The sequence below is a fragment of the Nesoenas mayeri genome (assembly GCF_963082525.1).
Source record: "Nesoenas mayeri genome assembly, chromosome: Z".
Lineage (NCBI taxonomy): Eukaryota > Metazoa > Chordata > Aves > Columbiformes > Columbidae > Nesoenas > Nesoenas mayeri.
The window spans coordinates 62,618,749-62,758,698 of NC_137542.1; the positions used below are offsets into that span (position 1 = coordinate 62,618,749).

The window sequence follows — 139,950 nt, forward strand, 5'->3', positions numbered from 1 at the left end:
AGTCAGAATTAGAAAACCATTTTATTTAATGACATAGTATGAATTAATATAGTAATATTTTTTAACCGTGGTACGCATAGAGAAGAACTGTTCCCTAGCTAATCTTTTAAATCATTATGGCTCATCAATTATAATTTTTGTTTGAACTTATTATGTAAAGTTGAATGACATTTTATTTCAAACTGTGCAGACTGAAAGAAAAAAACCTCAGTATCTGGTGCTCATGTAACTCCAGTATATTTCTTAACAGCAGTGCTGGAGTTTACAGTTTGATTGGATATCAACTTTTATGACTGAGCCTTCACTCCTTCAAATATTCAATTGCCTGCTTCCCAGTTACTTGATTGGAATAAATGAATGAAATGATGAAATATATTCAAGGATGTGGCTTTATTCTGTTATTCTGAGTGAGAACAAAGGGTATGCCACATGAAATCCAGTTATCAGCATGTGGCCCACATAGCATTCAGGAAACATACTTAAGCACAGACTTGCCTTTTAATATTTTGGTGACCCAACTCATATAGTGCACATTGGAAATGTGATAGAAATACTTCGCTAGATTGGGCTTTGGCAAATAAATGGTGAAATTTCCCCATCACTCCCACCCTCAGTTCAGAGATCAGAGCAAGGTATATGCATCTTTTATTCCCGTCCAATTGTATGGCTGAAGTGGGTACCTAGTGGCCTTATGCCAGTGTGATGCACCAGGACAGGAGCACAGGAAGGGATTTACGAGGACAACCACCACCTCTGTCCCTATAGGCCCTTTCTGAGGCTGTCAACATGCTATTGCAGAGCCCTTTAGGGGCTCTTCCCACTGAAACTTTGCTTTTGATTAAAACCCCTTCCCAGTTCCCAGTCTTCTAGTGTCTCCATGATACATGAGGGAGAGCTGTTCTCCCCTTTCCACTTGTGTTTGATTGTGATGAATTTCTGGTGCCATCTGATGTGATCAGTGTTGGGATTACAGTGACTACTCCCTTCTCACATGTGGGTGTGAATTAATGTTTTCTGACAGAAGGACCAGACTTGCACATAACACAGTGAGTCAGGTCCCACTAGCATCCTGTGTGTTCATCTTTATAAACCCATATCTGTACTAGAAGTACCTCACCATTTCAGCTGCACAGATTAGTTGTACAGTTGTGTCACATTGCCAGAAACAGAGTGGCACACCAATGGAATTAAACAATAAACAGAAAAGGACATTCAACAATTTCTTCTTTGGCAAGGCCCCAGAGGACAACAAGGAGTGACCTGTCCTCTCCTTGAGGTGACTTACTGTGCTGTAGGTATTGAAAGCTTTTGCTGCAGTGACCAGAGTATTCACTGCATCTGAGACATTTCCAACCTCTTTGCTACATGCATGAAACTTTACTATAATCAGCTGTCATTCTATACTTTAACTCTCAAGAGGAATTTTTTGTAAAGGCATAGGAATCTCTCAACCATTTCTGAATTAGGGAAGAAGAGAATATACTGTGACCACTTTTTGCACTTACTGTGAAGGGGACAGGATATTAAAATTAGAAGTTTATGGTTAACACTCAGACATAACCATACCTGAAAGCCACTGGTAAACACATAGTAAAAAACGTGATTGTCCAATAGGAAGGTCACTGAACAGAAATATGTCATTTGCACAGTACAAGACAGTGTTATTCATAAGTCTTTGAGCACAAACATACACAGCTTTGTGTCAAAATACATTTAAATTCAAGGAAGTTTTACATTTGTCCAGTCCAAAGCCCACCTGCAAGTGACTAGCATGAACTGCAGTTTAGTCCCTAAAAATATAGTGAAATGACTTTTCAGATGTACTGTTGAGAGTTTTAGGGCTGAAACAGAACAAGTCACATGAAAGTTTGAACTTCAAAATTTTCCCCTCTGTCTCCTGGCTACCCACAGTCTTACACTGCTGTAGCAATTTGGATTTTGTTGCCTTAGGACGTACAGTTGATGATACTGTGACTTACAGACTTCTCCTAAAGTACATTCTGAAAGACACGCAGGGCGCTGTGTAGGTTGGTTTTTATTTATGACCTATTACATACCGATGTATTTGAAGCAGTAATTTAAATTCGCTCCATTTGCTTTATTAAATATGATTACTGTGTATTTGTGCTGCTGTATCCCAGTGGAATCTTAAAGAGGGACAAAGATCCCATTTGTCTAACTGCTGCACAAATGCAAACTAGAATGATCTACCTTTCAAAGAGGTTATAATCCATATACAAGCACAGAGATTGCAAGGAGACACAGACAGAGTGGCCCACGGAGTGTATGATTAGGTGACAGTTTTGGCCAGTGCCTAGGGACAACTTGCAGCCCAGTGGTTTCTAAGGAAGTCATGGGTTTTTTTGCAAAGGAGATATTGGAAGAAGGGATATGAGTGAGGGAAGTGAATTTTTTTTTTTTTTGTTGGCACTCCTTCCACACGTTCAAGACAGTGTGGGAGATAGTACATAGGCATCCACCAGCAACATAACAACTCGGCATGAGATGTATGAAGGGGAAACAACACTACAAGAGTAACACTAGACCCCAGCATCTGAACTGTGAAGCTGATAGGAAGAGAAACGCTTCAGCAGGGAAGCAAATCAGATGAGGAGCTGCCTGGGTTAGTGTGAGTCAATCTCTGTGAGGGCCATCCTTCCTCCGATGACTGAGAGAGTTGAAGATGAACCATTAACACCCTCAGCACCTAAACTGGATGCCTGAGTTTTGCGGTTCAAGTCATGCTCTTTGCAAAGGTCTACCTGTTACTCTTGGAAGAGAATAAAAATCCTACCAGAATCCCTTTAGTTTCATGTAGCTGTTATATGAAATTCTGCCTGGATTTCACTGTGACCCAGCATCAATTACTGCTGTAAAGTATTGGTCATAATTGGACTTAAACTTTTCTCATAAACTTTTTGAAATGTAATTAATTATACTGTAATTGTGATCTTTAAAATTCGACTGGTGTCTTTTATTGAATAGCTGTTGCAGGACATCGTCATCTCATGGACTTTAATATCTGGAATCTAGTAAAATTTACATGATTCCATTAAATATCTATCAATTTTCAAGTTGGGTTTGAGGCTACTACATTTGAAGTATCAAAACATATAAACATCGGAAACTTGCAAAAAAAATCAGCAGAGTGCCGCTTTAATTTATTTGTTCATATCTATCATGGAGATGAAGATTTCTTTTAAACAAAAGCATCAGATATATTCCTTATGAAAACAAATGATTTAGAAAAACAGGGTTAGAATGCCACCTGGGGGCTTATATTGACATCACACTTAAGATAAGAGCAGGTTGTCATTTGTACTGTCAGATTAAAAAAATTGTTGACTCCATTTTCTTCACAAAGTACAGTCAGTTTTTAGGAACTCATGAAGGCGTTATTTCATTTTATGGCACCTGCTTCCTTGGTCCTTTGGCAAGAATATAAGAAATGGGCACTGGAGAAGCAAACCAATTTACGTTGCAAAGGGAAACACAGCTTTATGGCTCTATGCAGGCTACTATGCTTCTTTTAACAAAGAAATGTAAACCAAACATAAGATTAAAAAAAAAAAACAAACCAACCTATTTATTCACAACATACAGTAGAAAACACTAGGAAACATTAGCTATATGACAGAGAAGGCCACAGAGTTCATGGAGGCAGAAGAGTGATCATTCAAGCACAAATAAACTACATAATGCAGCAAATCAAAGCATTAAAAGTGGGAATATGCAGATCATACTACTCATCAATTTAATTAGTATTTAAAGTAAGTCTTGACTTTAAATTAGGGGACTGTGAACCCAGTGTGACAAAAGTGAGAACTGACTTGAATCTTTGCCAGAAATTACAACTGAATACAAATTCTTGCTGTTAGAAACATGCAGGTAACCTTTTGGTAAACTTTTATGATTCAGACCAGACAGAAGAACTTAATACTAATTTTACACACTGAGATGTTAAATCTAAAGCCAAAGGGAGAGAGGTGATCCCTTTTCCTTAAGAATTTTACCAAGTCACCGTTTAGTTTTCACTCAGTCAGGAGCAATGTGGTACTCTTCTCCACTTCTCCCCAGCCTCTTGAAATTCTCCGCAAAGGAGTGGATGGGAGTACTGTGCAACTTGTGTCCTTTTTAGCTTTTATGATGAGCTGCATCAGTTGTAACACCTTAAATCACTCAGGTACGTACTATTGGATCATTCCATCGAGTGAGCTGCTCCAAGGTCAAAGACCTGAGAACTTGGCTGTCCTTGTGGCAAGGTCGACCATGAAGGATGTCTGTCTCTAGGGGAGGGTTATTGAGTATTTGTCCACATCATGGATAATTTGATCAACAGAGAAAGAAGACAGAATGAAAAGGGGATCCCATACAATTGGGCATCACGTGCATTTCTAATGTGTCTTCAAGGGCAGTTCAAACTGTTGACTGATGGGGGACTGGTAGTGACAAAGCCTTTTCTTGCAGACCCAAAAATCTGGTAAAATGCAAAATTATTTGTTTTTGTGTATCTGAATCCATGCACTTCTTTGTCCCACAGGCAACTCTAGCTACTCTTGATGGAAACAGCTAATCCCTCCTTCCATGGAAAAACATTACTGCTCTCACAGACCACCCTGGGACAGGCACTGCATAAACCCTCTCAGCATGCTCAGAGTCCAGTCAATTATGACCTGTGGGTGCACTTCCATTCCTTAGCAAGTTCCTAGCAGAGTTTAGATCTGCGTTCACCTAGATCAAGCTAACATACCAAGCCTAGCATATCCTGGACTCAGGTGAGGAGGGGGAACTCAATAGGCTTGAGTGGCATTGCTGGATGATCTCCTGCCCCACTCCTAAACTTCTGTATGCTGATGGTTAGATGTGAGATAGGTGGTGATGTGATAAAATGCATCAAATCCTTAAAGGAATGCTCCTAGGTTGCCCTGGGGACACATTGCATGTCTACAACGACCTTGAGCTGGTGGGAGCCACAGGGTCCGTGTTTTTCTTGGTGCCTTTAATTACCTTCATTCACTAAGTCAGCTAGTTAGGCAGGGTGGCCTCAAGCACCAAAAGCAAGTGACACTTAGCTGTGTTATCCCCTGTCACTCAGTGCCAGGTTGTACCTCTAAGATGGCCTACAGATTGAAAGGGATAACTTCTCTGTGGGAACAATGAATGTCTGAGTATTCGTTATCACTCACCTGGCCTGGGGAATGCAAGGTTAGCCAATTCCCAAAGAGGTGGATTTAACTGGCATTGAATGTAAGGAACAGCAGAATGGATTTTTAAGGCACATATGCTGTTTGTGGAGCTATATAACATATGCTGTCCATTGAAACATCATCTGTTGGCTGGACTACTCTGTTTCTAACTCTGTTTCTTTAATATGTAAAGTGTTTTGGACTATATTTGATCCTGGCAGAGTGTGAAATCCCTGCAGGCACTTTTCAATTGACATATTTATTAGACATAAGGGAAAATATTGTCTGGATTAGACATGGATTTTGAAACTGAATCACAACTAACTATATCTCAATGGTATATGTTTAGAGAATCAACTTTAAAATAACATTTTCCAATATGTTATTTGTAAAAATCTCCCCAAGTAATTCTTAAAATAAGACTGATTGTAAGCTGTTTACTTGTTCCTAGCTACACTATTCAATGAATACAATCTATAGGAAAATTTGAATTGTGTAATTTGAGGAAAGTGCAATAGGCTTCAGTAATTTGTAAACAGTGAAGCAATGTCAGTGCATTGATAAGCTTTTCTCTCTCCTATACAAAAATAAATTCTGATGTCCATATATGTCCAGATCTATATCTGTATGTTTTGTACATACATATAGATACCTATGCATACATATATGCAAGTTCTTGGAGTAAACAAGATCCATTTGTTTAGATGTCTTGATGCCTACAGTAAACTAAGGCATTATGCTGTTTAGTAACAGGACTGCAGATGACTGTGCAAAAAGCTTTTTATAGTTGATTATTATATCAGGGATAACATGATGGGAAAACAAAAATGTAACCTCATGTGGAGGAGAGTTACAAATGCTAAGCATCCAAAACTCATAGGATTGCTGCACAGTACTTTCACTATGCAGAGCTTACAGAAACATTCATGTTATCAGTCTAATGAGGTGACTGTAAAATCGCTGTTTGTGAAGACTGAGGAATTTTAGAAGTTTATGTTAGTGTATTTGGTTGATTTCACAAGAGAAGCCAGGCAATTAATGTGACATGATGGAAATGTTAGTTAAGAGAGGAAAAGGTAAGCCAGGGACAGTTTCTATGCCTAATCAATACAGCAGAGGCCAGGACCTCATTGGGAAGAATTAAAAGGGAGGCCACAGTGCTAGAAGACAGAAAGAAAAAGTATTCCTCCATTTAGCCACAAAGGCCTGGGAACAATAAATGTCAAGTTTGTGGAAGAGAGTCTTCTTTTGCTGTAATCATAACATGTGCTGCAAATTTCCTGCAGTGACAGTTATTCTCCAATTTGCTCATTATTTCCATATTGTTCAAGAGCCTTAACACAACCCTTTTCCGATGTCCAGTGGTTGACAGCAACAAGCCATCACACTGCGGAAGACATTGCATCTTGACCTGGCAACTGGTCAAATCCACTGTGGTGGATTGCACTCTTCACCTAGACATCATGACAAACACAGCACATGTACAATCTACACTGGGAAACGGAGAAGTCATTTCTGCTTCCAGAAGTATACAGTACCTTAGATGTATTTTTTTAAGATTACAAGAAGGAAGTATACAGAAATTCATATGACACACAAAGGTAGATAAATGAAAAATGGAGTAAAAAAGCTGGAAGCAGACTGCATTGTTAATTTAAAGAAGGAATTCAAAGATGCTCAGAAGCAGAGTTCTGAAATTAGGTTTAATTAATGAGACAAAAGGCACTCTCCTGAAGTCCATCTATAGTGGGTTGACCTTGCCTGGATGCCAGGTGCCCACAAAGCCACTCTATCACTCCACATCATCAGCTGGACATGGGAGAGAAAATATGATGAAAGGCTCGTGGGTCAAGATAGTGATAGGGAGATCCCTCAGCAAGTACTCTCACAGGCAACACAGACTTGACTTTGGGAAAATAATTTAATTTATTACCAATCAGATCAGAGCTGGATAATGAAAAACAAAAGAACACATCTTAAAATACCTTTACTCCACCCTTCCCTTCCTCCTGGTCTCAACTTCACTCACAATTTCTCTACCTTCTCTGCCTGAGCAGTCCAAGGAGTTGTGGAATGGGGTGTTATGGTCAGTCTATCGTGGATTATCTGTGCTGCTACTTCCTTCCAACAAATGAAATGCAATGAAACAAGTCAACAGTCGCTACTTTGGAGAAGGTAACAAATTTTTTAGGGAGGCTGCTGAAGAGCAGATGGGTGGCGATGAAATATTTCCATGGAAATCCTGGCAGATGTAGCTACAGGCACAAAGCAATCTGACTGGTTGTGCCCTTATTCTGCAGGAACAGCACCTCTGAGCTGAAAGTCTAGTACAACTGCACTGAAATGGAAAAGCAGGGTTATGTTAAAGTAGGAGTAAAGACATCTTGCTTTAAAACTAGTTTATGAGTGTCATCAACTTCAGTTTGCTGAGAAGCTGCAAAAAAATTCACATAAGTTAACAAATGGCAATATTCAGACTACATGCTACCAATACTTGTAAAAGTTATATCACTAGAGCAACATTTCATCCTAGACCTATGCTTTCCATGCACAGATTGGTCACCACTAAAAGTTCAGGTTTTAGCAAACCACCATTATCTCCTGCCCTAAGTATCTGTCAAATCTCAGTTATGTCTCATGATACCGTGTTCTGTTGATTACCTGAAAAAGGTAAAAAGGCAAAAGAAATATGCAGATTCAGATGTACCGAGCAGTCCCTGTTGGACATGTTTGTACACATTAGGGGGCACCTGTGTCTGCTGAGGAACAGGGTTTGTGAGGCCTTTAGGGTTGGGTTTTGTGATCATACTCCATGTGCACTTAAAATTCAAAAAGGCTGCCAAGATCATTGTGTTAAGGACAGAAGAGGGGCAGGATGGTGAATTGTGTGAGGCTGTGGCTTAGCCTGATGGTGTAGCCTCATCTACATTTGTTGCTCCATCCCAAGAAGGACATTGCAAACCTAAAGGAGGGTGAAAACAGTCATGGCCAAGGGAAATCTGTTATATACAGAAAATTTTGGTGGTCGTTTACTGCAGGAAACAGATAAGACAGTCACAATAAAATGGTAATAATTATTCTTTCACTGTAGCATAAAATTCATCTGAGACTGGAAGACAGCATAGAATCACAGAATGTCAGGGACTGGAAGGGACCTCAAAAGATCATCCAGTCCAATCCCCCTGCCAGAGCAGGAACACTTAGATGAGGTTACACAGGAATATGTCCAGGTGGGTTTTGAATGCCTCCAGAGAAGGAGACTCCACAACCTCCCTGGGCAGCCTGTTCCAGTGTCTGTCACCCTCACTGAGAAGAAGTTTCTTCTCATATTTAAGTGGAACCTCCTGTGTTCCAGTCTGTACCCATTTCTCCTTGTCCTATCATTGGTTGTCACCAAGAAGAGCCTGGCTCCATCCTGGTGACACTCACTGTTTATGTATCTATAAACATTAATGAGGTTCCCCCTCAGTCTTCTCTTCTCCAAACTAAAGAGACCCAGCTCCCTCAGCCTTTCCTCATAAGGGAGATGCTCCACTCCCTTCATCATCTTTGTTGCCCTGCGCTGCACTCTCTCCAGCAGTTCCCTGTCCTTCTTGAACTGAGGGGCCCAGAACTGGACACAATATTCTAGAAGCGGTACATAAAAATACATACACTCGGCAGTTATAACTGCAGAATTTGCCCACAGGCCCGTGCGAACCAGCCTGAGGGTCCCGTCACCCCCTCACAGCGCCCCCCGGCGGCGGCAGCACACCCACTCGGCGATCGATTGCTTAGGCCCCTCTCGGCCCCGCCCACTCAAGGGCTGCGCTCCGCGGTGAGCTCGATTACGAAGGCCTTTCCCCCCGCCCCGCCCATCCCGCCGAGCTGCCGGCTGCCGCAGACGAGCCGCCCGTGGCGGGCACGCAGGTGCCGGTCCCGATGCTGCGGTGGCTGATCGGCGGCGGTCGGGAGCCGCAGGGCCTGGCGGAGGTGAGGCGGCGGGCGGGCGTGGCGGAAGGGGGCTGAGCAGCTGGCGGCGGGAGGCGGGGCCAGGAGGAGCGTTAGGAGCGTTGCGGCCGTTGGCGCGGTGAGCGTTGCCTCCTCACCGGCCGGGTCGGGGGTGCTGTCTGTGGGATCAGCTGCTCTCACGCAGCACGGCGCCGGTGGGAGGCCGGGAGGAGCTCTGGGTCTGGGTGGAGCGCCGTGAGGAAGGGGCGCGCTGGCCGTGGCCTTGCTGCCAGGGCAGATGTGCCGTCCCGGGGTAGCGCGCCGGGCCCCGCGCCCCGTCACGGTCAGCGGGCAGTCCGTGAGACTGCCGGGCTGTTAGGGGTTACAAGCTTCGTTAAGGAGAAACAAGGGATGTGAAATATGCACAAAAGCAGACCCACGAGCTTGGGAGCCCTCGCAGTCAGAAGCGTACCGGCTTCTTCCCTCTGGCTCAGCGCGTCCTGGGCGAGTGGGAGTTACGTTGTATAACTTGCCAGCATATGGAGTCCTGCCTTGGGGACTTTGCCGTCGATAATATAAATTAAAGGCAGTAACTTATTCCTTATATAGCCTAGTTGTAGTTTGTAGTAATCTTCTAGCATTTCTTCTCAGTTTCTCATCCATAAATTAGGCCTGTGTAGTGCACTGAACACTGGTATCCTTCCTGTTGTTGTATTTGGAAAAAAGAGTCTTACTGGATTTGAGGGAGACATTACTGGGATTTTCTTGTCCCTAGGACTCTGCTGAAGTTCTCAGCCTGGACTTAACAGAAGTTAATTAACACTGTTACTGGGCTCCCATCACTTAGTGCATTTGTAATCTAGACAAATATGAGGAAGTAATTATATTTCAGCTGCTCTGTGTGAGAAAACCATGACAATATGATGGTTTGTTTCAAATGCCATTTGTTACTTCGGTGGAAGTTTGAGTCTGAAGCCATTTGGAATGACCATGTCTGGGAATGCCTCTTTTGTTATGTTTGACTTTTGTTCTCCATCAAAATGTTGGTTGTATTGCAGTCATATTTAGCAGGTTCATGTGCAGTTATTTTTAAAAGGAAGATGGGAAATTATGTGGGTGTGTGTGCCTGTGTGTGTTTATACTGTGATTTAATAAAGCATGGGCATGAGTCAAGGTGTGGTCCAGTTCTTCCATTCTGCCATTTGTAGCTTGGTTAAACTCTATTCACAGGACTTGTGTTTCCATTGCCACCGCTGTTTTGCTGCATGATGGTGGTTGTTTTGCTTCTCTGTGGAAAAACTGAGTAAGAAATATTGACAAGGTTTAGTCCCCAAACTGTTTTTTTTCCTTTCTTACATTAGGCAATATTGTTAATCAAAAAATCGTGTTGGTAACCATTAATTCTCTGTGTAGTCTTCTTAAACAGATAAGGAAGCCCATAGCAGTGTGTTGTCTATGGACTTAAGGTGATTATTTCATGTGCTATGGCTTCAGCCAGTCATGAAAAGGCCAGATGTATTAGAACGACGTTGCACTGGGTGAATAGAGAAAGCCTCTGGCAAAGATGTTCTAAATTCGTGAAATATGAATTTCTCCTTACCCATTTATTTTTTACTATGGAACTGAAAATCACTTAGACTTAGGCTTCTGAGTCTCTTCAGCTGATGGCCATGTACGGATGGTGTATGACTTCAGCAGGGTGGCTCTGGTAATGGGAACAGTGTAACTGCAGTAGCATCATGCTCCATATAATCTAATTTGTCATGCTCTATAATAGGTACATAAGTAGGTCTGTATACTCATGCATCCCTATATTTTGTGAATTGCTTTTGAAAATGGCACTTTTAAATGCATCGGGTCACAGGGGTTATAGGAAGTTCTGGAGCTGAGATGAATGTTGTGGTTTTTTTACTGATTTTTGAAGTGATCCTTACAGGTCCTGCCTGAAAGCCTGCAAGTTTGGAATGGATTCCTTTAGCATCAGCATCTATAATAGCTTTTTCTTCTAAAAACTTGGGTGTTGCTACAAGGTAGTTCAATTAATAGTTTATATCAAAAATAGATTTTTTTTCCAGAGAAAGGATGCACATGTAACCAACCCAGCACTCTAAATCTAAAGACAGCATAGCTTGTTATGTGACAGTACTGGGGGAAAAACTTTTTTTTGTTATCCATAGTACTTCATCAGCACTGTACCTTTCAATATTTGCAGACATTCTTAGAATTCAGAAAAAATATTAGACACATTATTCAAAAGAAGTAGCACTGTTTTGTCCTGAATAGGAAGCAACAGAATATAGAATTGGAATGTTAATGTTACAAATAATGACTTTTTCAAAGCAATGTTACTATTGTTCTGTGAATATGTGTTTCTGTTAGTAAATAAAAATGGAAGTCTTCTGACTGCAGGATTCTTAATGTCATTTGGTGATGCTGAGATTTGCTTAGGATTTTTAGGACTCTCATTTTTTTAAGGAATGGTTTGTGTAGCTTTTGACAGGTGAACTCCAAGTTTCCATATTTGTCCAACTTTTCTGTGTAACTATACAGGTTCTACTTCCATTATTTAAAATGGGAACTGCTATTCTCACATAATTGCATAAAATGAGGAACAGTTGCTTCGTGAAATGCATCAGATAGCACAAAACCAAGATAAAATCACAAGAACTAGCATTTTGACAACCTCTTTATTTTAAAAACAAACACAGATTTCTTTCCCTATATATTAACTTTGTCATTCTTAACTTCTGAAGAGTAATATCAGAGTACCAATATGGAAGTAATAGAAAATAATTTATTATACATTCAAGAAAATGTTGAAGTTTCTGAGGATAATACATTTGTCTTTCACATAGGGTTACCTCTAATGCATGCTGCATGTTGTACAGTGTTCAGTAATTACTGTTGTACAGTTCAGGTTCTGTTTAAGTTCTCAAGAGTCCTGGAAGTAAGATGACATTGACTGTGACTGTGATGTAAAATAAATCTACAAGGAAGATAGTGCTCAGTTACTACTAAGCTATTTAGATTACCTTTTTTTTAAAAAAAAAAAAAAAGTCTAGTAGCATGTTGTTCTAGAATGTGGAAATCTTAAATACAAAAAAGTTGTCTTCTATTGAAACAAAATTATGATTGAGATCAGCAGAACTGTCGTGCCCTATACAATGTTGTATTGACCCTGCCTGGTGATCAGCTTGCTCTGAGTGATTGATTGTTCTTTTAATTAATAGTCTAGTTGGGAATAATTGCAGATGCTGTTTTATAAGATGATTAATCATTCTCTTTCTCTCTCTCTTTTTTTTTTTAAGCAGTTCCTTTTGGTATTTTGTTAATTGAGTCCCGACAGATTATTTATATATTATGTAACAGGACAGCATTTATTCTTATTTATTTTAAATGTCATTTTTATATAGGATTTTAAAATTGAACAGTAGATGAAAGATATGATAGGTTCACAGACCTCTTGGAAGAGGTGTAATTTAATGCAAAAATGAATGTATGGTGAACTGAGTCATGAAGCTGGCTCCACATGACAACTTATGACTAAACTGGGTTTTCATCACTGTGTCAGTGATTAAAGGTGTACAAAATGGTTTTTGTTGAACAGAAAATGCTATATTATAATTTGAAGTACATGCTATAGAAAGATATAATTTACTTGGAATAATTAAGAAATGATCATCTATAATGATTTTCAGAAACTTAACTGCAAATATATATATATGTTCACACATGAGACTATAAGTCCATTTTTAGACATTGCAAAGATGTGGTGAAAATAATTCTGTCACTACAAAATAATTTTTTTTTTAATGAATTTTAGAAATCATCTGTACAGACAATTGGTGAAGAACAAATACAGAATCCTTACACGGAGCTCCTTGTGTTGAAAGGTCATCAAGATATAGTACGATTTCTAGTGCAAATAGATGACTGCAGGTATGAAATTGTGTTTCATATTGTTTCACAGCATCCTTGGCGATAGTTCAGAGAATATTTATTAAAACGTAGTAATATTTTTTTAATCCTCTCTTTTTATTTTTGGTGGGGGTGGGCAGAAAAAGCCTGGAGTTTAAAAAGGCATGGGAGGAACACTCCCTTTTCTTGGTATGCTACTACATCTTTTGGCCTCTCTTGTTACACTTTTGTGAGAAAATAATGGTGATGGAGTTATGTTTCTTGTTTGAAAGAAAGGCCTTAAGCTAATTCAGTCCTTTTAAGGTGTTCCTGGGTTGAACGTTCCCTTCTGTGCATGCATGCACACACTTTCTTCCAAGACAGCATGCAGTAGTGCCTTCTTCTTTTCTGGACGTGTGTGTTTTATGTTTTTGAATTGAGGACAGCTGTTATTTCACCTTTTGCTTCTACACAGCAATGTAATAGACTCCTACAGATACACTGTAGCAATTGGACATGACATTCTCAGCAATATTGAATGTTGCTATTACTTTCTAGTATTTTGTTATACTTTCTTCTGAAACTCTAGTGCTTGATTGGCTTGAGCTTCAGTTAATGGGACTTTTTTCTGAACTTCTCAAGTTTTGAAATTTTCACCACTTTGTTCAAAATGACTACTTAGTAAATTTCAGCATATGTGTAATTTCTGCATTACATATCTCCTCCAATTAGATCTTGTTCAACTTGTACTTCTTTGAAACCTGTTTCTTTGTTTCACTCTTCAGATTTTTAGCTTTTTCCACTTTTTTTTTTTTTTTTTTTTTTTAATATTCCATGACAGTATTTGTTGGTTCTGTTCTTAGATCCTTGTAGCTAGGTCCAGCTTTATTGTAGACTCTGAGGATGGAGTTATCTAAAAGTTGAAAGATAGATTATGAAGCAGAGATGAAGTCACTACATTTACCATTGCCACTTTGGAAGTGTGACTGAGATAATGAATTATGATGGTTTTGTGTTACAACCTGGCTTCTCTCTTATCTTTCTCCAAGTTAGCCTTGCATGTTCTCTAATATAACTTGTTAATAATGCTGCAAGAGAGGAGATATTTATCTGCCTTAAAAGTAAAGTTATGATGTCTTTAGTCAACAGTAAGTGTAATGACTCTTGGCTGATGTGGAGAATTAAATAGAAAACCTTTAAAACTAAGAATGTGAGTAATAGGTGAGAGTCCCTCCATTAAGAAGCTGCAGTAATTTATATATTTTATGGATCAGACACAGAAGGGGATTTAAAATATATTAATCAATACACTACACAAAGTTAACATGGGTAGCAGTGTGGCTTATATCTTTGCAGTGTACAGCAGCTGTTTCGTGAAGGGAGCTTCTCTCTTTCCCTGTGCACATTGATCAGGCAGGTGATCTCTTCCAAATGTGGAATGCCTGCAGAATCTTGTTTTCTACTGATTATGTAAATATAAATGTAAATTAAAAATAAGTAAATAAATATATACACATTTCACTGAAGACTCTATGGAGAATTTTTAGTATGTCAGTTTCCATTCTTAATGTGATAACTATGTATATGTATATGGGATGCATCCGTGGGTGCTGAGGGAGCTGGCTGAAGTCATTGCTGAACTGCTCTCCATCATCTTTGCCAAGTCTTGGGAAACGGGAAAGGTGCCCGAGGACTGGAGGAAAGCAAATGTCACTCCAGTCTTCAAAAAGGGCAAGAAGGAGGACCCGGGTAATTACAGACCGGTCAGCCTCACCTCTGTCCCTGGGAAAGTAATGGAACAGCTTATCCTTGGTGCCATCTCAAGGCATATCAAGGATAAGAGGGTTATTAGGGGCAGTCAGCATGGCTTTACCAAGGGTAAGTCATGCTCACCAACCTCTTAGCCTTTTATGAGAATGTAACAAGGTGGATGGATGATGGCAGAGCGGTGGATGTGGTCTACCTTGACTTCAGTAAAGCCTTTGACACAGTCTCCCACAGCATCCTCACAGCTAAGTTGAGGAGGTGTGGTCTAGACAATAGAGTAGTGAGGTGGGTTGCAAACTGGCTTAAGGAGAGAAGCCAGAGAGTGGCAGTCAATGGTGCGGAGTCTAGTTGGAGGCCAGTATCTAGTGGAGTGCCTCAGGGGTCAGTACTGGGGCCAGTATTATTCAGTATATTCATTAGCGATTTAGACGAGGGAATAGAGTGTACTATCGGCAAGTTTGCTGATGACACCAAGCTGGGAGGAGTGGCTGACACGCCAGAAGGCTGTGCTGCCATCCAGCGAGACCTGGACAAACTGGAGAGTTGGGTGGGGAATAACCTAATGAAATTTAACAAGGGAAAGTGTAGAGTCCTGCATCTGGGCAGCAACAACCCCAGGTTCCAGTATAGGCTGGGAAATTACATATTAGAAAGCAGTGTAGGGGAAAGGGACCTGGGGGTCCTGGTGGACAGCAGGATGACCATGAGCCAGCACTGTGCCCTTGTGGCCAGGAAGGCCAGTGGCATCCTGGGGTGTATTAGAAGGGGGGTGTTTAGTAGATCGAGAGAGGTTCTCCTTCCCCTCTACTTCGCCCTGGTGAGACCACATCTGGAGTATTGTGTCCAGTTCTGGGCCCCTCAGTTCAAGAAGGACAGGGAACTGCTGGAGAGGGTCCAGCGTAGGGCAACCAAGATGATTAAGGGAGTGGAGCATCTCCCTTATGAGGAAAGGCTGAGGGAGCTGGGTCTCTTTAGTTTGGAGAAGAGGAGACTGAGGGGTGACCTTATTAATGTTTATAAATATATAAAGGGTGAGTGCCACGGGGATGGAGCCAGGCTCTTCTCAGTGGCAAACAATGATAGGACAAGGGGTAATGGGATCAAGCTGGAACACAAGAGGTTCCACTTAAATTTGAGAAGAAACTTCTTCTCAGTGAGGGTGACAGACACTGGAACAGGCTGCCCAGGGAGGTTGTGGAGTCTCCTTCTCTGGAAACATTCAAGACCCACCTGGACATGTTCCTGTGTGACCTCACCTAGGCGTTCCTGCTCCAGCAGGGGAATTGGACTAGATGATCTTTTGAGGTCCCTTCCAATCCCAAACATATTGTGATACTGTGATATGTTAGAAAAGTTACATGCATTGCCTTTAGATTTCTTTTTCTACATTATAGTAATCCTACAGGAGATTCTTATAGAAACAGAAGAATCTTGTGGGGTTTTTTTCAGTCCTTTTTTTCCCACAGACAAGTTATTAAAATAACCTTTCCTCAAAATACACTTTTCCCAGAACACATACTTGATAAGTGTATTTGGTCTTTATAGAAATACCAGAGTATCCTTAGATTACACACACTGTCTGATGCAAATAAATCTTTTACCATTTTGGGCTTCATTGTGTGGTAGCAGGTAAATTATTGAAGCTAAACTAATGATCATCAGTGTAAAACTAAAGCCTGGATGGCTACATTGAAGATAGGTTGTAAAATAGCATATGGATAAGGAGTAAGTTACATAGCTGGTTAAAATTCTGAGAGTTTGAGGAGTTTAAGAGTCACTTCACTGGACAGTAATTTAAAGGTTTTATTTATCAAGAATATGGTAGTTTCTGGATTGTTAAACAGCTGATAATATTTTTCACTTGATTTTTTTATAAAATTAGTATTGTTACTCAGCTTCTGAAATGTTTTTATTTAGTTTCTGCAGCTATTCCATTGTGTGCTTTTTGTCAACTATTGTAAGCCAAGTTTCACGCTTCAGGTCTTTAGATAATATCATCTTATTGAAAATTTTGCAGAAGGATTTTCTTGTTTTCTCAGTGGCTCAGCTAAAACCAGTGAGTGGAAAATTTTCTCAGATTGGTTTTTGAAGATACTAAATAAATCCTGTATAAGTGTAACAGAAAGTTTTTTTCTTTTTTTTTTTTATTTTTTTATTTTTCCTTGTACTTTCTGAACATGAAATAAGGGTCATATTGATTGGAGATCACTGAAGAACGGTAAGCCCCAGCAAGAGTCTTCCACGAAATGGACTGAGATAAAATTACATGTAATACTCTAGCATTTGACACATTAAACTAAAAAGAGTTCATAACACATTTTAAGAATAGCCTTTTTTGTTGCTCATTTGGCCATTTCTTGCTCCTTCAGGAAACAGACAAGGTTAGGAATGATGGTAATCCTGATTGGAAAAAAATCAGATGACACATGAATCTCCACCTAGGTGAATAGAATGTAATTGTAGGATGACTGACTCCCCAATATGCCTTTATATTTAAACAGAAATCCTGGTTAGGAGGTGCAGGGAAAATACACAAAGCAGCACTCTATTGAGCTTCTGCATTGATGAATTACACTCATGCCTTCTTTGAAACACAACTTTTTTTCCCAGAATTTTGTTCAAGTGGCACACAGCTCCAAATACTACTCCAGAAAGTAACTGGGATATAAAGGCTTATTGTTGAATTGTGGTAGTCTTACTATTTTAAATTGTTGATGGTGTGACAAAACAAGGTATAACAGAGCTAAAAGGCAACTAAAGATAAGAAATTAATGTTATCACAGGTGTGCATAAGAGTTTGATTTTTCCACTAGTCTTTTTAATTAAGGGGCTTGATTGGATGTAAAATAATGAAAGATATGAAGAAAGTACAGCTTATATATCTATATATCTATATCTATATCTATCTATCTATCTATATATATATATGTATATTTTAATACTATAATAGAATAAACCAAGAGGTTATGTGGAAGAAAGAGGGGGTGGGGGGGAAGCCATATGGCTTTATGCCTGAAAACTTATTCTGTAAGTAAGTTTCACAAACACTGTGATCGCAAAGACTCTAAATGAAAGGATTTGTATGTAGTGAATGAAACCATTCACAGCTGGTAAAAGAAGAATGTTTGGAAGTGATATAACCTCTCCTTTATGACTTTATGGTTCATAGTACGAAATCTTAGTTGGTTCTTTAAGTGTTAACTGTTTAACCCTTGGTGAAGACTTAAAACAAAGGGAAAAACTAGAAGGTAGATACTTGAAAGGAACAACTGCATGCAATTTTCTGTGGAATGTGTTGCTTCTGTTCCAGGCTTTCTCAGCTCATGGTGCTCTTACTGGGATAGCTGGGATGCGTGCTCCAGCTACACTGTAGCTGTGGTGGTGATAGGGTGCAGATGTAGGCAGATGGTAAGATACTCGCTCTAGCCTAGGGAAGAAGATTGAATGTAGGTCAAACTTAGTTAATTTGAGATTAACATGATGATATGAACCTTGTTTGTAACTTTAAAAATATCTTGTAGTCAGTTGGCTCTGACCAATAATATTTGGTTTTGGACTTTGCTTTTATTAGGTGTGCAAGATCTCGTGTTTGTGGGTTTTTTTGTGGTTTTGTTAAAAAAAAAAGAAAAAAAAAAGAAAAAAGAAAGAAAAAAAAAGAAAAAAAAAGAATTGGTTCAGTAACGTGGCATTCTATTTATAATATTATATACTGAAATTCTAAAGCCTTGTTCTTATGTAGGTATGTGTTGATAAACACCTCTTCATGTGTACTGGCTTCAGTTTATAAACTGTAATTGGGATTTTCAAATACATATTTATTCTTTAAAGCCAGAGTCTGATATATGTTGTAAATATTTTTCTTACGTAACTGTTTGCTGCTTTTCCATTACCTTATGCTACATTGATGTTTTCACAGGTTTTAAAGTTATTATTTTTTTAATTTCAGGTTTGCATCTGCAGGAGATGATGGAATTGTATTTCTTTGGAATGCTCAGGTTAGCTCTTTTGGGGGTAGCTTGTGTACTATGGAGCGGGTAAAAGTTAGGGAAAGTTAGAAATGTCTAGTAGTGAAAAATCAGAATAAATAGGAATTGCTGCAGAGTTACTGTTTAAAATGTTTAAGTGTAGGGAGCCTGTCAAATCTTTGTTTAGAAAGGGGAACTATAAAGGTAAAAATTCCGTGAACCCAGGAAAACAATAAGTTTTAAAAGTTAGAATGTTTTGGGAAGACATAGTGATTTTTAGAAAGATTTGACATGATATAATTATGTGAAAAGCAGAAGTGTGTATGAACTTGTGGCTTTAATTCTTCTTTTAAAATGTTTGGTGTTTGCTGTAAACACTGAAATGCTGACTACTAACTCAACAAATATGTAACAATGTCTCAATCCTGCAGACATTAATATATATACTTAAGTTTTAAGTACATTTCAGTGGTTCTATTAGCAATACCTTTTTGTGTTATAACTGATTAGACTAACTGGAGAGCTGACAAAAACTGTATTGGAAAGACACCAAAGTCAGTGTAAGTCAAACATTTCATGCAGTGCAGAAAAAAAGCCTTAATTCCTTGCCATGATAAGATCTTATAATTTTTGAAAACCTTACTAAGACATTAGGTGTATTAGTATAATAATTAATTAATAATTAATATAATGGAAACAGTGTTCTGTTCTGCTCTTCTGCTTAGTGTCTCTGTATCAATAAAATTATAGACTAGGGATGCATGTTAGACCTCTGTTAAGGAGGGCTAGTATACAAGTTAGATAGTTCAATATGAAATCTAAAAGGGAGACACTGTGCTGTCAAAACTGTGAGTACCAAACATTCAAACTGAGGAAAAAAAAAAATCTCAGACTTTAAACTTTTTTAGAAACTTTCTGAAAAATGTGTGACATTTATGATGGCCTAATTTTACAATACAGAAGGGAGAACTTGAAACTTCTCTTTTGAGCGGTTTCAGTTAGTGCTTTGCTGTTGTTGGAGACCTTTTGTAATTCTATAATTTGGAAAAGCAAGTTGAGTTTGAATATTCAAAACCATGTATGTGCGTATATCAACTCAGTGTTCTGAGCAGTCTATGAATGTAAAAGCCATTTAGATATCCAGCTTAGAAACTGAGTTCCATTTTCTATCTGTAGGATTTTTATTATGTTTTTGCTAAAGCAAGTCCTCTGTAGTTTTAATTTAGAAACTTAACCTGCAAGTGTAAAGAAGTTTACAGTTATAATTACCCTGTCCTTTCATTGTGTATTTAAAATGTGAGTATGCTTGTGTTTGTAGAGTTTTGTCATCTAACTAAAGAGAGCAGAAGTAGCCACAGTTATCTAAACCACCAGCTTGAAGCTATAGATAATATACATATTAAAAAAGCTGTCAGGAAATAGGCAGCACTGTATTTGCCATAAATATAGTTCAGGTTTTTATAATAATTAAATTAAAAAAAAAAAAATTTCAAGAGAGGGTTTGTCAACAGAACTGGATTACTGTAGTATCCATTAAAAAAGCTAAATGACCAATATTTGCATTGAAATGAAATGAGTTTAATACAGAATTTAGTTCCTAAGGGCTTTTAGAGAAGTATTTGCTTGTTTGATAGGTTGTGTGTTTGTTTGTTTTACCCTGAGAGTGATTTTTATTATGTACTACTCCTTTACACTTACACTTAAGACGTTATTTAATTCCGGGTAAGATCTTGAACAATATTGAAGGTAATAAGAAGTAAATCCATAAATTACACTAGAAAGGGAGATTTTAAACTCTCAGATATTCTCGCTTTCAAAAGTAATTTTGTACCTATGTTACACGCTGCAGTAAGCATTTTCCAAATTTTACACTTAGTTTTCTGTGTTTTTATTTTTCAGACTGGAGAAAAACTTTTTGAACTTCATGGACATACACAGAAAATTACAGCTATAGTGCCATTTTCTTCACCAGATGCTTCTGAAGAAAAAAAACATTTGATTTTAACAGCATCAGCTGATAGAACAGTTATTGTATCCCTAGATCTGGAGAGGATTTAAATTTCTATGGGCTTCTGTTGGTTTTTATTTTTAAAGGTAGCACTGAGGCAGGCTGCAGGTTTAAGTTTTTTGGTTGTTAATATCCAGTAGGTTTAATTGGATTACACTAGGATTTTACTAGTTATTGCTCACACGTGGATGCAGTCCTTGCTACAAAAATGAATCCGTAACAGACCTTTATTAATATGTCATTTTGGCCAAATATTGAAGACAATCAGGGTTTAGGATACTGAGTCTCTGCATACCTATTTCACAATCTGCCGTTTAGTTACAAACACAGCAGTTACATTCATAATATATAAAAACCTTTCAGTTTCCTTAATGAATAAAGTCAGGTTTGGGACTGCACTAGTGGCAGACAGGTTCAGAAAGTGTCATGTTTCCATTCTACTGTAAAGGTAAGCTGGGGAAACCCTAGGTATGTCTCTTGTTTTGTTATATACAATAATTCTATTATTTATTGCTCATTGGGCCATATGGACAGTTGTGTTAAACAGCAGTTTGGTTTAAGAACAGGTACATAATGAGTGGCTGAGAAGTAGGCATGTTTCTTAATTTGTTTTTGGAACTTTTAATACCTCAATTTTCTTTTTGAAAGATGTAGAAAAAAGGTCATTTTATGGCTAGATTTTGTTACTGTGTTGGAAACTTCAATCTACAGTTAAACTATTTATTGAATAGTAGAAAAAAAAATCACTGAAAAATCTGTTTTTCAGCAGAAAAATGTAACATGGTATGTAATTAAATGTATTTCTCAGGAAAGTGACACCTTAAAACTGTATTTCATAATACTTACAGCTTTATCTAGCTAAAGCTCGTGATAATTTCACTGAGAAATTCCCTGTAGAACTTTTGCAGGGGACATATATCTGATTTTTGTTCTGCAGTGTTTGACAGTTCTTCAAAGACTGGATGTATGGTTGTCTGGAGGGAGTGATCTATGTGTTTGGAACCGAAAATTAGATCTCTTGTGTAAGAGCAGTCATCTTACTGATGCAGGTAAAAATGTAAATGACTCATTATAGCTGTTAAAGTGCAAGTGAAATGGATCTGTATAATGATGCAAAACCAACTTGGCAAATTCTCTTTAATTCTAATGATAACTTTATGTATTAGAGCCACTCTCTATTTTTTTTAAATGTCAGACTTAATAGTTTCAGAATTAAGACTGCTTTTAATCTCCCGTGCTGTGTGAATTTTAAAATATGTCAAATCTCTGTAACTGTACATTACCTCGAACTTACAGGGCTAGTTCTTGGATGTTGACTTATACATATTTACTGTAACACAAGCCAGATCCTTTGACTGCTTCTCTGTGAACGAGTGGGAGTTTTATTATTCTTAAGTAAAGGTTTGTAGTAGTAAAGGAGTAAAGATTTTTTTTTTTTTTTTTTTAATTGTTAAGATCAGTACTTTTGATGTAGAAAATGCAGGTTTTGATAGAAATACAGTAAATGTAATTGGATCTCAATGTCAATCATGCTTTTTTGTTAATAAGCTTATATATAATGTCTATGCAAAGAAAACTGTTGCTTATTATTACCATACTTTACAAAGATACCTATGAATCTGTTAATTGCATTAAAAAAATGGAACCAATATTTTCCTTATTTTGTCATAGAATGAAGCAGTGATAGGCAAAACCTTCTGAATCCTTGAGGATATTAATACTTCTCATGGTTCAATACAAAATATCGTGTCAAATACCAGTTGGAAGTGGTGCTCGAGTGTTTAGCATGAGGTGCTATTGAAACTTGTGTATAGGGTGTCAACAGGATGTGCAGATTGCTTGTTCCTTGGGGAATTTTCCTTTAATGGTGTTGCAGCACAGAATGGGGGAATTCTGTGGAGGATGAAGGCAGAGTAACAGCAAGCTGGACGTTTATCTTGTGATCTATTCTTCTTCATCTGGCTCTACATGATATTTTAGTATTACGCATACTGCAGTAGTGTCAGTGTCTAATGACTTCGGCACTGACTATGTGTAGAGTCTCAGTGTCCTTAATATTGTCCAGCATTACAACATAAACATCTTAACTGTAGAATAAAACGATTATTTACTCTCAGCTTCACCTCAGGTTTGACATTCAGAGTTCAGCTAGATTCAGGACCAAAACTCCTGAATCTACCTCCATCTAAGGTAAACTGTTCACTTCCAATGCCCCTTAACTTTCACTTCATGTGATGTGCTTTTAATTTGATGATAAATTGTAAGTGGAAGGAGGATTATGAAGAACTTTATTAATAAGGAATTAACAATTTGCTGTGTGTTTTTGTGGCCAACAAATATACTTTTGTCCCTTATCTCCTTTATTTTTTCAAAGGTATCAGTGCTTTGATTGAATTGCCTAAAAATTGTGTTGCGGCAGCTGTTGGCAAAGAGCTAAGTGAGTATGCTGCATTTCTGTTAAGTGTTTCTCTGAAGCCTCCTATCCCAAGATCAGGGACCTTAGATATTGCTTATTTTCCACTGTCCAAAACTATAATGGTACAATGTGATGGTTTCTGTCGCTCATTTGGAGACAGGGTTTTCTCTGTATGCAAACTGTAAATCGTGATCTAGCTGTTGGTGGAGAGCCTTTTAACTAAGGGCATTTTGTAAAATTAGTTTAATTTCAGAATATGGAAAAAAATCCAGGAGAAAAAGTAGGCACTGAATCAGCAAAACAAAAGAGTTTGCTCAACATGATTAACCACTTAGCTGAAAAATAGCAATCTGATATTCTCATCAAAGAATCAGGATCAAATTAAAAATAGTCTTTTTGTGTTTAGACATTGGTATGCAATGTAGACTTCAATCTGAACTTTGTGCAGTTCCTTTGTAGTGCCCTTGAGTTATAAAAGAAATTCCAAGACTGGTTAAAATAAGGTCTTAGTTCCTGGTGATCTTGATTGCCTTACTTGAGCATTTTGTATCCTTTTGTATAATAGTTTTCAGTCAGACAAGCCTTTAGGAAAGACCTTTTGCTTTTTGTTTGCTGATCTATAGAGATGTCTAATACTTTTCACTTCTGCTTTCTGCAGCGTCAGGTGTTGACCAGTTCTCTGAATTTCAGAGTAACTAGGCTGAGATGTTTTACCCTATAGTTACTGTAGCAAGAGGCCTTAATAATAACACTGACAAAATTTATTCCCATGTTTTTGGTGTTACAAGTGGTAATAAATGGCTTTGCACATCTTGTATTGTCTCTTTTATAATGTGTTAGTTTCTGTCTTTCTGAAAATGTTATGTTTTATTTAAGCATAGCTACATTTTATTCTGATTTTTAAAGCTTATTTAGATAATTCCTCTTTCTATCTTGGAAGTAATTTTTAGGTTGATTCCTTCGAATTATGGGTCTGAAGGTTGGAATGTCCTGGAAGTAAAACGCCTTGTTGACCATCAGGATAACATTTTGTCATTAGTCAGTGTCAATGGTAAGAGTCGTTTTATAATGTTACTAGTTTTGTTAGTTACCAGGGGGATATTTAAACTATGGCGTTTTCATTAGGACAAAAATTTAAACTGGAGTGAAACTTCATAACTAGTAGATGTACCTTCCTGTGTAGCTGCACAGATAGTGAAATGTGAAAATATAGGGGGCTTATTTATGGATCAAGAATGAAGTGAAACGAGGCAGGTTACAATGTAGAAAAGGCACAAAAGAGGCAGCGTCATTGATGGGAGTGGAACTCTGCATCTTTTTCCTGTTGGGAAAATTTAAAGTGCTGTTTCTTCATGTTTCTTCTGATTCTTAAAATGGAATATACCATGCCAAGTGCCTTGCAGTTGTAGTCCCAAGGTAACTGAAAGTTCGGGTGTGCGGGAGTGGGCCTACATGTAAATCCATTATTTAGAGGCTCTGATGCAGTCTCTGCTGCTCATTAGGGCAATACTGAGCTATTACCTGAAATTCTGTCTACTCTGCTACAGGTATCAACCTCTACTTTGTTCTTCCCTGTTTTTTTCTATGAGGAACTCCCAGAGCCTAGGACAAGTTATTCCCAATGTAATAATGTATATTTGTCTGTGGGCTTATTTGTGTCAGCCTTTTCAGCACAAGGGGACTGTGGTACAGAGGTAACATGAAACTGGAAAAAAGAAAACTTGGTAGTTGTTTCTAGGGTTTCCTGTTGCTCTTATTTTCTCCTTTTTGATTATGAAGGGGGAGCAATACTGGCTTAACAAGACAGTATGCTATCTGCGTTAAGTATTATTGAAAAAATTCCTTTCCAAGTATGTTTAACAAAGTCACAAGCAGCTACTTCAATCTTGCCATTAAGTCATCCATTTTATTAGTGATCAGTATTTCTGTGTCTGAGGTGTACCTGCTTGTCCAAGGAATAGAAGTGTTTTGCATGTCAGCAATAAATGAACTTTAAATGCTTGTACATACTACTGGTGGTGTTCCTTGCCTTTGCTATACTGTACTGTGCACTGTGGCTGGTGAATGTTCTTGGTCCTAATTTTAATTTTACAAGAGAGAGCCCATCTCCTTTTGCTCATCTGAGCAATGCTAGGTAAAAAAATGTGTATTTACTTAAAGGAGAGGTTTTTGTCTGGTCAGTTACATATTGCATATTCTACATAGCTTCACTTGAAAATGAGCTCACAACTTTCTAGGGTTGTAATTTTTTGTGAAATGGATATTTCTTTCTAATATCATTGTTTTTTCCCTCTCTAGACTTGACTTTTGCAACAGGTTCTCATGTGGGTGAGTTAATAGTTTGGGATGCACTTGACTGGACAGAACAGGCATCTGAGTGCAACTTCTGGGACTCCTCTGTCAATCCAGATGCACAGACAGAAATAAAGTTGTCCCAAAGCCCAAATGAAACTTCTGTTCAACACCTAACATCCGATGAGGAGGTAAAAAGCTTTAAACAGAGTAAACTACTTTATGTGAGCTAGCATGACCTTACCACGGAAGGCCAAGGGTTTTCAGTTTGCTTATTTAAAATGTGCACAGCTATTTTTATACAACAACATTTTTTATATAATTTTTTTTATATTAAAAACTTGGTCATTGATCTAACTGAAGGCATAATATGTTGATGGTGTGGGAACTGACATAATGGACCATCACAACAGTATTTATTTTTGACTGACAAAGACTTACTAGTTCTTTACAGTACCACTGGAGAAATATAAACAGGAGGTACATGTTTTGATGGCATACATGCTTCATATTCCATGGTTCTGGAAATGCACTTTCCACGATAAATGCGCCTCTTGAACTTAACGTACTGTGAAGTGACTTAAGTAATAGGCATATGTCTGTGCTTAGTAGTAAACAAACATTTGTGCTTCTGTTCAGATGGGCTATCCTCAATTGTAAAGAGCACAAATATGGGTTCAAAATTCAGTCTACTCTAATCACACTTTGGAGGTAATTCAGGAGTTCTTTGTCGGAATACTCAGGCAGAACCCATTTATTGTTCAGGAAAAAGTAAAAATTCTCAGGTTGTTATATACTTTTGTGAAATATTACTGACTGTTAGTGGCAAAAGAAAAGATGTTTCATAGTTAGGGTACAGTGGGATTCTGTTTTGGAGCCTTTGCTGGGCAATAATTAAGAAACAGAATCTTAGAAACAGATTCAGAAATATGAGCTGTAGCAAAATAAAAGCTGTGGAAAAACCTGAATGTAGGCTGAGGACCAAGTAGTCACCTGACACATTTGTCGGTCAAAAGAGCATTCATAAAATACTGGAGAGAGAAACATTGTGGGCTGTGGGTGTTGGGGGAAGGAGGTGTAGTTGTCTCTAAAGGTAGAATTTCCAATGATTTTGTTGTGGGTGCTTCATTCCAGAAGGAGCAAAAAGCCTATCCTCTTCAGGAAAAGTTCTATAATTTGGCTTAAAAACATTTTGATTCCCTGCTTGAAAGCTACAAAAGATGTGTTTTAAGGCAGGGAAAAATAGTTTTGGGAATTCAGAAATAGTTAAAATATTGAATGTGGAATCTGAGGCTGCTGAGGACTTTCTTCTGTTCATGGGACTGAACTAAACAAATTGCTGCAGAATTTTATTTATTGTGAGACTTTTGAATGGTGAAAGAAAAAGTGATTCTAGTGCTATGCCCTGAAATAGAAAGTGCAAAATTGTTCTAGATCTTTGCAGTATTTTTTAATACCTTTCTGTGAGAGAGTTACTTTTCTACACTCAGTAGAGCCCAGATGGTTGAGCAATACCTCTTTGTACAGCTTCAGTTAAATTTTAAAAAGGTGGCAAAAATGCAGAACAGCTTCCTGTATTCTCAGTCTTTGTTGATAAAACAAGAGTTTGTCAAAACACAGACCATTATTTTAGTGTAAGAACATAATTTTTTAATTAAGGAAATGTGTTGATGTGTTGATATCACTGGTTTCTGCTTAAATTGTAACTACAGAATGAAAATAAAGACATTTAAAAACTGCTTGGAGTACAGAACAGAAACAAGCTAGATAATGTGGGTTGGATGACATCATAGTACTGCTGGAAATCTATTACACGCAGAGTGATCTTTCAGTATCTGTTTCTGTAAGTTGTTCCATTGAATTTTCTTTCCAGTGTGTGTTTGCTGCTGTTGGGAAAGGCATATACGTATATAATCTTCAAATGAAGCGTGTGATTGCTTGCCAGAGAACGGCTCACGATTCCTCTGTACTGCACATTGAGAAGCTTCCAAACAGGTACGAGTCATGGTACATTTTGTTAATGCAATAAAGAAATGCAGAACTTGAGGGATGGCTAGAGACAGTTGGCAAAGCTACCTCTGATTCTTTGGGCAGGGCCTTGATCTTTAGTTTGATCTGTTGTTATTCGATAGAGCTTGTCAATCTGATTTTTTTTTTTAATGCATTGTTTTAATTCAGTTTTAAAAAAGCTTGTAATCCAATATGCTTGATGAACAGGCTCAGAGTAAAATATCTTGGTTATTTTCAAAATGAGACTTGATAAAGCACTTTTGTCTGCACTGTGAAAATACAGGTTAGTAGCGTTTTACTTCCATAAAGCAAAGGCCTCTGGCATACTCAGTAAATATTTTTCACTAAATATTTTACAACAATTGAAATGTTTGTTTTAACAAAAAATAACTTCCAGCCATTGCTCATTAGTGCCGAATTTCTAACTGGAATTTATTTCAACAGACAAGTTGGACAATATGCTACATATATATAATCTAATAGTTGTGTTGTTAGATTTCTTCGTACTCTTGTTCAATGGAGCAAAAGTCTGTCAGAAGATAAAAATTAGGATCCTGATCTTGCAAATGCATGTGTTGTTCTAAAGGGTTTTAAACATGTGACAAAAAGGAGTATCTTTCCTTTTGTTATTTTTCCATAAGAAAAAAAATACGGTTTTGCTTAATGAAAGTAATGTTATGGAAGCCAGTTAGGGAACCGTGTTTGCAGAGTCTAGATTTGGGGGTTTTCATTTGTTTTACAGAGTGGAAGGCTTTTTAAATGAGGTTGAATATGTGTAATTTTTTCGATCTATTCTGCAAGTCCATTGTAGTTTGTCCTGCTAAAAATGTGCCTTGTTTTATATGGAACATCTGGATGTCCCGCTACATTGGAGAGTTCTAGCAAACTTTTGTAGAACCTGAGGCACTTGCTGTCTCTTTTATAGAAACATCACAAGGTGACTTGCAGAGATCAGTATTTGGGCTGGTGTTGCTTATCAACTGTTTTTACAGGCAGCTGATCTCCTGTTCAGAAGATGGCAGTGTGCGCATTTGGGAGCTCCGAGAAAAGCAGCAGCTGCCACCTGAACCGGTTCCAACAGGTTTGCTAGTAGTGGGGTGGTGAAAAGAAGCTTTAAAAAAGGGTAACAAGAAACCCAGTATTCACCATGTAGGAATACAGGCTTTGTAAGAAGAGATAATGTCTTGTGTTCAAGCAACTGATAACAGGTGTGGGAGGGAAACTAAAAAAGACATGGGTGCACAAGCCCTCTGAGATCTGCTATGGGAAGTTAGAAGGTCCAGCTGAAGCTGTTCTGTGCCATAAAGCTTATTTAGAGTTTATAGTTTTATCAGCTGTCTTAACAAAAATTATGACCTCTCCTGAGAAACCTTGATTTACTTCTGCTTGTACTGAATAGTGTTGGATCATCCACCATGCAAGAACAAATAGTTGCAAGACCTTGTGATGAAAGCTAAAGAGAAGCTTGCAGGTCAGAAGCTGGCAGAAAAAAAAAGGTTTTCCCTGTCTCCTCCTTGAACTTGGAATGACACTGGGACTCACTTTGAGGCTGTATCCAACCTCACATACTACATCTGAGCATTGCAACCCTCAGGGCTAGCTGCTAGTGTTTTAGGAAGCATTTTTCCCAAGTACAGAGCCTGCCTGTGTAGCACTTGCTTCCCTGGGCACTGATAGTTGTGTTCTTAGACAGGTACTCTGGACAATATAATTAGTATTATGGACTGGGAACAGTAATGAGCTGTTACTCTCACTTGTAGGAGTTTTTTTATTTGAGCTGTGAATAATTTTCCTAATGTATCTTGCCTACTTGGCTATTCACCTGCTGATGGTAATTTTTGCAAGTACGTTATTGCTGCCTGGGTTGATTTAGAAACACTTTTTCACAAATATTCTGCCTTCCATATTGCTGGTGACAGCTGATCTATTATACACAGTTCTGCTTCTTATTTTGACAAGTGGTATTTGGTTTCACATTGGAAATTTATAACTTCTGTGATTGGAGATATTTGAAAGCAACCATATGCAGTAGTGAGATGGGTAGACTGCTGTTGATTTGCTCTATTTTTTTTCTAAGGAATTAAGTAGAGTAGAATAAAGTAGAGTTCATCTCTCCAGTTATCTCGCTTGCACCAGGGCCAGCGTCTAGCACACTTGTTTTGTGTGCTGATGGAGCTGAGGGAAGGGTTAGGAAGAAAGTCTGAACTGCATTGTGTACAGAAACAAACTTTCTTACTTCTGTCAGTATTACTACATAGTTCTTCTGGAGGCTGTGTGACAGATGTGTATTTTCTTCTTATCTAAATGGAACATATGGCGTACTATTTATACACGCCAGTTTGGCTGATGGTTTTAAATCTGAAGGAGAAACCCAGTGGACAGTATAGAAACAGGCAATTCAGTGTCAGAAACTTGCTTCCTACTTGTAGGCCAGCATTCTAATGCCTTACTGCAGGAACACAGGATAGAGACTGGTACCTCATTTCTCTGTGCACAAGTAACAGTTTAGGAGGAGTTTAGGAGGTAAACATAACTGTTCCTCATCTGCCTTTGCTGTTCAGTTTGTTCATTTAGGCAAACTGTGCATTTTTTGCTAAATCTCTATATTGTCTTATCCAGGTGTGTAATTCAACATGTTTGCTGAGTTATGTCTAGTAAAGCCAAAAGGCAAACTAGCTATGTTTCCTTCCCCACTCAAGATGAGTAACCCAGATGTAGAAATGCTGTGCAGCACAATGCTACTGTCACTTTGCCATGCAGACTGTCCTGCTTTTAGATTTTAAGTGACTCGTGTAGTTCTCTCTTTAGATAGAAGAAATAAACTGTATTTATGATTTTTGCCTTTTTTTTTTTTTTTTTCCAGGGTTTTTCAATATGTGGGGATTTGGAAGGTCAAACAAGCAGGCAAACCAAGCTGCTAAGAAGATGCAGGAGAATACACCTATGTATTTCTTGGAATTGGTTGGTGATTTAATTGGTCATTCATCAGCTGTGCAGGTAGGTCAGGTCTCATAAGAACAAGTGAATTTCACGAGTGAATTTCACTTACTGATGTAATTTTTGCAGTGTTTCTTAAGCAGCTGTAGCTTTCAACTGTCTGGCCTCTGGAGGCTGGGAACATGTTGTTATGTGGTGTATTTAGTTCATTTTGAAAACAATAATATATACTGACTTAAAGTTCTAATGAGAACTCAGATACTCACTGATACCTGAGGACTGTGTGTGCAGGCACACATGTACATGGTACAGATAATCTGTTGAGGTCTTACAAACAATACAGCTGGGAATGATTTGTTTGTTCCAGATTTCATCTTAAGTTCTCAACCTAAATGAGGGCTTATATAAAAAAAACCCTTGCAAGACTTTCTTAGCCTTTTGTGCTCTGAGCCTTAGGGAGATATTTTAATTTTATACTAGCTACCATTCTGTGCTTCTGTCTGCCTAACATAGTATGTTTTATATTTCAAATGGCATTTTCCCTCCACACCTTTTTGTATTAGACAAAGCTATTTGAGTAACAAATCACTTTCCCGTAGTGGACTTTTATACAGATTCTTGGCAGGAGCAGGAGAAAGGGCAGGTAGAGAGGAGCAGTGTAGTTCTGGAGTAGTTTTGCTCACAAGTATTCATGAGACTGAGTGTTTTTTCAGAAGGTGAACCTTTCTGCTACAGGGATTTCTGCAAGGCTTTCTGCTTCTCTCTACCATCTTTTTTTTTGGGAAAAACTGTTTGAAGATGCCCTATTATCAGTATGGATAGTTGCTATCTAATAAAGAGGACATAGTGTGTAATTTAGCAAGAGGTGCAGCAAAGGAGGTGAGAGACACATGTTTGTTCTTTGCTGGGATGTTGCAGAGCCAAGGAGTAACTGAGGTGATGGTGGATGTGATTTTCTGCAGTATTCTACATATGGAAATTTCTGTTTTTAAGCTATGGGCAGACTGGAGCAGTTGAGGCTGGAAATGTTGCATGTTGATGAAATGTGTTGGTCAAAGATGTGAGCTTGGCCAGAGTATTTCTACTTAAACTGCATAGCTAGTAGGTGGCTTTTCCCAGTGCAGGTGGGCTGTAGCACAGTCCTTGGCCTGAATGCTTCCCATGTGCAGATCCCTTCCACAAGCTGAAGAGTCAGGACACTGGAGGCATGCCATAGTGTCCTCACATGACTTGGTTCTGTTGGCAGTTGTGTTGAACTGCAGTCAGTGCCTAGATGTAGGCAGCCTTGTGGAGGACTCCCAAGTCAGGGATGACTACATGCATGACTTCTCAGCTCCACTGGTCTTGCAAAATCACTCCACTGCTGCTGTATTTTTCTCCTGTGTTGCAGCTGTTGCTGGTTTGGCTTCCTCTGTGTGACCAGGCACATGCTGATGTCTGTCACAGTTGTTTACTCTTTGATCCTTCTGGCTCTGGTGATGGTAGCCTGTGGTGTTGTGTGGAAAGGGGACAGTGTACCCAAGTGAACAGTGGCTTCTGTTCCTAAGAAGCCAGGGGAACAGAGTTCGTGCAAGTTATTCACTATTCTACTGCTGACTTGGAACAAATTTCTTCGATGTTCTGTACCTTAGCTTCTCTATCTGTAAGGCTTTACTGCTTTTCCTAAACAGAGGTCTTTCAGTGTGAAGTGCTGTTTAAGAGGTGTTTTCATGTAGACATTTTGTAACAAACATGTAGAAAGTATACATTGTGATTTTTCATCCCTATGTGCAAGCAGGACAATTTCAGACACATGTATTTGTTAGTCCAGCTGTACACTGAGCATTTAAGCAAGCTGACAATCTCATGCGGGCATCATGGTAATAGCAGTGATTTCATTGCAGATGTTCCTGTACTTTGGTGAACTGGGACTGGCCACGTGCTCTGCTGACCACCTCATTATTTTGTGGAAGGATGGTGCACGAGAATCTAGACTTCGCAGTTTAACGCTGTTTCAAAAATTGTCGCAAAATGGTGATTTGCAGCTCAGATCTTAAATTACTGAAATACAGGCTATCTGTGTATAAACTGGATGTGTGTTATATGTGAGTGTGAAAAATAAAGTCTGAACTACTGAGAACGTGACTACCAGTAAGGTTTACACTTAATGCCATATTTTGTATTGGAATTTTTATTAGTTGCTAATACTCCTCTCAAAGGAGGATTTTGCATGTCGAAACTTAATTGGCTTACTCTGTCAGCAGAAATGATGTTCTCTTGGAAGACTGAAGATAGTGATGACTCATTAAATAATTTCTAATATTATTGTTAATGTTTAAAAATATCGTGGGTGGATGTCAAAATTAAGATTTGTGAAAATCCCTAGATGGATAACTAAAGCAGTTGGGGGCATTCCACAGTGTTATGTGCAGAAAAGCTTCCTGCTCTATGTAATTCATTTCTTGAGAGTAAACTTCAGTCACTGGATGGCTCAGATTTATGTATTGACAGAAAACTCAAAGAGAAACAGTTCTCAAAGATATATATATATATGTGTGTATATATATATATATATATAAGTGTGTGTGTGTGTGGTTTTTTTTTTAAAGATTTGAAATTACTACCCTGCACTAAGGGTAAGAGCAAGAAAGAAAAGCAGGCAATACTGGTTTGCCAGGTTTTAGTTTTTGGTAAAATAGGATATATAGATGATTCTTGCTTGTAGTAGCTGCGTTTTCACTGTGGGTCAATCTGCACTGCTGGAGTTTATACAGCACCATTAACATGTCTAGCATGAAGTGTGATTGGTTTAGCTTAGTCTTTCCATAATGCATTTATCAAATTAATTTGTATCTAATAAAAAGCACTGACCTTACAGTGGGTTTTCAGGATGTAAAATATTTTCTGAAGCTGTAGCAGTTGATGTATTTAATACTAGCAGAACACTTGTGCTAGATTGATACTATGTTTGCAGCTGAAGTTTGACTCCAGAGAAATCTGCACAAAGTTTGTAAGGATAAATAGTATTTCAGAGTTCAAAAATAAAAATCCTTGAAGTACACAATGTGTTTTTCAAGTCTAACATATCAACAGTAATTTGCAAGTTAAATGGGAGCAGGAGAAAACCCCAAACTAAAACAAAAACCCCAAACCAAAGCCACACAAAAGCAAAAAAATGTTTTTGAATCAATGGGAACCGTTTCCAGTACAGGAGATTACAGGGCTGTATTTCTGGACTTAAGATACAGCGGCATCAGTAAATGCAGCTAAAAGCTAACGTCATGAAAGTAAATATCTTCATCAGACCTATCCTTAATACTTGTACAACTCTGAGGTGGCTCTTTTACATGTCTGTGTACTGACAACAGCATGAAACAAGCAGCTGTTAGTCAATTGGACAGGTTAGAGTCTGGGAGATCCAGTGCAACAGGTAGATGATGATTGATCAATGCCAATTTCTTTTGCTCTTAAAGAGAACATAACTTCAAAAAAATCTTTTTTTGCTTAGTCTGTGACTGTGACTGAAACAAGGGATCTTGCAGCAAATATACTGATTCCACATTAACGTCTTAGCTCACAAACCAGAACTGAGGCTGAACTTTATTTCTTAGGTTCCTTCCACCATTTACATTTTCTTTCTTGTGACAGAAGTGTGACAAAAATAATGAATTGATGTGTTTTACATAGATGTGGTCTTACAGTGTTGCTATATGTAACAAATTCAATTAAGTGATAACAAAGCTTTCAATCTTGTGATGTTCTTTTCTCCAATGCAACAGCAGTGAGTGTTCAGTCATCAGAATAGTTAAGGTACAACCACCAAGAGCACTAGTACTGAATAAAGGAGTAGTAAAAGCAAACAGTTTACAGTATAAAAATCAGAGGTTCGATTTATCTGAATAAAAATCCATTGAAGAATGCGGCAATAGAGAATAGGAAATAATGACAAAATGCCGTTCACCAGAAACACCATTCTTCAGATATACACAATGCAGCATTTTAATACACAGCAACCTGCCTTAGCCATGAAAAAAATAAGATTCTATTACAATTCTAATAAAAATATAGCTTTATATACATTTTTCTGCACATACATTTTATGAATGATTCCCTTTGTTTCAGAACTTGTACAAAACGTACAAAAAAGGTTGGCATGTTATGTAAGCTACCTGCAGTAAACAACAGTTGCTGTCACTTTTCTTCCACAGCAAACTAAATGCTGGTTTTTTTTGTTTGTTGTTATTTGTTTGTTTTTCTTTACTGGGTTCAATTCCTGATACAGCCAAAGGGCTGTAAAGAGTATGCCTCAAGAACTTTCTTTTTAGTGAGCAGTAGACTGCTTCTTCAACTGCGGCCACAGCTTTGGCACCTTTGCCTGCAACATGGAGTGCACAGTGTTAAAAATCAGCAGTTCTGCTAGGATTTATTAACTGAATAGTCTGAGAATAGTCTAAAATTTGAACTCATGTTCATGTTCTGCATGTGGTTAAAATGAGATGTACAAAAATATGCACTTGTTCTTTGTAGGCTTTAGTCTAAGTGTTGTATCTTAAAACTAATGAAAAACTGTTTTCTAACTTTAGAAATACTTTTGAAATACTTTTTACTTCACAAGACAAACAAGCATTTTATTGGGAGGGAAAAAGCAGTACAAATTATAATCCTATTACAAGTTATAACCTGGAAACGATTTTGAAGAAATGACAGGTTCATCCTAGAAGTAAGTAGCACAATATATGGACTTATCATAAAATTGAGATCAGCTTAATAAAATTGATGACCACATGTACAAACACTATTAGAAAAATATATTGATCAAATGCCACAATAGTTTCTCTGTAAAATTTGATGAAACATTGCATGGTAACATGTCTAAGATGGCAGAGAAACATGTGAATGGCACCAATTATATAGAACATGTTTGTTTTCCTCCACTACATGACAAATTTTAAGGGAATTTGCCTCCTACTGAGATTTTATATGGAAAAGAAAGGAGACCAGGTAGTGTTCTGGGAGATAGTAATAAGAAGGTTGTTTTAAACGGTGCAGGGTTTGTTTTTTACTGGATCTAATTTATTGTTGTTCTGCTGTGTATGTTCTCTTTAGAGCTATGATTCAGAAAACTGAAGAACATGGATAGAATTGGATCACATTTATGCTAGATAAGTGGGAAGTTTTCAATGCTTATTTGTCAAACTATTCTTACTCTACTGATGACTGGATTACCCCTCTGACTGAGAAACAGTTGAGTGAAGTGTTGGTGAATACTGTGGTATCAATTACAAGATATGACAAATGCATATTCAGTATTATAAATTAGTTTCAGAAGTACATTTTCTGCCACAAAAAGTTATTTCTGAAGTCCACTTATTAATCTGTGGATTATGTAGGCGTTTTCAAAACATTTTTGTAGGATTCAGAAAAACTTAAAAGTGATGAATGAAATATTTCCTTCTTGCCATGCAGTCTTAATTTCACTGGAAAAGAAAAAACATTCCTCTTGCAGCCAAGTCAGTAAGTGATTCACAGTGAAACTGGTAGGTCAAGAGGTCTGTTTTTCTTGCCTTAGTGTCAGTAGTTGTTTTCTGATGGGAGCCTGAGACTCTTGCACTTTAACTCATCCAGTGTTTTCCAGTATTTGTAGTTATTAGCCAAGTGTTGCATCAAAACAGGCAGATGTGCGAATGCTGAAACAAACAGGAGAAGCAGTTGTACACTGTACACAGGCAGAACAGCCCACCCTCATGTGAAACCGGTGGTTTCCTACTCTCTTTTATTCCTTCAGCTGTAAGCTAATGCCAAAAGGGGAATTTTTTCAGTCTGTTTCTCTTTCAAGCAAATCCCTTTCTTAACGTATGATGACTTCATTAAAAGTAAAGCTAACCACTGTGGTCTCAGTTTCTGCTGCTCAGAAGAAATACATTGCAAAAGGAAAAAATTACCTAGGTGAAAAATAAGGTTAGTTTTAAGCCACTACTCCTTCCTTCTTTACAGAGACTGTCTGGTAACTGCTCAGCTTTCATAAAGCTGGTGTTGTGGTGTGCAGTTTAACGGGCTTCGGCAGCATTGTTGCTTAGATCCTGTGCTGTACTGCTCATGTATGGGTACTACTCAAGTCCAACTTTATTTTAATCTGTAGAAATCTCTGCCTCAAATCAAGGAAGAAAAAAGCAGAAGTACTTACCATCCCATGCATCAAACATATCTGTTATAAAATAGTCAATGAAGGAAATTTGAGACTTGGGGATGCTGCAGGTGTTCCTATCAAATACTGGCATTACAACAGGCAGACCCTTTCTCTTCTCTTCTTCAGTCTAAGAAAACAAAACTCCAGTTAGCCCCTATAGTTTTTTTTCTGGCTTTCATGCTGGAGTAACAAAGGCCAGGGGATTAGATGAACTGCAGTAGGAGATTTGAGACAAACTTTGGAACCCCTGATGTGAACAGCCTTCTTTCCATGTGCTTTATTTCATCGGAACAGGCACTGAAATTAACATCTCTTCCCTTTCACAAGTACTCTATTACTGTAGTGCTGTGATTACTCTTAGCTCCAGCTAAAAGTGGAAAATGGGTTTGCAGAGTCCTTTGGCAGAGGACAGGTTTGATCTTTCCATTTTTCCCCACATCTCTAATGGATGTTTCAAACCATTTGTCTATTAAGTAAGAGGGATGTTGCTGTTGCTACTTTCTCAGCTTGTATTGGGTTATAAGACGAATAGAAGTAGGGTATGCCTTTTTACTCTTTGTCCACAACTGGAAGAGCACTGTTTTTGTTGTGTTCAGTGTGGTGGAGGAGACAATCACCCCATAGTCTTACAATTTAATTACAAAAAAACATTTTAAGTAGTAAAGGCAGGGCCTAATGCTGGAATTGGCCGCGGAACAGTCCCCAGAATTACGAGATGAGGCCAATGAAGAGCAGAAATGTTCTCAACACCTCACATTGCTTCAGGTAGGCCAACGCCTAAGACTGGCAATTTAAATCTAGCTCATGGTACCTTGGCTGCTAGGGAGATGCAATGTAAGTGATCCTTGATCTTACCTAGGAAACCATCAAATTTATTCACTGTGGTTAAAATGAAATTCAGACATGTCCCAGGTACTAACTACTATTTTATTTCAGTAATAACTAACCATGGCGTGTGATCTGGATTTAGATGCCAGGCACGCCTACCCGCTTTTCTGTCTCTTCAGTTGTAGCTGCTGATTTCTACACCATTAATGGCAAATAAAAACTAAGAATCTATCAGTTGCTCAAATAAAGAACTAGAAAAATGCTTCACTTTCAGGAAGCTGCTCTATTTGTGTTAGAAAAACTGAATATTAAGAAAGGAAGTTGAGCTTCCTGCTTTGTCTGGAGAGATTGCATGTGATAAGCATTTACACTGCCCATGTGCCTTCATTCCTGGTCAGCCACATCATCTGTGTACCACAAAAATAGTTCAAGTGCCATCGTAGAAGTGAAGGAGCCAGCCTGATGATTCATCTGAGGGTTTCATCAGGCATGGAGCTTCATGCTCTCTGGAGGGAGGATATTGGGACTAGAAGCCAGAATGGTGACAGTCTTGAATTTCAACCAATTAAATTGGCTAAGGTTAATCAAATAGTTTTGTTTTGGCCAGATGGAGAAAGTTGAAAGTGTAAAACCTCCTTTCCACCATTCTGTACCTCAGGCTTCATGGTAAGCACACTAGCTAAGTTTAGGGTAAATTCTTCTGCATGTGAGGGGCTAGTTCTCACTGGGGCTGAAAAACATACGTCTGGACTCTGTGGTGATGCCAGGCAGACCTAATCTGGAACAGCAAACCAGTAGACATACACTTTCTTATAGAACGCAACAGTCAAATTATAAAAATATACATACCTGTGCAAAATACTCCTCTGAAATCCTTCCTGCCCATTCGATACATAACTCTAGAGGGCGGCATGGATTTGCTACATCCGCACATTTAATCATCATGCGCTTGATCAGCGTCTGGATATCTGGAAAATTCTTTATATTGGCTATACGTTCACAGTCACTGCTGTCATTCTGTAAAAGAGAGCTGGTTACAGGGGCTGGTGGCCACTATCCCTGGTAGCAGAAGTGATGGCATTGTTATCAATTCTATTGTACTTAGGCAGTAAGCAGGCACCCAGCCTCACACCTTCTAATTTCACAGAGATCACCGGGAATTTTGAGGAGAAAGTGATATCTGAGAACTGCAGCCTTGCTAAGTAACTAATGCTCTGGAGAGTGGGTGCATGGCACAGAGTAGTTTTTACAAGTCTGCTGTGGCATTATCTTCTGAGTCTTGACCAGTTTAGAAGGGCACAGGTATATTAATCTCCTTATTGAGTAATAAAAAGCCTCCACCTCAGCTCACCATGGCATTAATATTATTCTCAAAATAATATATTTGTGTAATTATGGCCTCCCTTCACTGCTAAATTCAACTCTTGATTCAAAAATTGAACATAAATACTTTTTACCACCATGGCTAAATTAATGTCTTTGTGGTTTATGGGGAGATACTTTGCAGTGACTTTTGCCAATTCAGGCATTAATCTTCTAACTTTATGTTTAGCAGTTAATTTTTTTTCAGCATGGGTAGGCCAGCAAAGAGCTGCAAATTAACCCTGCTCCTCAAGTGCTGTTCAAGATCAAAAATATTAAGAGCCACCATTAACAATAAGGAACAGGACAACCTAATACTGAGGAAAAAACCAATTCTGTAACACAAGTGGTTACAGTGGTTGCTCTCCAAATCGTGTAGATTTTAAAATAACCTCTACTATAAACCAGGAAGATAAAGGAGAGTCAAAGAAAATGTTTTCTATAGGTTAGAAAAGCTCATTGCAGTAGAATGTATGGAGAGCATTTAAAAGCTCTTTAGGAAGTGCTGGAACAAATGGATGCATAGGATGGAAGGGAGATTCCCATAAATGTCTTTAGAGCTTGGAAACACCATCATTTTGGTGAAGCTTGTGCATCTAAATCCTACTGGCCAATCTAGGGATGCCAGAAAACTTAAGAGATTGTAGAAGAGTGGAGATGGAGGAAACATTTCAGAAAAACACTTAAGCTGTCAGAGGGAAAAATGAAGCACTGTGAGAAGTCCGATTTCCCAGCAACACCTCTGAGGGCTTTTTTAGAAACTGGTGAAGCAAGCAGCTATCTGGTTCACATGCAGGTACAGAGAAAACCGAGAGTGGGTAAATTCCACACCACTAACTGATGCGGACCTTTCTTTCCTCTTGCTTTGATCTGAAGTGGGATCTGCCTGTGCCATGAGGGCGGATCCATGAAGCACAGCACCAGGAGATGTGCTGGGAGGGCAGAAACAGTGACAGGGGCCCCCAGTGATACCCAAACCTCGTCCCTCTGTGCCTTGGGATGTCTGACGCTGGAGATGATCAGGCTAATTCAGACCCAGGGCCGTGTCCAGTGAGCCCTCCAGAGCTTCAAGGGAGTACAGTGCAAAGAGTCCACGGAGCCAGTGAAGTTCAGCAGCATTTGTGATTTCTAGCTTAAACTGGAGCTCAGCAGTCCCTAGAACCAGGCCAGTTCAACTGAAGCAATGCTGCCCCTAAAGTTGTAAACTCCACAGTCCTGACTGGTTTCTGTACCCATGACACTTGACACTGCAAAAAATTCAGGTATGGGGAACTGACAGAAGCTACTTTTATTTATTTTTAATATCACTGACCTTCAATTTAGTCTGATATTTTTTCAGTGTTTCTATCAAAGTACTGTCTTCACTAAGCTGTGATACGTTGGTCTTTGCTTAAGTGGGTAACACTACTTTGGAGAACCCTGGCAGGTACCAAGTGCTCAACCTTAAGAGGCAACAAGAGAAGGTAAAGAGGGACCTGGGCTGGGAAACTTGGAGGCGTCTTATGAAATATACCAGTGATGGAGCATTAGGGTGCATAACTGACAGGAGTAAAGGCCATCACTTAATACAGTCAGGAATGGAGTAGAGAGGTCTCAGGAAACAATGGAGCTATTCCTTGTGGCTTGAAGGCTCCAGATTACATAGACACAAAACCATCAGGGCAGGTTCCTCAGTTACAACCCCAGGCTTAGGCAAATCCCAGTGTTTGGATGCAGGGCCATAGGCACAAGTGCCAACCTGGCTCCGTACACAGAATTTTGCATGTACAAAAGCACCCGCCCACATGTTTTTTGAACACCAGATGGCTTTGAAACGAAGGCTTATAAAATGTAGTGTTTAAGTGACCTAAGGGCAGAGCCAGACATAGAAAACAAGAAATTAGAAACATTAGAAACATTTTTTCACACTTTCAAGTATGAGGTCACAGATCCAATTGTGTCCTTTGGGCATTATCACAGTGCAAATTAATACAACCTGAATGAAAACAATCGCAGAATCACAGAATTGTTGGGCTTGGAAGGAACCTCTGGAGATCATCTAGTCCAACCCAGCTGCTAAAGCAGGTTCACCTAGAGTAGATTGCACAGGAATGCATCCAGTTGGGTTTTGAACATCTCCAGAGAAGGAGACTCCACAACCTCTCAGGGCAGCCTGTTCCAGTGCTCTGGCACCCTCATAGTAAAGAACTTTCTCCTCATGTTTAGATGGAATGTCCTATGCTTCAATCTGGGCCTGCTGCTTCTCATCCTGTCCTTAGGCACCACTGAAAACAGTCTGAACACTTCAGGTTGTCTTGGAAGAACTTCATTGAAATGCCTGACGGCATAAAGTCCTGCAAGCACTTACATGTGAGCTGGTCTCCTGAGATGCCATTGGCTTGTTGATGCTGTTCACAAATCTGTTCACATGCTCAAAGTGCTTTGTCATCTCTGTTGCCAAAACCATATCAATAATGGCCTGGCGCAACGTCCGGTAGTGATTTCTAGGAAAGAAAAATAGTTTCTGCTGACAAGTCTGCCAGACAGAGCTCCGTCCTTTCCTTGTCCCTGCCCAGACAGTGCTGCTAAACACTGCTTGGGACCTTATCCACATAACCTGGCACCTTCAGGGTTACTGACGGTCTAGGGTTGGAGGGATGGACTAGATCATGCCTCTGCGGGTTCCTCTAACTATGAATTCCTGTATTACCCTTTTTCCCATTATTTTTACCTAATTAAAACGAATCATTTGAAGTAAATGAAAATTTCCAATTCAGTTTCATAATGCAGTAACACTAAGACAACTTTTCCAGAAATGGCACCAACACATTTCCATCTAGCTGTATGTTAACTTGGAACTCAAATCTTGTGTTATACAAAAACCAGCAGCACTATGGGGGATAGATAAGTTCATTACCTGTTTGGAGCCAGATCCCTTTCTCTCCCACTCTGCCCCTGCAAAAGCTAGGCTGATGCAATGGAAACTGCCAGGCTATGTGCACACCCACCAGCAGGGTGTCTCCAACTCTCTGAGGGTTTCTGCTCAGAGAGCTGGTAGATGCCCCATCCCTGGAGACATTCAAGGCCAGGCTGGATGGGGCTCTGAGCAACCTGATCTAGTTGAAGATGTCCCTGCTCATTGCAGGGGGTTGGACTAGATGACCTTTGAAGGTCCCTTCCAACCCAAACTATTCTATGATTCTTATGAATCAGCTCACTCTGTTACCATCCCTTTCTGTTCCATGTGAATGCAGCAGTGCCAGCAAGCATGAAGCCGTAGTATACAGCGTCTGGCTGTATAGGGGGAAATGAATGGCCCAAAGAAGTAATTTTCAGGCCCCTGCAATGAAAAGGCAGTGGGTCAAGATGCAGCTGTGAGGCTGTCAACTAGACCATGCCAATGTAATCCATAAAAAGTTACTGAACATCTCTCATCTCTATATGCTTCCAAAAAATACAAAGTGGAGGATGGGGGGGAAATTAAAGCCTTTTAAAAAATGATGTCTACATAGGACTCCGGAGGAGGTTCGCCCCAAACTAAAAATCCCTAAACAAGAAATCCACACATGCATATTCCCCTTCTCCAGCAGACCCACCTATCAATATTCTTGAAAATGTTGCATTTGCTGTCTGTAGTTGTAAGCTGAAACGCCAGTGCTGTGTGATGACTCTCTAATACAGCCATATCATTGTAAAGGACAGCTAATTCACTGCCTGCATTGCACAGGAAAGAGTTGGTCCGTCCAGGGTGGTCTACGTCATGAATGGTGGCAGCTATTAGTGCAGCCACCTCATCTAAATGGTCAAGGCTTCCCTACAGGAAGAGAGAAAAGTTACAGTAAATAATTTCTGATAATTTCCAGGTACCCACAAATATGCAAGTGTCAGCTTGAGTGCAGGGATTCTACCTCCTTGCAATTGTTTTTCACTAACTGCACCCGCCGATTACCTATTCCAAAACTTCCCCTTCCCACTCTTACCCAAATCCTCTTTTCTTAATGAAGCTTTTAGCTGTGCCGTCACCTAAGCAATATCTTTGTGTCAAATCCTCTAATGGTGGATGGATCCTCTGATGCTGTCATTCCACTTTCTGTGCTTGCCTGAACGACTCTGTACTGACTCTGCTCCTACACAGCTTGTGTGTTTTTGAAGAGGCTAGGCTAGGCTAGGCTAGGCTAGGATAGGATAGGATATTTCAGTTGGAAAGGAACTACAGCAACCATCTAGTCCAACTGCCTGACCACCTCAGGGCTGACCAGAAGATAAAGAGTATTATTAAGGGTACTGTCCAAATGCCTCTTAAACACTGACAGTCCAGGGGCATCGACCACCTCTCTAGGAAGCCTGTTCCAATGCTTGGTAAAGGAATTCCTTCCTAATGTCCAATCTAAAACTCCCTTGGTGCAGCTTTGACCCATTCCCATGTGGTCTAACACTGGTTACCTGGGAGAAGAGACAGCACCTCCCTCTCCAAAGATTTTGCAAAGCTTTATTAAAAGCTGGTACTAATAGTGAGTTACCAAGAGACAGAAAAGAGCCAGGTTTACCCCCCCACACCCACCCAGCCCCCGTTGTTGCCACTTTAAAATGTAGATTTCTAACTTATGTAAACAGACTTCAGAGAAACTCTGTGAAAAAGACTTTAAGGGCAGAGTGACTTTATGAATCCAGGACCATTAAGTAAACATCTGACTTTCGAGTGACACACATATAATGGCAAACACACCAAAGTCCTAGCCCAAAGGACTCCTGAGTGGTGGTTATACCTTAACTCTCTCCTTCCTGAGAAAGAAGGCGGTAGCATGCAGGACATCTGCTGCGTGTGTGGAGTTGTGGTATGAGTTGGAGGAGTGGTAGTTGGCTTCAATCACCTGCAGCCATGCTCGCAGTGTTGCTTCTGCACAGTTTAAAAACTCACAGACCCCAAACCGGGCAAAGACTTTTAAGCCCAAATACACTAATGGCCTGAAAAACAGTAGAAGAAAAAAGCACCATGGTAAAGCAGGAACTTCTGATGTTCTGAAGAGCGACAGTTTTGACAAAGAAACTGGGGGAAAAAGTGCGGGAAAATGTTACACATTTTTAAATTGCACATCTATAACCTCTCAAAAGCCTGGCCAAGGTTACAAATTATTTCATCTTCCATCCTTTCAGACATGATTTTAATATGTTTGTAAAAATGGTGCAGTTCCACTAGAGTTTCACTAATTCTGTGGCTTCAGAAAAAATTCTTAAAAGCCTAGGTCTTTTGTGGTTTTGCTATCTGTCAGTCAATCAAAAATACATTTTTTTCTGATGAGAAAAAGTAGACTTTGAACATGACATGGGCATTTCTCAAAGGCTTAAGGCAAAACCTGACATATGTTTGTTGTTTCAAATAGTCCTGTGACTTCAGGGGGTCCAGATTTCTACTTCTGACTCTTTGAAGCTGGCAATATGTAAAGAATATTGATGCTTCTCAGAGCACCTCTTAGCACCAGGTTGTGAATTTTTCTAGCTTTCAGGGGACTGGATCACCTTCTAGAGCCGAGTCAGGAGTCTGCCACTGGTAGACCACCTCCCTTGAATTCCAAAGGCTAACAGGCAGCAGATAACTGTATGTATATAACCCCAGTGGAGGGGTTTAGTGTCTAAAATTGAATTTTGAACTCTCAAGCAGAAGCCTGCTACTTTCTTGCTTCAAGTTTAATGGGATGGACTAAATAGAGGTGTCATGTCCTGCATCCTCCCTGCAGTGATCTCCCAGCTGGAAAGGGAACTTGAGTTCTGGTGAATGTAATGCTGGGGAGGACAGTGATGAGACTGTGTGTGAAACAGCAAGTAGGATAAAATCTCTAATCGTATTGGTTCTTAAACCCAAATCCACTCTGGGTTGTCATTTACTCTGCATTGCCTATGACAGAGTCCTATCTGTCAGTCACATTTTTCACTCCTGCAAGATAATCTACAGGGCTCTTGAGCTGAGAAAGGCAGAACCAAAAGCCAATATCTGCAAATTAAAGCCAGGCAAATGCAAATTCAAAAAATGGCCATTTTCTTCAAACAGAGTACAAGAGACCTGGTAGTCTCTCCAATTCTTTGCATCTTGGAATGCAAATCAGATTTCCCTATGGATGGTCTTTATTTTTGTGGTCTGTATGACCTCAAAACTACTGGCATCTTCTTTCATTGTAAGCTTTGAAATCTTAGATTCTTGATCCTATGACTGGTTTATCCTCCATCCTAGATTTTTATCCCTCTAATGAAAAGCCACAGTTGCCCCAGAGCTACCTAAATCATAAGGAGATTTAGGTGAGGAAGGGAAGAGACTTGCTTTTTCCAGCATGGCCATTTGCACATCAGCAGGAAAACGGGACATCTATGGGATGTCCAGCACATAACCACGCCAGTATCACCTAGACAGAGTGCATGGGAGCTGAGCAAAGCAAACATTGAACAAGAGACAACACTGGACAGTTGCAGATGTTGTCAAGGAAGATAACAGTCTGCACAGGGCTCTCCACGGCCTGTACATGCATCTTGATTGACCATGATGTGTGCCTGGCTTGTTAATTGGACAAGTGCTATCAACACACACACACACACCGCGACAGCTCTCTCAGATTTGCTGTGTCTTGCTTTGTTTTTTTCAGAGCAAAGTGCTTTCTGATACAGCTCCTCAAATTTCTTTTTTGCAGGCACCCAGGGAAAGCAGTGCAGTACCTGTTATTTGTAACAGCCTCCAACTCAAAAATATTGAAGTCCCAGCTTTCTTCATTATCCAGGAGCTGGACAATACAGGGTGGAACATCATTGATGGTGTTCGGCACTGAAAGGAGACTATGGCTCAGGTTCACATCTGTTAAAATGAAATTTGGGGATTACAATATTTATTGATTATTTACCCCCCACGCAGAATTCAATTTAGAAAACAACTGTTTTTCAAGAAATACAACTCTTTTCCTTACACAAAAAAGTGTGTAAAAGCCTATAATATATGTCATTTATATTATCACAGATGACTTGGATATAAACCAAAAAGACTGGTGAACATTCTTCGAATGACAATTTTGTTTATTCCTTGTCTGGTTTTCTGTATTTTGAAACACATTATTTTAATTATTTGAACCTGCTTTGGCTCAAAAAGGAGGGAGTCTAGCACTTGTTCTGTACTCAGACAACCATTTCCAAAGACATACATCCCACTGCAAATTAGCTTGGAGCTCTGTGTCACTAGCATGTACAAAAGAAGTCACACATGGCAAAATGAAGTTTAAACTGGTGGCTTACTCTTAGAAAACACATACTCGTTTCCTGACAGCCTTCTCAAGCCATCCTGAAAAAGCAAGTTTATTGTAAGTTTTAGGCAGAATAACTATGCATCATTAATTGCAAAACCACTTTATGCACTTTCCTGCGTACTAAAAGCACTGGTCCTATTGTAGCCCTTTAAGCACAATCTTTGTTTTAAGGTCTTTTGAAACAGATATTAAAGGATCCAAGGAATGCTAATATGAGATCTCCAGAAAGCATATTATCAACTGTACAGTGTATTGCCCTCCTTGACCCTTTCATTGACACCTACAGGATTTCATCATTCAAATAAACCACCATAATTTATTTTTTGTCTTCTTTAAATTCTTTTGACAAGGATTAGCTCAGTGTACATTACAAATGGGGTAATCCATGATAAAATCTAAGTGGTCTGTCTCTGGCAGGCAGTATTGCTGCTGTTCTTACAGGAGCAAAGTCAGAACCTGATTAAAATAACCTTATTCTTACACTGGACCAGCTGTAGAGCAATCCCTTTAATCCCATCGAAGCTTTTAGGGTTTCTAAAAAGCATCTGTCCTTGAGATAAATCAGGTTGGATGATACAGTTTCTAGTTTCGACCATATTCACTTATTTATGAGGATGAATCACCCAATGGATTGAGGTGTGCCCATCTCTCACTACGTCTTGGTGCCTACTGTTGCTGGAGACGCCAAAACACTTAAGTGAAATGGTGCTGAACTGCAAGTGCTCTTCCCATTCCTTGTGAAATTTTAGCAAAACAGAGCACTGAACTGCGATGTAGGACACTGGTAGCAGTAATTTCATTTTTAATCATTTTACTCACAGTCATCAGACCTCCAACAAGATCACTTGTGTGAGGATCTTCGTCTTTGGTACCTAGCTGAGGGGAGTAAAGTTCTGTTGTCCGCAGAATTTCCAGAACTCTGTCCAAGGCCTCTGCCACTGTGACGGGGCTGTTTTCCTGGGCAGCATTAATTATGTTAATAACCTGAAAGCAGATTAAGGAGGCAGGTGAGGAAGAGTGAATGGCACTTTTGTCTTTTCTTATTACAAAAATCTTTATTCTTTGCTTGATTATGCTACTTCCCATTTAGCAAATGCTATGTAATTCCCCAAAACCTTTAAAGTACAGCTCTGAAAATGTAGATTTGTGCTCAGATTGCCTGGTATCCATCTGCTATTTTAAACTGGCAAATTCCTGGGAAGCAAAAGCAGAAATGCATGAAATATCTGAAATAATTGTGGATGGGTAGACAAAAAATGAGTTATGTCCCTGTCCTTCAGCCACTCAGAAGCAATCATTCAGTCCCTAGAGGAAAAAAACAACAAACTCCTGAATGTGGCACAGATATCCAGATGCTGGATGAAAAGCCTTAGTTTTCTTAATGTGAAAATGAAGGGCAGAGAGCAGGAACAGCTGGGCTGTGGTTGAGGGAGAAGAAGATGGCTCTTCTTTGCCTCCCACCTTGTGTCTCAGACGCATCTGGGAATGCAGCAATGACACAGCAGCACTGAGGACTGCTCCTGGCATTGCCAGGACTGAGAGGGAGAAAGCCCAAGTGATGTCCTCTGCAGTAACCAGAAGCTGCTGTGGGACACTACAGGCCTCCCTACAGGTAGATTTGGGGAGAAGAAATAGGAAAGAAATCATCTGCTCTAACAGACATGGTGGTGCTGGGAAGTAAAGAGCTTGATGATAGAAAGAGAAGATGGGGAGAGAGGGAAAAAATGGTTTGAGGGTGGGAGATGGCAGGCGCCCTAATTTGCAGGACAAGTGATTGTGCAGCTGGTTTACGACCACAGACTTTGTATAACACGGATAGTGAAGAAAAGACTGCAGGAAAGTGTGGGGACAGAATATGCTGCAGGAGTTATCTCCACTGCATGCTATTTTATAAATATCAACAGTAAAAACAAAGGTGAGACTGGATGCACATATCCTCCTACGCATGCACAGCCCAACAGAGCAGGGTCCCCTTCCTGCCACAAACAGTGCATCTAGCAATGATACCCTTTTCCCCTTTTTATTATTCTTCCTTATGGCTAGGATTTGGAATGAGATTATGAGAGGCAGAAAGCGGTATGAAAAAAAATTGATTTATATTATTCTGTTAAAAACAAGGTGCAGGGATGCCCCTGTCTGTCCTGCCATGAGCTACTTACTTCCCAATGAGAGTGACTCCAAACTCTGTGTTTGTGGAAAAGGCAGTGCTCAGGACTCACCTTTGTGATAGGAGCTTCTATTGTCATTGAGTGGATTCTTGCCATGGATGAGTACCGTCGGGTCTGTAAAGTTGCAGCTGCCATTAAAGAGAGTACTGTTTACATTTCTCAGAGTGTGAATGGGATGACAGCATTTAAAGAGTGCAGAAGGCTGTCTTTGGGGAAGAGCATGGTGGAATCCACTCTCATCTCTCGTTTCTCCCATGTCTCCCCTCTGCGATTTCTTGCTTTACTGTTTCATCACTTGTATTGTTGCTTACCTCCTTTGCAGTCACCCCTCGCTTCTCCTGTCTGTTTTCCCATCTGTCCTTCACTTCAGCTATACTAAAATTAAGCTATATTATACTTCATGCACAGTACGTGCTACTCTCCCTTTGTTTGCAATGGGTCTCTGTCAGACATGGCTCCTCCTATGAGACTGTGTATATGTCCTTCATCTCAGTGATACAGCTGCTCTAATGAAACTTGTTCTCACTCCCCATAAGTTGTGCTTTTCTCACTACATACGGGGGCAGAAAGAAATCTCTGCCACCACTGTCCCAGCCCTAGCAAGCACTCACAAATGGGATAAGGAACAGAAGTACTGTTGTCAAGTAACCAGCAGCAATAGGTACCTTCATGTCCCACACTCCTGAAAACAAAATACTGTCTGAGCAGCTCAAGCTGCACCTTTCTAAGAGAAGTGGAATTATCGCTTCACCATGCACCTTTTTAGCAGGCTGCGCCCATCCCATGGCACAGCACTTGTCCTCTGTGAGGGCACTCTGTGCTGCTGTGCACTGTATAGAGGTGCTGGTATTCATGCAGAGGCACTGTTTTGCAAATCAGAATACAGACATTTTACAGCAGTTATTAAAAAAAAAGGGATAATAGCTGCAAATCTGTCCGGTTCCTCTTTCATTCTGCATTATTATTGGCTAGGGCAACTCTGTTGACAGTTAACTTTCTTACCATCACTACTTTGAGATGTTATTAACTTAACATCAATTGAGTCTTTTCTTCTGTTCTTGCATCTGCAGGATTGGGATTCTGTAAATACAAACCAAAAGCTTTAAAAATCTATCAAATAAGACCTCTACAGAGTCTCCTCTATCTAAAATTATGAACATTGAATTAAATGACCTTAATGACACCACATAAATGGGGGAAATATTGTAATCTCTGCACATTAAAACAAGGGACTCAGTGGCTATTAATTTACAGCAACTTGCCTAAAGTCCCCTGAACAGCTGTTTCACAAGGAAGTCAAGATACCTTATGGAACAGGAGACTCACTTCAACTAATTTTAGCTGCCTAAAAGCAGTAGTCTTTCAGGCTCTGTCTAAGGAAGTTGTCAAAGATCCTGCTTTAGGAGAGAAGTCTCAAGCAGGTGGGTTGAACCCCTCCTGCAAGTCCCTTTTGCTCTCCACCAACCACTGAATAAGCCTGAGTTTAACTGCCTGGAAATTTATCTAAGTGAGAAAAATCCCGTCTCAGTCTACACCCTTCCAGCGCAAGTACAATTCAGACTCTCACAGCTTTTGCTTTTACTTGCAATATTTTTTTATGTATCCTGTGTTTAAGAAAAATCCAACATACTGAGAATTATTATAAACAAACAATTCAGCTGCTGTGAAAATTAACCATGCACCAAGCTGTCATTCTCAAAACTGCTGTTTGGTAAGGTAAGAGAAATGATCACATCCAGACAAATGCAAAAGCGGGATGAAGTGCCTGGAAAGAGCCTAAAGAGGAGAGGAGAGGAGAGGAGAGGAGAGGAGAGGAGAGGAGAGGAGAGGAGAGGAGAGGAGAGGAGAGGAGAGGAGAGGAGAGGAGAGGAGAGGAGAGGAGAGGAGGAGAGGGGAGAAGGAGAGAAGAAGGGAGGAGGAGGGGAGGGGAGGAGGGAAGGGAAGGGAAGGGAAGGGAAGGGAAGGGAAGGGAAGGGAAGGGAAGGGAAGGGAAAGGAAGGGAAGGGAAGGGAAGGGAAGGGAAGGGAAGGGAAGGGAAGGGAAGGGAAGGGAAGGGAAGGGAAGGGAAGGGAAGGGAAGGGAAGGGAAGGGAAGGGAAGGGAAGGGAAGGGAAGGGAAGGGAAAGGACAGTTTGTTGTAATCCAGACTGGAGAAACTCAAAGCATTTCCCTCTGTTGACACCTAATAGCAGGGCACAACTAATGCATATTAGATTATTTTATTTATTATTTTGATAGGACTTCTCTTTCAAACCCCTTTCCTGCATTACCATTTGAAAGAGTTTAACATAAGGCACTTGAGTGGGAGCAAACATTTACACGTAAACATAGCTGCAAGTGGCAGTAACTGACAAGTCAACTCTCCTTGTGTTAAATACCAACAAGCAAGTTGGAAACTTTGCTAGTGCTAACTGGAGAGTCACAGTTGCATAAAATCTACTCTGTGCCACACTACAATTTCATTTGAAAATCTTTAAATGCCTAAATAACAAATTTTCCTTCACCTGGTCAGCCGAATGTCTCCCTATCCAGATTTTTTACAAATCACACCATTGCGAACAGCATGATACACACGGATTACTTTTCTACACTCATCACATACTGGTATATGCTCCCCATGGCTATGGGAATTTATTCTTGACACACAATCATGCACCGCAGGGAAGGATAACTGACACCACTTCCCTGTGACTGTAAGCTTGCCCAATTTCACTGCACCACAGTCATCAACATGGCTTCATGTGAGGTCACATCCCAGTTTTGCCAAAATCTCTCACACTAATGGGCAAAACTAAGTGCCTCACATAATCTGTAAAACACATTCGTAAGCTAGTAACAATGTCTTAACTGGTAATCAGTTCTTTAGTTTAATCCATGAGTGTTCTCACCTTCCTGTTTGCAGGAAAGAAAAAGTGGAAAAGAAAAACTGCATTTATTACAGGGACACAGCTGCAGCAGTTTAACACACTATGGATCAGTTCTGATGGCAGTAATGGTAATGAGAACAGCAAATGGCACATATTGTGTCTTCTTTCCTCTGCCCATTATTACTTGGCATCACAAAGCTCTCCAATGCTTGTACATATTCGTATGCTGCTTGAAAAAGCAGACAATGTCAAACAATCACTTCCCATGCTCTTGGTACGTTATAGTCTCCTCCCATGTGAAAATCAGGAGCTGCCTGACATTGCAAAACACATTTTCTAGAGTTATATAGCCGAAAGGTCCTGGAGTCCCATAGTCCCATCAGGTAACAGGGCATGAGAACCTCTTCACTCAGGATAACACAGCAGTGCTGCACCTGGCTCAGATCACCAGACTCACAAGCTTAAACCTGGCCCTTTTTCAGGGAAAAGCGTTGTTCCAAACATTACTCAGAAGAAGTGATTACGCACACTTTAATCAAAAGTTATCTGCAGAAGATACTGAGAGCTTGAACGTGCTGTCTGCAAGTGAGCAAAGCTGCCCAAGACACAGACACCCTGCAACAGCTCAGCGCTGACTGGGCATGACTAGCTCTAAGCTGGACAACACAGACAACCATCCTAGCCCTGTACTGAGCCGAAACAAAGGCCTCCTGACAGGTCCTAATCTTGGGAACACGAGGGCACAAATCAGCACAGTTCTGTGTTAATTTCAAACACAAAGGGGTGATGAGGTACACCAGCCTCAGGATCAGACGCTGTTTTAATACAATGAAGAGCAATCCATCTTGACTCTGAATGCATGACTAGAGCTGTGTGCAGAAGATGGAATTATTAATGATGGTTACAAAGCCAGTTCATGGTGTGACATCAGAGCAACTGGCATCCATCATTGGCCATCTGCTCAAACCACTGACTCAATAGAGGGAAGAGACAACTTTCCATACCACCAAAGAACCTGTCCATGACCTCAAATACAGCAATATATAAATGTAAATGATGGTATACTAACCTGACTGAGAATTGTCTCTTGTGTACTTATCATCATGGTGACTCTTGTAGAGCTGAAGATGCACCAAGAGTAAAATATATATGTAAGAAAAAAGAATACAAAGGTATATTAAAAGGGCTACATTCACCACTATCCTTATGCAACATTTTCTGTTCATTTATTTTTTAAGAAAGTGTTTGGCAAAGACTCTTCTTTAGGTTTAATTAGATATAGTGAAATAATATGAAAGTAAACAGATATGCAATGCAGAAAATCACAGATACAATAGGGCTTTTATGTACTAAATTCCTGCTTTATGCCTGTGTCTGTAAGAGAACTGGCATTTATTTTTAGATAGTATTTTCTGTGCAAATTGCATACAAACCTGAAAGATTCCAGGAATAAAACACAAAAAGGAAAAAGAATGCTAAAATGTTCACTTCTTCCCCTCCGTACAGTAGTTTAAAAATCATTTTCTTAGTATTATCTAAGCTAATTTTGCATTCATCCTTTCATGGGTCACTGACAAACTGAGCTTCAAACAACTCAGTTACAAAACCAACTCTCCAGCAACTGAAGGGCAGAGGTAGATATCATCAAAACTTTCTTTATTTCCAAGTAATTTTAATCATTCTCATGAATGAAGAGATTAAACACAAAATCTTAATTCTTTGTGCTTCTGAAACATCTTGGGTAGTTCCACCAATATGTATTTCAAACTTTCTTAGAATTTAAATAGTATATTTCCACTATCTTAAAGTTTACTCCTATTGCTTGGTCTACAGTAACACAGATAAATGCTCCTCTGCTTTTCCATCATGCTCAGAAAAAAAAAGCACAGTCTTTCCAATACATGACAGTTTAATACCTGCTAATGACTTCATCCTGTTCCTTTCCTATGTGGTTACAAGAAAGTATTTTGCTGTTAAAAGGAAAACTTACTAGAATTTTAAGTTCCTAAAGTCTTCTCTCTAAATTAGCGTATGATGTATTTAGGTGTAGAGAACACTGAAAAGGACTAAAAATAATTTTTTTTTTCTTTTTTTCTTTTTTTTTTTTTCACTGTAGTCACTGGAGAAAATAGACATACTCTCTATTTCAGATGAATAAACTTCAGTACTTGACACTGCGTTTACACATTATTCATTACACATCACATTTAGGGTTCCAATACTGTAATCTAATCTGTGGTGACTGTTCCTCTGAGCAAATCCATCACCCACATATAGCAAAGCACTAGACTGTGTGAAAGTATGAAATCATTGGTTGCAACCTGTGAGTTAAAAGGAGAGTACAACAAGGTTGCACTTACGTGCCCTTAGCATCTATATCAGTTTGCGACAGTACATGCTGCAGGGTCCTCGGAGGGATTATTCAGGAAAGAAAGGAAAGGAATTATAAAAATTACTTCTTCCATCATTTTTGTACACCTCATTTCTTTTTAGCTTTTAGCTACTGGGGAGAGGAGAGGAAGAGGGTGAAAGAGAAAGTGAAGAGAAAGGGAAAAAAAAACCACACCAAAATTAATATGTGGCTTTCTGTAATGAATAAGAAGAAAAAGACACACCGAAATAAAAAAGGGAAGGAGAAATCCTGTGCTCATGGTCTATATTAATATTATTTGAGGGAGTGTAAGGAATGATTCTTCCTCCAGAAAACTGTTTTTAGAGTTTAAACACTTCTCTTGCAATCACACAGGAACTTTCAGAGTATCATCTCATTCAAACAGAGTAAAGTTGAAGCTCAGCAGATATGGCACAGAGACACAAAGCATCTGAACTGCTCGCTCTGGTCCCAAACTGGAGCTTCTGTCAGAGCCCAACAATGTATCTCTGTCTACTGCACATCTGGCAGACAACATTGGCATAGTCCTCTAAGTGCTCTATTAAAAACATAAGCCACATTTCAGTTCTGAATACTTCTCATATCTCTTCTGAAGGTATGACCTGAAAGAGGCACGTAAGGTAAGTTATGAGGGCAGTTACAGAGTTAATCTCAGGACTATATGGTTTTAAGAGAAAAACACCACCTCTGTTGTACATTTGTGAGTGTGCAAACACTGGACTCTATCCTTCCAGGCCTCAAATTGACAAATGCAACATTAATCGCTACCTAGGCTTTAGCACATGGGATAGTCACATGAAAGTCAATCACCATTCATAAATCTTGACTGTAAGAATACTTAATACACTCTCAGATGTTTGTTTGTTTTTCCGTGCATAAACTAATGTGACTGAATTTTATATGTGATAAATCTGGCACAGAAACCCATGAAAGTTCCTATAGAGTGATCTCTGATCATAGTGTGATATGCCTTACAGACGTTACTGGTTATGACAAAGAACATGCCTACATTTTTTAAGGTGAAACAAAGCATAATAATGTAAAGATGTTTCTAAGTCTGCATACAGTGTCTGAATGCTGAGATCAAGCCATTTATTATTATGTTTATGCAGTGAAACATTAGAAATTTGCATCAAAATGTGAATCATGACAGCTTTTACTGGTCTGCAACTAAATAAATAGTTTGTTCGATTTCCTTTTATCCTTACTTGAAGAATTATCTGTGACTTGGAAAGAAACCTAGTATTTTCATAGGCCAGAGAAAAGTTCTACTGCTGCAAGTATTCAGGTATGGATTTTTGGAAAACTGCAGTGAACAAATGTTGGTCAAGATTGATACCATCACATTAGTATTGCTACAAAAATAACTCTAAGAAGTCTTATGAATATAATACAGATATTCCTATACAGCACCATTGCCCATCTGAAATGAAAAAGCCAACTGAAAACCAAAACCACACTCAAACCCCCAAAATTCCAAGACACTGTTTGAAATTTTCATGCAATGTGAGAGCACCTGGTAAAACAGAATAATTACCTAGTTCTGTTGGATGCACCATGTTTTCTCCCCAATGGACTTTATATCTCTGAAGATGATGCTTTCTGTTAGGATGAGGTCTTTAACCTTTGTGGTAGATGTCTACATATGTGGAGAACCCTTCAAAGACCATATTCCCTAGGCTCACCAAGTGTGGAAATGCTTCAAGACCTATAGCTCGTCATGTTAGTGCTTCATTTAACAATAACTGCTCACAGACGAATGAAAAAAAATGTGACTAGGTGGTGCTTTCCGACAGTGTCAGTATTACAGAGAATATGAATGTCGCCTTGGACACAAGTCCCTAACTAAAATTTGTTTCTTAAGCTTCCTGGCTTAGGCAGTCCAATGAACAGGACAACAAACACAGAAAAGTACTTTTATCTATCTGCTTTTTACAGATAGCTGTAAGTTTGTAATTGTTTTATACTAATTATCTTGCACTAAGTGTATCATATGTACACTTCCCTGCACCACTCTTTCAGCTGTGTGTATATTATAGAAAAAACATGGGATTGTATCTTTCTTTCAAATCAATATCAAAGCAGGTATAAATGAAACAATAACAACGAGGTTTAAATAATTAATTTAAAACAAACACATGTAATTTTAGCAGTGCTTATATTACAAAACTCTTGCACTCTAGCCTGAGCACTTTAAAACATCTGCTGTTGTAAATGATACATTGCTGTAAATACTGTATCTGTGTTTTGGTTCAAAGATGAGGTCAGTTTAAAATATTTTGAGCCTTGTTTTTTTAGTGATAGACCTTCAAAATTCTTCCAAAACTTGTGCAGATTTCTCCCTTGATTTGTTACTACCTGCCCCCACAAAAACTTGTGCAAGAGGGATGGTTTCAACAGTCAAATTTTACAGAATACCAGGTATGAACTTCTTCCAATGGTAAAAGTTTTCCAATAATGTGTTAATATTCAGTATTGTTACACCAAAGAAGGGTCAACTAGAAATAGAAATGACTTTCTAAATACCTTTTATACACAAGTGTCTTTGAGCAGATAATGGATAAAAGCACGTTAAATTTGTAAGTAAAACAAGATACATAAGCCTTCTCCTAGAGAACACAGCAATGTGTTTCCCAAGTGCATCCTCAGTCTAAAATGTTGCCAGCTACTTCCTATGCTTCCTGCTTTCTATCTCACCCCTACAGACCACAGGTTAAAGATAGATTTCACTCCTTTGCTCACAACTTCTTTACAGGCCATGTACTAGAGTATTTTTGAGGCAAAGGGTGTGGTATGATCAGGCAAGGAGGCTTCAGACACTTTCAGAGGGAGGGAACCAGAAGCAGATGGCAACAAACACCTTCCTGTGCCACCAGTTTTGTTGCAGGACCTGCTTGTGTGGATATATGCTGGGACTACAGAGACTGGGCCCAACTTCTACTGCTGGTTTTCTTGGGTTACACCCCTCCACAACACAAGTTCTGATGAACATGCCATGTCTCAGGTCCTGCATGAAGGCTACAGTTTACTTAAGAACAACACGTTAGCAAACCTTGTGACAGCTGAGCATGGGTCAGTATGAGACATAAGTACACAAGATCAGGCTGGCAAGAGCAGCTCTAGAAAAAGCACCTGAAATCCCTTTGGACTATGGTCTATGTTGCTCCACAGTATCATGGACTCAACTGTCACATATGTACTCCAGAGAGTTAGAGCCTTTCTTCCTCAACTCAGCAGTCCTACAAGAGGAAAACAGCCCCAGGGAATGCTGAAATTTTCTTGCTTGCTCCAACAATCAATGATAATCTTGTTGACAATATAGATTATCTCCTCTTGGAAAAAAAAAAAATAAATTCTAAAGCATAAAATATCAGTTTACTAAAAGCTATGAAAATTTTGACAGGAAAGAAATACAATACCTGGTTGTTGTTTTCATTGGCACAATGCAGCCTTTTGAGGGACACAAAATGTCTTATTTTCCTAGCAACAGAAGTAATCACTTGTTACCACGTCAAATGGCAAAGAAACAAATGAAGTGATACACTACTATTTTCTAAAGCACAGGTCTCCGTGCCCTCATGAAGAAGATACCAAACCTAACACCAAACAGATGACTGGGCGACAAGTGCTCCTTCAGCATTACAGCTACATTTTTGTCCCAGGACCACAATCCTTTTGCTCCTGCAGGAATTCACCTGCAGATCTGGGAGCAGAATTTGGCAATGTGCCCATACTATGCTGCAAAGGTGGGAGCACATACAAGCACACGCACAAACAATGGGATCACCCAGCTGCTGATGCTTCCAGCTGACCTGATAATGGTGTGGATTTTGTAGAATAATTTCATAAAGAACTGAACAGTAACATGAACCTAAAACTTCAACCTACAGGTATCTGTACCAGTAACATTATTAATTGTTATGACTTTACAGTTCTTTTAGCCTGCAGATGATGTCACCAAAATGGAGAAACATCAGGAAAGAACATGACCTTCTCAACTTTGCCTATTCTTTCCACATCACTTGAAGTCAGCAGTTTTATCATCATTCTGTTACTAAACACATGGAGGTTCATTTCAAACTTACAGATGGGGAAAGCAGAGAGAAGGTTCTAAAACCAGAAAGCAATTATGTTCTGGACAAGTTATTTACCCTCCTTGCCCAATCACAGGTGTTATCTTCACATGCTGCTGGATACTATCTCCTGATTTTCTTCTTGTATGGTAAACTCCTTGCCATTCCTAAGCAAACACACAGAACAGAGATGGCATATAAGAATACATAGCTTGCAATCAAATATCCATTTATTATTACATAGTCCTTACATAGTAAATGATTACATGTTATTTCAGTTTGTATTTTTTTTAAATAGTGCAAAAACTATTAAAACAGAGTAGCAACTTTTACAGGCATTTGCTACTGTAAGATCAGTGTGAATATGTTTCTCTTGTGAGAAAGCATAAATTTTTCACAAAGAATTTTAGGGATCACCTACTCTGAAGGGTTACAATTGTTCTTGCTAGGAACCACCATAAACAATGGTGGCTGCAGCACATCCATAGAATATCTCCCTTGGGAACAGCAGAATCAAACTCTGTGCTGAACACCATTCAGCTTTGAAATTCTCAGTCGGCAACTGATATACATGGTAACTTTCAGAAGCTCTTGGCCTAAGGGTGTCCTTCAACTAACAGCCATGACTGTTTTCATATGACCATGAATGTCCGAGGCACTCCAGATCAGCAAAAGAAGAAACAGTTTCTTCATGGCTTCTTTTATCCTGTTCTCTCATGCAAATGCCAGTTTTCCTGACTGGCCACTAATTTTCCCTCCATCCCTACTGCTACAGGAAAACGTCAAGAGGAATGCAGGCTAACCAAGAGCCATATATGCACCATCCTTAAGCAGTCCACTGATACAGAGATAAAATATATCCTCTAGTATTGATTGGAGAAGAAAGGAAGATAAAGCAGAAAGCTTCTTTCTCTTTACCACCTCAAGAAAAAGAGATTTTAAGGAGGGAACCACTTGGCAGCAAAGTAGGATGAATCTGGAAAATGAGTGCAAGATACCTTCATCACAAAGATGAACAAAGCAGAAGGTGCACAGGGCCTTTGAGCAGGAAGTGCTAGCGACTACTTCTAATGAACCAAGGTGAACTTGCACACAACTCCAGACAATGACCCACAAAGCTCAGATCATTGCTGCAAATGACTCAAATGTTCAAGAACTCCCCAAAGTTCATGAAGCAGAAGGGGAGACAGGGAAGTCTGAAAGATACTTGTGCAACCCAAGAGAAATGGAATAAGAAACTGTTGCATAAGTTAGGGGAACATATCGCTAGGAACATGTGGCACTTTTGTGGCCCATCACCACCATTACACGAGCTAACAGTACACTGCAGATATTCTAGCTATAGTTAGAAAAAAAAACCCCACTGGGTGGTGTTATATTTTGGTCACAACTGATTATAACACATAGTACTTAAAGCATGCAGTCATTGAAGGCTCTGCTGTTAAGACAGAACAGTTAAACTTTTTGATTGGATGAAGCAGCCATCTGAGAGACTGACTGAGAGACAAATGGTTATGTTCCAGGTAGCAAAATCTCCATGAGCTCTACGAAAAACAGAAACACAGGAAGCATTCTCATATTGATCTTACGCCAACAGATCAGAAGAGGAGTTCAGTCAGATCCTAAACGCAAAGCTAAGGAAATCTGTAATCACTTGTATGAAGCATGGGCTGTTGTGCTCCTAAGACACTTGCGGAGCAGAATTTCAGCCTTACATGTGCACTCATGAAAACCACAACTTGTATTCTTAAACCTGGTCCATTAAAACCAAAGAAGAATAGAAATCTAAAGCTATTTTCCATGAGTTTATTTTATTTGCTTACCTTTCCTTTTTTAATAAATGTGTTGATAGTATCTAAAAGATCTGCACAGTTTTTATCACTTTTTGGTAGTTCAGTAAGTTCCCTGCCAATAAGCTCTCCCTTGTGATATCCCATCATCTGTTCAAAGGCTGGATTAACATACTGCCAAAACAAAAATATTTTAGGATAATATGAAAAAGAACATACTTAAAGGATAACTACTCACATATAACTATCAAAGTGTTACACAGTGTTTCATCTAGCGCCATAACCACACATCTCTACAATTCAGCATTTGTCATATAAAAATCTGTATAATGGTGAAACATTTTATTCAAGAAAGGAGCTGAACGCAGAAGGGGATATGTAAATGTTTACCAGAAGGCACAGAAAGAGAACAGAACTCTCTACTGCACAGATTGTCGAGATCTGCTACAGCTTTCATGCTGCTTTTACCATAAGCAACGTTGTTTTAAAAAATCATTGTCTAAATAAAGTTGCTGAGGTTAAAGTCTTAAAAATTCATCAGGCAACAATGTGCAGCATCCAGAAATAAGTCAGTTCATCATATGGGGCTTTCTAATAGGCAACAAAACTAAAATACTGAAATAGAACAGAGACTACTGAGAAAAGATCTCTTTGAGATTCCTCTCTTGAAGTTCTACAAAATAGGTAACCATTTTTCCCCTACCTGAATGACATGATCTTCACTGGTTATTTCTATAGCTTCCTGACAATGGTCTAACGCTGTGAACATTGCATTACAAGCCCTGAAATTAGCAAATTATTCATGTTAGTTTTATTGTTTGAACATGTTGCTCACAATAAATACCTTATTATATTGTACTTATTGGTACATGGATCACAAAGTAGCATGATATTTTGACTAAACCATGTCACTATCTCTGTTATGATTTTTTTTTTTTTTCAGGAAATTCAGCTTCAGACATCCCTATTGTTAGTGTGTTTTTACTGCAGATCACATTGTAAAATTGCTCATGGGTACTACAGCATCTTAATAATGTATTTCTTTCTCCAAAAATGCTCTAGACAACAGGAACTAACAATTAGCCATGAAAATAACAGATGTCTGTTACATCACGATAGAAAGTTTTGTGATCATTAAAGATAGGGAATACAAAAATCACCACAGCAAATATATACAAAGTTTAAATACAGCAAACAGTTCAGCACTATTAAAGAAGTTTTAATACAACATAGTTAAAGAAATAATTTAAGGCATCTCAAAGTCCTAGTCAGAAAAGTACAAATTTTCCTGCTTCCAAGTAATAATTCAGTGACTTGATTTCCACACATGCTGATCTTTATTAAGGGCTAAATGATCTTGATTTCCCATTTTTTATTTTCAGGGCTATCCTTGAACTAACAGAGGAAAAAAAAGACTGATGTTCTTGCTACAAAATGTAAACTGCTTAAATTATAATTTATGCAGTGTGAGATTAACATTAATATAGGCTCCTAATATTAGAAAGAAAAAGAAATAATGTGTATATATATATATATATTTGAAGAGAGAGCATATGAAAGGAAAGAACCCAGACATACTTGTTTGGGTAGATGTCAGTAATTCATCTTTGATTTGGACTAAACACAAACTAATTATCTTCTATGTACCTCTCGTTGCAGGGAGCATAAATACACCATGCATACACAGTCTTATATAAAGTTATCACCTCAAAGGAACATCTTACTTCCAGACTACATAGTGGGCTTTGAATTAACGCTAATGACTAGATAATTAAGAAACACAGGACATTGCTGGTTCTGCTTATCATGGAAGTAACACAAAAACAAATAGGATACACAGAGAAATATACACAGAGACATAGACATGTAGCCGTGTGCATTAAGATTTGTAGAAAAAAGTGTTGTATATGGAAGTTGACAGCAGTATTTCAGCTCATACAATAAAAGAAGATTCCAATGTAACTTGTACAGTGATTTTCTAGCAGTTCAAGCTGGCTCTGAAGTGTGATTTTGTGCTGTGTGAAACAACTAATTTATCTCAGTGATAGATGCCCATCTGGTACATCAGCTGCTAACAAATGTCATTATGTAAACTTTCTGCAAGAAAACACGTAGCTATGTTTGCACTATTCAAACCTTAGTGTTTTCATTCAATCTGGCAACTAAGCCAGCAAAATTACAGGTTTAGATGGCCCAGATCCTCATTGATAATACGAAACTCCCACAGACATCTAACCAAGCTTCAAACAAGAAGTTATGTGGATAAGCAGTGTCCCTGTGGGGATAGAAAGACATTTCTGACCATTGACATGACCTTATACACTGGCTTATTGGGCTGGTCCTGCTTTTTTACCATGTTTCTCTTGCACCTGAACACCTGCAATATCCTGGTTTTAATTCCATGGACTTTCTGAAAGTGTTCTCTCATCCCTTTCATTTTCACAAAGCTGTACAGAAGGTCGACTGAGACAGCAAACGGATCAGAGGTCCAGTGGGATAGACATATAGTGCAATACATTTTTCCACACTTAATAAAACTGCACAGATGAAAACAAATTATAATAAAATAGCATTACAAAACACTGGTTCTGCTTATTTTTTAAAGACAAACTCATTTAGAGCACCTGCATAATCAGGCAGAGGTAGGGGCAATCCTCTGTTGCAAGACATCAGCTTCTCCAAGTTACAAGTATGTGTTTTCAGTAGGTTTGTATTTTAAAAGGCTACTTCATGCCCTCATATGCTAGTCCAAATGTTACTTATAAGTGTTACTGTTGCTTGTTACATGGCAAGGAATATTTAACTATTTAACTGGGCCTGCATCTATTAAACTCTTTAAAAAAACACTGTCCTGGTTTCAGCTGGGATAGAGTTATTTTTTTCCTAGTGCTGTTGTAGTGCTGTCTCCTGGATTTAAAATACCACCGATAACAAACTGATGTTTTAGTCATCATTAAGCAGTCAAGGACTTTTCAGCTTCTCAAGTCATGCCAGCTGCGCAAGGACCTGGGAGGAGGTATAGCCAGGGCAGCTGATCCAAACTGGCAAAAGGGATATTCCATATGGTGTCATGCTCAGTACGTATTTTTGGGAAAGCTGGCGAGGGGAATCACTGCTCAGGAACTGGCTAGGTATTGATTGGCAAGTGGTGAGCAATTGCATTGTGTGTCCCCTGTTAGTTTTATTGTTATTATTTTCCCTTTCTGTCCTAATAAACTGTATTTATCTTGACCCATGAAGTTTGCCATTCTTTGTTCCAATTATCTTCCTCATCCCACTGTGGGTGCAGGGATGAGCAAAGAGCTGTGTGTGGTGTTTAGCAGCCTGCTGAGTTAAACCACAACAATTACTTAACTGTTCTGAAACTACATTTGGCCATGGCAGTTGCAAATCCAAAAAACCACCAGTTTCTTTCATAATATTTTTCAATGCTGCCAAAGATTCCCAGAAGCCATGTTCAGAGGTGATGTGAATGTACTTACACACATAAAAATATATAATGTGTGCTATCAATATACAAAAGACATGATAACACAGAATACATTTTATATAGTGTTATTATTTACATTAATTGCAAGGAAGTTTGTGTAACAACATTCAAGAGAGCAAACACAAACAGAATAAGTAGTGGGTGGGTTACTTCTCTTTCCATAAACAATATGAATGGAAGAACTGTCGGTAGATGAAATGCCACCAGAGACTGACATTCTCTCCTAATTCCAATGAATTTTAAAATTTTTTTTTGTGATGGTTATAAATAAACTTACATAAAAAGGTGGTGGTCAATATGAATCATTCTCCCTGTGCTGGAGTTTTAATTATCTGCATTAATAATTGATAATATGCACATAGAGATGCTTAAACTGTATTTGCATCTCATTCTTGAGACATAAACTACAAGCATTGTGTGTGTGAATGACAGCTTAATCTTTCTGATGTTTCTATTTCAGAGTTAATTCAAAATTCACTCACTTCATGCTGCATTTACAACTGACCAACAAACCCACTCAGGATCACCAAAACATCTAGTTAACTTCTACAATTTCACAGCTGCTTTATTTTCCTGCTGAGTTTTGGAAAACACCTATTAAAAACTGCATGAGCCCAAATTACTTTTTCCTTGAAAATGTTACTTTAATTGCATTCTGCATGTACAAACACATAGTCACTTGAGTATGAAGTCACTTGAGATCAGTTTGCAAAGAAATTATTAGAAAAATCTGCTCCTTAAACAGAGACACTGAAATCTGTAGAGAAGTTACAGTATTTTCTGTAGATGTAACAGGGATTAATTTATGACAGACAGGGAACCACAATTTCCCTGCATTACACTCAACTTCAGGTCTTTTTTTCATATGGTTGAATTGTAAACATATTAACATGCATATATAAGCACCTGTATTAAATATAAAAATAGTCACATTAAACAAAAAGTGATAAGGGAATGAAAGTCATTTAATTTCTCACCAAGGTAAAAAACTGTGCTCATAGTCTGCCAAGACTTGCCCAAGAAAGAAAATAAAAACTCAGGATATGAAGAGATGTGTCAAGATTGCATTGAGCTCAAGCTATCAAATATGAAATCTCTCACACATGAGATCACGAATGACTTTGTGAAGTTTTACTTTCATATACATTTGCAGCCCATAAACCTTACACATAACACAGCATTTTAAAAATGCTCCCCTTGCTATTAAATCAAATGAAGTTGTTGCTCTGGAAAATTTCTCCCAAAGGATCTTGCCCTGACTGTAATACAAGTAGCAATGGCTAGCAGAATATTGCCAAATTCAATATGGTCACCACAAGACATATGGGACACAAGCAAGCATCAGGAAAAAAAAAAAAAAAGACATGTACTGAATTTTGTTTTAAGGAAAGCCATCATTTAAACCACCACTGAATGAAACATACACAGACCATGCTTTCTCATGGTACCAGTTACTAAGGCACTTAAATTTGTCCTTTATAAAATATCAGAAGAAGGAAATAAGGACATAGTATATTAGTTAATATACAGATGCAAAGCACATATATGCATAGCTGGGAAGAAGCAGAAAGTAACCTGGTACGATTATGTAGATCAAGCACTTGATGTTTGCATTTTCTTACACTTCTACATACCGTAATTTGAACTGAGATCGCACTTCCCCATGTTCTATTTGAATCAGCTCATTGTAACAAGCAGTTATGCTGCTATTCTCCATGAATTGCTGGAAGACAAATCAAGAGTGCATGAAATAGACTGGAATGCCTTTAAACTGTTATTTCTGTTCCTACATTTATAACTCCAACCTATGGAGAACTGGCATGAGTCCAGCAAAGGTCCATGAAGGTGACTAAGCATCTGTCCTGTGAGGACAGGCCGAGACCTGGGACTGCCAAGCCTGGAGAAAAGAAAGCTCAAGGAAGGATCTCATCAAGGTATATAAATATCTTAAAAAAGAGTGTGAGAGAGAAAGTCAGGCTCTTTCCAGTGGTGCCTAGTGACAGGACCAGAGGCAATGGACCTGAATGGAGATACTTGAGGTTTCTTCTGAACATCTGGAAACTTTTTTTTTTTTAAATTTTGAGGGTGACTGATTACTGGCATTGGTTTCACAGAGAAAGGTTGTGGAGTCTCCATCTTTGGAGATCTTTTAAAATTTTGTGGGCATGGTCTTGAGCAACCTGCTTTAGGTGGCCTGCTTGAGCAGGACAGCTGGGCAAGATGACCTCCAGATGTCCCTTCCAACTTCAGCCATCCTGTGACTGTGAATGCTCCCTTTTGCTTTTAGCAACACAGTTAGAAACAAGTAATCAAAAAAAATCCCAAACACAGTCTCACACAAAACCAGTATATTGCCTTAGTATTTCATTTTGAGTATCTGTCCCTAATTCAGAAGGGAAATAGAATATATTAGAGATACAAATCATTCATGCAAAAAAAAAAAAAACCAAAACCACCAAAATAATGATATTTGGCATTTCATATGTTTTCAAGCAAATATGGCAGATGAAGCTCAGAAGCTCAAGTAACTTTGCCCAACAAGCAATCTTCCTGGGCTGTCACTGTGAATTCAGAAGTGTAGAAAAGTGTATAAAGTAAGGGACATGCTGAAAACAGTTTACAAACTCTTATATACTCCAGACAAGAATGTCCTCTCTTTGTTAGGCAAAGGTAGTAAGCTGAAAGGTCTTGTGACTGGTCCTACTGAAATCAGAATCTTTACGCTGATAAAGAAGAACTAGATTCTGTGACTCCAGTTAAAGTTTTAATGCTCACTAGTAAATTTCTGCTATGAAGAGCTAAAATATTCCTACAGAAATACATGCGCTGACTGTCTGTCACTAGTTCTCACAGCACAGCTGCATGAAGAGTGAAGAGGTAGCACTCAAACCTCTGTGGAACAACGAATGACTTTTAAGAAATCTATGCTTCTTTCCTGTATGAAAAATTGTATTTTTGGGATCCATGGTTTAATCTCAAGCTGGCAGCAAAATGTAAAGAAGTAATATAAAATGTTGAAAATAACTGGGTTTGCTTCCCTCCTTAACGTTAAGATCTTAAAATATTTCTATAACTCTCACTTCACACACTAAGTGAATGCATAGGGAACCAAAAGTCACAATACCAATTTGGCAGAAGCAAAGGTGCCTGCAAACAAATTAGTCTTCTATGGCGCTGTAGATTTAGATTTTCAGTTTTAGCATGCTCTTTTAAATATTCAAAAATGCTTGTGCTAAATTTAAAACAATATAAAAACAAATCTATCAATAATATACAATTTAACAATGATGACAACATATTTTACAAACTAAACTTATGAGAACATACTAAAGCTCCTTATGAATTGAATTTCAAAGCAGTGCTGTTTACTTTCAAAATTTAACCACTGCTCTTTACTGACAAAAATCAACTACTATCTCAGCACAAATCTTCGGCTAAAACACAAGAGTGGCAGCTTGTTGAAGTGCTAAACCTGGTCTTAACTCTTGTATAGTCCTCTGCAGAGGTGTAGAATCTCTTTAAGTTTATAGTACTAATGCCATTCATTCACTGGCTAACTCAAAGCCAAGAAATCAACTGGGACCTGAAAAAACAGAAAACATTTCTTTTTTCTAATCTATACATCTAAATGAAGCACAAGAAGATGAAGATCTATTACTTCTCAAAGATTAGAAAGCAGATAAAAATACTTTCATTTAAAAACCTTTAGTATTTATACAGTACATTTTGATTTAACTAACATATACCCTTAAATTACATTTTACTGCAGGATAGTTGGATTCTACTGTCATAGTGTACAGAACCAGACACAAGCACAGGAGCCATCAGCTAGGAGGAATGCATCATACTTCCTATTTGGCAAGAAGTACTAGGTTAAATAGTAAAGATTTGTTTTGTTGTGAGCCAGAAAATTTTAACAGCAACTGGTCAATGAGAATCAACATTTGTTTAGGAAAACAACTGAAGTTCAAAATACAAGACAAGATTATAGTTGAGTACCCGCAAACATTTATTGAAATAATAGTTAAAAATGTCAGGAAGCCATATAACTTATTTAAATGAGTTCATCCTAAGTATGCCATCACTATTAGATATATGGGCCTGAGAGGGAAAAAAAATCAGGATAATAAATGTACTGCATTAACACCACTGTTAACATACAAACACAAAAGCTGTTATGAGATACGGAAAAAATCAGAAGATGTAATAAAATAGATTTTCGTGAGAAAGGAAGAAGAAAAAACAGAAATAACATAGCATAAAGAAAATGCCAAAGGAATTTATAAAATTAACAGAAGATACTCCCAAAATCTCTGTTCATAATATCTTTAAATGACAATTGTGATCCAGATGTGGATAATGATCAGTCATCACTGACTTCCTTATAAGAAAAAAAAAGTGATTTTTTTTTTAGAACTATTGATGTTACATATTGCAGGTACAATAAACACAGAAAGGTATTACTCTAACTTAAGTACACATGAAGAAAACAGAACATTTTAAAGCAAAATAATCAGCTGCTCACTGCATGAAAAAAAAAACTATGGTTATTTGCAGGAGTATCCCCCCCAAAATAAAGGAGTTCTTTGGAATCTTTAAATCAAAACCTGATATAAAAAGTCTGGTTTTGTCTACAAAACTCTACAAAAAGATAACAGACAAATTGGGTAGAAGCTCAGACTAATCAAGTTGGAGGTGCATTTAGAAGACAGCCACCGCCAGACACAGCAATCACATTCAGTGTTTTTTCAAGGGAAAAGGAAGAAGATGAGCAAAAATAGGACAAATGCTGATGTGATTAACAGTAATAAGGCAGCCAGGAAGGTTGGACTGTAAAAATAAAAATAATGAAGAGAAACTTCTAATTTATTTTTTGAAAATCATATCTGTTCGAATTATATGTTGCTGTTGAGGAAGAGATTCCCTTCAAATACTGTATATTTGAAGAAGAGTATTTTTAAATCTTTGTGAAGGATATTTGTAAATCTCCACGTGCACGCACACACACACATTTGTGTGGTGTTTTCTGGTGTTTTTTTTGTTTTGTTTTAATGGATTTAGTCTCTACTGATCCCCATCCAAGCAGAAATAATTCCAATGTCCATCCCACTGTGAAAATAAGATCTTTGACATCAGATGTGTTTTAAAGGCCTAAAAATAATTCCAATAGGGAATTGCTATGTTATGCAATATCTCCAATAAATTTGGGACAGCTCTCAGCCTCATTTTTTCCAATTTTTGGAACACTGAAGCACTTCAGAAGTGCTTTTACTTCCACAGTAGCCTTGCAGGAGGGCTGAGATCTGCTACCTCTTCTTGGAGATGACCTCCAAATGGTGACGCTGGTGCATGTTCTGCTTTGTTAGGAAACTAAAGCTAAATATGAGTTAGCTCAGATACTCAACTCAATATGAGCATATTAACATGAGATGCTGCCTAGGTTAACTCCCTTCCTTCTCTGGTTTTCCTTACTACAGTTAATTGTCCAAACTGTATATAGTTAATTTCCTCTAACTACAGGATCCAGTGATGTGCTTCTACAACTTCAATATATAACTGTCCATACGAACAGCTAATTTTACTATTACAGTTGATTTATATTACATTAACATAACATTAATATCCGTCAAAAACCACTCACAAAAGCTGGAAGAGGGTAAGCAACTGAAACTAGGTTTTCAGAGGTCAGAACTCCTGCCTTTCTGCTTTCTCTACAAAGCTGTTTTGAGAAATACAATGAAGTTACCATCTTCCTTCCTATTGCCTGTACAGGAAAGCCTCAAACACTGCCCTGAGAAAAACAGGTGCAAGCCAACATAAAAGCCCTCATGAAAAAAGGAAAATTCTTCTTCACAACAGAGGAGCTGGACTAGGTTTGTAGTCCCTTTAGAAGTGGAATCCTAGCAGTCTGGGCCATGTAGAGATGTCCAGGTGACTAGATATGCACAGTACATTAATCAGAGTTCCCTGTCACTGTGTTTTTAATGCAATCATAAACAAATCCCACCTACAACCTTCCCAGACCACAACAAGTTGATGTCGGTATTCCTGCTTATACTGGAAGGATTAGCTAGATAACAGATTATTTCACATACTTCTTGAATACATTGTTGAAAAGAGTACCTAATCAACTGCCACCAGTTTCTTATCAATAAATTTTTGACAGAAGGAAACACATAGTTTTCAATTTAAGGAAGCAGAAGTGTCTGTAATTTATGAAGTGATCATGGTTACTATATTAAATATGTGATTTATACATACCCTATTAAAGCCTGCATTAAGAAGGGGAAGAATAGAAGTCTCTTCTTGATCAGCAGATCTACAAAACAAAATATATAGTCACACAACATTTAGGAATTAGATAGTATAAATTTGATGTGGTTACCTGAAAATAATAAATGTAGTGAGAACACTATTGCATCAAACACATACATTAAATCATGCTATTACAGAAGATGATACTATAGTTTTCTTTTATAAGTATTTGCAGCTATTACTACAATGTGATAGTTATCCCTACAGAAAACCTGACAGATGTACTCTCCAGAAGCCCTCTTCACAAATACATGAGGGCTTTACAAAAGGAAAGTATGAAAAGGTTGAAGGACATCCTATGATATCCTATGAGAAATAATCTAAAAAAATGTTATTAAGTAAAAGGTGAAGCAAGTTGTAAAGTCTTGCTCAGCAACAAACATAGTAATTTTTCTAATCTTGGCAGGAATAGTTCTGCACCTGCCACTCTATTTCTCAGTATTTTATGTGAGCTAGGAAATTAATAAAATTAGAATGGATTCAGTGGTGTGCAGGAATTTTAAACAAAGACAGAAAAGGCCTCATTTTCAAAGGTGTTTGATAAACAATGTATTTAAGTCAGTAAGAATTCTGCCTGAATACACAGGTTATGAACTAATGAACAAGGATTTCAGGACAAGGATTTCAGGAGTTTAGTGTCAAGAGGATTTAAACTTTCTCCATTATCTAGTAAACACAGTGTGTTATTTGATTTAGTTATTTCCTTTAGAAATTAATACATAATTCTCTATCTTTTTCTTTTAGAAAGCTTTCTATTTTTTCTTACTATACAAGCCATTACATATGCTTCTCTGAAGGTGATAGGGATAGTACTAGTCCATATAAATGGAAAGTTATCAAATACTTAAATAGACCACATAAAAAAATCACTAACCTGTTTCAGTTAAAATAATATTAAACTTACTCTATGGAGCTTGTTTGTAAGATACTTTCTGTTATTAGGTAACTATTACACATAACACTCTTATCAAGTAAAATAAAAATCTTACATAAAATGGTCATACTTACGTGCGTGGAACCACAGCAAGTATTACAGTGTGCTCTGATGGTTTTGTGGCACGAATTGACCTGAGAAAACAAAAATTTCTCAGTTACACAATATGCTTTCTTGATGTTACTCTGAGTATCTTCACAAACAATATAGATGAAAACCAGGACTGAAAGACAGCATTGAGGCTAGAAAATAGGATAATACATTGCCAAAACCTACCTACCCCCACTTATACAATCCATTTTCATTGTGCTACAAGATTCCTGAGGTTTTGCTCAATGCTATGATGAGGCAAGAGCTCCAAAACCAGAGTGCATGAACAGCAGTTCTTCAAAACTACTCTTATAACCTAGAGAAAGTCAGCCCTATTTACTTCACTTGTTTGGGGCAGACTGCCCTGACTGCATGGGTTGAGAAAGGTCAGTCTCAACAATGCTTTTGCAATCCCCACTAGCTAATTCAAACAAGAATCTCCACCACCTTCTCCCATCTTTACCACTGTCCTACTAGATAACATAAAATTTTCTTTAGAGGCTGGGAAGTGCTTTTAGTGCATGCAACTAAAAAAATGAAACTATAGCAAATATATATGTTAGCCTAACATTTATGAAATGCTGAATAAACAAGATTTTACCACTTAACTTATTATTGAGAAACTGAAAAATATATGACCAGCTATCAGAATAACAACCTATTCACCTTTCACTGGTTAAAGGTAACATTTTAAAACACGTCACACTGTCCTGAATAAACAGTTTTTATATTGATGTATTGATCTTTTAGAAGAACTTTCATGAGCACAAGTATTTGAGCTTTAAAATGCTTGTTGTCATAAATATGGCAAGTTACAGCTCATGATGGACTGAAAGGAACAATATGGTGTATGGCACAAGAAGGGCCAGAAGGAGGATCCAGGGAACTATAAACCTGTCAGTGCTGGGGAAGGTCATGGAGCAGATGATCTTGAGTAACGTTACATGACACATCCAAGAGAACCATATGATAAGGCCCAGTAAATATGGGTTTATGAAAGACGGGTCCTGTTTGACCAACCTGATCTCCTTCCATGACAAGGTGACCCACCTAGAAGATGAGGGAAAGGCTGTAGATGTTGTCTACCTGGACTTCAGTAAAGCCTCTGACACTGTTTCCCACAGCAGGCCAACAGTATCCTGGCTTGTATCATGAATAGTGTGGCCAGCAGGACTAGCCAAGTGATTGTGCCACTGTACTCTGGGCTGGTGAAGCCCCACCTCGAATATTGTGTTCAGTTTTGGGCCCCTCATCATAAGAAAGACATTGAGGTACCAGAGAGAGTGCAGAGGAAGGCAATGCAGCTGGTGAGGGGTCTGGAGCACAAGTCTGATGAGCAGCAGTTGAGGGAACTGGGGCTGTTCAGCCTCGAGAAAAGGAGGCTGAGGGGAGATCTTATCTCTGTCTACAACTACCTGAAAAGGGGTTGTAGCATGGAGGCTGTTGATCTCTTCCCCTAAGTAGCAAGTGATAGGACAAGAGGAAATGGCCTCAAATTGTGCAAGGGCAGGTTTAGATTAAGAAAAAAGATTAGGTTTAGATTAGGAAAAAATTCATCATGGAAAGGGTTGTCAGGCATTGGAACAGGCTGCCTAGCAAAGTGGTGGAGTCACCATCCCTGGAGGTGTTTAAATGCATTTAGATGAGGTTCTTAGGGACATGGTTTAGTGCTAGAGTTAGGTTATGGCTGGACTTTATGACCCTGAGGGTCTCTTCCATTCTATGATTCTATATGTATGCTTTGGCTGAAACAGTGTATTTTAGCAAAGAACTCCAATACTAAGCACATGAAACCTTAGAACTGCTAAGAAAGACTCATATGGACCAGAAGTGTGATGCAAACTTTTGTGAAAAGCTGGCAGTGCTTGATTCAGTGGACCAACAAACGCATTCCTTTGAAGCCCCAAGCCTTCAGATTTTGCTGCAGCATTAACCCAGGAAAGAAGCAGGCACAAGCAGCAGGGAATAATTTCACAACAGCTCTGGCTTACACTTGATAGAAGCCATGACATGAAGAGATAATTCTACAATTTAACCTTGCCAAAAGTGTATTTTTCTTACTGTATGCTTCCTAAACACATATACAAACCTCATGGCCTCAATCCCCAGACTTCCATTTTAGTATAATTTTGTGGGTTTGTTTACTTATTTACTTTATTTTCTTTTTTTATTTTTAAAATTAGGAGATTTGGTTTTGTACAATATATTCTGAAGGTCAGGAGAAGCGTAAGATCCTTTGGGTTACCTGCAGATATCTTCTGCATCAAAATATCTGGAGTTTCTGTGATCTATAACAATTATTTCCTGGTGCTTATCAAGAAAACTTTGAAGTGCTGACTCTGGAGTCCGGGCAATATTACACCTGTATCCAGCTCTGTCACAAGCCCACCAGAAACCATCACTTTGATTATCTTCTTTTGCAAAGATCAGCAAAACCTGTAAAGCATGCAAAACAGTGGCACTACATTAAACGTACAAAGTAGTTTTCTGCATGGTGCAAATCTTAACAAACACTTCTGCTATACCGAAAATAGAGTCTACTTTGAAAGTAGGAAGATTGAACTGTAGATTGTAAAACGGCTGATGCAGTAGCACTATTTTCTTAATAGATAGAGTGGTTATCAATAGTTAATCAACAGTTAACTGTGTATGGTTGATGTTTAGGACAAAACCAGCTGCCAGATGATGAGTCTTTTCTAACTCATGTTCAAATTCAGTCAGCAGCCACCCAGAGCAGGTAGGTAAGTGTTCAAACATCATTGCCATTCTCATCATGCCACCCCACCTACATCCACTTTCAATTGTAATGAACTGTCTGAGATTCAACTGTCCCTAATTATCAGTCTTCAGGGGCAAAAACATTGATGTAACAGTTTTACTCATTATTTCTCCTTTGACGTACAAAAAAAAATGGAGTTAAGTCATATTCATTCAAAACTGAAAAGAATAACAGACAAGCAGGTATGGAGAGGGCTGAGTACGGAAAAAAACCTGATTCAAACATCACAATTTTTACACAATGAATTGTCCCTAATTACGTAAATATATGAAGTCGTTTCCACAACATCCACTGAACACTTAAGGAATTGCTCACACAAGATGAAGTAGGATGTGCATTGAGGCACTGTTCTAAATACCAAATCAATGCTGTAGAAAGTCTGTGTGCTAACTGACACATAGAATATAGGCTGAAAACAGGTGTTTTTATGTGCTTTTTGTGTTAAAGTAATAGTGCTTTTAGGAAGGAACATTTTTTTTGACCCTTGCCATGTAATACATAAATTCTCAGTGAACAAATTATACAACTAGAAATGCAAGCCATGTAGACATCCCCTGCACAATATGCACATATCTACCATAGCAACAGATCACTAACCATGCCAACCTATGTGACAAATAAAGAAAAAAAGATAATTTAGTGCAAATATGCTGTGAAAAAGACCTCAAAAAGTCAAAAGTTTATCCATAGCTATTCAAATTTCACAGAAAGGTAGCACCTAGAGAATAATGAGCACCTGCTCATTTCATGAATAAAAGTCATCCCCTGACCTCACTGAAACAACCTGTCTGAGCAAAGTATGTAAAATTTTGCTCCAAATGCCCACAAGAAAAGTCAAAAACCTTTCCTCTGTGCTGCTCTATATGTCCGTGGTGTCACCACATGAAATTCAACAGCATCAGTCTAGAAGCTAGAAAAGGTGACCACAACTTTTCTCTTATCTTGAGCTGTCTGGATTGTTGAATTCTAAACAGTAAATAAATCAACTAATGTTACTATTGCAAGACAAAAACCAAAGTTTCATTAATCAGTGTCAAGGTTTCCTTAATCAGTGGGAGTAAATGATATGCTCAGAATTTCCATAAATATTAAGAAATAACTTAAGAAGTTTCCGTTTATTAGAAAGAATATCAAAGTGTTGGGAAACAGTGACATGGCTTGAGCTGCAGACGTTGTGAATACTCAGATGAAGTCCTTTCTCTGATACTATCTTCTGTTTTCTTCCAACTGCTAGTAGTTTTATTTTATTCCTAGCTTGATCGGCACAATGTGGTTGGAAAACAGTCTTTTTAGGGCACATTTCTTGATATCTTCCTTCTTTCAATATTCCCAGTTGCTGCTGGAATATAATGGAGCTTAATTAAACTATCTGATCTCCCACTGGTGGCTAATTATGAGTGTGTGCATCCTTCTGCAAATATTAAGTTTAAAAGGATTTCTTAAGTATTACTACCATGCTTTCTCACTAACATTTATATGAATCTTGCTATAAACCATCAAAACATACTGTAACTAGAAGTAATATTGCAAGATATGCTCTCAAGTCAAGATAAACATCAAACAATCCCTATAAACAACTCAGTCAAGGAGAAGTTTGAATTCAGTCTCTATTTATTGACAAAAAAACCCCAAACAAACCCAAACCAAAACATGTAGCTATTTTCTGGTGTATAATTTGTCAGTGTTATTGTAAAAAAATAATTCTACTCAGCACTACCCTTATTTAAATGCACTGTGGACTTTTACAGATATATTCACATTTTTGTGAATTTGTGAATTTCCTAGCATATTTCTAAGTATTTGCTTTGCACAGCAATTAGATGTCTTGTTCCCACTGTATCATACAAATACAGAAAATGGACATATATTTGCTTTACAAAGCTCAAAATAAAACAAGAGACACCAAATGAGTACAGACACATAGGGTACAACAGCAAAACCAAGAAAATTACAAACAGAAATTTAAGATGCAAAAATAAAGTTACTTAATTAGTGGTATGTTGTTGTAATGCAGCAAGACAGTTTTAAGATGGAAAACACACAGTGGCTCTGAATTAAGTAGGGAGGAGCTCTTGTACCACAAATTGGCATGGAGGAACAGTAAAAAGCTGTACATCATCATACTTCATTTGCAGCTTAACAGGGTCATCATACATCATACATCATCATCATGAGAAGAGAAAAGGGGTTTGATGTCAATGCTAAGAATAAGATGATGGCCATCAAATATCCTTAGAGGTGAGAATATGCAGTATTTAAACGGGGGACACATCTAAACCTTTATCAGCCCTGGTAAACACTTCCACAAAAGGGTAAGAAAGCTTTTTTATGTGCACTAAACATTAATAGGAAACATCTTTCTCCTGTGTCCTCAGAGAAAGCACATTTACATGTACTTTTACAGTGGTCATTTCTAAGGTCTCAGAACCAAACCGTGCCTATTTGCAAGCCTTGGTACAAAATCAGGGTGAATGTGCAAAGCTGTGTGTGGGGAGGGTGTTTCGAGGGTCAGAGCTGGTAGGTTTGCTTTGGACTCTTCCCCTTGTCCCCTTAAGGTCAGCAGTACATCAGTCATGATCTAGTACAAATCAAACCAGATTCGTCCTCCAACACAGGTCATAAAGTCCAGTGGGGAATTTATTAAACGGTTTATGGCAGGTCACAGTCACAATTTAAAGTCAGGTCTCGGACAAAAAAAAAAAGTACAGGCCATTTCCAGGTAAGCACAGGTGTCCTGGTGCCAAATAATAGCATAAAACATACACCAGGATAAAATTAACACTGCTAAAAAAAGCCCTGATGGAAATTGTTTTAACAAGCTAAACTGACTTATCAGAAAATTGTGAATATGATTAAGCACCCACAAATAGATATTTAAATTGTGATATTCAGTAGCTTGTTTGCACTGCACATAGAAATACGTAATTCTATTGTCAAGATGGAATAAAAGATTAACACACATTTTTTTAAATGCATGCATGTGTGCGATACTTGCCAAATTAGCTGAGGTAATGTGGCTTGTTCTACAAACAAAAGAGGTGGGTTTACACAAAATGTTTTACCTTTACTGTAAATAAGTCAGTGTATGGTCATGTCTTTACAGAAAACTCTTCAGTTAATGGTTTTTCTTAAGGTCTGCTTATCTTAAATTCTTCTATGGTAGCACCATAGATTCTCACTTGTTTAATGTAGGGACAAAGTAACATCCACACCTGACAAGATACCAAGAAGAATGTCAACAACTTAAAAAGAAACCTAAACAAACAAACAAAACAAACAAAAACAAATAACCACCAACAAAACAAAACCAAAAACAAATTAAAAAAAAAAAACACAAAAAACCCCAACAAAAAACAAAAACCCCAACAGTTTCCCTTATATGCAAAATCTTCCCTTAAAAAAGCTAGCACTTGTACTATGATATTTTGGCAAATTCGATTTCTGCAAAGTAAAATCCTGACATCATAACTGAAGATGATCACAATCTGAAGAATATTTTTCCATTAGGAGTTCCACACTTCTGTGTTGAAATTCCTTGCAAAACCAAAGACCAGTCTACTGCTGAAGCCATGGTTTCACAGTCATCTTACAATAGAAACAAATAGTTCAATTAGATCAAGTCATCATCAAGACCGAATGCTTAATACAGAAATAAAAAATGTAAAGCTTAATGATGTATATACATGATTTATTTTCCTTGAGAACTGCATTTCTTCTATATGTAGGTTTTTTCCTCTCATAGCCAGATATGGAAGAGAAAAACCTCAAACTCAGAAAAGGTCAGTGGTGACTGAATGTCTAAGTATTTTACAGAGTTAAGTGACACAAAAAGTTACCTCAAATGAATGATGTATCACCAGTGCAATGTTAAAGACTATGGCTATACAAATTCCTATAATCTGAGAGCTCTAACACTCATTATAAGCTAAAAATATAACGCTTGGCCTCTGTTTACTGGCACTGGAACAAAATATACAGAAACAGAAGCAAGCACGAGTGAGAGCTGTTGGTCCTTAAAATGAAGGATCTTAAACCTTTCTTGTTGGACGTGGTGTGAGTTCTTGGATTGGTGACTTGTAAAAGCACCGTTCTCTGTCCTGTTGTGCAAAATGGAGCTTTCTGCTTTGGTATCTCAGAATCAAACAGCTTTTAACATCCAGAGACTCAGCATTTTCACCACTGATGCACATGCACACACACTCCTATTGACAGAACATATAAAAGGAATGATTTGATGTTAATGGAAGTCTAAGTACCTCATTTACCAATTCAATTTACTTGTAGATCTCAAGCAAACAGATAAACCAAATACTAATTTCTAATGTGACAGTCTTTACACAAGTAAAATGAAAACATTATACCTAACTATTGGGGGTTGAACCTTAATTTCTTCACATGTTAGCAAGGTATCAAGAAACTGAAAGAGCACCTTACCTGAATTGGATCTTGCATTAGTCTCATGGGCCCAATCTGTACTTCTGTAGTTGAAACCTGCTAAAGAAGAGTAATATAGATATTTTCTCCAGTTTGTTTTTTAATGAGATAGCGTTTTACATGCAGGAATGAAAGATCAAACAGAACCATGAAAGACACCCAAAGACAGACAGGCATATTACTAGCAACCTTGATTTAGTTGCTTTGAAGTGTATCTTTTATGACCATATCTTACCAAGCTCCTAATTTTATTTTATTTGTCTCCAAATTAAAAATTGTTGAGGAAACAAGAAACACAACTTCCTTTCCTCTTTTTCCTCAGCATACCTTGGTTACATAGAATGATTTACACTTTGCTTCAGACCACAGAAAGCTTTTTTCTTTTTTTTTTTTCTGGCCAAAAATTGCCTTCTTCATTTGAATGTAATACAGAATTTGTACTAAAGGTCTTGTGACGTGTATTTTAATGCGCTTGGCTAGAAAAAGAGTGACTTTTCAGAAAAGAGGACTTTTTTTGGATTGTAGATTTTAAATTGTTTTCCAGAACCAGAGTCTTTAGTTTGCGTGAAAATAACATTACTACCATGTGAGCCAAGATGTTTTTAGAAGACATGAGAGCACATCATAATCTAAAGCTACTTCAAGATAGCCAGGAAACATTGGCTGTGGCTGCTTTGTTGCCATATAACCTAGGAGTTGGACTATCTTAAAACTTTTTTTTCTTGATACATTTCAATAGATTTCTACTGTACACTACTAATTTGTTTCACTTCAGACCATTAGTCACAGAAGGTTGTTAAGCAACTGAACAATACTTATGTCCTCCCACAGGTGCATGTACTTAAGGAGAAGTCTTTGAACACTTGAAATATTGTTCCGCTTGTGCATGTGGAGGACTGTTTACAGGTTAGCAATCTCCAAATGGCTGATTCTCTACTTTCCTGGTACCAGTTACCCCAGGTGACAGGCATAGGCAAGTCAAAGCCTGCAAGACATGTATTTTCAACAAAACCAGCTGTCCTGGAGCCTCCTTTCTGCAGCATTTTGCTCTGCAGTGCTCGTTAGTTCAAGCCGTTTGTCCAGGTATTACCTTATTCTTAAATGTAATATTTTTTTAAGAAATGTGTATAAACATTCAAAATGGATGAAGTTACCATTATTGAACATTTTTCCTTAGACAATACAATATCATGTTAAGTATTAACAGCCTTGCCGGCTCCTGAGACAGTGGTATTTTGTAGAGCTACAACTGACATGTTGGACTTTCACGCGTCACTGAGCATCAATTCTTCTCAGCTCAGCAACATACGTTAGAAGGTGGTAACAGGCAGTACTTCAAAATATTAAACTACAAAGCCTGCCACTGTTTTCCAAAGCAAAACCTGCCCCCAATGTAAGTGTAGTTAACCTCTCCTTTTCTCACACAAAAGCTTCACCTCCCACTTTTTGCCATAACAAAAGGTAACTTAATGCCAGTAAATGTATCAGAACAGAAAATACAACAGACTTGGGTCAGTATCAGTGCAAAAGCTTCTTTTTTTACAATGCACAGCTCACACTGTTACAGACTGTATCGATCAAGAGCCTGGGTTCCTTCAGAAAAGACAGGACACAGATAATTATTTTATTATCCATTTATTAATGCTACTAGGGAACTGACATAGTAAATTAATGTCTTCCACTTTTCTGCCACTTCAGAGGACATCCAGCTTTAATTACTCTGTTTTGTCCAGGATGGAATAATTGTATCTAAGACATAGATCAATGCAGGCAAGTCTATCAGTCCCTTTAAAGAGATTCATTTATAGGACAGCCACTTCGCTTTGTCTGGGTGTTTTAAAACAACAACAACAAAAAATCCACACAACTGTGACTCACAGTTTCTGTCCCCTCTGTTTCTGTGTCAGCCTCATGAATAGAAAATACCTGAATAGAAGTGCCTAAAAATCAAGGCCTCTGTCTCTCCTTCACTCGCAGTTTCTGGGTGTTCCTGCCTTTGCCAATGGTAGGAAAGCTTCATGATGCTCAGAAAATCTGAGATCCACAAAGTAGGTGAACTTGTCCCTGTCCTGCTCTGTGTTGACATGATAGCGTCAGAAACACCCAGGGATGCAGAAAAGGTGCTGCTCTACCTGAAAAATTGCCATGTGTAACCTTTGAGCCCCTAAGTTGCTCAACTTCCTTACTTATACTAAGGACGGAAACAGATGAGACCCTCAAATTAAGACTGGTAATGAACCTGAGCATAGAAAGGATTAATAATCCTCATCAAATACAGCAAAAAGTATGTCTGAAATCCTTCTTCCTGGACTTGGAGTTCTGAGTTTTGTTTTACAAGCTTAATCAGTCCCTTGGATTTATATGCCCAAATTGCTCTGGGTACAAGTGACTGTTTCACTTTTCACTTTGAAAGCACAGCTAGAGAAGGCAGCAAGAATAGTGACATGAAGGCCTGTCCTTCACAAATGTCCTGTGGATCTTTTCTTAGCCTGAGGGAACTAATTCCACACCTTCCCAAGTCCCAGAAGAATCTGACCATGTGGACGTTGCATATTAGTGGCATCACGATCATACCTCTGCTCATTTCCTGATGTAAGCGAACACCTTATTGCCAATTTAAGTAAATCTCATTATTTTATTGACTGTCAGGAAGGACTACTAATAGATTTGCAACCTGTATCAATTAATACAATAGCTCATGACAAACTTTTCTAGTAAAATATGTGAAGACAAGTCTGGTTCCAAAGAAGTCAGTGAAAAAACCCTGATTTCCATGAGCAGAGGAACATACACAGAGTTGGAAGCAAAAAAAATCATAAATAAACCAACCACCTAGGAATAACAAAAGCTTAAAAAAAGTGAAGAAATTTTTGTTTCAACATTTTAAGCTGTTCAATATTACTTCCAGATCATTCTAACCTCTTAGGCCATTTCCACAGGAATCAGTTATTAAACAAAGAATTAAAGAAAAAGTCAATACTGCTTTCTTAAATCCTCTGCTTTTATGTAAATCAGTGATGAGCAATTACCTTACTGTGATAGCAGTACCATTATCCAAAAGGTACTTATCACATCATTAAAGTTCCACCGTTTTAAGTCACCCATACAAAATCTTTACCCACCCCATATGCCTACAGACTTACAGCCCGTGAAGATTATGAATCACCAATAATTAGTAACACAACCACTGTAAAAAAATATTAATTAGTACAGCAAAATCTTGTATAATTCTTTATTTCTCCAGAAAGACAACAACTAGAGACAACCAAGTGGTGAAGCAAAGCTGTTGGGAAGTTCAGCCTCCTAGAAAGACCCAGGACAGATGGGTGAGCTGGGAACATCACACAGATGCCAAGGTCCACACAGATACCACTTCTGCCCCAAAGGCTGCTTCCCACTATCTGCTGTATCTTCTTTGCCCTTTAATTGCTCCCACACTGAGGCATCCCTTCCCTCACCTTTGTAGTGTGTTTTCAGACCTCTGTCCCTTTGATTTTGTAAGTGGGTAATGGGACTCTCTTTCTGAGCTGTCACCACACTGCTGTGTTCCCCTGGCTCCATCTCCCCACCTTTGCTAGGACTCATTTGCATTTCTCTCCAGCTCAGCTTTTCCCATCCACGTTGCTGGTGATGGTTGACACCTCAGCCCATCCTTTGGCTACTATCATTTCCATATTTGATTATACCACTACTTTTGAGCTCAAACCCCTTCCCCCCATTCCCGCCCCATATACACCATTCTTTTTTATTTTTAATTTTTCCCCTGGCCCTGAAAAGGATTGCAACCATATATGACCTCAACACTCGTCTTTAGCTTTGCCTGGATTCCCTTACAAGACACAGCACTCACAGCTATTCTCCAATATCCCTGGCCTTGAGCTGTTGTCCTGCTCATCTTCCTGCTACAACACACCTGACCAGGGTGTGTCCAGCTCCTCTTCCACTGTTTGGCAATGCCAAATCCCTCTCTTCTTCCCCTTCCTTTCTATGCCTCGTCTTTTGTAGCAGAGTACAATATTTTTTAAAGATAGGTGATAACATGTTTAGGATAACATTGGTGTATTAAAAATACAGCCCTGAATTTTCATAGACCTTGCAAAGAAGTGGTATTTTCCCACATTTTAGGGAATAAATACAGCTCTTATTACTGTAGAAAATAAAATCAGAACCAAGCTTTCCTTGAAGAAAACTGGAATGTCTTGAAAACTATCTCCTCTCTTCTCCAGAATTATACAACTCCAGATGGAGGCAAGCAGGATATGACTGTTAGGAATTCGAGTCTTTTTGTTTAGCAAAATTTTCCATTAGATTTCAGAATGTTTTCTGTTTTCAAGAAAGAGTTATTTGAAATTTAACACCTCAAATACGTTAATGCTATAAAACCCCAAAATCGAAACAATTTTTTACAGCATATTCAATGAAGAAGAGTACTAAAAAGGTTCACTACAAAACTCTAAGGTAAGCCGAGGTTTTTTCCTTGATATATTAATTTATCACTCATTTAGGAGGTCTGCAATATGTTTGTATCTTAGTTTTAACTCACGCAGTGTAGCAATTCCCTGATTTAAGGATTTAATCTCTTAAAACTTATCTATACACCAGGAAAATTTTACTGTGTAGTTTTGAGCATACTCTTCCTGTACGTATGAGCAAAATGCATGACCCATAATGGATTCTTCTCTTCCAGATACTACACGAGATTTTGTTCACAAGCAATAAACCTCAAAATTCCCTTGGAGCAAAAAAGTTACTTTTACTTATATTACAATCACACATACAACTAGTCAACTGGGCCAAATCCTCAGCTCAGGACACCACACACAGGCACATAGCATGAACACTACATATACAGGCAATGAACTAGATCCAAATCCACAAAGACATGTAGGTCTGGTGAGCTTTGCTGCGCTTTCATGCACCTAGCTCAAGGGTAGAGTTCACAAACCTGCAACTGGTTTTTGTGCTTCGCAAAAGCAAGCAGAATTAGGATGAGGCCCTCACAATGTCTCCAGTTATAACTGTGTTAATTGTAGACAAGGGAATTGAAAATTTTGAAGTAGAGGGAGAAAGTCAAGGGGAAGAATAACCTTCCTTTCCATAACCACCCTCACCTCTGGACAATGAGGTCAGGCTCCTGTTGCACACTCTCTCCCTCACCCATGACCATCGCACTCTTTTTTTTTTTTTGCAGTGACCTGTACCTGAAAAAAGGAGCCTTAAGCAATGTCTAACTTCATTTTCCATGCCCCTCTTTCCCACCAACCTTGCCTTCACCTGATGGGGAAGCACTCACCTGGGAGAACGGCATTTGAAACCAACCTTGGCTGGGTATAGACTACCATATACCGGATACACCAGCCCACTGTTGTCCCTGCATTTCCCATGTGCCCTGAGAACACCAGGCTGATTGGACTCTTCAGAGGACCCGCCATAGAAGTGTCTCTGGCTGTGAATTCAGTATTTTCTTCAGTGTGTGAGGTATGTGCCAAGACCATATATATTAGTAGAGCTAAGATTGGCAGCAGTTCTGGACATAAGTAGAAGTCTTCATAAAAACTTCAAAGTCCAAGGATCAAAGAACTGACATTGAATTTCTGTGAACCACACGACTGGTAACATATCGGATGCTTAAGCTGTTCTTTGAGTTCGGTTCTCACAGTCTGCACCTATAACTGCTTCTGTGAAAAGCTGCAAGTATCTATCTGATCAGAGCCAGCTTCAGGAGCAGACATTAAGATTTCTATCCTTCCTTCATCATCATTCCACTCTGCATGGTTTCCTGGCTTGTGTTTCAAATAAGAAAACAGAAAAGTGAGTATTCAAAAACGCAGATTTGTTTCCTTATTGCTCACTCCTTCCCTGCCCTCCGCAACATAAGTAATGTTTTTTTAAGAAATTACAGGCAATAGTGAAAGTTTAATCTTCTTGTTTCAATTTAACATCAGTGGTAAGGAAATAAAAGCAAACCAATGGGATGCAGGTAAACCTCTGAAAGACAAGGAGAAAAGAGAGGAGGAAACAAGGGCAGCTAGCACAAACAAGTCACAGAAACTGGATCATCCTTAAGAGAGAAAGAATTGAGAAAGACAAAATGTACTAGTGTCAAGTTGCTAACAATTTTAGGCAACCCCTTGAACAAGCAAGCTGACACTTGCAAAATAATTATATGAGCTCTAATATAACAAATGTGTGCTTGATGTAAAATGACAACTGAAGTAAGAATATTGTATTAGGATTTTGCATTCTGTTCACATTTTCGTAGCAGCTTCTTTATGAATACATCATCGTAACAGGAAGTAGAACAGTCAAGTAGAAAAGACACTGGTTTGGCCTTTATTTTCTTAAATTTGACATACAAAAACTATTATTGTCAGTTGGCCCTCAATTCTGCTCACAGCAGCAGCTGCTTTGGGACCTGACAAGGGAATACAGGCCAACTCTCCATAAAGAGTAGTCCACATTCCTTTTATTCCTATAATTTGCAGATTAAGCCTTCCATCAGAATCTGGAAGTAATTCTGCAGGTTTGTACGGTCAGTTTCTCCCCACACACATTTTTCTTAAATGGATTCAAGGCTCATAATAAGACCAGCACCACAACTCTGTTTCTTGATGTTAGCACAAAATAGATCTGGTGGCCAAGTTATGGCTCATTAAACACAGTTAATTAAGATATCCCTTCATAAAACCTTACAAATCTCTGGGGCAATTTCTAAATATATTCCTGTGTCTTTTTAGAAGTCTGGTAAGGAACAACAAAAAGTTGGTCAGAACAACCAATCTTGGCCCAACATCCTGTCTCCACAAGCGGTCAACAGCAGGTGATGAACTGAAAAATGCAAAAACAGGGTAAGCCCAGAGTGAGACTGTCCCTTACACCACCTAAGACTGAAGCTGATAGCTCATCTCACCTTATGCTTTCCTTACAGAAAAAAAACATGCTAACTCTTCTCCAGGACATTGTATTATCCAATCACCTAACACATCTACTTCGGTTATGTTTTATCTCTAGAGACAGTGTCTTGTACAGTATGGAAACAGAATGTAATTCCTAAATTATCTGTTGTACCCTCTAAGAAAGACTAACATGTCATCTGATTTTCACTGCTCTAGCACTTAAATTAAAGAACAAGTAACACACCTTAGTTAGTAATTCAGCAGCTTCAGATTTATGTTTCTTGTGAACTTCTGGGTCAATATGCCAATTGTGTCCTGGCAATCTTTCCTTGTACTTCGCCTCCTCCCTACAGCAGAGCAATAAATGGCCCACATCCCCAGATCTACTACCCATGTGTTCCCTGCTCGAGAGCAGTGCTCAAAGAGGTGGCTCAGGTAACTTGTTAGCTATTCACAATGCTTGAGAAGGGCACGGTCTCAAAAGATAGAGCTATCATTATCCATGTACTCAGTGAAGTTTTTATGGCAATGACATAAAAAAAAGTATAACAAAAGTGTTATAAATTATTTTTAATAGATAAAATATACATCCAGGAAGACATCAAATTACAAAATGCTACATTACCATTTGATACCAAACATTTTCTTCCAATAAATTATGTCTTCAACACATCCTGTCTTTCTCACTCTAAGTTCAGAATTGATTGTAAGAAAAATAATCATATTCCTTAATGGGCTTTCTGGTTAACGTTTTACATGCAAATCTACAGAAACAGGAAAAATAGACCACAGTTGGTTTGTTTTCTACCTTTTGACAAGAAAGCTAAGCATTTATTCCTCTTTATATTAAGCTGTTCCTAGGTATTACGCGTTCCTTATTCTTATGTTTAAGTAGAATTTAGAGGTAAGTTTGCCTAGAGTTGTCTGGATTTCTATACCATAGAAATACAATAACTGAGAAACCAAATTGGCTGTAACAAGGTATCTTTTCAAGATATCAGCTTCTTATCCACAGATCCCGTTAATTTGTTCGAAAGGAAAAACAAAATGAGAAAAAACCCCCAGACCCCAAAATATCCAAAAAGCAAAAAACCACCCTGCAGTACTTTTTCCTAATTAGGGGAATTATTAATGGCAAAAATCTAACACATCACTTTCCAGTAGTATTTGGACTAGGTATTCCTGCTTACAGAGCAGCAGGACACATAAATTTCTCCACTGACTATGTACGGTGCCTCAAGGTCTACAGCAGTAGCAAACTTCCTTCCTTTCCCCCAGATACTCAAAACTCAAATAGTTTCTAGACATGCTCAGTGAAACAACGACAAGTAAAAAAGAAAAATCACAAAACTATTGGCTTGAAGGTACCTCTGAAAGTCATCTGGTCCCTACAAGTGATGCTATGGCAATGCTAAATCAGGTCAACCATGACTTTGCCTAACCCTTCTCAGCAGGGCTGCTGCTCAGGCAATCACCTCCCAGCCTGTACTGGCAGTAAAGGAATTAAAATACATAGACTGGCCAAATGCTTTAACTTCTGAGCTACTGTGTAAGAGAAAAACCTGCTGTCATAATGTTGTCCTGTTTTATTTCACTCCTTTGTCTGTGATATTGAGTAAATTCAGACCAAACTGGCACATTTTTTTCTGGAAAACAAACGATTTTGTACTTCAAAATACTTTCAAATGCTAACATTGAGCAGATGCTACGGACTTCTCCAGAGATATGAAACTCTAGTAACTCTAAGTGTAACTGTTGTGACAAGTTCAAAAATGATGGCTTCTATAAGAAAAACACACTTCTACGTTTTTATCCAGCAGCACACAGACAATAAAGAGACAGACTCATGTCACAAACAGCAACATTTTTGGACCTGTAGAAAGAAAACCAGTTACAGAACGTGGTCTTCAGTAATATCAGATTTATTTTGAATATTCTATTTGTCAACAGAATTTTCTCTGAAAGTGTAATTATTTTGCTAGCATACACGTTTCACTTCACTAAATATGCGTGACAGGTAAGTTACATTAGTAGGGTCCTTGCAGTGTTAAGAGACATGGGGAAAACAAACTTCTCCAAACATCTGTCAAAGTAAGCACAATCTGCCTAAGACTTGTGGATCTCAGCATGTTGAGACGTCTTGCTGTAAATCCATTTGTTATTACTGTCCATTCTCCACTTTGTAAGAGAACGAGTCACACATGTTACTGGAGAATCCATTCAAATCTTCTTATAACAGTCTTAAGGAAAAATACAGCAACTTAGTCTGAACTGTTTCAGAAACACTTGCACTGGTGTTTAGGAGAGAGCAAAATCCAGAACTACAGACACAGAAAGATTTAAAAATTAATCTTATTTTCGTGTTTGTATGCTCAACTAGTCAAAAAAGCACCCAGTGTGAGGATGGGCACAAAGAGCCAAACAAAACAACTTTATGCTGCCATATAAATTTATGATGAACCCACACCTTCGATGCTATACATCATCTTTTGTTTTCCTTGAGATAAGTTAACCAAAAACTAGAAAAAATAAAGAGAATGCAACAAGAACAATCATAAATATTCCAAGACATCTTTGGAGAACTAAGAGGACTAGACTGCTTTGGCCAGAAAGAGAGGTAACTAAGGAACAGAATAGGCATCTATGAAATCATGAATAGTGTAGAGCTGAATGAAGTATGACTCAGAAATAGTCATCACAATACAAGAAATATGATGCTTTCACTTCAATTATCAGGTCACTGGAGGGGCTGTTGTTCAAAAAACAGTTGAACAAAATTTACCAAAAGTGGGCTCCTGTGTTGCTGTGAAAAACATCAGTAGGAACATAATGTCAACTCAGAAGCTCTTCAGTTATATGCTAAGAGGGGCCCAGGGAGACATCCCCCTCCCTCTGCTCTCTTTCCTGTCTGTTGTGTAAGGTTCTTCAGTCCTGCCCAAGACAAGATAATGGACTGCCAGACATATGGTTCAATATAGCAGATCAACTCTTGGGCATGGCTATTAAAATTGATACAAAAAGATATGAAGAGAGTTTCAATATCAGACTTAGGTAATATGAACATGCATGTATGAATGGAAACAGCTATAACATTCATTCACAGCAACCTGCTATCTAGATGATCCTGATCTTCTTCCACCAGTTCTTGGTCTACGTAAATACTCATAACTTATGAAGCATATTGTTAGTCTGCAATCAGTCATTTAAAATGTAAAACTAAATTTGCCTTTCAAAGACTGACTAAGAAAAAACATCTGGAGCTTGTTTGCGTATACCTGAGGGGCTGCCAGTTCAGCATTTTCTCTAGAGAAAGTTCACTCCACCTCATAAGGAATGTGCTGCCAAAACAAATCCACAAATCCAACACTTTTGTGCTGGGTTGTGGAGGGGGGACTCTGCAATGTCAGTAAGAGTTTCCTGGAATACCATTACCATATTTTAAATTCCTCCTGGAAATTAACAAAGGAAGAACTTAAATATTTTAATATGTGAATATTCAGAGTTTCCCACAAATTTACTTCTATTAGAAAAGGACAATTTGTCTTTCAATTCAATGTATTACTGGCTGCTGCTTGTTGGAGGACTATTTTAGTTCAGGGATATTTTTACAAGAAATGGTGTGTTCTCAATTTAATACTGCTGTTACCGTAGTAGATAACCTACCTGTTTTCTTACTAAAGGATAAAACTTTAGTTGTCTTGGCTTCCACTGTTTATCCAACATAAACTATACAGTGTTTTACTGAAAGTGAACCAATTAAGATTGAGATGAATTCGCAGGTTCTCGTTTGCCTTCAAACCACTAGGATTATGCCTCTCAATAGTCTGAGAGACATGAGAATTGTCATCTCAAATAACGGTTTGCAAGTGCACACATAGGTAGTATGGACCCCAAGGGTTAAAAGGAAGACAAATTTTTACCCAAGGGATGCACTATTTTCAGTCTACCGTTTCTCCAGTGTTATTCAATGCAAATATGACTAGCTATCGATATCAGCCTTAAGATGGAGTGGTTAATGGTCTTCCTCTTCAGAGATGCATGTTGGATGCCACCACTAAGCTTTGGCTTAGTATCACCTCCTCTTATTTCTTATCCCAAGTGGACATAGCTGGAAAAAATTTCTTCCTGCTTCAACAGGAAGATGAGTGCTATCCACTCCTTGAAGTTATATGAATTGTCTTTAATTGAGAAAAATCTTTGCTGTGAACCTGGATCTATATTTTACAAAAAAAAACCACAAACAAACAAACAAACAAAAAGCACTAGGAAACAATAGGGTATTCCTTACTTTCTTCAAAGGCATAATGCCATCTCTCCCTCAGTCCTTCACACTGCCAGACAGTGTTTGCCTTGCAGTTCTTCTGTCTTGCTTGTTCAAGTCTGTGCACAGGCAGCTGAAGCCAACAGATTGCCCTTTTGATTAAAGTTTTAGCTTCCACAACATATGCCTTAGAATAATACCTAGAAACTCTATAAAACAAATAAACAAAACCCAACAACAACTCCAAATTGCAAATACACAGTACAACCACCAACAAAACAAAAAATAAATATTCACAAGTTTTCAGGATAATGGATATGTATATACACTTTTTTCCATTACAATCTAACATTGAATCTAAAACAACAAAAAAAAAGCATTTGACTATATTTAAAAATTAACTATTTTGCCACTTCTTTTATCAGAAACCCACAGGCAGAAGAATTATTCTCAGAGCAGACTCTACTATCTCAAGTATCAACTGATGCTGTCTCCAGTAACAAAGCCTCCAGCTCAACACCACCTGTTATTGTGGAGCTACAGATTACCAACATAAAATCTGTGCTGTGTCTCACACTAAAAATCATGCAGACAACAAAAATAAATGCCAAATTTCATCAAAACAAACAACTCTGAGGCTCCCATGCTGACTGAATAATTCATTATCACATTTAATTCAGTTAAAGTTTCTATTTTAATTTTGAAAAAGTCACCACAGGTAACCCAGGCAGAAGCATTAGTGTGTGAATCTAAGAGTTCAATACTGACATTTGGATATTACCTTCTGGGACATGGACAGTGCCTTGTCCACTGGTGAGTCATCTAACTGAGCTACATGAATTTAACACAAAGCCAGTATTTTTACTGTCTGTATTTTGTAATTCTAGACTGTAAAGAGTTTATGAAGCTTGTTTTATCTGTTAGGTTATAAAATCTCAGAGGTAAAGATCACCTCTTACTTTCACAATACCTCATGTAACAGTTCAAATGGGCTGACTGATCCCATAAGCCCTACCCAAATACAGACAAAGAGTGAGGAAGAGTAGAAGTAGTATTTATACAAGGTAGGTAAAGTGTCACACATGAACTAGTCAAAGGAAGGGAAAGCTCTGACTCCAGAGCAACAAAGTAACAGATCTTAGATGTGCTTGAAACATTATACCTCACAAAAGTAAGAATCACCTTGATAAACATGGAAATTATTAATCAGTCTTACAAACTTGAATGCACCCATACCACTTTCACTGCCCTTACTCTAGTCATGTAAATGCTGGTAGGCTCAGCATCCTATGTTAGGGTCTAACTTTTGCATTAGCCCCAGTCGAAATAAGCTCTGCAAAAGTATGGAAAGAAGGCATTGCATGGTCCTTCAAGTGATCTGCTGCACCAGAGCAAGTTATTGCTTATGGGATAAGCAATAATCATTTTGATATTACTCATCACTATTTCCACAGTACAGAGGAAAATAATTTAAAACTTTCTGGAAAAATACTGTTTTTGACATTTTATTTGAGACTTAATGAGGAGAAGTACAACCAAATTTAAGTGTCAGAATCAGCTTTACAAGAGTCATGCCAATGTTCTACAGAGTGCTCTTACTGTGACTCCATTTTTCATGTCCTGGCATCTATTAGAATAGAATATAGTCATCTTAGTCCACTGTTAGGATCATCCACCATTAGGATGTATTATGCAACTCACTACCAAAACAGTATTGAAAGGATAAAAAAATTACACTGTTGTACTCTCCAGAGACAGTAAAACATGACTTTCTTGTAAGTGTCTCAGCAACCAGTCTTCTCCCATGGCTTCTCCATTTGTACAGAATGAACTTCAACAGTCAAGAATTAAAACCAGAAGTTTTGGTTGCTGAATGCGGTGGTAACTGCCAAAATTCATCTCCCTAGAGAATAGTTACAGATGCCGGTTTTCAACTAATCTTACATTGCAGAAGCTAAATTCTGTGCAACACAGCCTCAGTATGGCAACATTTAATTTTATGAGCAATATTACTAGGGACAAAAAGGGCTTCTTGTACAGTTAAAGGAGCATAGCCCAAACACTCCACATTTTGCAGAATTAAGCATCTATGAAATAACAGGAACTATATACATATCACAAACTATAAGCGAATATTAATATCCTCTCTGAAAGGTCACATGGAGACTTCAAAGCCTGACACATTCCAACCACTTTTGTTTAGAATTACTGTCTCTGAAAAGCTGTAAAATATTTTAGATCCAATTCACAGACACCATTTTTACCAACAAAACTTTTGTAAGGCATGATCTCTTAATTTTAGTGGATTAGACTCAGTATCACATACAGGTCCACTGAAGAACTGCTTATGCATAAATTCCTTACAATCTAACACTACAGTTCATCAGATTACAACAGAGATATATAGTCCTGGAGTTCTCTGTTTTATATCATTCTTACATATATATCTTTATTTTACCACTGTCTTTGGTTGGGCACTGCAGAGAAATATGTTATAGTTCCTTGTAATATTTTATTTATTTACAAGACCATAAAAATCTAGAAAACAGTAATTTGTATATATTTCTTGCTGAATCACAATCAATTTTCAAAGAAGTTGAGAAGCACACAATTGACATAAGCTGAGGGAAATAAGCTGCTAAGAGAGCAGGGAGAGTGATCTTGGCAATCATTGGCCCATCATATTGGCATTCACGCTAAAAATGTGTGCCACGTTTGTATGGAAGTATAAAACATTGTGTTATACTCAACAGAATATGCAATTCAATAGCATTTTACCAAACTTACTGGGTCACACTAATATGATAACTACTACCTAGATATGATAATTACTACCTAGAGAAGGGAAACTTAATAAACCTGTCCTGTTCAAGACTACTGGAAGTCATTTCTTGGGATGCCAAAGGTGAAGCTTGTAAAAAAAGCTAAAGAAAATGGGATGAATAAAAGAATTGCAAGGTAAACAGTGTAGCAGAGAACCTCAAGGGCAGGAGTCGCAGAAGTGAGCTGAAATTCAGACAAGATGAAGAGCCATACTGTGTACTTATGTGTTTCGCTCTGTTAGAAGCTTCTTAGCTGAATACAACAGAAGTAGCAGAGATGACAGATTAGGACTCCCATCAGTAAGGGCAGAAAGGATCAGAAGTAAACTTTTCCAAGGTTTTGATGAAATTAAAGGGCTTATAGATGGTGGCTTCCTACAATTGCAAGGGCCAGCTCTCTGACTCAAAGAGCCCTTTCTGGAAATTACTTTTTACTCTGCATAGCAAGTTACTGTTGAAGTTCAAATGCTTCCCCAAAAGTAACTGAGAGACATCAGGCTAGGGGGCCTCCTAACAAAATACATCTGCAATGAAATATCTATAATTGCTATGGCTGTTGAACATAAAAAAGCCCATTTCTAGGCACACATAAAACAGTCTGACTAACTCACTGATCACATCTGCAAAAACCTTGTGATGATGCGATAACACAGTATGGACAGCCAGATCCTCCACACTGAATAGCACATAAGAGCATCACTGATTATTTCGGCTATGGAATTGCAAGTATATTAGTAGTCCTCCTTAGAGAATATAGGCCCTAAGTCTTCAGATCCACATAACATTATGAGAACAAGAATTTTTCACACATGCAGCTCTTCTCTGGGGAAATGCCACTTTTCCGTGTATTCCATTTTAGACCTTTTTAGTGACACAGAGCTAACCAACTGTTCTATATTTAACTGCCAGATACAGGCTATAACCACCCCAAAGCTGTTTTAGACTTCTTCTGAGTGCAATGACCCTGTGGAAACATGAAGTCAAACCAATGCTCTGGTTTTTCCAGTCAGGCCGGATGGTTCTACCTGTGCACTTAAATATTTTGCTAAGTCAGGCTTCAATGGAGGCCAGGATTGCAAACACATAACAACAGGTGCCCTGGGTCAGATCAACCCACCAAACTAACATCATGTGTCTGAGAGTGGTCAACACTGGATAATACATGCAATACTAGGGAAAGCACATACGATGCCTCCTGCACCGCTTTCCCATCTCAAGCTTTGGAGATTTACAAAATACACAGAAGTAATTTTTGATTTATTATTCCTCAAAAGATTCCTGTATCACTTTATTTTTCAGCATCCTGGTGAACTCATGTTACATGCTCTGTGGAACACTACCTCCTTTCTGTATTTATAGCTGTAATGCAAGGTGCAGTCTGACACATTCTGTAATTCGTAGTCATTATATTTTTCACAGAAACTGTGGTATGTCAGGTGCAGATTACTGGGAAAACTTTAATTAAAAATAAAGCAAAGTCATTCTTATGTCCTCAAGGTAGATAAAGTAATATTTTCAAAGTCAGTGTGAGTCAGCATATCCTTGAATCTACAGCAGTTCTGAGACAACAAGTTTGATAGCTTTTATGGCAATTAAACAGTCAGTATGGTGAACTTATCTTGCAGAGATATCTGTTCTGAAATGGGAGTTTGCCTTGTGTACTCTAAAAGAAAAGTGGCCTTGATACATCACTTATGTGCATCTTGTCCAGTGATTTTATTTCCCTACAGAAACCAAGAATGTTGCTTGTTGGATCCAAATTAAGATAATTTGGTTTCAGGGAGACCTTAGGAAAGGAGGCCCACAAAAGTTAGCAATAAGATGAGAGAGAAGTCATTTTGCTAGTGATGAGAATTGTAAGGAGTTTAGAACAATGCATTATTGACCTACTTCAGCATTATTTTTTTTAAAAAGTTTGCAATGAATACACACAAAATGCTGAAAAAACATGATTTCACCATAGAAGTCTGAGTGCTGGGTTATGCTTAATATTTCATGTTCTAGAAGCTTTTTGTGTTTTAATTCCTCTTGCATCTTCCAGTAAAGAGAGGCACACATATTTGCAGGTACAGTTCTTCCCATAGAAGTTATAATGAAATACATTTGCACTAACCAGCATTTTTATATTTCACTTTACAAAAACAGCCTAAAAAATATCATTTGCCATTAAACAAAAAAAAAGTTATAAGTAATTTCCTAATCTGGTATTTGAATTTCAATCATGCTGTATGCAAAAATATTTTTAAATTATTCCATCACTCTTATCACATTTAAAATATGATATTGCCTCAAAACACTTACATGAGTCACCTAAGAAACATACATTTGGAAGTTTTGAGAGGATAACTACAAGCAACTCTATGCACAGGTCTCGTTTTTCTCCAGAGTGAGACTTTCATCTCTGCGTTGGGAACTATTCTTGCAGCCAAGGAGCTTGTTACCACTGGGAAACACTGGGACAGCCTCTGTGGTAGTACAGGAATCCTCATTGCAAAGCAAGGACTCTTCCTGCTGTCAGCCCTCTTGAGGGAGGTAAAAGCCACAACATTAAAGACACCAGGCCATATCAGGACTTGGGACACAGAAGTCTCAAACTGACTTTGTCTATGTCAGATCAGAAAAAAGTTTACTCTATTTTTATGTGTAATAAAACTTAAGATTTTGTAGTTACCGATTATGTCATCAGATTAAGAAAGTGAAAATGTGATATTAGAATAGAAACCTTACCTATGTTCACAGCAAATAAATATTCATCTGTATCTCCTGCATGCCTGTTACTTTGAGTTTTTCTTTGTTGTGTAAGACACTTGCTGTAAATTGCAATGAAATTTTATGCAGGTTCAAGTAAATAGATTATATGATGAACACAGTAATTTCACTGGTACCCAACACAAATTATTTTATTATCCTTGGAAGACTAATGAAGATGCTGCAACTGTGTACAGAAATAGAATAAATATAGCCTACTTGGCAAAGATTTATAACCAGGCTCTAGTGGAAAGACTCGTTCTGAGAAAATGAAACAGCTGCAAGAACATCTATCTTATTTAAGATGGCTTGTTTTAATGATTGTCTATGCTGCTGTTGAGAGGTAGACTGCAGACTTTTCCATCTGAGATTATTACTTATCACTGAAATGTGTACAGCATGAAGCAATACAGAAGTCTCCATGAATTTTTATGTACAGCAGAACACACATGATTGACTGTCATTCACTTTACCTTTCTGTTGCTGACAGTAATATCAGGTAAGCATTTCATTCATATGCTTCCTCATATGACTAGGTTCTCCATGAGAAGAAACATAACGACAACAGATCGAGTAACTGCCTACTAGTCCAATTTAAAACCTTGCTTGGCTTGTTTTGATTGATTTGGACTCAGATGCAAACCAAGTCAGAAACCATTATTTAAAGATAGCTTGCTAAATTCTTCACCTTAGTGCTCCACTTCATCTTTTCCTTCAAAGGGAACAATTTTCCATTTTCATATGTGTTCACTGAACACATCTGCAAGCATTAAACACAGAGAGTGAAGCCACATCTGTAAAAACACAAATGATGTTATGGCTGATGGTAAGAAGAGTAAATAATTACTCATTTCTTTTTTCACCCTGAATTTTGATCTAACAGTGCAACCTCTATCAAAGATGCAAGATACATCACTGCAAAAAGTGAAAAAAAGTGAAAAAACTCAAGTCAGTTGCCAAATAAGGAAGAAGAGCAGCAGCAAACACTGCAACCCCATTTGTGGAGCCACTGGACCTTTGTAGATCTAATCCAGTTGTCCAAGGCCACCTACTTGTCCTTTATAATAGTGGCACAACTGAGGTGTTTAGGCACCTGGTCAGGCACCCTTAGCACAAGGCTGGTTGTGTCTCAGCAAGAACTGTGAGATCTTTGTCCTACACGTGTAGCCTGCATAGCATATACATTGTTGGGCTGTAGTTAGGTGTAGTCAGTGCAGCCACCTGCTGTAGCATACATCCAGTGTGTGTATCATAGCTGCTATTGCTGTTATCATTACCCCTAAAGCTTTAGTAATTTAAAGATGGTTTAAAACTGCTGTATGTGTCTCTATAGTAATGTGTCTTTGGACTTCCTAGATGCAGCATGAAGTTATCAAAGTTAGAATTGCTAGATAGTTGGAAATTTCCCAGCTGGATCCTCCTAGCCACCAGAAAATTTTCATGTACTAGAAGTAAAGCCTTTTGAAGAAGCGGTACATCAGGTGGGCATTTTAATCAAAATATAAACAGAATCTGAGAGACAATTGAAACATTTTTTCCATAATTTCATCATCAAAATATTTCTGTTGTTGAAGTGACTTCTCCAAATAAGCAAGAAATCCAATTCCCACTACCTTCCCATCAGCATGCAAGTCAGCTGTCAAGCAAACTTCTGAGCAGACAAGCAGCAAAACTTGGAAGGAGTTTAGAAAGGATGCACAAAAGATTGTATTTCCTCTTTTATGCTTCGTCCTGTGATAGGCAGCAGTGAAAGTGCTAATTTAAGTCACACATTTGTGCCATGATTTTTTCCTATCTACAGCATACATGCTGGTAGCAGAAAAGAAGATACACCTACTGTTGTCAGCTACTTGTCAGTTTTGATGGTACTTGGAATAAAAAATTAGAACTGCTCTCCTCCAGTGTAAGAAAGAATTTACCAAACAGTGAATGAGGAGACTCGGCAGCTGCTAGACAAGCATACACCAAGTATGCATGCAAACATATGAAGTGACTGCCCACCATCCAAAGAAAGCAGATGATCCTGTTCAGTGGTCCTATGCTGAAAGAATGAGTGAAAAATAGAAATCCTGTAAGAGAGACAGTGGTAGGTCAACAAAAGGGAGTGGTGGCAAGAAGCGCTGCCAACATCTCCAAGTGATTCAAATGTGGTATGTTGTGCCTATATCATGTCATCTCCTTTGCTTGTCAAGAAATGTTGAACAGTGATTAGGGAGAGTTAGGAACAAGGCATTCGGAGCAGAGGCAGTGCCCAGACCAACTGCTAGCTACAGTTAAAATAGCTAAGGGCTGTGTGGGAGATAGGTTGGCAGCTCTTTTGATCTCTGACAGCCCATTAACCAGAAGAGGAAATATCAGGGCCCAATCATTTATTTCAATTGAATAAAAAAAAATTGTGGGCAAATTTTCAGAAAATTTGAACAGTCTTTTGCCCATTTCCATCTTCCTGGCTGAAAAGGGCCAAGTCTTCTTCTCACTGATGTCCATGAAGTGTTTCCAGGAGCATGATTTGGATCACAACATATGTAATGGTGACTTCTGAATTTGGGCGTTTTTACCAGATTCCATGTGTGAATTGTACATTTCTGCACTGGGGGTAGAAGTGCAAAAAGGTACAAAGTTTTTACTGTTGTATCATTGAACATTGTTTTGTATTTTAAGTTCTTTCATTAGATTTTGAAATAAAATATTGTTCTTCCTTCAATGATAAGTAGTGATACAAGAAGTACCTCTTTGCAAGTACCTTGAAAAAACAATCGCATTTCTCTTTTTCATGTTCTGCTGTTCAGTTAGAAAGATAGTTATGTTAAATGTTCTTATAATGCATGTTCACAATCAGAGTTAACCTGATCTCTCTCCTAAAAGACTCTGACATGCAGGAAAGTTTATTGCTGCTCTTTACCACTCAGATATTCCTAAATCTGCCTGTTGACAGTACCTTGTAGGAGTAGCTCTCCAGCTCCAACTCACAGATGACCATGTATGTCTAGTATCCATTTTACAACATCGGTAACACAAACTGAAAAACTTTGCAACTACAAGCACGTTGCCTCCTTTTTCCCTCATTTTATTCCAGTGGATCCTGTGCAGCTATACTACATGAGTTCCTGAATAAAACAAGGGTATATAGAAGACACTCTTTACTCAATTGCTATTTAACATGCTATATGCCAAAAATTGTATGCCATAAAATAGCAAATTGTAAACATACACATAACTCAGACTTGGACAGGTAAACTGCATTATGTATTGACACCAAAGAATAAGCATGACCATGGCAATTAAGGGTCATCCTTTCACAGGCAACCATCCGCATTAACCATGCAGGAAAACAGTGTTCTCTGATAAGACTTTACATGTGAGCTACAGAAGTACAGAGCTCTTTTCAATTTAAGCTATCTGCAGACTATTTGCAATCAAATTAACAATAAAGTGAACAGGAATGAATGGCCTTTAAGGAGTTAGCAGATTTAAGCACTGCATATTTTTCAAATCTGAGATCAGGCTACAGACATCTTATAGTTCTAAGGGGAAAAAATCCTTGATCTAAAAATAGCCTCTTGTATAAATCTGGTGGAGTCCATGAAAATGATTCCCTTCTTTGAAGCTGATTTATTACTGAACTCCTTGAACTCTATGGATGGTCCCCAAGCCACTAAAAAGCCAGAAGGCCAAAAACCATCTGTATGTACATTGTTTTTTCTAGTTAACACGTATCTGCAACAGGCAACAGAGGAACCTTCTGAGTTGATAACATAGGGAAAAAACAAACAAATGTAAGCCCAGAGTCTAAAACTCTTGGTTTGAACTACTTTTTAAGAGAGTTTCTCATCACCTGTTAATTTTTCTTCATGCACTCTGTAAGCATGTGTTGAGACAAAATGGTAGGTATCAGAACAAAACCCACGAACACACTGAAATACCAGACTTTGTTCCCACCTACTTTCATGAGGACCCAAACCCATGAGAGGAACATATAGTTATAATTCACTGCAGGATTTTGCCAGACGTGACTCCAAGCTCAGCTGAAGGAACAGAGTAGTAGAAGCTAGCTTGTTCACATTGAAATGAGCAAAAATGGCTGAATGCACCAAAGAAACTGCTGCACAAAATAAACTGTCAACATTTATTCAAAATCATTTTTGAAAAAAAAATAAACCAGACATTAAGATGAAATTCATTCCCATGCACCAAACCACCAAACCCACAGGCCCAATATACTGCTTGAGTCTTCTAGCACTAACCTATTTGGGCCTGGAATGTAGATGTGTATGCTGTCATTTCACAAAGTGGTGCCAGAGATATCTTCATATTACAACAATTCTGATCATTATGTCCTGCTTGGTGGTTTTAGTTGGATGTGGGGTTTTGATTTTGTTTTGTTTGTTCTGGTATGGCTTTTTTTTTTTTTTTTTTTAAGGGGGAAGTGGGGGCAGGTGCAATGGGGTGGTGGCATGTGGAGTGGGGTTTCTTATCCCCTGTTTTGTCGAAGCTCTCTTCAGGACAAGATGACTCTCCCTGCAAGCTCGCTTTTCTGTCTTATAGTAAAGGCACTGATTTAGCTACCAACATTCATCCCCCGACTATCATGATACCAAAACAAACCAACATGGTTTGCCCAGAGCAGTACTCCAGACAAGGAGAAAAAACACCTGAAGCTAAGAATGCTTTTTGCTTTCAAGAGTATAGAGCTTGCACTGGCAAACAGACTGGTTAGTGCTCTTCAATATGTCTAGACAAATATGAGTTACTTCTCTCTTGCTCTCAAATATTAAATTACATAGCTTCAGAAAGAGTTCTCAGCTTTGGTGATGGGATGGGAAAGAGAACCAGAGAAGACCACCGACCATTAGGTGACTTCAGGCAGCAGTGGATATATTACTACAGCTTTGTAACACAGAACGCCACCTACGCATGCCCTGTTGCAGGGAAAGTGATGAATTGTTTTAGAAGTCCATTAAAACTACAACAAACTCCAGAAACAGCATGTTCAAGATGATCACTGAAATCCACAAAATTTCTCAGCACTGAGTTGCGAGCTACATTTTTATTCTGTAACTACAAGATCTGGACAGAAATCACTAGATTCAGACACCACATCTCCTCAAAACTGACAAGGGTCATTGGCTTCCTGTGCCATCAAGACAAATCTTTCTTTTTCCCAAATTAACTCTCTACGCAAGTGTCCCTGAAGCCCCACTCCCTTTGGCTTAAGTCTCCATCCTGGCCTCCTCAAGTCCATAACAGCTGCTTCTTCCACAACCATCCCAACTTAGGCTAGATTGATTATTTTCCTTTCACTTGGACACTAATGTCTCACTCTGCTTAGCTCATCTCAGATCTTCACTTCATCCATCTCTTCTCTAAAAATCCACTGTTCCCTCATAGTACTCTAGTTGACCTTTTTATGTCCGCAAAAGCCTCCAGACTAAAGATAGCAAAGATTTCCCAGGTTTCCACCACTGTGCTGCAGCTGCTGACCAGAGATCTGTGGGAACAGAAGCATTTTCGAGCTGCTCCAACCAGCCGCTACATCAAGACAGGTTTATTTGGAAATGGATGGATTTCAGGGAAGCAGTCTCAGAGAAAGTGATAATAGCAAACAGTCCAGGAGGTAGGAGACTCATGTGGGAGAACCTCTTCAGACTCTTTTAAAATCGATAATTTAAATTTGGTGTCTTATTTCCAGAAAACACCCTTGCCACCACATCATCAGACCCTGGGGCCTTTGAGTTTCAAGAGATACTTGATTCACTTTGTAAGTGAACACACACAAAAGCTGAAGCCTCACTTCCTCCCTCCTTTTCTAAAAGAGATTCTGGCGTTTTCTGACTAGCACAATGGCTTGATAAGTTGCATTTCATAAATGGACATAAGATTATTAAACGTAATTCCTGACAGTGACAATCATTGACAAATTCAAGTTCACAATGCCTTCAGACAGCCTTCCGAATCCATGACAGGGGAAGAAGAACGTCCCTTTTGCTGTCCTTGTGGCGAAATGGCAGACCTAAGAGCAAAGGGAAAATGGAGTGCTGGTAGGAGGTCCAAAGCCAACTTCAGAGACCTCAAGCCAAATTTCACTTTTAATCAAACTGATTTTTTTATAGCACTAAAACTTATGCCTCTGGTAAGTGTATCACTATTTTGATTAAAACATGCATGAAATGAGAAAGGAATCAGATCCCTTTCCCCCAAATATAAACAAATAAATTGTAATTAAGGCTAGGAAGTTACAGCTCTATATGCAAAGTGGCTGTGAGCACAGTTTGTCCTAAACTTATAAACAGCGATTTAATAGCTTGTTTTCCAATAGCTACATTGTTTCTAAAGTCCATTCTGCACATTTCATCTTGTTCCCTTAGGTTACAGTGGACATTACTGACCCTACTAATGCAGAGTTTCTAGATACCTGTTGTTTTTTTCAATTTCTTATTTAAATGCAATTTCATGATATCTACATAATCTCATACTTGGCTGCATTCTCTGTGAATTCTGTGTGCTAGAGTTCAGGCAGCTCAAATCTCTGCAAATTCTGCTCCACTCTTCCATGCTATGAAACCAACTGACATCGGTCCAGTTTTCCCATTCTTTTAGAAAAAAGCTGTCTCTTCACATGCAGTGTAAATCCAGGCTAAGAGACGACTGACAAATTGTAATTCTACATCAAAATTAGTTCTGCATTTTTAACATGAGAAACTCACATCATTAAGAGCTTAATATTGGGACTGATTCTAAAGTAGTACCGTTTAGCTGAGAAGCTTGCCAGCATAAATCTAAATCCTATGTCTTCTATATTCAGGGTGTGAAATATTTGCTACTGGATAGCCAAATCAGTGGCTAGAGATATATGGGGATATTTTTTTTACTCCACAGTAACTGTCTATTCACAGAATCAGGACTAATCCAAAAGAACAGAATGTCTCCAACACATTTCATCCTTTTTTAGCTGACAATACAGATGAGAAAGAGATTTATAAATAATTGGGTGCTGAAAGCTGAAGCAGTGATTGCCACAAATGCTTGACTTGCAAAGGAAAGATAAAGCTTGTGAGCAAATGGACTAATGGCCTTCTCAAGTGAAGAAAGTTATCTGCACTAGACACTACCTCCAGAAGGCTGTGCAGTATGCCATCTTACTCAGAATTAAAAATGTATCTCCAGACAGAACTTCTTCCTCACACAAAAGGACAGGTGACTCAGGGTTCACAAGCCAAAACAAGCAGCGATTTGTGGGAGTCATGGAAGCTTCTATAAAATGACCTCACTGTACTTTATGGCCTGTGAGAATTGCCCCAAAGAAAATGTCCTCAGAGAAACAAGGGATCAGTTGGCTGTTGCTGCCCTGTAAGACTGGTGACTTACTGGGCTAGAAATGCACCTACTAAACTGGGCCAGAGTGAGACAATACTACACAAGAGATTGTCAGGTTGCAGTCCTTACTGTAAACTCATACCTTCGACCACAAAATAATGCACTTCAAACACACATACTGCATTCCACAGTGGCCCATACATTTATCTTGACATTTGTAAAGGTGACTGTGGGTTTTCTGAAGCCATAATCCTGCTACCATTGACTTATTTTGAAGTTCAGAAAACAGTGGGTTTAGTCACCATGACAACACTCCCCAGAAAGAGTTAAGCTCTGCTATACTGTAAAACACTTCACATGCTATTTCCTAGCAACCACACAGGTACATACAGCCTTTGCTGAAGGCAATTTTTAAAAAGCTATGTATACATCAAAGATAATTCTACAAATGTCACACACACCATGCTTCTTTCACTCCAGACTACACTGAAAAAATCTGTAATGGAGACAGATCTGAATCTTAAAAAAAAAAAGAGAGGGATGACCAAAAGGCAGACTGGAAATACAGGCAGAGAATTGCCTATATATATGGAAAGTAAAGTGCCCTGAGTGCTGGCAGTAGTGCAAGGTGGCCCCAGAGTAAAATTTAACCCAAAGCATGGTTTCTTTTCCATCTCTGCTTCCTATTCACACAACTGCTTACACTTTCACCAAATCCTTACTCCCCTGGACTTGAATTTTCAAGTAACAGCATGTCTGAGGGAGCCTGCAGATAATCCAAAATGAGATTACGGTAGTCATTCAAACACGAAGTCTGCCTTGTACTGTGAAGATTTTCATAAAAAAAACCCAAACAAAACCCAAAGCCAACAGCAACAACAAACCAAACAGACCCCTTAAAGTTGTTGTTGTTGTTGTTGTTGTTTTTTCTGTATGGGATTAAGGTGTATTAATGTCCTCAGCTCTGGTTATATTAATCTGACAAGCCCATCCATGAGCACACAGCATTTCAGAAATCACTAGGATCTAGAAACAATACTCCTTTTAACTTCCACAGGCTTTAGGTATCATTACACAAAATTCAGGACATTATCAAGTTTGTGAAAATATGCACTTGCATTACTCCTTACTTCACAGATGACTATGCTATATGATCCAGCCTGGTGCAGCTACCTGATCTAGGAACTCATGGATGCAGAACAGGTGCAGCAACCTGCCTGAAATAGCAAGTCCCCTGAGAAGGTGAATCACAGAATGTCAGGGATTGGAAGGGACCTCAAAAGATCATCCAGTACAATCCCCCCGCCAGAGCAGGAACACCTCGATGAGGTTACACAGGAATGTGTCCAGGCGGGTTTTGAATGTCTCCAGAGAAGGAGACTCCATAACCCCCCTGGGCAGCCTGTTCCAGTGTCTGTCACCCTCACTGAGAGGAAGTTTCTTCTCATATTTAAGTGGAACCTCTTGTATTCCAGTTTGCACCCATTGCCCCTTGTCCTATCACTGGTTGTCACCAGGAAGAGCCTGGCTCCATCCTCGTGACACTCACCCTTTATGTATTTATAAACATTGATGAGGTCACCCCTCAGTCTCCTTCAAGCTAAAGAGACCCGGCTCCCTCAGCCTTTCCTCATAAGGGAGATGCTCCACTCCCTTAATCATCTTCTGTGACTCCCTTCAGCAGTTCCCTGTCCTTCTTGAACTGAGGGGCCCAGAACTGGACACAATATTCTAGATGTGGTCTCACCAGGGCAGAGTAGAGGTGAAGGAGGACCTCTCTCGACCTACTAACCATCCCTCTTCTAATACACCCCAGGATGCCATTGGCCTTCCTGGCCACAAGGTCACAGTGCTGACTCATGGTCATCCTGCTGTCCACCAGGACCCCCAGGTCCCTTTCCTCTATGCTGCTATCTAACAGGTCATTCCCCTACTTATACTGGAACCTGGGGTTGTTGCTGCCCAGATGCAGGACTCTACGCTTGCCCTTGTTATATTTCATTAGATTTCTACCCGCCCAACTCCCCAGCCTGTCCAGGTCTCACTGGATGGCAGCACAGCCTTCTGGCGTGTCAGCTACTCCTCCCAGCTTAGTGTCATCAGCAAACTTGCTGACAGTTCACTCTGTTCCCTCATCCAAGTCGTTGATGAATATATTGAATAGTACTGGTCTCAGTACTGACCCTTGAGGCACTCCACTAGATACAGGCCTCCAACTAGACTCTGTCTCATTGACCACGACGCTCTGGCTTCTTTCTTTCAGCCAGTTCGCAGTCTACCTCACTACCTGATCATCCAGGCCACACTTCCTCAGTTTAGCTGTGAGAATGCTGTGGGAGACTGTGTCAAATGCCTTACTCAAGTCAAGGTAGACCACATTCACTGCTTTACTGTCATCTATCCACCTGGTTATGTCTTCATAAAAGGCTATGGGGTTGGTCAAGCACGACTTCTCCTTGGTGAACCCATGCTGACTGCCCCTAAGGACCCTTTTATCCTTGATATGCCTTGAGATGACACCAAGGACAAGTTGTTCCATCAGTTTCCCAGGGATGGAGGTGAGACTGACTGGTCTCTAGTTACCTGGGTCCTCCTTCTTGCCCTTTTTGAAGACTGGAGGGACATTTGCTTTCCTCCAGTCCTCAGGCACCTCTCCCTTTTCCCAAGTCTTGGCAAAAATGATGGAGAGAGGTCTAGCAATGACTTCAGCCAGCTCCCTCAGCACCCATGCGGATTTATGCATGGATTTATGCATGTCCAGATTGCTTAATTGCTCCCTAACCCAGTCCTCATCAACTAAGGCAGACTCCTCCAATGTCCTGACTTCCTCTGGGGCCTCAGGGGTACAGAGCTCCTCAGGACAGCTTCTGGCAGAGTAGACAGAGACAAAGAAGGCATTCAGTAACTCTGCTTTCCCTGTATCTTCTGTCACCAGGGAACCCACCTTGTTCATCAGTAGGCCTGCATTGCCTTTAGTGTTAGTTTTATCTGCCATGTATTTGAAGAAGCTGAAGAACCCCCGCCAGGAACAGGAAACATTTTTGAGAGTCAGGTGTTTAAATGCTGATTACAGCAAATAGGGCAAACATATCATCTCAATGTGATGTCCAAGGCACAGAGGAGGCATTCAGGCCACCTGAAAGGAAATGTTTACATAAGGTGGTCTTGCCTCTCACTTAGACGAACGGCAGAGCAGATGTGGTGTTTCATTTCACAACTTAAACCTGTTCAATTACTCAGCTGTCTAAAACAGCACTGAAAGTATGATAGAGGACTAGATTATTCCTCATCTGAAGAGAGAAATGGGAAACTATGTGCCTATTTTCTGTATCACACCCTGGTGATCACTAAGCATTCTCAGCTGCAGGAGTTCAAACCTATTGCCTGCTTCCCAAGGGCATAGAGCCTTGATCCCCCTTGATCCCTCTACAGAGGGATCTGGACCAGCTGAATGATTGGGCTGAGGCCAGTTTTATGAGGTTTAACAAGGCCAAGTGCTGGGTCCAGCACATGGGTCACAACAACCCCATGTGACACTACAGTTTTAGGGGAGTGACTGAAAAGCTGCTTGGTGGAATAGGATCTGGTGGTGTTGATTGACAGCAGCTGAACATGAGCCAGCAGTGTGTCCAGGTGGCCAAAAAGATCAATGGCATCCTGGATTGTGTCAGGAATAGTGTGGCCAGCAGGACTGGGAAAGTGATCGTCCCCCTGTACTTGGCGCTGGTGAGGTCAAACCTCAAATACTGTGTTCAATTTTGGGCCCCACACCACAAGAAAGACATTGAGGTGCTGGAGAGAGTTCAGAGAAGGGTGATGAATCTGGTGAAGAGTCTGAAGAACAAGTGTTATGAGGAGCAGCTGGGGGAACTGCTGGTCTGTTTAGCCTAGAGAAAAGGAGGTTGTAGCATGGAGGGTGTTGGTCTCTTCTCCCAAGTGTTAGACCAAGTGATAGGATGAGAGGAAATAGCCCCAAGTTGTGCCAGAAAAGGTTCAGATTGGATATTAGGAAAAAAATCTTCATTGAGAGGATGGTGAAGCACTGGAATTGGCTGCCCAGGGATGTGGTGGAGTCACCATCCCTGAAGGTGTTTAAAAGACATATAGACAAGGCTCTTAGAGACATGATTTAGTGGCACTGTTAGGTTATGGTTGGAGTCCATGATCTTAAGAGTCTTTTCCAACAAAAATGATTCTAAGATTCTAAGTCTTAGAGGGGTTCAGGGGTCCTGAGACACTTGTTGACCTTAGCGGCAAAACGGTTGAGGCTCTTTGTTCTCTTACAAGCTGTCAACACATCTCTTTTTCTATACAAACTAAAGGGGTTGGGTGGAAGAAGATGTATTTTATATATAATAGTATAAACATCTACCTCGCAGAACAGTTTTGGAAGTTTAAAATGTTGCGTGACTCAATACCAAGTAAGTTTAATCTACCACACTGCTCTATTTCCCTTGCCAAATTGTTTATTATTTTCAAAGGAAATTGTTTTCTCCATTCTGTAAATCTTCTCCTGATTATTATTGCTCAAGAGCACAACCACAGTGCTTGTTGAAGTTTACCTACACCATTTGGAGGCAGAATGGACAGGGTAGATATGGAACAGCAAATCTTTGCAGAAGTCCTGTATTCATTTAAGAAGTCTGGGTTTAGTCCAATAAAAGCACTTCTCTACTAGCAATTTTCCTTATGGCAAGAGATATTCAGGCCTGCACCTCCCAGAACAGCTAGCTTAAACTAAAACGGCTCTGCACTGTAACACATTTCAGATATGGCTAAACTTTAATCACTTTTTGGCATGTCCAGGTTTTTTTTTCTGACAGTTTTTCAGGACTTCCAAGAGGATTCTGATGTCTTAGATGTCCTATTGAGTTGTGAAAGGGACATTCACCACATTAAATCACAGAATTTGGAGATTTATTTTCCAAGGCTGCCTCACATCTGGTATGTTCCATGTTCTACAGAACATAGTAGCAGCCACTTTAAACAGTAGTACAGTTCAAATAAAACAAGAAGTGCAAGAAGTACAGTGACTTTGCTTACATGTGATGCTGCTTTAAAGAGATGATGATGTATTTGAAATCAAAGCAATGCTTAGGGTTGCATTTTTCCAGGACCTGTGGGCCTAATGCAACTCTCTCCATACCTGGATTTCTCAATGATTGCCATAGCACTTTGCATTTGGCAGCTGCATCCTTTCCCCTATTCTCCTAGATCAAAAAAAAAAAAAAAAAAAATCAACCAACAAAACAACAACAACAAAAAGTAAAAGCCTGACATATTGGGGCACATCCTTCTCCTCAGTGCTTCCACCTGCACAGGTCAACATTGGTAACAGATACAGTCCCCTTGTATTTCCTCTTATTTCTGAGCTTTGCTTCTAATAATTCTTTTGCTACAGAAAAGCCTGAAAACTGATAAAACTTGTTGCTAGTGTGACTAACTTTCAAGAGAGGTTCATAAACAGTCTTTTCTCTTCCACAAAGAAGAAAGAAGCATAAGAAGAACTAAACCATTATACCTGTGATTCTTGTCATTTCAAGAAGAAAAGATAATGTACAGGGTCGTCTTCCTTTTTTTTTTTTTTTTTTTTTTTCTCTCGCTAAGCTATATGTTAGCAACAAGATCCTTAAGACTTGTTTGTTCTTGTAGTCTTTAAGTTTGGCTAACATTTTAGTATCAAGATGTTCAAGAAAAGCACATCTACGCATATACTTTTGCTTGAGATTTGCATTCAGCCATAATTAGAAGTTGTATTTGTAAACATAAATAAGATGAACTTTTATTATATTTTCAAATCCTCAAGGAAGTGTTCAAGAAGCTGTTTACTTCTTGATGAACAGCTGGTAATGTTGCACTTCAGAACTGGCAATAGTTGAGCAATGAGTCAAGCAGCCATTTTACAACAGTATCATCTCATGCCAAATAGTATGCCTCAGTGATGTAAGCTAAATGGCTTGTATCTTTATACGAAGCTGATGCTGATTTTGAGATATTAACACTGTTTGCTGCCATGATACTGACTGATTTTACTAAGGAGGGAACGTGGTCAAGAAATGTCTGTTTTTCACACGAGTATTTCTGCCCAAGTACCTTAGTAACATTGCGGTTGGCTGGGCACCAGAAACTGCAGGTCTATTCCAAATTATGGTGCAGGTGCATCTTGTAACACTTCACAAGTCCACTGAACATCTTTGTCAGCTAACCAGTTGATATTTGTTACCAGCCTTTTGAGATCCACAAAGAAACACACATATACTAGGTCTGCTGAATTGTTACTTATAAGTGGTGCGAGCAGGATACGATGGTTTTTATTTGAATTAAATCAGGTTGAAATCATTACAGGTTGATTTATCTTCAAGTCAGTTTAGTATTATGGTGTGGTTGAGTTTTAAAATACTGTATAAACATAGGGTCAAATGTAAATAATGCAATATTTGATGGGGTAAACAACTAAAAAACAGTTTTGAAGAGAAAATAAAGACAAACGAAACAGTATGGTTTAGGTGGACTGAATAGTTGCACAACTTAAATATTGTACTAATATATAACAGTGCTAACAGCCATTTGACCCATGGGTTTGTTTTGTCCCCTAAATACAGTTAGATGAGACTGCAACACAGCTAATACATGCAAAAAAGAACTACAGTAGTTTAAATCATGTGGTATTACTAGACATTTTTTTCTGGTTTTGCTTCATCTTAGAATTTCTGTGGAAATAAATTCTGATATCAGGTACTACTGGAGAACTGTGTCTCCACACTTTGCCATTTCTTAGAGCCCACCAAGTATCAAATACTATCTTGCTTTTATGATAGTTCTGTAATATTCTAAACTTGCTTTGGCCACACAAATACTCAAGTATGATATTAACATGTAGGAAATTGTGCCAGGAGTAGCAGCAAGACTGGAGGCTCTAACTCCATCTAAAAAGAGCTAAAATATTTTAAAGATCTGAATTCTTATAAGAATGGAAACATTTCTACTATGTCATTGATACAGTTATTAAATAAAAAGGTATCATCTCTCTTAGGTGCTTGGGACTCTAAAATTGTAAAAAGAACTGAAACTATCGGAAAAATATTACAGTGCCAAATACGATGCTCAAAAGCATGTGAAAAATGTTCACTTTTAATAATCAGAAAGTTGACAAATATATTAGTTTATAAGAGTACATGATGTAATAACAAATAATGATTCCTAAGAAAGAAAAGTGTATAACCACTTAAAAAAAACCAAAACTTTTTTCAAATCTCGGCTTAAATAATTGTGCAAAAAATTGTATTTTGCTCTCCTCTACATTAAATATCACAGTATCACAGTATCACAGTATGTTTGGGATTGGAAGGGACCTCAAAAGATCATCTAGTCCAATCCCCCCGCCAGAGCAGGAACGCCTAGGTGAGGTCGCACAGGAACATGTCCAGGCGGGTTTTGAATGTCTCCAGAGAAGGAGACTCCATAACCCCCCTGGGCAGCCTGTTCCAGTGTCTGTCACCCTCACTGAGAAGAAGTTTCTTCTCAAATTTAAGTGGAACCTCTTGTGTTCCAGCTTGATCCCATTACCCCTTGTCCTATCATTGTTGCCACCGAGAAGAGCCTGGCTCCATCCTCGTGGCACTCACCCTTTATATATTTATAAACATTAATAAGGTCACCCCTCAGTCTCCTCTTCTCCAAACTAAAGAGACCCAGCTCCCTCAGCCTTTCCTCGTAAGGGAGATGCTCCACTCCCTTAATCATCTTTGTTGTCCTGCACTGGACTCTCTCCAGCAGCTCCGTGTCCTTCTGGAACTGAGGGGCCCAGAACTGGACACAATATTCCAGATGGGGTCTCACCAGGGCAAGTAGAGGGGAAGGAGAACCTCTCCTTACCTACTAACCACCCCCCTTCTAATACACCCCAGGATGCCATTGGCCTTCCTGGCCACAAGGTCACAGTGCTGGCTCATGGTCATCCTGCTGTCCACCAGGACCCCCAGGTCCCTTTCCCCTACACTGCTCTCTAATATGTAATTTCCCAACCTATACTGGAACCTGGGGTTGTTCCTGCCCAGATGCAGGACTCTACACTTTCCCTTGTTAAATTTCATTAGGTTATTCCCCGCCCAACTCTCCAGTTTGTCCACGTCTCTATATGGTATTTTGCCTTAAGTATTCTACTCTGAAATCTAAAAAAATTCCAGAAATCCAAGAAATATAACATTTTTTTTACTCTAGTGGTGCTTGGTCTTTATGCCTGTCACTGATTATACAAGTTGGGTTTCTGAGTGAGTAAAATAGTCAATGTAACTGCAGACTATTCTGCAAGTTTCTCAGTGTTTGAACAAACAAACTGAATGTGGGTTGTGGTGGTAGTTTTTAGTGTTTGTTTCCGTTGATTTTTGTTGTGGTGGTGTTTTTTTGTTAGTTTTTTTTTTGTGCTGGTTTTTTTTTCTCTGTGATCTCTCTCACAAGTTTTCCTTAGGTAACTTCTGACTTTTGAAGATTACATGATCTTTTAATTTCTTAATTATATAAATAAAAAAAACCCAGGATCTATTTAAGTCCATGGGATTACTTTGTGACATGGTATCCTACTTTAGTGGTACAACAGAAAAGTAAGGTAAGGTGCAGTTGGGATCTTGACACTGTTTGTTTTGATTATAAACTTTGTAACGGGACAACAAAGCAAACTTTCAGAGAAGTGAATTTAAAATCCACTTTGATACAAAAAAAACCAAACCAAACAAAAAAACACCCAGCCAAACAAAACAAACCCCCAAACTACAACCAAAAAACCCCAAACCAACCAACTAAACAAAAACAACAAAGCAATACTTTATTTTAACTGCTAAACTTAAGTGAATATGTTAACAAGCAGGTTACTGCAGCGCCTATCTTGGCCACTGAGAGGGAGACCCAAGCCTTCCAGACTGGCAGTGAGGTGACTCTACAGATCCAGCCCCTGTCTGCCCCTCATCGGAGTATCCCCCAGCCCTACACCAGCGCGGTGTCATGTGCCCGTGTGTGTAAATCATAACGGTTCGGTTCTCAGCTGAACATCAGCATCGAGCAGCAACAGTTCATTTTAACCAGATACAGGGGGAAGAAAACGGGATAAAGAACACCCAATGGCAAGTACAGGCTGTTTGCTGTTGACAGTTAAGCAAGGGTAGATTTTATTCCGGAATATTAATACCTCTCCCAGACGCCCACTCTCTGCCGTCAGCCACGGGACTCAAAACAAACCCTTTCCACCCCAACTTCAGGAGCCATCTCAGCAGAGGAGAACCCGGGAGCCCTTCGAAGGCTGTGGGGCGGAGAGACCCCAGAGGCCCGGCGGCTGGTGCTCGGCCCCGGGAGGGCTCCAGACGTGGCCCCCCCGCAGCAGTGCCAGCCCGACCCGGCCCGGCCGCCGCAGCTGCGGTGAGTCAGTGGGCACCAGGGCAACCGCTTCTCGCAGCTGCATCCCTCCCGCCGAAGCATCATCTCTCTCCTCGGCGGAGGCGGGGGACGTTCTGTCTCTGTCCTCCCTCTGCGGCGGCCGGCCGGGACCCAGACCAGCCCCCAGAGGGACCATCCCCCGGAATGGCCTCAGTTTACCTTACCTTGATGCTGGCGTTGCTGGTCTGGATCTCCGTCTCGATGCCGCAGCAGCGGGGCGTCCTGGCCCGGGCAGAGGCGCCGGGGACCCTGCGCTCCTTGCGGCGGGGGTCGCCGGAGGGCGGCGGCTGCCGGCTCTGGTAGGCGAGGACGGCGGGGATGGAGTCGGCAGCGTCTGTCTTGATGAAGAGGCCGTGCAGGGTGGCCGTGCCCTGCGAGATGGTGGTGGTCTGGTGGGGGGAACTGGACTCGTCCGAATCGCGGCAGTAAATCAAGCCGCTCTGCGAGACGTGGATGCTGGGGGCGCAGCCCATCCCTTCCCTTCCCCACTCCGCCCCGCTGCACCGCCGGCGGGCCGGCCCGCTCTGCTCCCACCTGCCGCCCGCTCGGGCTGCGGGGCCGTCGCCGCTGCGCACGCGGCGGTGGCACCGGCTCCGGCACCGGCACCACCCCCCGCCGGTGGCGCTGCCCCGGCCGCTCCCGCCCATGCGGCGCCTCCCCAGCATCCCCGACCGTCTGCCCGCGCCGCCTCCAGGGACCCCAGACCAGTTAAACCCCTTTCTCTCTCCGGTAGCCTCTTACGAAGCGCCTGCGGCCACCGGCTCCTTCAGCCGGTGGCGGGGGGGAGAAGGAGAAGCACTATCGGTGGTGCAGCCCTCTCCCGACCCTGGCAGAGGGTCTGCTTTCAAGCCTTCCAGATATTGAACATGATAGCCCCTAACTGTGCCAAATACTTTTTTTTTTTCCTTCCTTTAAAGCATTAAAATCCTTATTTTCACAGTTAAAACGCACCTACTTCTCTTACCCAGGGGTTAGCAAACCTCAGTTATTTGAGGGGACTGCAGGGAGGATTTCAGAGCTGCACCACACTCTCTACAAATCTGGAAAAGGGGCCAGGATTGTTCCACAATTTTTAATGTTGTTTTTCAATTAGGCAAATACTCAAAGACACAAACTTGTCTTATAGCCTTTATGTCTGATAGATGCCAATCCTTGTTTCCAGTCCCTAGAGAGATAATAAAGCAAAATGTTTAAAGCTGCAGAGATTTACACACCTTCTTAACTTTCCACAGTGAATAGTTTCATTGACCTCAGTGAAACTACCTACGAGGTCTAAAGCTAAACATGTGGCTTTTATGTCTTTGCAAGATTTTAGTTTAAATCTGGTTTTAGTAGCACATTATAAATCCTTCAAGAATTGGTAATGTCATCCAAGCAGTATGCTCCCTGCCTAATAAAGCATTTATCTGACACCCAGCTATCAACAAACACTTGCGCATAGAGCTTTTCTTCTCCTTGGAGTGTTACCTGATGTTTGATCACTGTTTCTCCACCTAGTTTTTAGTCAGTGATGTGAAAATACTAGAAATGTGAAGCACAACTGGTGCAAGGATTGTGATGCAGAACAACAAAGTGCTATGAACATGTTGTTTTGGCTCATAATACTCCTGAAGTGCTTTCATGGATTACAGACCAGTGATGGCTTAACGACTAGAATGCCTAAGTTTAGAGAGACCGAGCCTTTAGCCTCTGTCTTTGCTGATCCATCCCATGGGTCACTGTATTTATGTACGTTCACTTATCCATCAAGACTGGGACCGAGGTCACCAACCTGTTTGACAAATTATAGATTTCCAGTCACCAGAGAGAGTTTGTGTTGGCCTTAGTTATCAAATTTCTCTAGGTAATTTTTTTTACCACTCATTGCCAATGTTCACAAACCAAGTTTTGGCTCATATCCTGTATATGCTGCATGTTTGCATGCTGCCACTCTGTTCTGCTGATGGTTGTCTTTAAGGACCAACATGAAGACAGGCTCGGTATGAACATAATGAAGCAGAATACACTTCATCACTCAGCCATGCAGCCTTTGTTGCTACTTAGACTGCAGTTTGGGATGAGACCTTCCAGTCTTCTAGTGTATAATGTACTTAGCTGCAGATGAATGTGTCCTAAAATTGCATTTAATTACAAAAAAACCCCAACCAGTTGTATCTATTACTTTTTATATTTTCAAGTGTCTCTTCATTTCTGTTAAAGGCTGGGAAACTAAAGTTGGGGATTTGAGTTATCTGCCCTAGAGTACACCTGAGAATTGCAGCAGAGCAAAGAGCTCAAGAATGCCACTCAGAACCCATGCATTGCTGAAAATAACGTTGCTCCAAAAGACCTCCAAGAGTTGTAGACTATCCAGTTTGAAACATTGCTCATAGGAATTTACCCACCTCAGGTATCAACGGTCTCTAAAATTTTAGTAAAGGTTGTAAATGTAAACTGTATTTTGACTTTGCAGGCTGAGCTTGGTGAAAACGCCAAGTCATACCCTACACTGTGTTGCTAGATATTCACAGTTCATTTTTCTGAATTGATATCAGTGATAAGTTATTTTGTCAGTCAGTACCTAGGTTTCCTTAACATCCCTGTACTCAGGTTTCTGTCCTGTTTTCACTAAATTCTGTAACACTTTTGCGTGGTGGGCACCTACCTGTTCTCACATGTTTGAGCTGATGTCACAGAATAAGTCATAGGAATAAGATGTCACATCTCTGGAGAACCTTTGCTAAATGCAGCTCTCAAGTGGCTCTCACTGTGTTGTTGATTTTGGAGCAATAGAGAAGCATTGCCAGTGAAGAGGATGAGCCTGTCTGTGCAAAGTGCCAGAGTGCTTGAGAGGAGTGAAGGCTGCAGGATGGGGAATTATACGGACTGTTGAAAAGCAACAGAAAAGGTAGGAGAGTAACTTCATCTGACAGCAGAATCACAGGCTGGTTGAGGTTGGAAGGGTCATCTGGTCCAACCCCCTGCTCAAGCAGGGTCATCTACAGCCAGCTGCTCAGGATGGGCATATCTGGATGTTTTTTTAATATCACCATGGATGGAGACTCTACAACCTTCGTGGGCAGCCTATTCCAATTCTCAGTCACCATCACAGTTCCCTCCTGACGTTCAGAAGGAAACTCTCATGTTTCAGTTTGTGCCCATTGCCTCTGGACTTGCCATTGGCCACCACTGAAAAGACCCCAGTTCTGTCCTCCTTGCACCCTCCCTTCCAGTATTTATATGCATTGATGGTCTACCCCTGAGCCTTCTCCAGGTTGAACAATCCAAGGTCTCTCAGCCTCTCCTCATATGCATGGTGCTCAGAAGGAACTTAGAGTGATAGAACAAGCTAGTGGGGCAGAGTGAGTGGGTGCAGTGGAGATGGTTGACTGTCTGCCACTGAAATATGAAATCAAGAATTTAGAGACTGCTTTTCCTAACATCAGTACTCTTCCCGCACCTTGCCTGTGAGAAGACAACCATGAATTTACTGGACGGGGTGGGGCAGGGGGGGGAAGGGAATATTTCACACACAGACACTTGCACCAACTCTTATGGCAAGGTCAAGTCATGCTCCTGCAGTCATCTTGCTGCAGTCTGTCCTGACCAATGCCCACTAAAGCAGAAGGCTTTACTGTGAGCAGCACATACTAATTCAACCAGAGACATACAAGAGGGGCAGTTAATGTACTGAAGCAGACCCTCTCCTCAGAAATATATAGTCAGTATGGCCCCAGAATTAAGCCAGATAACCACCATAATTTTTTACACTACTAAAGTGCCTTTGCTGGTTTTACTTGCAACTGTATAAATCCTGACAAATTTTGTGCTCAGAGGAAACCAATTTCTTACACATGACTAATTTCAGCATGATTAATTTAAGCATATGAGTGATTCTAGAAGCCACCAGTGGAACCCTGAAGCATCTCATATTTTTTTTTCCAGTAAAAGGCAGTGGATATGCATTATCTATGGTGTTTACATCTGCAAATCCCTCCACAATGAGGAAAGTATACTCCTTCAAACTTCAGATCCTTTCCAAAGACAGTCATAAGCTTCATTCTGAACTCAGTATTAAGAATCTATGCTATGAGTAGATTGGTAAGTTTATGTTGGCATTATTGGAAGTAACATCTGTAAATCCCAGATCACTGCAGTAAGAACAGACTACTTCAGAAGTCACATTTTACAGACACTTAAAAATCTGGTACTTGGCAACCAGGTGCTGAAGACTGTTACCTCTATTCATGGTTCATTTACTGTAAAATCAATTTAAGAATGTATAAGCCTGTACCAAAAACAAACAAACAAACAAACAAAAACTCAAATCAAAGCAAACAAACAAACAACCACCACCACAAACAAAAAACCAAACCAACCAAAAACCAAAACAAACAAAAAACAAAACAAAAAAACCCAAACAACCATTCAACAGTTGCTCAGTCCTTTCATATTGGTCCAACAGATTTCTAAACTACAGTAAAAACTAACATGCTGCACATCCAGATTAGAGCCAAGTACTTTAAAGTCATTTAAATTATCCAGACTGTATGTTGTGGTTTTAACTTAATATCGATATGAGGAAAATAATAATAATCATAGCACCTAGAACTTCCCTCTGTATAACTCTATTCTGTAAAAAACAAAACAAACACAAACAACAACAACAAAAACAAACAAAAAACCAAAACCACACACACACAAACAAAAAAACAAAAAACCTGCAAACACCTCTATAATAATGTGATAATCTGCAATAGATTATCAAATGCTAACCTTGTGCTGTTATTCATCAACAATACAAGAAATTATAGTGCTTGGAAAACAGATATTAAAGATATTAAATACAAGAGGTAAAGGTTATTTCTTTTTCCTGAGGAAGAGCAGAATGTATTTTCAGTCCACAAATCCAATGATTCTCACACCGACGTAATCAAGAGTAACTTCACTGAAAGAAATGACCTTTCTCCAACTCAACCAAAAAGCAAAAAACTTCTTGTTTTTTTCCCTTTCCAAATCTACCTTAATTTCATGACTTTGAAAACGTATTTGTTGCAGTAAAACTGTGTTTTAATATACCATGAGTCTGTTATACTGTATTAGCATACTAAATTACATGAGTGTGAATAACAGTCTCCTAACAGCAACATTCTGCAATAAGACACCCTCAGGCAGATACTGTTCAGACAGAATGGGTTTGCTGGTATTGCTCTCTAATCATACTGTAAAACCTGACTTGGGCCTTCTTTTACAGTCAGAATTTGAGTGGCTTGGACAATACCAGCTCTCTCAGTTTTCCTCAGAACTTCATAAAGTACTTTGCACTATGGATATTTTGCATGTGGGGAAACTGAGTCATGGAGAAGCCTGTTTCCAAGCTCACTCAAGGGAGCACAGCTGAAGAGGCAGCTCAGTCTGGTTCATTTTCTGCTGGCAGTCCGTGCTGCTGTAAATGCCACAATGCACAAGTTGTGTCAAATGTGCACAGAGGGGCAGGGGCGTTCCTCCACTCTACCTTCTGCACCCCTTCCTTTGCAAGCAAGGAAAAGCTGCAGTTTCTGCCCTTCTCTCTCTGCAGCTGTTTCTCGCTCCCCAGGGACAGGAGAAGATGCACTCATGGGCTTTTGCTTTTCACTGCTGACAGGTGATGAGCTGCTCCAGGGATGGAGGTTCCCTCCTGGGGACAGACACCCGCATTTGTTTTCCCTAGAATGGGCCAACTTGGTGCTGTCCTTTCTATCAGCATATTCTTGAGAGACTCAGCAACCCTTTACTGCACTGCTTTGAAGAGGACGGTTACATAGAAACAACAGGCTTTAGTCAGCTGCAGTAGTATTATGTATTAGCATTATTCCCCTTGAGGAGCTCAACTTTTGGCGGGACAGTGGCCAGACACTTCTAGTAACATGCACATGTCTTAGGACAACAGAGATCATATCACATTTAAAAGGCTTAGACTTCTGCACCTTACCAAACCCTTTGGTTTGCCTTTGAGTAGGACTGAATCAAGTACATCGCAGCACTCAAGTGACTGTGGTTCTTTTGCCAGCACTGATAAGTCCCCCAGCAAGACTTCAGTGCTCGTTTCCTTAAAAGAACCTTGTTCTTGGCTCGTTATGACTTTAACAACACAAGTCTTCTCTCTTGAGTCATTGTTCTGTGGCAATATTTGAATACTCACACTGCAAATCCCTTTTGGATTGCAGGCTCTGTGCACCGGGACCTGCTGAACGCAGGAGAGCTGTGCCGTACAGAGCCAGGGTCGGACAGATGCTTTGGCAGCACCAGCGCTGGGATACATCTCCACTATCCCCCTGAGTGCCTCCCGGAGGGCGAGATCACCCAGAGGCAGCCGGTACCCAATGACGCTGTGCTCTGGCTCTGAGTCCCCCGGAACGGGGAGAAGACCTTCGGGATCGCCTCACTGACCCCCGACTCGCCTGGCCTCCCCTTACCCTCCTGCCTGGCCTCCCCTTACCCTCCTGCCTGGCCTCCCCTTACCTTCCTCCCTGGCCCGTTCATCCTCCGAGGAGCGCAAGGGAGCGGGACGGGCGCTCCGGCGCGGCTGCCCAGGTGAGCGGGGCGGGCCCCGGCCCCAGCCCCCGCCCACGGCACCTCCCCCGGGGCCGGTCCCGGCTCTCCGGAGCTCCGGTGCACCGCGGCCCCGCTGCACCGCGGCAGGCACCCCTGTGCTGGAAGCCCTCCAGAAAAATTCCGCTGGGGAAGGAGAGCGAAGCGGCTTTCCCGAGTTGTCCCGGCCCTCCGGCTCCTACCCCTGCCCTTGCCCCGTAGAGCTCATCTTCTGCCCTGTTCGGGAATATTTAGTAATGGGGAAAACTGCCCCCGGAAAGTAAGGTGAACCAAGTGCTCTGAGCTTGGCTTGGTTCAGTATGCTAAGTTACACAGCCTTTGGAAAAAGGCAAACCCTTACATCCCCTGGAGAAAGCGGTAAAACCACCTAAAGAGCAGATAGGTTGTTGCTGATGCTTTTCAAGATCCTCAGGTAAAATCTAGCCTCATAGTCTTGGAGAGGGGAGACAAACTGCCTGGGTTTGAGAGAGGGCAGCATGATCTGAAGCAAATCCCAACTGCCATACTTGGGACCAGAGACCTACTTCAAACAGCCCATTTGCATCTTTGAGATACTCTAGTTTGCAGCAAGTACCAGGTAGGTAGAATGCGTCATCTTGGGAATTACATCTTTGGGCTTAACTGGACTTGACTCTCGCTTTGTTGCTCTCTCCTTCATGCTTTAAACCCAGGGGTTTTTTCTGTTTTTCCTTTTGCAGTATTGCTATTTCTTGGGAGTTCATAAATATTGTCAATATTGTCATTGCGTTGTAACGGTACCCAAAGCTTCAAGGAGGGAGGTGTATAAGATGCTCAGCAAACACAATAAAAAACAATCCCTACCCCAAAAAAGTCAAAGGCTCGCACACAAGAGAGCAGAGAACACGTGAATGTCACGAAAGTAGAGCAACATGAAAGATGACTGGGAGCTGCGGGACAAGCAGTGGTCAAGTCACAGCAGCTGCCTGGCTAAAAGCCCTCAAAATCACAGACTACAACACAAAATAAGCCCAAAGCACTGAACCTGTGCAGATAATGAGTTCTTGAGAGAAGACCCAAAACTCATGTTGGTCAGCAGCTTATGTCAGATTGAGGCTAGGGACTGTCCTACTTCTAAGGGAGAAGACATACAGTCAGCAAACACAATCCTCCTTGAGCTTCCCAGAAACCCTAGGCAGCACACATATTGCAATGTCCTCGACAACAGGTCACAACATTTCCCTTTTTGTGCTCATACATCTGCAAGAGCTGTTGTCTGGGAGCTTGAGTCCTTGGCGCTCCCTCAAAGATTCTGGTCCTGCATAGGTGAGGGGTTTGCTACAGGCTCAGCTGTGTACAGCCATGTTCTTGGATACCTGGGACTGCAGCCCAGAAAGTGTAACTGAGGAGGTATAACCTTTCCTCTTCAGCACCTCTCCACAAGTGACAGGTGTCAAACAGCCAACCGCAAATCTCAGAATCAGCTTTGCTTCATTGTCTCAAAGGACTGTCAGACAAACAAGCAACACAGCCTGCCCCACGACCGTTCTTTCCCCAGACAGACAAATTAGGGACTAATCAAAGCATGTGTTTTACTCCCGCCATTCTGTGCAGCCAGGCTGCCTTCCCAACAAAGACCCAGGGAAAAGAAGAAGGATCTCACTCGCCCAGACAGAGAATCATGATCAGGGGAAAATACTCATCTGGACAATAGGGCTCAGAAGTGCCCACAGTGCTAAGTTTTGGATACAGCCACATAGACTTTTTGCAGGTCCCATAAAGGCCCTTCCCTGCATTTCTCCTTGCATGTTCCCCTTCAAGCTGACATGGCTTTTGAAGACGAATCCTGAAACCAGCCAGAGCGTCAATTCTTTGCAAGCACTGACATGGCAAAGGCAGAAGGCTCAGTCCCATTGCTCACAACCACTCTCAGTATGTGGCAGACAAACAGCGTTTCACGTGGACTTTGAAAGGAGGATGCCATCCTGCAGTGACCATGCTGTCAGCAAGGCTTTCCCTGAGCAAAGAGTGCACACACAGGTCCACTCACTTTTTATCCACCTGTGACTTGGGACAGAGCTGCTGACACTCAGTGGAGCGCTTTAGAAGACATAAAGCAACTCAGTCTCTGTTCCTGGGGAAGCAGCTGGAATGTAGGGGATTAGTCTGCCTACTTTTATTTTAAATATAGAATTAAAATAAAAAGTAAATAATCTGCTTTTTTAGTACTTTTGCATGCATATATATTCTAGCATGCACTGAGGACTCCAATTCAGGCTCAGTATATGACTCTCACTGAACTTAATGGGAATGTGTCTGTTTGTGTTTTAATGGGGATGGAATTAAGTCCTTCATTTGAACTTTATGGCTTTTTTATTCCTTTTTATTAATATATTTCATCAGTCTTAATTTGATTCTGCTATGTTCTTAGAACGTTCTAAGAACACTCCAGTGTCCTGAATAACATCTTTAAATGTTATTATCGAAACATTGTGCCTCTGAGTGGGTAATGCATATGAACTTCAGCTCTCATTCAGGTTGTATTTGCATGTTAATTTCTTGGGACTTTCTTCTGTTACTATCAAGGAGGTAATCTTCAACATTTTTATCACTCTGGAAGTTCCTTGTTTCATTCCTATGCTGTTCACTTCGCTCTTTCTTGCACACAGCCAGTTAGGTTTTGAACACTTGGCGGCTGGAGTTTTCTTTACTGTGTATAAATCTGCCATTAAAATTTCTTTCATTCACAAACCTGATTGTGCAGAGCCGGTTCCTGAGATGTTATTGGGGTCATACAAATAGTAAGAAAGTGAATGTTTGCATATTGCCAGAATGGACTTCCCTGAGTATACCATCTGTTCCTGAATTGTTCTGTGGCAGCAATACAGTTCATGTTTCTTCGCAAGTGAAATGCCCACTCCATGGGTTCTGGGACTTTCAAAAGAAGTACCAAAGACATGTCACAGACAAGACCCAGGATACTACTTTTGCTGAGTGAATTCCCCAATCTATGGAGACAAAGAGCAGACTCCAGCAGCAGACCAGTAGGTCTATGTACAGCAAGGTCCATAATCCATTTCTGCCTCCTTAGCTGGCTGCAGCCTGGCTGTAGCTTCAGCTCACAGCATGCACATGTAATTTATGAAGAAACAAGCTCTAGGTGCCTGTTGGTGGTCAGGCTGAGACATGCTTGACCAGACATTCCTTCCTGCCCCTACTGCAAGGACCAGAGCTTGGTCCTCCTAGGCTCAGGCAGACTCCAAAGCTCGGATTAAGTTTGCACTTGTCTGTTTGTTTGGCATTAGCAAAACAGATGATAAAACATTCCTGAACCTGCAGACAGACCCAGTGCCATACTCACTCATTTCTCTGTCATCAGAATTTCTGACCTCATGGTAGGCAGGAGTAGGATGTCTTTGTCACTTGGACCGAAAGTTTTTTTTTCATTTATATTTGGCCAGCACTGAAAATGCTGCTAAATCTGAATAGATAAGAAATCAAATCTAAAATGAGCTGTACTTAAAATGAACAAAGAATTTTTACTTCTGAATATATATAACCTATGTGTAGGTTAGAATATTAATCCTGGAAAAGCTGTGATTTGCCAGGCTGCAAGCCAAATTGGAGTACAGAACATGGTTACATTTTTTTGTTTTGCTTTGTTTTGTTTTTTATCCAGTCCTTATATACTAGCTTGGGTTTAATATTATTTTCTCAGTTTTTCACGTCACTACAAGGATAAGCAGAAAATAAATAATTAAAGGCTGGCTTTGGAAGCTGAGACAAATACTAACAATCGTCTCCGGCAGAGCACAGCTGGGTGAATAGGACACTGCCTGATGGAGATTTGTCATGTGATGAATACTCAAAAAAGCATTGCTTTTGTCACTGGCTAAGAAAGAACCATTCTTCAGAGAAGTGTCACTCAATAATAGTAATAATAACAATGATAATAAATAATAGTAACAATAGTAATAGATTTGCATTCCTGAACAATTCACTGACATTTTACATAAAATATAAAGATGATAAAGCTGTGGGTTTATGCTGCACTTCAGGGGCCTGGGTCTGGGATATGCATCATATTTCCAGGCTCTTCCCCTGCTTGATGCTGTCTCAAAAGCCTTCAGAGGAAATGATGGTCTAATTCTGTCCCTCACAGCCAGACATCTTCATGGACTTTTTGACCAAACAAAAGCACAAAAGTTTTGAGTCACTCCCAATCCCATTTCTTGAGCCTGGCCTGCAGAAACAAGGGGATGGCATGAAATGGTCACTGGTCACTTGAGGGTGAGAGGTCTCAGTTCAAAGAGTTTTCAGCAGGCTTCAGGTAGTCCTGGTAGCCTTTGACTTTGCTGGGACTGCTAGCATGAGTAAAAGGCTGCAGGATCCTTCACTAATCCTGTTGATACCTACAGGTTTCAGAGTGTACCAGTTAGGTAATTTGCCCTAGCTAATCTCTTATAGTGTAAGCTTTGTATGCAGTCAATGCCATAATATTTTAAATACATGTCAGCTGATGCTATAAACTGCATCAGTTGATATGTACAGTATCTTTTTATCTTGCCTTGAAGTGGTTAATTTGCTTGATAGACAATCAAATTTATTGTTAAATGTGTCCTTAACTGATAGTCTGATGTGACTCTTCTATGCTCTTACAAAGTAAATAAAAAGTACTGAACTACAAAAATAGTATAAAAATAGCACAGAAAAACTTGTAACTACAAGTTAGTTGTTAACTACTAGCCAGAAAGCCAAAAACATCACACAAAGCAGGCACTCATGAGGGGTATAACTTCTCTCTAGATGTACGGCAAATCAGAGGAGAACACTATGCCATGCTCGGAAGAAGAACTAAAGATACTGACACACTCAACTCAACAAGCCAGTGGAGCCAAATTAAGCAGCATTAAGCCATTTGTACCTAGAACATGGAACATAAACCTCAACACATATTTCAAGTGAGATTTTCTGTCCCTCAGATATACTTAGGACACCTAACGACAGGTCATTTTGTGAGTGAAGTTCACATGAAGACATTGTCTTGTTCTCTCCTCACTGCAACACAAGGCTTTGGTGGTTCATATGGTCCTCTCCTGACATCGCAATAAACTGTGCCACTAATAAAACTGCATGAAGGAAGCATTCTCTAATTGGAGAACAATTTCAAGGAACCCAGTAATTCTTGACTTGTACTGCTGTGTCTTCAAAAAATAAGGTGTTACAGAGCAAACTCATTTTAAAAGCAATGTGAAATAAAAACAGTTTCTAGCTCAAGCAGACTTCTCTACCCCTTTTACTGTCTCTCACAAACAAATGCTAACAGCATTAGGGATTTGCTGTTGAGTATCCATTGACATAAATTTTGCTATAAAACATTATTAGGAGTATTCATCTTAGCCATCACAGGGAAATTCCTTTTCTGCCCATTTTGTCAAGCTGTGTACTTACTGAAAGTATCTTCCCCTCTTGGAAAGACAGCAGCATGGCTTTCAAGAGCTACAATACTTGTCAGATCCCTGTTACTTGGCCAGGGCACAACGAAAGGGAGTGACATGAATAATTTTGTACCTGTAAAGTCTCAAGGTAAGGCTTCAAACACACAAGCAAGAATTCCACTATTTTACGGCACTCCACAGCAGGATTAGGTTGTAAGCAATCCTTTGGCAGCGATTACGATTATATCACAGACTGCATACTCATGTGACACCTGTATGTGGATGGATAGCCATGGGGCCCACGCCAAGACAGCTATGATGAATACAAACTTCACGCAAGTCATTAACATTTGTGCAAAAAATGTGGTTAACTGATGTTTACAAATGAATGTTTCTGCATCTGCTAGAATACAAGTATTTTAACATGTGCATTTGAAACCTCTCCAGTGTTACAGCTCTAAGAAACCACTACCCAGGTCATCATATAGAAATAATCTGATTTTTTCATCTCCCTGCAATAATGCAATGAACTTGCACAAACACAATCAGCACTGAACAACGAAGGAGAGACAGGCAGTAGAAGAATGATATGGATGAATTAGTGTAAGCATATACAAGAAAGAGTAACATTACATTACTCTAGGAATGACTAGAGGGATTTAATTTTAGAAAAACTTTGTCATGAAGATCCACTAGATCCAGCAGTTGACAGAGAAAAACCCCAATAATACTGAATCATTCAACTTTGTGTCACCATAAAATTGTATAGCCTTTATTATAATACCTATGCTTGTCTCATTAATTCTGTAAAGTCAGCTGTAGTTACAGCAGGCTTGGAGAAAACAGTTTACAGAGTAGGAACAGAAAAACAGCAACACTTTAAAAAAGAAAACATAATAAAACATACCAGTTCCTGAAAAGATATGGTGACAGAACTACCCACTTTTATCTGACCTGCACAGTCATGTCTGAAGCACAACAGCTGCAATCTGTTCATTTCTGCAAGCAATGAAGATGTCCTGTGTTGCCCTCCAAGAAGCATTCAAGAGTCTCTTCCCAGGTGTGGCAGCAGAGGTGTTAAAATTATATCTCACACACAGGACAAGGGAGAATATAAAAGGCTGCAGGAGGTCCAAGGCACAATGCTGGAAGTCCAGCAACAAAGAGTTGCAGTCACCCCATACACAGCACCTTGGTCCCATTGTCCTGAAGGCAGCCCAGAATTTATAAACCTGAGGAGTTCAGACTGATGAACAGCTGCATACAAACAGGTTTACTCACAAAGTGACAATGTGGTATCTACCAAGCCAAGGGCTCCCAGTCTAATTGCAGTCTGCAGCTCATCCAGCCTGCAGACTCCGCAGGGGAGTGGATACATTGCTGGTGTGGTAGTAATCAGCTCCTACTGTATGTGTTCCATACGGCTGCGTAGTAGAGGTATGTACCTGCTTCCTTCTTGGGGAAACAGCAGGACACCCTGGGCTCTGCCAGCTGCTGTGGTTACACAGTTGCTTGTCCTCCTTTAGAAGAGGCAGGCTGAGCAGTCTGCTCACAGGCCCCTTAGTCTGGAAAGGTTACATGCTAGTCTTACTGCATGGACTGTGATATCTCCAAAGCAAAGCACTCCTGACAGAAGTTGCGGACAAAGGCAAAGCCACAACTCAGTACAGTGGAGGCTTCCCATGTAAGGACAACACGGGTCAGCATGGGCTTCAGTGAGGTTCCTGTTTATACAAGCAAATGTTTCATACCTGGCGATTTTCCTGTGTGCAAGACCCCGCCTGCAAGTGTATTGAGTGCACCCCCAGTAAGTCTGCAGATGACACCAAGTTGGGTGGGAGTGTTGATCTGCTGGAGGGTAGGAAGGCCATGCAGAGGGATCTGGACTGACTGGATCATTATACTGAGGCCAATTGTACGAGAATCAGCAAGGCCAAGTGCCAGGTCCTTCACTTGGGTCACAACAGCCCCAGGGAGCGCTACAGGCTCAGAGAAGAGTGGCTGGAAAGCTGCCTGGCAGAGAGGGATCTGGTGTTTTTGATTGACAGCCATCTGAACATGAGCCAGCAGTGTGCCCAGGTGGCCAAAATGGCCAACAGCATCCTGGCTTGTATCAGGAAGACTGTGGCTGGCAGTACCAGGGCAGTGATTGTCCCCCTGTACTTGGCACTGAGGTTGTACCTGTGAAAAGCTACAACTCCTCCCCAACTCTTTTCTGACAATCGAATGAGCACATGAAATCACAGGTCAGAGGGCAGTCCTACCAACTTCAGTAAAACATCTTCTAGAAAATGTAATGAACTCCAAATATGTAAAAACCAGCCTTCTTTTGTTTTCCATTGCAATCTAGAGTGCAAGACCATTTGCAACAATATACAGGCATTTGAAACTCGTTTGCTGACCCAGACAATTTTTACCCACAAGTCAGGCAGGTAAAATATTCTTTATTTGCAGTCAGAAATCACTGTGTACAATGTTTCCAGGCTCACATCAATAAAGCAAGTTCAAATCCATTATAAAATCTGACCTTTAAAATGACATAATGGGTTTCTCAGTGCATTGTATGAGAGTGATTATTTTTCCATAGTGGGTAATTTCAGATAATAACAAATACCACAATTTCAGCTAAGGAAATAAACAAACTCCAGGAAAAAAAAAAAAAATCATGCTGCATTAGACTTTGGACAGAACCAGTTAATTTGCATCAAAAAAGAGATGTGCTTTTGCAGACTATCCTGCCTCAGTTTCCCTTCAAACTTCCAAATTCATCCCATTACTTCTCCGTCCCTTATGACTTTTTTCTATTCTCCCTTTTAGCAATTTATTTTAGTTTTAGCCCTTTCCCCCACCTGCTGACAGGCATACATCTTGGTTTTCCATGCCAAAAAACCCCATTTTCCTCAACAACAACAGTTTTTCAAACTACTGCTTTCTCTCCCCATCCTTCTCTCACTTCCAAGACTGTGGACTATGTTGTTTGCTTTCTCTACTTACTTTTCTTGTAATTAAATGGTGACGTCTTAAATCAAGTCTCTAGCTTATGCTTCCTCACTGTTCCATTAGATTGTTCTTTTAAAAACTGATGATACCTGAGTCCCCCATACTGCTGGAAGAGTAAACAGCAACAGTGACTACCCACTTACAGGGCAATCAGGATTGCTAGGTCACCTAAGCACAGCCAGAAGTATGTTTCTACATACAAGAAAGGTCAGTTGGAAACAAGGAATGATCAAATATTAATAATTAATAAGACCACCATTATACAGATATGTTTGCTTCAGCAGAAGATCAACAAAACCTCCCAGAAGAAATGTGATACCCTATTCTACATAGAGGCAATGGACAAAAGGATCAGAAGTACAATCCAACATCAAAGGGAGTGACTTCATTGAAACTCTAAGAAAACTCCTTGTCTTTCTCTCTGCAAGATTACATTCTTAGCCCAAGTAAGAAAAATTCTGACTTACTCTGGAGAAATTTCATCCACAACATGCCTGCAGAGCTGTATACAGCGAAGGCCCTCGGTTCTGTATCCACAGGGTGGGCAGGAATTTTTTCTGACCTCTTCTTTACAGAGACTTTATCTCCTTTTCCCCACCCATCTCTGAGTGTTGTGAATAACCTACAGTCACACACACTTTTCTTCCTGTCTAGCTGTGCTCTCTTTCCTTCTGATCTATTAATTTAAGGAATCCCCTAAAAGGTGGGCTTGGGATTTTTCTCAGCTATAATCTCTCAAGCCCATATTTAATTACATAATTGTTTTTTACAATGTCTCAACCTATCTTGTAGGCTGCATCAGAAATGGAAAAATGTAATGCTGTTTGGGTTTTGTTGGCACAGTGTAGGTATGTGGTGTTCCACAGATTACTTAATTACTACTAAAGCCTAGTTCACCTATGAGACTGGTTGTTATTAATAGCTATTCAACTCTCTGATTATGGAAAATTTCCTCTCTTTGTGCCTGGAGAGTGTATAAACAGTCTATATACAAGGTTGTAAGAGTCACCACAAAGGCTCCCACCTGGTGGAGGTTTTCTAACACAGGATGGTGATATTAATAATACATAGTGAAATGTACTTACTGGAAGAGTTGTGACACTGATAATGCACGAGGCTTATGCTAGTGCTGTGTAGTTGCTTAGGCTTCTTAATATGAGTGACAAAATGAGTAATTTTAGGACACGGAATGTCTCCTTGCAAGGGAAATGGAAGTTGTTAAGTCTGGAGAAGACACATGTGCTTAGTTTTGGGAGAGGATAAAGGAAGGAGTGAGCCGAGTACTACAGGTTTGCTTACCCTGAATGGTCCTGGATTCTGTGATTCTACCACATTTATTTTTATCTGTTGGAAGCTGTTGTTTAATGCTGGTTTCACGTTTGCAGTGTAGTAAGTCATGTTTTGTCATAATGTGACGAGTGACACAGTGAGACTATTGGTGCTGTGCTGATGAATGCTATTAAAATAGCATCAAGATGATAAACTATTCAGCAAGAGTTTCTCAGCTTGCAGAAGCTCTAAATAAATAGGCAGAGGGAAAACAAACAAGCAAACAGACAAACCAGCCAGAGCAAATAGGAAGATGAGAAGATGAAAATTAAAGCCACAACTAATGTCCAAAATCCCAGAAACAACAATTTATAGATTCCCAGTAATACTGCTATCTGAGCACCCTCTAGTGGTACACGGTTGAGAACAGACAGCTTCAGAGATGAAAATGTGATCCCACAGGGAAAAAATAAGCAGAAGACGTACATAGAGTCATGTTGACTTTATTCAGACAATTAATTGCTGTATGTGTGTTTCCATTTGGAAGACAGGGAAGTAAGTCAACATTCAAAAACAATTTTGTTATTTATCTCCTGGCATTGTGTTCCCAGCATTTCCTTGATTTTCATGTCATCCAACTAGTTAAAGGCTTCTGTTCATTTAAAAGTATTCTATTCATTTGTTTTAAACTAATTTTCTTTGGAATGATAGATGAGAGTCAAGAAAAATAATAATAAATAATAAACCAGTATAACAATAGAGAGGGAAGGTATGGAGGGAAGAGAAGTCAATCCAACTGATTTCCAATCCCTGTGGCACCAAGATATAATTTAACTCAATTGCAAATACATACTGAACTTGTTTGGTTAGAAGACAAGGCTATTCACTAGCTTGCACTTGTATTTAACCAGGTAGAGGAGTAGAGACTGGCCTAATAATGCAGTGATCACACATCACAGCTTTATAGCTCAACATTTTTCAGGAAAATTTTAAACTTAATTTTATATATACACAGAATACACTTAATGTTTGTTCTTTTTTGACAGTTTTTTGACTTTCGGCCTGTTATTTTTGGGTTCAACACACAAAATATGTATGCTGCTGTGACCATGGTGCTGTGACCATGCATGCTACAATTATGAATTATTTTTACTGTAAAAAATAAATCTTTCATCCCAGATAGCATGAGATTTATTTCCTATGGCAATCTCCTATGCTTACAACATTTCTAGATCCACCAAACACTACTCCTAGAGACTGCCATAGTGAAGGCACTTTTTATCAGGAAGAGTCGAACTGGTGGTGCCAGACAGAACTTCAACTCTTATGTTCTCCTACCTGAGGAACTGTGGGCAACCTCCTCCACAGCAGCACTAGCTTATGCAAAGAGAATAGCTTCAAGGAAGAGAGATGTCTGTAACTATGGGGAGACTTAACACATTGGAGCATCAAATCAACCCTACAGCAGGGCTGAGGTTCCTTGAAGAACAGCAGGAGCATAGGTAAGGCTCCCTGAAGCTGAGGTATCTGTCTTTGGTTACTGTCTTGCTAAGTGAATGGATCTGGCCAGCAATAACAAAAAATGTTGGCTTCAGAAGGGGAAAGGCAGTTCTGCCAGACCACATCACCAAGTGCTCCTGGCGTGTGTGAGGACATATGAATGGAGGCACATCTCTATTAAATCACAGAGCTGAAGACATCCCTACCCTCAACAGGCCTTGTCCTCAGTGCCAGGACTCTTGTCTCCACCCCACTTTTTAATTTTTTTATTTTTTCTTCCCATGAGGGGCATGGTAAACACAGTCCACTTCTATCTCACCTTACCCACACCAGGGAAAAATTGTTGATGAGTATATTGCTGTTGATTCCTATGGAAAATAAATGTGTTCTCAAGCTTATGGCTAGAGAAAATAAAATGGAAAAGATATTATGTCCTGGATGAAAGACATGGAAGACAATTAATTTCTTAAGTAATCAAAAAATTCAGGGTGAAATATCACTCCAAAACTGTCTTCAGCCTGGAAGATGGGGATCTAAATTCTGCAATATTTCAGACACTTCGTGAAATCTTGTGACTTGACTACTGCTCAGTGTGCTGAATACAGCCATGACACACTAAAAATGCATATTTCATCTTAACCAGTCACCTACAGAGCAAAAAATCAAAGTGTGGGCCCCAGTAAATATGTCCAGTTTCCAATTATCTCTTACTGTTTCATCTTCTCCTTCTATACGTGAGAGAAATTTGTACCTTGATCATAAGATATGCAGCCAGAGGAGTAATTTAAAATCTTTGGTGGAGCATGTATTTGAGAAATACAAGCAGAAAAAAAAAAATTCATTACAGTTAATTACAGCTAAAATGGATTTGGAAGAGAAACTACTCATATTTTAAAGGCAGCCATGAAAAAAATGTAATGAGAGTCATATCCTGATCTGCACTTATGCTGGTTTGCATCGGTGTAACCCTGCTGCCTTTGGAAGAGTTTCTCTCTCTTTATACTCCTCCAAGTGAGATGAGAATCAGGCACGCAGTCTACCTGCCCACCCTTGCCATGGTGATGATGATAACGATAATGAAAAAATTAATGGACCTGGAGTCAGTATTAAAAATTGCTTGTACCTAATACTAATTTTCCTCGTGGCTGTGAAGCCCTCTTTTTGACAAGAAAGAAAACAGAACAGTTACCAGCTGTTCACATAATGAGGAACACTAATAAGGGAAGACATGCATGCTAATGAGCTGGGGGAAGGGAATCAGAGGGGGCATTCATCAGTGTGCAGCTCTAAGTGCAAATACTTCCTCCAAGTATTTGGGAAATCTGATGGCATGTCCTGCTGGCAAATAGGATTGGGAATGAAATCAGTCTCAGTTAAGGAAAACAGCACTTCCAGAATCTGCTTCCAGCCCTGGCCAGGAGAAGATCAGCCTGCCTTTCACCATGCTGTTAACAGTATTAGGACAGGTATTTTCATCACATGTGACATCTTCTAAAAAATTATTATTGCAGTCACAAATGAACAGTCAAACTGAGATGACCTCATGGGTCCAACAGAAAATAACAAGTGAAGAAAGAAAGAGATGTGTGGATTAGAGCTGAAGGGAGAACAACTATGTCCTTTGTACTCTTTGGCCTGTAAATCACTCAAACAAATCGAAGCTTAAAGGCTTGACTGCATGCAGAGTTGTATGGTCTTCTTTCAAAGTGTGATTTAAAACCTGTTGTAGCTGACTTAGTGCAAAAGCCAGCAAAAATCAGTCTTCTCTTAGTTTAAACCCAGCTTATTTACTTTAGGTTTAGGTCAGATGAGCACAGGCTTGTGCTGAAATATGCCATTCAGTCCAAAGTAAGCTCTGCATATAGACTTACAGTATTCTAACTAACCCACCTCAATTACATGCAGAGAGGACCTGCTCCCAGATCTTGTGGAGGCGATGGACTTCAGGCTACTGTAGGTGCAGAACCCCTGCTTGCAATTCACTTCCTCCCAGTTTTCTGTGAACAGCCTGAAGGGGTGTTAGGTCCTTGGAGTACCTCAGCAACATGAGACCTGGCAGCTTTATTAGAAGATAAATTTGTTCAATTTATTTACCTTGAGCAATCTTGGGAGACTAATCATCGAAAGTGAGCAATGTTAAAGGGCAGGTCTAAAAAAGAGACCTGCTTTAAAAGAAAGTCTTGCTCCAGAGCTTTTGACTTGCTAAAGATTGCTTGATCATGTCGACAGGTGCCAATCCACAGATTCCTGGATTGTAGTTCTACATAGCCAGAGGTAAGATCATAAAAATGAAGGAGAGTGTTTGGTGTAAAACAGTATAGCTTGTATAAAATTGCATAGCTGGGCTTATGCTGATTTACATCAACTAAAAATGCCTTTGGGTTTTCTAATGTGTAAGTAGATCTTTACAAAAAGGGTTAATATTTCATGGAGAGATGCTCACTTAATAGGTTTTCATTTGTCAGTAGCAGATGTGGCACTTAAATCAGTACTGCAAGTTGTTATGTCAATGTCCATGTCAGCCTCGGGTTGAAGAAAGGCTGCTGGGGACACCTTCTCTCCTGATTAATATGAAGATAGAGCTTGATTTTTTTTTTTTCTTAATGCAAAGAGGAGACTGAAGAGAAATGTTTACCATCCTACCTCTGTTTCTACAGAAAAAAGCAGGCTGCACAGCAGTCTGCACTTCACAGCAGGAAAAACAGAGACCAAGAACATGGAGAGACGTGAAATCAGAGAAGAAATGGAAAACATGATCAAGGGAAACAAACCAGAAAAAATAATTTAGAAAAACTCAGTTTCCTAGTAAGTTCTAGTTAGTCTCACAGAATGCACTGAAATGAAATGCAAAACAGGGAGTCTGACTCCATCAAGATGCAAAGGTTGCACGGTATGGAAGCCAGTGAAATCATATGAATTCATTTAACTCTGAAAAAGTCTTCAGAAAAGTAAAAGCTTCTGTTGCTTTTGTAAATGGCTGTAATGGCTGAGAGAACAACAGGATGAAGTACAGAATTAACCCCTGTCCCCCACAATACAAGTGTTTTAAAATTTACAGTTGAGGGCAAACTTCAAGAAGTGAAGTGGTCCAATGCCTACCTGATCCACAAGCTGATCCCTTCATGAGTAATCCAACAAGAGTGCTAGGTTGCTCCTGTACATGTTCCCTGCAGCAAGCACCAGCAGGGAGAATAGAGCTGGAAGAAGCTCCAGGTGTAGCCTGGCTGCCTTCTTGAAAGCAGGACCTGGCGCAAGATGAAGACACATTGGGGACAGCTGTCCAACATGTTGTTACGAACTTGCACTGTGTTTTCATTACACGGAATTCATGACTTTGATTTCACTACACTGGACCACAGAAGGGGAAAGTTTTCCAAACCTGGTCATCTTTTGCTGCATGTTAGGCTCATTTATACTTGTTTTTTTCACTCAAAGATTTGGCAAATAACTGGTTACCATCCTTTTAAACACCCTGCCTCCGAAGTCTTTGTCCATGTCTACTCCATGTCTACACTTTTTTTTTTTTTTAATATATAAACAAACAAACCAAATTCTTCAGCTCAACTCCCCAACCATATTTTTTGGTCCTCTAGTTATTCTTCCTATGGTCCTCCAGACTTCTGGCACACTAGTTGAGTGCACAGAAAAAGAGGTTTCTGAAGACCAAATAAATGCTCAGGCTGTTTTGATATAACAGAGAAAACCACTGCCACTCACTTGATGAAATCAGCAGAATTTCTAGCACTTTTCTATGTGCAGACCAAGGGCTTTGATTCTGCAGAAGCATGAGGGCAGAGATGTCCAAATTACTCTTCCAGCCTGAGGAAACCCAGGTCTCTTGTACCTTTGATCATCAGCCAAACAGCTGCATTTTCATCTGAGACTACAATTATAAAGGATGTTGAAGTCACCAGATTAGTGAGAACAGACTCTCTATGCCCCTTCAGTCTTCCTCTGCCTCAGCTCCCCATAACAAACCATGTCAGGTCAGTGCAGGAATGTCTTCTGCACCCAGCAGATGTTGAGCAAGTGTGCTCCTCTGTGCCGTTGCTCTGATTGTGACCCCATTGACACAGCAGTGCTGGACATAAAGCAGTCTCCACCTTTTGCACTCCTGGTAACAGAGTCACTGTCCTACAGGAACAAGGCTATGGTGTGCATGTCCACTTCTGACAAGAAGCAACAAGGCAAAGCATAGAGAAAATTTAGGACAGGGAAAATTTATGCATATGGCGTTGCAGTTGTCAAGGTTGGAATATAGTCAAAATACTTTCATGTATGCTGAAAACCTTACAGAAAATTTAACAGCCTAAAGAAGTTAAGATCTTGAATTTTCATGTTTTCCAGAAAACTGCAGCACAGTAAGATAGTGGCCATCTACTGACCAGAGCATTCAAAGATTTGGTTTGGATATCAAAGCACTAAAGCATGCTAATTGACTTCAAATACAGGAATAACCAAGAGGACAGCCAATTTGGTGTTGCTAAGGAAAAATCATGCCTGACAAATCTGGTGGCCTCCTACAATAGGGTTGCAGAACTGATGGATAAGGGGAGAACAACTGGCATCATCTAAGTGGACTTGTGCAAAGCATTTGTCACTGTCCTGCACAACCTCTTTGTCACTAAAATGGAGAGACATGGCTCTAAGAGGTGGACCACCCAGTGGATAAGGAATTGGATGGATGGTCATACTCAAAGAGTTGTGGCCAACGGCTCGATGTCTGGGTAGAGACCAGTGATGCGTGGCATTCCTCAGGGGTCTGTACTGGGACCGGTATTATTTAACATCTTTAGCAGGGGCATGGACAGTGAGATTGAGCACACCCTCAGGAAGTTTGCAGATGACACCAAGGTGAGTGGTGTGGTTGATACCCTAGAGGGATGGTATGCCATCCGGGGAACCATGACAAGCTTGACATGTGTGCCTGTGTGCCTCATGCAGTTCAACAAGGCCAAGTACAAGGTCCTACACCTGGATCAGGGCAATCCCAAACATGTATATAGGATGGGTGATGAGTGGATTGAGAGCAGCCCTGTGGAGAAGGACCTGGGCACCAGGCTGGCACCATTTGCTGCAGACTCTTCAGCTTCATGTTCATACACTGGTTGTTACGGCTCTGCTGTAGCACAGACAGTGCTGTGCAGGCAGCATGGGAATCCTAATGATGAAAAGAAGGGACGGTCCAAGACAGAACATGGGACTTTTGATGCAGGCCAGAAGATGTGAAAGAGGTTTTGTAAGTGGGGAAAGGGAAAGTGAAGAGAAAAAATCCGATCTGGTTTTCTTGCTAGCTAAGCACGTTTCCCTCCTGTGCAATAAAAGCTGTAGAGGGACTTTGGAAATAAAGAAGGCATGAAAATATAATTGTACACTAAATCACGAAGCAAGAAAACTGCATTGAAACAACACCGTTAGCATCATGCAATTAAGCATTCAACAGCTGGAAATTCTGGTAGATGTTCAGACAACTGTAGTTTTTGCATTTCTGTAACACTTGAGGGCTTGACTACAACATTAACAATATACTCTTCATCTTGATTTCATGTGTGATATAGCAGCATGCTCAGTCATGTTACAGTTACTACCTCACATTCTGAGAATCTAGGGCTGAAGATCTACTTCTTTTTTTATTAATACTAGTGTAAACTCCAAGTAACTGCACGGAACTCAAAGAGGCACTGCCATAAAACTAAACAAAGCAACCAACCAACCAAAAATCAAAACCAAAACCAAACACCAACCAACTAACCAAAAACAACCCCCACCACCAAAAAAAAACCCCAGATGCAAGCATCAATTAAATGATATCTTATTCTTATATAACCAACAGAAACTTAAAGTGGTGAGTAGCTGGCAAAAAGTACTACTGTGAAAGTCTAAAGTGAATACTGCTATCTTCACTTTGCAGAAGATTATTTTTTACTCTAAATGAGCCTTGTAGATTCCAAAATATGCTTTGTAAAATCATCATTAATTGTCAGATGATTGAGTCACTCCAACAGAAGCCAGTAAAAAATTGTGCCACTGAAGCTGTCAAGACTTATGGATTTTCAGGCTCTGCACTATTTTTAACGGCATGTAAAAGACTACAAAACACGTAATTATTCAAATGAGAAATGTGCAATCTGAAATGTGTGGTGTTTTGAAAATAAGCAAGCATCCTGACACCTGTAACATTGCTGCAATTTGGCTGGCACTATGATTACACCAATTATGAGTGCAGCTGCCACCCAAAATGCTGAATACAAGCAGGAGGTAAATGCTTCATTTAGGTGAGCAAACATTCCAGGGCTTCTAAATGAATGAAAATAGGAAGATCTTACTTGGCTAATTGCTGTGTTGCCACACACCTGGTTTGGCAGGAGGATGGTGCTGTGAAAGTGGAACACGCATACAGTTTGGGCTTATGTTGTTCTTCCAATGTCTGCCATAAACATTTTAAGTTCTCCTTCAGCTTGCAGAGTTAGGGCAGGTGTATATGTGTGTAGACTTATGTACCAACACCCACACTATTATCTATCTACTCAGACCGACCTATGAGCATCTGGGCCAGGTCATTTGCTGATGGAGATTAGCATGCACTCAATAAAGACATGGTGATATCCCAGAAGAGACTCCTGCCCTTACATTCCAGAATCTGCAGGCTGCTCTTTTGAGCTCTCAAACCCAGGCATAATGTCTATATCCATGTCTGCATTACAAAACTTCTTCCTTTCAAAGCAAAACAGATAAGGACTAAGGTGAACAAAACTACATGACTCATTAGTTAAAATCCCCCAAGAAAACATATTTTTTACCTAAATCAGTTGTGGCAGCTATTAATAATCCTGCCAGCTGTTACAGGAGGCCCTTTCAAATGTACTGAGACCTCAACTTAAAGGTCTCCTGACAATGCCTCCACTACAGCACCTTAAAAATGGGTCTTACACTCAGTTAAGCCTTCTTAGTCTTTATTTGTAATGATTAAGTGATTTATCTGAGCTTCAATGGTTCATTAGTTTTAACAGTGAATACTGGGAATTTGAATATTACCATGTCCAGGTGTCAGCAGTGTCTAGGGGAAAGGAAATACTCTCCTGAATGCAGGTCACAGGACAGTGGGGAACAGGTGAGGCTCATATCACATTTGTAGACAGTTGTTTAAACATTTCTGCAGTGTCCCACCATCTCCTGAATAACTCCAAATATATAGCCTTGGAAGAAACAGCTAACCTTGGGTTTTGCAGGTCTGAGGAAGAACAAGCACTGGCTAACCAAAATGAGGATGATTACACGCTTACAACCATATTCAGTTTGCACTCAGCTATGGCTGTGGCAAAATTCAACATAAATGGGCATTTGAGCAAGCAAGAGTTCAACCATTAGCCCACTCTGCAGAGTGCCACAGGTACAGACATGTGGGAAAGTAGATACAGCTGAAACTTATTGTCGTCTTTCCCATGTATTTCTCCGTCAAGACAAAACATATACAAAATATCTCAATCCATAATAAATTTCAAATATTGCAAATCTACCAGAAGAGCTATCTTTCTTTAAATACCTTCAAAATTTGACACTGAAGACCTATAGTGGATAAAGCTATGTTAAAGAACTTGTGATTTTCCTCCTGGTGTGTACTATGAGCAGTTTCCAAGTTGAGTCTTTATTGTATAGAGACACATGTCTAAAACAAGGCATCTATGTGATAAAATGATAAACCACAGAATCACAGAATGTTAGGGATGGGAAGGGACCTCAAAAGATCATCTAGTCCAATTCCCCCACTGGAGCAGGAACACTTAGATGAGGTTACATGGGAAAATGGATCTAGTGTCTCAAAAAAATCAGTTTTCAAGAACATCCCAACTACACTCTCCTTCTGGCAAAGTGCTTTAAAAAAACTCTCAAAAAGCTGGATGGGGGCCTTGCCCACCAAATTATCTTGTGCTCAACCAGGACAAACACAAGAAGCCCATCTCTAGTGCTTCCTGGTTGTCATTTCTACATCACACTGACCTCCTTGGCAGAAAACAACCGCTCATGGACAAAAAACCCACTCAGCCAGAAGCTTTGCTCTACCACAGCAATCACAACCAAAAAGAACCCAGCCTCTTGGTTGACATGGACCAGAAATTTTTTTCAAATATTTCCAAACAAAAAGCATACCTCAAAAACACTTCAGTGGTGTCTTCCCTGTCACTGCCTTTGTGGAGGATCAGTGCACCTATATCACACTGAGCAATTGTCTGCAAATAGCCCTATCTGGACCTGACTCTGAGCAAAAGTTCACTAACACCATAACTTTGAACAATGCCATGCAGCGGAGAATTGCTCTTTATAAAGTGTGTGACAATGTTTCAAAAAGCTGAAATGGTTCAGTGCTGTGCCACTTACTTGTGCATTGTATCACTTTGTTGTTGTTTTAAACCTATTTTTTCTTTGTTATGCTGCATAGAGGAATACTACACTTGCCAGGCTGGAGGAGGCTATTGGCCTACAGCATGTGCCACCATGGTGGCACCAACTGATTCAGGCAAGGTCTGATGGAGTTTTGTTGTAAGGCTGCCATTTATACTAAATAGTAGCCACTTGTGTACTTTCCAAAAATCCTGTTTAATATTACCATTCAAACTCATCACATGCTTGCTGTTCTTGCAGCTTAACCTCTTCTGGGTCATGAATCCTGACCTCAAGGATAGTTGGTGAAAGATAGGCTGGACAGTAGATTGTTTCTTGCTGTTAAACAGCTCACTCTCCTTGGGCTTTTGTTGGTTTTCTGGATTAGTTTAAGACTTCTTTCTGCCTGCCTATATGTATCTATGCCCTCCACCCCTCCAGTATTCAACTGCCAGTCAGTTCTTCACTGCATCTTCTGTGGTAATCACAGAATTGCAGAGCAGTTGAGGTTGGAAGGGTACTCTGGAGATCATCTTATCCAGCCCTTTGCACCAGCAGGGCCACCTGGAGCCAGTTGCCCAGGACCATGTCCAGACAGTTTCTGAGTATCTCTAAAGAGGGAGTGAAAACAAGTAGCATTATTCCCATTGTGCAGATAAAAAATCAAACAGAAGTATTAGGGGTTTGCCAAGGAACTTATGGAATTGCAACCTGATTTTGGTTCACACGAAGCCTTACTCAACTATTCCTGCCCAGTGGTGGTCCAGGCTGAATAAAGAGCATAAAAGTCTGAAAAAACAAATCCAGTGAGCAGTGTGATGGTGGTAACTCAAGTAAGTGTCGCAATTTTATTTAATCAGCACTTCTATGTTTTTTGATGGGTAAAAAGTAGCTAAATGATACAAACAAATAAACAAACAAACAAAAACCTGATGATCTAAAAGAAAAGTTGCCAGGGGAAACAAAAAAAAAAGTGAAGGACTAAAGAGGGAAAAGGATGAACAGAGGTTATTGCAAGACCCAAGGTGCTACAAAATCTATCCTGACCAGCCATGTGGACTCTTTAGTCTCACAAAGCCCAACAGCTGATGTTTGGCCCAAGTACACTGTCTGCAATAGCAACCAGGCTTGACCTGGGACTACTACGACAACGCCAGTCTGTCGTCATAATCCTTGGTTAGAGAAGGGAGAGAAGATGGAGGGAGAGCAGAGGGAGGCTGAGGAGCTGTGGCTGTGAGGCATTTACAGCAGAAGGGCAGCGATGGCAGATTAAGAGCCAGCTCTCCACGGACAAGGCGCTCTCCTGGCTCAGGTGACTGCTGTGGTGGCTCCCTCGGTGTGCTGCGCTGACTCCTGACATCACTTTCTCAGGATCACTCCTGAGACTCCACTCCTGCATTCTCAGGATAATTTCTAATCTTAAATGTTAAACCAAGTCGTGTAGAGGTATTTTTAAATGAGTATCTATGGATGTTGTTTTCTTTTGTGGCTGTTCGGCCTCTGGTCATGTTGTCCTGCTGTGATGGATTCCCCATGCCTTCTGCTCCAAGGTACCACAGCAGCTGCTAACTCGGGGGAACACCCCAACCCTCTACCGTCCCCTGAGCCCACGGGAAGGCCGGGCTGCTGGGGGAGGGGACAAGGGAGGTGGGTCGGGAGGAGGAGGAGGAGTTTTAAGCTCAAACACAAGCCGTGGATGCTGGCCCGCGCTCCTCCCTCGGCCGCACCCGTGCGGTGCCGCCGCTGGCCGAGCGGGACGAGGCAAAATGGCGGCGGCCCGTCCGGCGGGTCGAAGCCGCCGGCGGAGGGCAGGCTTGGCGCCGGGGCTGCGCGGCTCCCAGGCCCCCAAGCCGCGGCTGAGGCGGGCGGCTGGCTGGGGGCGGGGTGGAGGGGAGAAGCGGCGGGAGGCGCTGACGGGCCCGGGCGGCTGCCCCGGCACGGGGCTGCGTGTGCGCGCAGGAAGGGCCCTGCCGGCGGGACGGCCGGGCCACAACCTCGCTTCTCCCGCTGCCGTAACCAAGGAGCTTGAGGAGCAGCAGGAGAGGCGGCGTGTGCCCTGTCTGCAGTGCTGAAGTAACACGGAGACACTGGGGCGCAGACGGCGAGAGGCTGTGCCAAGATCAGCGCTGGCTGGGCCACCAAAACTGCTGCACAGGTATGTTCATCAACTATTGCCAGATTAAAATAAGATGCAGATGAAAAACATTTGTAAGCCAGCAACTGGATGAGAAAAAAATAGCACTTTCTGTGGTCACAAAGGTAGGCAGCACTCATAGAAGGTCCATATAGAAAAACATCTGTTGGCATGCACATTTAAAAACATATTGTTCATAACAGGATGCTATTTTTGATGTGCCTTCCTGCTGCTATGTATTTGTTATGCACTGGCTGAAAGCCCCTGTCAGGTACACTTCATACAACCAGTTGCAGCAGCAAAGGGTCTGCTCTCCCTAGATCAGAAACTCCGTTTTCATCTATGGTATGTTTTGCAAAAATATTTCGTAAGTATACAATAGTTCAGAGGTGTTTAGGCCAGTGTCTTTCACGCGATGAACGTGCACTGTGGTTTTACTTGCCACGTGGGTTGTTCGGCACTGAAAATGTGAACATACCTACTCTTCTTAGTTTATTTCAAATTTCAGAAACTCATTTGTTAAGTTGGTGCTTTGCAAAATTCATTGTTAGAACTACAGAAAATAGTTTGTTTATATAAGCTGATAAATGTAATGTTAGTCTAACATCTTAAAGATTATTATATATTCACTAGCACTATTTATGTATACACAGTAAACTGCTAAAATGAGACCCTGGATGTATAGAAACGCAACTTCAACTAAATGATGAATATTAACTATGGTAAGTTGGGAAAGACAACAGGATGGTTGGAGGACTGAGAAGGTAGGACAGTTAAACTTTATGCTGTATCTTACTGGTTATAGCCTCCAAAATTATAATAGTGCAACGGCAACTCATGTTCCCCTCCTGCTATGAGGGAAAGCAGTACTGCGTTTGCAC

At 39.7% G+C, this 139,950-nt stretch overlaps 2 protein-coding genes across 2 annotated transcripts; one reads left to right on the plus strand and one right to left on the minus strand.

Moving 5' to 3' along the window:
* The first annotated feature begins 9,061 nt into the window (after nt 1-9,061).
* Nucleotides 9,062-33,025, plus strand: WDR41 (WD repeat domain 41). The gene is made up of 13 exons (XM_080362612.1): nt 9,062-9,158; nt 12,940-13,055; nt 18,727-18,775; nt 20,645-20,776; nt 21,139-21,201; nt 21,691-21,802; nt 23,128-23,190; nt 24,110-24,220; nt 25,468-25,652; nt 27,335-27,456; nt 28,464-28,552; nt 30,335-30,468; nt 32,292-33,025. Exons 1-13 carry the CDS (start codon nt 9,108-9,110, stop codon nt 32,442-32,444), a joined length of 1,380 nt encoding a protein of 459 aa, XP_080218738.1. The 5' UTR covers nt 9,062-9,107; the 3' UTR covers nt 32,445-33,025.
* Nucleotides 33,026-35,958: 2,933 nt separating this feature from the next.
* On the minus strand, nt 35,959-111,294 carry PDE8B (phosphodiesterase 8B; the record flags this gene model as incomplete). The annotated part of the gene is made up of 22 exons (XM_080362535.1): nt 35,959-36,074; nt 36,572-36,701; nt 38,252-38,419; nt 41,112-41,247; nt 42,340-42,557; nt 43,510-43,708; nt 45,446-45,581; nt 46,013-46,058; nt 46,843-47,007; nt 48,243-48,319; nt 49,194-49,271; nt 52,127-52,178; nt 56,869-56,929; nt 57,601-57,689; nt 59,346-59,486; nt 60,016-60,094; nt 64,437-64,525; nt 69,064-69,121; nt 70,126-70,185; nt 72,387-72,577; nt 77,355-77,414; nt 110,986-111,294. The coding sequence occupies 22 exons, from the start codon at nt 111,292-111,294 to the stop codon at nt 35,959-35,961; spliced, it is 2,658 nt and encodes an 885-aa protein (XP_080218661.1).
* Between the last annotated feature and the right edge of the window lie 28,656 nt (nt 111,295-139,950).

What these genes read in the sequence shown, in the direction of transcription:
- WDR41 (XM_080362612.1), top strand. Translation starts at nt 9,108, where the DNA reads ATGCTGCGGTGGCTGATCGGCGGCGGTCGGGAGCCGCAGGGCCTGGCG. An exon ending in CAGTCATCTTACTGATGCAG is followed by an intron (nt 21,803 to 23,127) that starts GTAAAAATGTAA and finishes ATTTTTTCAAAG; the next exon opens with GTATCAGTGCTTTGATTGAA. An exon ending in GTCATTAGTCAGTGTCAATG is followed by an intron (nt 24,221 to 25,467) that starts GTAAGAGTCGTT and finishes TTCCCTCTCTAG; the next exon opens with ACTTGACTTTTGCAACAGGT.